Source organism: Apteryx mantelli, chromosome 1 (genome assembly GCF_036417845.1).
Source record: "Apteryx mantelli isolate bAptMan1 chromosome 1, bAptMan1.hap1, whole genome shotgun sequence".
In the NCBI taxonomy this organism is placed as follows: Eukaryota; Metazoa; Chordata; class Aves; order Apterygiformes; family Apterygidae; genus Apteryx; species Apteryx mantelli.
The window spans coordinates 110059009-110203187 of record NC_089978.1 but is presented as its reverse complement, the minus strand read 5'-3'; the positions used below and the strand labels follow the sequence as shown (position 1 = coordinate 110203187).

Genomic DNA, 144179 nt, shown 5'->3' with positions numbered 1-144179 from the left:
GTCAATCAAAGGCTCATCACAAGTGTGAAAGATGATCAACCTATATTTTTTGATAGCTGAAAAAGAAAGTAATATTTTAAGTACATATGAGGCATAATGATAACACTCTGACAAAACATTTGATAAAACTCTCTTTCAGTAAATTCCTGTGACTGTAGGATTTATTCCCTGTAAAACCTGGGCTTACTTACTGTTGATGTCTCCACAGTTCTTCTGGTTAGCATTGAAAAATAATTTCCTGAGCTGTCCAAGGTACAACATAGTTCCAAATCAACATAATCACAGGATTAAAGGGCCTTTCTAGCCCTATACGGGCACAGATTTTTAAGACACAGAACTTTATTCTTTTCTCATTCTAGAATAACTTCACTGAAGTGCATGGAAGCCTGTGATAAACGCTCCTGAGAATCAAGATGATTTTCAGTTGGCCTACATGCTCATTATGCCATAGACTAATGTGACATAATCCAGTATTCATAGATAGTGAGCACTTGTGCTTAAAAAATCATTCTTGAAAAAAAAGCACACTGTTACTAGCAGCTACTAACTGGTTTTCACATACTGGCCAAATTATTTGCAAATCTAGGGAAGTTGCTTATTTGCACATTTATGGTACTTTGGTGTCACTTCAATAATGTATACAACATCCCGTAATTTATTCTTAAATCACCAGAGACTGTATTTCATCTGTGAAATTATTCTGCTGTCATAACCACAAAATTTTGCAATTTTGTAGCTTTCTTTTATCTGAACTTCACTGGTACTTTGAAGTGAAAAATCTAATAAATGAATCCACTCCTTACTTTAACCAGTTCTTTCAGTTTCTCTGCACTAGTATGTTGCAGTATAGATGGTTGTTTTTTTTAATGTAATAAGAAATCCCCAAAGCATCTACATGCAAAGGTATTCTACTGCATTTAAGACATAGTATAGAAAGCTGTAATATGTCTGATTTGGGTCCTGTTTCTACACTTTCCATGTATATCTGTATCTTGTCAAGCAGTAAACCTCTCTCCCTAATAAGACTACTTTGCAATGACATGTTGCGAAGATGTCCTGCCTATTAAGATCTCATTGCAGCAATACAAGCTGTGTCATTGCACACAGCCATCTCCACTTCTTATCCCTTCCAAATGTTTTCCTTGCAGTGAAACATCCCCAAGGCATCCAGTCTCAGCTTCCTCACTTTAGCTAAGTGACAGCTGAAAGTTTTCAGTTGGAGAATTATAGGGAAAAAAATTCACAGAAAGATTGCTATTTCCTCTTTGGATTGCAGAGGTCAGATAGCAGGATGTTCCAAAAGGAAGGTGTAGGGTATTACAAAGCAACCGTTTTTATCAGTCAAAATCAGTGTAATATGCAGGTCACTCTTTTGTTGTCAAAGACATTATTTGGCACAATAAGAGGCAGGTCGTGACTCATATTGCACCCTTGGTCAAAAGAATAAGGAAAAGCATTCTTTTGTATTCCTGGGATATTAAAGACTATATTTCTGAATCCATATTGGTAATTGTATGTTCAACTGCAGGGGAGAAGTTTCCTTATTGTGAAGAATATCGGAGGCCTTTTTGATAATATCTCACAATGATTCTATTAGCCACAAGAGGTAGAGTCAAAGGAAGAAACACACAAGAAATAAAGAACAGCAGTAATAAAATGCAGCCATAAAGAAATCCAAGGGCCTCTGAGGGCACAATGGGAATACATTGATTAGGAAACACCTCTGTTCATTTGCATTCCCTGTAATTAAAACCATGATAACAGCTAAGTTTTCTGTCTTCAGAAGAATTTGATTGTGTAGTAAATTCACATTTCACACCAGGGATCACAGTACAGGCAATGCAGTATTTGCATTTGTGCCTTATAGGAGACGTAAGCAGCAATTGACCTCATTGATGCATAGTTGTGGTGTAGAATGCCTGATCTCCTTGCTCACGTCAGGCATCGACGTGACCCCCCTGTGCTACTGGAAAGGTTATCAATGGTAGAGAATGACAAATGCTTTCATATTTCATCCCTAGCATATGTCAGTCACAGCTGGGGTAGAGACCATAGTCTGGTCAAATCTTTGGGCCTATTTTTCCTCACTACAGTTCACTAACAAAATAGATATAGTGAGGATATGCAACTAACGTTATTACAAGTCTAGTTTCTAAATTTCTTTTATTTCATTCATTTTTATGCAGACTCATATGTTAAAACCTTGAATAATATTTATAATGTTTTCAAGGCCTTTCAGACAAAACGTGGAAATTAATGTTTGCTTCCCAGAACTAATCTGGTGATCCTAGTAGTGAAAGTGTTTACTAATCAGTTGTTGACAGATACATAATAAACTCCTTCATGGTCTTACTGCTTTATTAGCTATTAAAACAAATGGAGTACATGAAGTAGTCATGCTGGAAGATACTTGATAAATTCCTATGCAATGCTAAGACCTGGGATCCACATCGATATTATAATCTAGTAACAATGAAATGTGCTTCTCAGCTAGCCATAAATATACACACAGAATACAGTTTTACAAACTTGAATATATTTGTGAATAAGAGTCACATCAGTTAGCTCACTGGAGGTTAAGACTTTGTCAAATAAACTTTTATGGGTTTGCCTTGAAAATCTAAGTTTAATTACTTTTTACTTCAACTTCTAGGTTTTGGCCTGGATAGACTAAATGAGATAGACTAAGATTAAGATAGATTTCCTGTCTCTTGTGCGTCTTCGAATGCAAAAGCAAATAGCAGATCCAGAGAAAAAATGGATACACAGCTCTTTTAAGCCCCCCCTCCCCCCCAAAAAAATTCTGGAAATACAGAATACTAGAAAAAAGTAAACATGGCTTGTCTAGAAACTGCATTACCAAATGCTTTAGAAGATAGCTACAATAGAATAGTAAATAACTCCAGTTCCCTAGCTCAGAACCGTAATCCAAAATAACCTCTTCCAATCTAATCATGCCTTGCTTAATATGGGATAGAATAAAGGAATGGAGGAATAGGCTGGGTGAGAGGTAGAGGAGAGCAGTAGACATTGAGAAGAATGTCTTGTTTGAACCTCATGAATTATCTCTGTAAAAGCTGCAAGTCTTGGAAAAGTAACCAAGGTAAGCTGAAGAAAACAAGAACAGTAATTACTATTACTTTAGGGGCCAGTTGCAATGTCAAATCATCTACAGTTCACAGAGTCTGAGTCCTGAGGTTGATGGGAGATATTTTGACCAAACAGAAATAAGCAGAGATATCTTAGGATATTAGTAAAGTAAATGTTTTCAGTGAAAAATAGTCTGTTTTCTGCAGGGATGTAGCAAGATGTGTGGAATAGACAGTATACTGTCTGTTCAGAATTTCAACTGGCTCAAGCAAATGCACGTAAATTAACTTGAATTAAAGTTCAAATTAAGTTTCAACTGAGTTTCAGATTAAAATTAATCATAGTGATACCAAGGCCATTTTCTTGATGGAAATATCCATGTCAGCTGTGATCAGAGGGCAATCAGAAAAGCCAACAATATTATAAAAATGAAATTTCAAATACCCAATACCATCAGAAATTTAAAAGAATGTTTTCATATGGAATACTGTCAGATCTACTTACCACTCTATTTCTAAAAAGCCGACAGACTTATAGCTGCAACAGAATGAAGACAGAAGACAATATGGGTCCAAAAATAATTTATCAAAATGATTAATGGCATAGGAAGTTAAATTGTATCATCTTATATATCTTCTTTCTTCTGTTACAAGAAAAAAAATGGAGACATCAGTGAAATTAAAAGATAATAAATTAACAACTTAGAAACAAATGGGTAGATTCATGGAGAGAATATATTCCTGAGGTTAAAGAATAGCAGCATTTAAAAATGAATTTAAAATCTGTGTGGCCAGTAGCAGCGTTCACAGTTAAATACGACAATGACTTAACTTGAAGAAATTATTTCCACATTTTCTTAACAGGGATGAATTTTTGGCAAAGTTTAAGAAGAAATTTATGATATGGAAGTGATCAGAGTTCTTTTTGTGGTCTTCTGAAGCAGCTGGGACTTGTCAGTATGGGAGTTTGAACACCTGACAAATTTATGGCAGCTCTGATCAATCCTGGAAATTCTCATTATTTAAAGGGTTATTCTTAAAGATGTTTTCAAGAATCTGCAGCTCAGTTATCACAAGAGGGCACTGTAGGAATGCCTGCTAAAGAGTACTGAGATATTCTTCATGTGAAGCTTGTTGGTTCCTTTTTCCTTTTTCCTTTTCTCCTTCCATAAAAGTGGAATAAATAGTAAAAAAGCTAAGAGCATAGCAAGGTCTCACAGCTTCCTAATGAAAGCTAATACTCCTCTGGTGAAGATGTTCAAGAATTTGTATAACGTAGTCAAAGCACTGTGTTATCACTTTATAAGTAGTTACCATCCTTTCCAAGCAGTATCTTTTTTTTTCCAACATGCTTTTTTCACCGATACTGCTAGGCCAGTTCTCTGTTCTAAAGCTTATTTCTTCCACCCCCGTCTTGACCATATCATCTTTCTCCTGACCAAATGTTTCTTTTACATGTTTAATAATATTTCTAAGGCTCTATATTTTGTTTATTAACATGAGCATAGAAGTGATGAATAGGAGCTGAAGTTCAAGTCTTGGCAGTAAAATGTTTCTGGCACAAACTTAAGAAAATTTTTCTTTTTTTATCACATTTCTAGAAAACAAATCATTCCTTCTAGTTGCAACTAAACACCAGTTTTTCAGATTTCACTGATTTAGGAGAGGGGAGAACTTCACTATTGCCTTCTGAAAGAAAAAAGAGAGCTACAGAACTGACAACACAAGTTATGACAGTTAGAAAATCTGTTGGAAGGTGAGTCTGCAAATATTTTTTCATTTCCTGCAAAGATTTTTCTTTCAGCACCAAACTTCTTCAGTAAAAAATGCAGCAAAATAACTATCTTACTACCCACAAAGACTGAATGATGAAAGCCTTGTGATTTTCAGAAAATAATTCCTAATAATCTTTTCCCTCTTTCCACTTCTGCTCATGGGGATTCCTGCTGTTAAGACCTCACTTCTCAAAGTGTGCTTTGCAATGGATAATGTAATTATGTGAGTAATTATACTACATGCGCACCTATATCTTAAAAAAAGGGCTGTTCTCTCTACATTCTAAACATTCCATAGGTCTTGTAGGATCTGGTTTTGTGAATGAGCAAGAGTGTGCTTAGGTTCCAAAGTTTGGTTGGCTGGTTGGCTTTTAGTAACAGAATACAGTCATCATCTTTTTTTAGGTATACGCACTCCTTCTCTCTCCGTCTCTCTCTCTCTCTCTCTCTCTCTAAAATACATAACCTATAATATATATATGATATATATAAATATATGTGTGTGTATGTCAACACTCAGACAAAAAATCCCTGCTAAAGCAGTCAAAATTTACAATATTTTTTTTCCAAAATTCAAATGGAACCTCATGACCATCATTCTTTTCCTGAAATGTTTTGAAATTATATAATTCTGAAATTTCATAAGGTCCTAACATTCTGCAATTTTACTTCACTTTACTGCTCCAAAATCTTTTCTATAATAAAACTATTAGTATAACAGACATGATAAAGTAAACATGAAAAATTTTAACCTCATGAATATTAATTCCACATGAAATTTTAGTACCTGTTTTGACTCTACCAAATTGGCCTTTTAATAAAGTAAATCTGTTGCATCAGAAATATGTTGACTAGTTTTGCTTACTAATGTAATTCTACTAAAATTATTGAAAACTTCCTGAATCTTGTAAAAAATAATGTTTTTTCTGGTTTTACTTTGCCTTACATCACCTTGTCTTTTGGACATGCCCTAATTGAATAGAGACTGTTTGCGTGAACAAGGATAGTTTTTCTTTTCTATGGAAGAGCTGATGGCTTCCAGCTACCTTATTTTCTACAAGAAATACAGTCTGTATTTCTCTGTTCTAGATATCACAGGAATTCATAATATATCTTAGCAATACCAACTACCTAAAGAAAACAGAATTGCCTTTTTGTGAACATAAACTGGAATTTAATCTTCAAATCTTCAAATTCTTCAAATTTACAAATCCTATCTTACATATTTTCAGTTATATTCATAACTTCAGGGCTTCTTCAAAGCTGTAAGGGAAATGAAGACATCGTAACTGGTTAATACTGCTCTCTTAAAATTAGGTGAAAGGCAGTTCTGTGTGCCTCCTCTCTCTTTGATGCTGCAAAAAAATTGCAGGGAACTATAATTCAGGTTAAGCATGACAATGCATCTTCTTTAATGCTACTTTGCAGTTTTTGTAAATGAGCTAATTGAACATAGGTTTTAAAATGAAGCACAGTTTCTGGTAAGCTTCTTAAGAATAGTAAAATAGTGCTAGATTTAAGAAACTCTGCTGCAAACTCACATCATAAAAATAAACTTTTGAAGGCAAGGAGACTGAAAGCCTGGGATTTCAAAATAGAATAAAAATCAAATTTCTCAGTAGTACATATTCATGAAGTGTGTTCAATGTTTTTGTTTTTCTGTCAGCTGCAACAGATGCATAATATACATTGTCTGTGCACATATTATTTTGCCAGATCAGTGGTTAAAAAATGGCTTGCATTGTACTAAAATTCATCGCATTTCAAATGTGTGTTTGTCTTCCAGCTTTTAAGAGCCATGTTATAAATCCTTTGATGAAATTGTGTTTTTGATGAATTTGTGTTCAGCAAGTTTTGCTTTCTACATAGGTCCTTTGCAAGGGTCTTTCTCTGGCAAACCGTGTTTGCTCTGTAGGGATTTTGGAATGTGTGTTCCTCTCAAGCCACGGGCAATTTTGCAACTGGAGGTATGCAATGATTGAAAGGCTTATATTACTACTGGGCAAATCTTGATCAACTGTAATGGATAAAACTGTAGTTTTGCAAATAAGCTGAGTCAATTACCAAAAGGGAATTGACGTCAGAATTGGGCACTGTACTTTCAGTTCTTCAAAAATGTTCGCACAGAAATATTTGTTTTCCTGGGAGTTATAGTTAATTTCCTTCTTTTAAATCCATATGAGAGGATTTGCCACGCAAGCATTAACTGAGTGGGAGACTGGTGGTTGCTATAGTACCTTTCTAACTGTCTGAATTCTGCTATTGAACCACTTTTTCAGCTGCTGGGGTCTTTTCACTTATGTTTCAGTTCTCAGGAGTCTCCTAATAACACTCTAAAATGGAAGTTCTTTTATTCTTCTTAAGAATTTTACTTTTTCAAACATGGTTTCACTTCTGAGTCTTGAACTTGAAAAAACATGGAAAAAGTCTGATAGCTTTCTATAAAATATACTTGATAATCTTGTACACTGAAAACAAGATGATTTTTCTCACTACACAGAAGAAAATACACTGTAGTTCCTGAGACATAAGCTGCTGTAAAATGTGTTGCAAATAAGAGTATTCAGGTTGAAAGTTCTTGCGTACCGACAGAAATTCTCTAATAAAGAGAAAAAACAGATAATTAGAAGACTACTGAGGCAATTTTTGATCATTAATTTGAATGTCCTAGAGTGGATTGCTTTAATAATAACAGTTTTTTATCATAAACTGTTCGTAAGACAAGGCTTGCAAAAGTGGTTGGTTCTACACATGGATCATTATAAATAAACTATATGCTATAAACATGCTGCTTCTTCTCTTTGTCAGTGTTTCACTCACCAAATGATGACACTGAGACATTTCTATAATTACTAAATTGGAGGAAGGGTTTCCTCAGAAAGACTACAACAGTCTGCTAACCCCAGGAAATATTAAAACTGAGAGTTGAATAACAGAGGCACAGTTGTTACATATTGATTTATGAAGTTTAATGTAGTAACAGAGAAAATATGTATGGGATATTAACCAGTATTGAACTCCTAAACTATGGAATATTGGAATTCCTGCTCTTGCAATAAAGAAAATAAGAAACAAAAACATAAGTTTTGTACAACTTATAGTTGGTAGCTTTGTAGCAAATGTATTGGAATATTTGCATATATTGTTAGGATTGTTAGAAAGTAATTATATGACCTTGAAAATGTCATTGCATTTTGGAATAATCAGGGCATATGATATAACTTGTGTAAAGAGACAGCTTCTCTTGACAAGGCTCTCTGGAATCTTGAAGGCAACATGAAAACTGCTAGTACTGTCACAACACTGCACTAACAAATAGCATGGGCAACTTGTATAAATCAGCTAGCTGGCATTGAGCTTGCTTTCCTTTCTGCAGATAGGCAAGCTGTATGTTTTTTTCTCTGCAGCAAAAAATAATGTTCTGCTATATTTTATTGTAATGGATATTTGAGGTTGAACAGGTGTGCAACTTATTACTGAGATTATAATACTTCTCATTATAAACTGCTACATGCTGTTTTTACAGTAGCTTCTAACCTACCCAAGTTTTAATCACCTGGGCTAAATTTTTCTGTCAGATGTTTTAGTAAAGATTCTTATTATTATCTAATGTTTATTTAAGAAAATGTCAGTCCGCCTTCCTCCAAACCCCTCCTCCCCCAAACCCTTGAAATCTTTTGCAACGACCCTGCATCTTCATAATTTGGAGTACAGCCTTAAAAATTTGATTTAAAATAGCTTGCAGATGCTTGGTACAGATCTTTTAGAGCTTTGTTGCTTAATTCTTCAAAGATTCTCTTTCCTTTGGCCATACTCCAAGAACATTTCCTTTGCAATTACTGATCTTGAGTACTGAAGCTGGAGTTTGGAGCTGGGCAGTGGAAAAAGGTTAAGTGACTTGTCTAGTCTATGCTCCCTGTTCTCCCTTTTCCACCCTTCCCTATGAAGGAAGAAGTAGGAGATAGGATAAAAGTTTTATCCACCAAGAAATGGATTACATAAAGGGGCGCAAAAGGGAGACCCTGTATGCAGGAAGACAGGTAAGAATGGGGAATTGGAACAGAGAAGCAGAGTGGCTTTTGAGGGCTGATGCTTTCTGGGAAGGTATATGAATATGGTCCAAGGAGTCTTTGAGAGAGTTGGCAAGGCAAAAGAATTGAGAGTGTGTGGTGAGGTGCAGATGGCATACTTACAGCATTGAACAGTGTCATGGGCAAAAGAGTTTCAAGTCGGGGGATTTTATTTGGCTGCAAGTGGTGGGGTGAAAAGTCTGCTGCTGACAGGCTGAAGAAGGCTGAGACCGCGATAGAGAGTCCAAAGGTATTAAATTTAAAATTCCTGGGAAAGAGGGCAGTATATTTCACCAATACAGAACAGACTCATTCAATATCCTGTGTAGGCTCTGCTCATCCTTTGTCAGCCTCAGTAAATCTCTTCTATCACTCATATTTTGCTTGTACATGTTATAAAGAGTATCTGCTTGTTATAAGCCTTGCACACATGTGCAAGGTGTCTGCATAAATGCAAAGTATATGTAAGGAGTGTTTCCCTAGCCTTGCAGGTGAAGGGGACACAATACATCTAGGCTAACCCTCAAACAAACAGGAGGCACTTGCACCGTATGACTTACTCTGGTGACCTGGACACAACAGAACAATGTCTGCTCAGGCCAGTGAGAGATATTTAGGGGCCATGAGTATATTTCAGGCTGTCTTACTCTGCCAGGTTTCTTCTTCCCTTCACTGTATATGGTACTCTTTTTTGCTTCTACCTTAGTATATTCCACATCCTTAAAAACAATGGTGAGGCTTGGTCTGCTCCTTGTGTTCCTCTGAGCCTTCAGGAAAAGTTGTAAGTAAGTGATTCAGATATGAATTCTACCAATTAAGTCTCACAGAGCAAAGGTGCATGCTGCTGTAGTTATACCAGCGAAAAACACCCCTCCAAAAAACAAAGACCTTCAGATGGCATACATCATGCTACGATCTTATCTTTAGGAGTTTCTTTGAAATAATGTTCTTAGTTATATAACCCTGTTACAATTTAGTATAGTAATCTCTCCTGATTTTTAGCTTTCAGAAGTGTTTTGTGTAATGTGTTACATTAAAGTAACACAAATATTTGTCTGTGTTTTTTTTCATATGGTTTCCATCTATATTGAGTATTGGTCAGGGAACCACCATTTATATCAAGGACTGGATACACAGAGCAAGCAGAACAGCTGGATAGAAGTACTGCTGAGTCCGGAGCATGCAAAGATCTTCTAAAATTTATTTTCAAATGTTTTCCAGGGGAGGATCTTAGCGGACAAAGTTCAGAGAGAATCATATGGTAGACTTTCTGCTTTAATAAGAAAAATCTTGATGCATTTAACTACTCTCTGATTAATAACACATCAAAGCAAACCCAGTAAAAGTTTTTCACAGAAATGTTATGGGTTTTATGTTAGCAAACAGCATGTGAGAATGCAGGAGATTCCCTTCTGGGTTTGCATACGTCATGCCATCTCCATTACTTGTTTCTGACAAGTAACACCCACTTCTCCTGCAAAACTTGCCCTGAACTGCTTGCTCCAAGGAAAATCTTATTCTTCTAATACTATATCATAATTGTCTTTGTTGGCCTTGTCAGATAGCTTGAATGACATTCTGGAGAAGTAATCATATAGCAATTAGCCCTGATTTCTTTAGAATGTTTGCTTTGTGTTGAGTCCATCAGAGCAGAAATCCACTGACTTTTTAATTGGGGGATACCATTTCTTGTTCCCTGCTATGGTCTATGTTCTCTTCTATGCACATCTGTCAGTGTGTACACTCATAAACAGACAAGAATACATCACAGAATCACAGAATGGTTGAGGTTGGAAGGGACCTTGGGGGATCATCTAGTCCAACCCCCCTGCTCAAGCAGGCTCACCTAGAGCACATTGTACAAGATCGCATCCAGATGGCTTTTAAATATCTCCAGAGGAGGAGACTCCACAGCCTCTCTGGGCAACCTGTGCCAGTGCTCTCACAGTAAAGAACTTTTTCCTCATACTCGGACAAAACTTTGTGTGTTCCAGTTCGTGCCCGTTGCCTCGCGTCCTGTCGCTGGGCACCGCTAAAAAGAGTCCGGCCCCATCCTCTTGACACCCTCCCTTCAGATATTTGTATACACTGATAAGATCCCCCCTCAGTCTGCTCTTCTCCAGGCTGAACAGGCCCAGCTCTCTCAGCCTTTCCTCATAAGAGAGATGCTCCAGTCCCCTAATCATCTTTGTAGCCCTCGGCTGAACTTGCTCCAGTAGCGCCACATCCCTCTTGTACTGGGGAGCCCAGAACTGGACGCAGTACTCCAGATGTGGCCTCACCAGCGCTGAGTAGAGGGGAAGGGTCACCTCCCTCAACCTGCTGGCAATGCTCTGCCTCATGTAGCCCAGGATGCCATTGGCCTTCTTGGCCACAAGGGCACATTACTGGCTCACGGTTAACTTGGTGTCCACCAGCACTCCCAGCTCCTTCTCCACAGAGCTGTTTTCCAGCAGCTCAGCCCCCAACCTGTACTGGTGCCTGGGGTTATTCCTCCCCAGGTGCAGGACCCTGCACTTTGTTGAACTTCATGAGGTTCCTCTCCGCCCACCTCTCCAGCCTGTTGGGGTCCCTCTGAATGGCAGCCCAGCCTTCTGGGGTATCAGCCACTCCTCCCAGTTTTGTATCGTCAGCAAACTTGTTGAGGGTGCACTCTGTCCCTTCATCCAGGTCACTGATGAAGAAGTTGAACAAGACTGGACCCAGGACTGACCCCTGGGGGACACCACTAGCTACAGGCCTCCCACTAGACTTTGTGCCAATGACCACAACCCTCTGAGCTCTGCCATTCAGCCAGTTCTCAATCCACCTCACTGTCCACTCATCTAACCCACACTTTCTGAGCTTGTCTGTGAGGATGTTATGGGAGACAGTGTCAAAAGCCTTGCTGAAGTCAAGGTAGACAACATCCACTGCTCTCCCCTCATCCACCCAACCAGTCATCCCATCGTAGTAGGTTATCAGAGAGGTTAAGCATGATTTCCCCTTGGTGAATCCATGCTGACTACTCTTGATCACCTTCTTTTCCTCCACATGCTTGGAGATGGCCTCCAGGATGAGCTGCTCCATCACCTTTCCAGGGATGGAGGTGAGGCTGACTGGACTGTAGTTTCCTGGGTCCTCCTTCTTGCCTACATGCACAGTTACTTTTCCTACCTTCTGCCAACTCTCACCCATCTGTATCCAGTACCCCACCGCATGTAAGAAAGCCACCACTCCAGCAAAGGAGTTGAGCTGTCAGGAATCAGCTAGCTCTGTCTAGTCTAACTGGTGCTCCACATCCTGCACTGCAGGTATTTTCTGCACTGTCTCTTTTTTAAATAATCCTAGTCCTGTTCTCCTTCCAAAATCCATGCATTCTAGAGGTCACTGTGGACTGCTCCCTTGCCTTTTGCTTAAGAATCTCTGCTCTCCCTATAAATTTATTCTACAGAATATTTTAAAATGTCTTATTATGTACAGAAACTACCTATCATGATTATTGTCTTTAACAAAGATTAAGATTCTGATTTAAGGAATAATGACAAGCATCCACATGTTCTGACCAGAGCTGTTCACCTTTTAATAAAAAAGACAATAAAATAGGATAAAACTAGATATGGCTGCATTTTTTAATAAGACAAAAATTGCACTAGATAATTTAGCCATTGAACATATTTAAAATAATTATCCTTAGATCCTATATATGACTGAATGGAATCCAGGTGATGTAAGAAACAACAAAATGCTGTAACCGCTGAATAGAAAAAAGGCAAAGTTCTCCATCAAAGGTATTACAGGTCATTTTTTGTCTATTACATGAATTAGATGAGAAACAAGAATATTACCCGCTGTAATAAGGGGTCTTCCCAATGAAATCTCTCTTTACATTTCATTCAGATACAGCTAGTAAATACATATATTTTTTTATTAAAGATTTCAGAAAAAGCTTTGAGGCTGTAAATCTGTAGATTATTCATATGTGACCGCATCAGTCACATTTTCATCATTTTCAAGTGGTATATCATGAACACATTAGCAAAGAATTTCAGTGAAAGAAATTCTTGTGGTAAATTCTCATATTTCAGAGTTTCAAAGGTCAAAGAAGACCTAAATTTAGGCTTACTAGCAGTTTAAGAACTAAAAACATATTTCACAGAGTATGATATAACAAACATCAGTTTTAACAGGAAGCAACAAAGTAAATCAGGATGTGACACTTCTGTACTTTGTTATTTGGGCAGGAAAGGTATTTCAAAACAAGTCACAAGTGAAAAATTCCTCTAATCAATATGAGAGAATATATTTTGCTTTATTTTCAAATGACACTTCCTGCACTTTTTGTGATATAGCACCATGTACAAGAATTAAATTTCTAATTCTTATTTTTCCATTTCCACTTCTGAATTTAAATGTCACTGGAGATTCTGTTTTCCTTTCCATGTCAAAATACCATGATCTTACCTTTTATTTTTCAAATCTCTGCTTGAAGCTCACTCCTTTCCTTACATTTTTTCCAGAATGGATCTGGAACATTTCATGAAACCCTTGTAGCATTGTACCATTTGGGTGTATATTACAAAATCTACTCAATAGTTTGTGCATTGTTAAGGTCCAATTCAGGCTGAAAATTATGCAGATAATATATATTATAGTGTTGCTCTTTGGTATTAGACTAAGAACACTGAGTTACACACTCCTTTGTAATCCATCCTCAACTCTTCTCTTTATGATAATTTCTCTCGTACATGAGAGTATCTCTTTAGGGTTCAGTGGTTCCTATGATCTGTGAATTAGGGGATTTGGCTTCTGTGAGATAAAGAGAGTTTTAGCTTCCTGCTGTTTCTTATGGTCATTTTAAATTGATTCCTTCAGTTTTATTCGGTATGGAGGATTCCTATAGGGAATTGTGTTCCTATATAATAGCTCCATCACAGATTATTCCTATCCTTTACTGAGCCATTGCCATTTGATAACATGCTCTGTCCTTTTCAGTTGGCTTGCCCTGTTCTGTCTACAGAACTTCTGCTCTGAGAAATATATTTGGCTCAAACAGATTGATAGCTCATGATGTCTTGAGTTCTCATGTGGAACTACTCCAAAAGTTGGGGCTTGTTGGATTCTGAGTTTTTGATACATTTTGTATTGAAGTTGTAAGATACTGAGGCTATGGATATTGGTGCAAGAGGTTTTATCACTTTCTGTAGAGCAGAAATGAGCTGCCACTGCCCTAGTGACCATAATCCTTCAGTGAAGAACTTGTTGAGGCTGTTACACACAAACAGGACTTCACTAAGATTCTGCAACATCAGCTTGCAGCAGATTTCTTGTAGAAATGTTGATATAGCATTGAGCAAACTCAAGTATAACTCTATCTTTGAAAAGCAAATGATGACATTGTCTGCTATGGAACCATAACAAAGAGCTAAAGCATTAATACAGCACAGACTGCATGTTGAACAGTTTTAAAGCTACTAAATGCAGAGTCTGTGTCTTTAGTACGTCCGTAAAGTTCACCAGAAAGCCATAACATCAGTGTGCCCTTGATGCTTTGTGTCAACAAAGTATTGCTTGAACGCAAGAAGGTTTGATTTGTTTGACTGAGATATTATGGAGCCTACTCAGATCATAAAAAGGAGTATAATCTAATTCTTTCAGCTTTACAGTTATTCCTAGCATTAAAACCACAAAAGTAATGCATTTTTCAGTTTAATGGTAGAGAAAAAAACTCTGGAGAGAGGAAAGAGAATGGCAATTGGTTTGAACTGAAATGAAACAGAACTCTTCTGATGAAACCAAAAAATATTACCTTTTCAAAATTTGTCCTTCTTTCTCCTTTTTGGATAAAAACTGTTTGTGAAATACAGCCTGATTCTGTTGATAGTTTTGCTTCCTCTGTAACTGTTCTTAAATGATTTTCTCATATGTAAAAGTAAAATAAAAAAAAAAGAAAAGAAATTAAGTATATAACCCAAGAAGTGAACTGTAACTGACAGCAGGATCTTAGGCTTTTTATATCCTGAAGTCAAAATTCAAGACATACTGTCTTCAGCATAAGATGCTGTTGCACTCTTCTGTGCGGTAGATTGCTATGCATAGCAGTCAGTGCATTGCAGCATAGCTGCAAGTCCGTTTGTCGTAAGGACAGCTGAGAGGATGACAAACATTGCTCTATTGTCCCAGAGAGGCTGAGTCAAATTTTGGTTGATTTGGGGGGAATTAATTAAATAAAAATGCTGCCTAGAGCTTCAAGGCAAATAATGCATCCTTCCATTCTCATAGTCCAAATAATATATTGTGGCTGAAGGAATATAATTAACACTGTCTTATAAATCTGTTTTTGACATTAGCAAGCTTTAATAATATTTCTTATTTTTATAAGAAATATTTACTATTTCTTATATTTTATTTTCTTATTTCTTATGCAAATGTTTTTTTATTCTACTAATGTAAGAATCATCATAATGTGACATCAGCACAAAAATTTTCATGCAGAAGGAAAGGGATGTTAGGGCAAGTTAGTGATTTTGGTTGTGTGCGCTGCTCTCACACCTGAAGACCAAAGCTTTTACAGACAGTGGTGAGTACCCTTTTTATAGCCCTTGGGATGGCTTATGCTTCAGAACATTCAGAGAAGATCCTGATATGTCCTTGGTCCTATTAAAGTACTTCAATATCCAGGTTTTGGGTCTAGGTCCAGTGATAAATGTATTTATTCTTTAAAACATCAAGCAATTCACAAGTCAAATACAGTCATCTCATGCATTAGGGAATTTGCATATGAGTCATAATGATCATGCCTTCATGCACAAATAGTACAGGTAGGTTAGTTTGTATGCTTTTATGGCAAAGTTTATGTAAATTCATGGAGCTCCACTGATGTTATAGATGTACAAGATACAATTCTGTAGGGTATGCTAAACTGAACATATACTGTATATATTTGATTAAATATAATTAATTATAAGTTCACACCTGAGTACATTTGTAATTGGTGAAGACACTAAAGAAATAATGACTGAACATTTTTCTCACTTCCTGACTCCTTATCAGGCTATAGAGAAAGATGGAAATGGATATTTAGCAGAGTTCAAAATCTTTTTCCCTTCCCTGTCACAAGATTGACAAGCAAAGTTACTGTGATGGCACTGATTCTGTCTCATTCCATTCTGTAATATTCAAACTGTACAACTCTTTGAAAGGAGTTATTTATCCATTACCCATTAGCCTAGGAATATTAAGTTTTACCATGCAGAGCTTTATAAACCGAAATACTTCCAGTAACCTTTCTGAAACCTAGAATTTCTGTATTTTCTCTGAGTGCAGTTACTTAAGATTCTAGCAGGAAGGCAGTTGCCTGTTGTGCTACCTTCTGTGCCTCAGGCTTAACTCTAAAATTGATTTTGGTAATCCATTTCTTTAGGATGACACCTTGCTTCTTCTCATGTTACAGTACTTAGTGTTCACAGTTATAATACTTTCTGTTGACCTGTAGAATTAAATACTGCTTTATCCACACAGACCATCGGTTCCCTCCACTGAATAATCAGGGATATTTATATCATGTGATAACAGACTGATGATAAAGGACAATTCACTTTTATTGGAGGAGAGGGAAGATGAAGAAGAAATACTAATTTTCTTAGAGTTAGGCACAGTCAAAGAGAGATGACATTTTGATCTGTGGAAACTTTATTGCCTGTAAGTATGAACAGATCTATGTTCAAAGCCTATCTGTTCTAAAATGGGGCTTTACTTCTTTTCTAAAATCATTTAGACAGGTGAAAGCTGATAGTTCATAATCATACAAAATCATTAGAAGTATTAAAAGATATTCAAATGAGAATAAGAACCTCTTGTTTGACCTATATATAAGACTCCCATGGGCAAAAAGACAAATAAGCAATCAAAAAGTAGGGTTGAAAAACTCCTTGGGCCTCACTAAGAGCTTATGCTAACATGACTGAAATTACTTTATTGTATTCAGTCATCTAAACCAACACAGAATTGACGGTACATGTGAATGGGAGCAGAACATTTTTTTTAACCTTTTTTGCTTAATCTATGGAAGCCAAAATGTAAGAAGTAGTATTTGAGGTAGTACCTGAATTCATCTACGTATCAGAGGAATTGGATCTGTAGATGCATATGAAATACTGGCTAAAGACCTTTACTTAAGGAATTTTCTCACAGAACAGTTACCTCCTGCAACCACGGAAAGATTCAAATTGTGAATAATTGATGGACACAATTCAGATGAATTATAGGCAAGAGGTTATTATTCAGATACTTATCAACAAATAAACAAGCCAAAAATTCAACATCTCTACACTTCATTTAAGCATGTCAAATTGTAATTTGTCTGCATTAAACAGAAGAGAGATTAGACTTTAATACCTGGAAGATTATATAGTGCAATTGCATTAGCAATTTTTATGCAAGAAGTTACTATGCTAGAATAATCAAATATTTATTGTTTATAGCAAGATGTCAATAAAGCTTTGTTATTTTCCAAATATATTTGCTTAATGAATTTGATTGTGTACTAAACATAATGTCATAGAGGGAAAATAGAAATGAAAACAAGCTGCAAATATTTCATTCTTTCCTTAGCCATCCATGTTACTCATATGCTTTCCCTTCATTGAATTGTATATCTTTAAGTTGATCTAAACAAAATTATTATTTAATAAGTGATCTTTAAGTTTCCTTCCTCCTTCTATGGGTCTGTTTTTTAAATCTTAGATATTCTGCCTATTTATAATAGAATTAGCAAAGGTATTTCTCCTTCTAGTTAAGATTTATAACCTTTTCCAATTTAAGAACATTTTACAAGTTGTTTGTATAATGTAATTGTTTTTATGAAAACTTTCCAAGTTAAATCTGGCTTATATTTTATTTGATTTTGTTTGTTTAATTGTGGTTAATGACAATTCTACTGTCTGTGTGAATTAGACTGGGATTTTTTTTATTATTATTATTTATTAAAGTAGTCTCATTTTGTGAAGAAGTTGCAGTAACTGTCTGTTTTGTAACAGACAGTTGACTTTGATGGAGGATGAAAGAGAAGAAGCTTTGCCCTCAAGGCAAGGAGATGCATTTGTTCATCTTTCCAGACTTTTGAAATATCTCTGTTTATGTATGTTTCCAAAGACTCTTGCTGTTTAACAGGTAAATTTCTGTCTGTACAAGGTTTGTTCTGTCCTGTCAGAGCTCCTTAACATGAAGATAAGTGTGCCTCTGTATCATCCTCAAAGAGTAATAACTCAAATTCTTTCCTGCAACTCAAGAGGTTAGGTAGATTTTACTTGTCATTATGCCTTCTAGCTGCCAATGCAGAAGTGGTACAGAGCAGTAGGACTGAAGTCCAGGGAGCCTGTCTCCCATGTTTTCTGTAGCTAACATAGGCAGTCAGGGTTTTGTCATGCTTTACCTTTTAACTAACATTTTCTTAATCTGTTTCCCACCCTCTTTTTGTATAAAACATTCTTGAAAGATATTACATTCTTACTCTTTTTCTTTAGGATGCTGGAGGTGCTCTGGTTAAATTCAGCTAATGAATGAAGCACCAGCTTCTATATATTTCTGCATAAGACAGATATACTTAATTGATAAGCATTTTTGTTCAGTTCTTTATGAAGTTAAAAGTCTGATGAGTTGACAAGGAAAGATTAAAGATAAGTGCACAACCATAAAGGTCTCCTTGCTTATGTGTATAGAAGAGATTTAGTATAAAAAGCTGATAATACACTTGCACTTTCAGTACCAAATTAATACATTGTAAATTAATATATTTCTGTAGTGTGGGCATACACACACAATATTCATAGTATATAGGAATCCTGTTTGTGTTTACTTAACATTCTAGTCTACCAATTAAGAATTTTTTTTAAATCGAATTATTCTTTGTAGCAATAGTCTTCGTGGGGGAAAAAAATCCCCTTAACCAGTTTAACTTCATTCTGTCTTTGAGGAAAGAACAGCAGATGATGCCAACACCTACACGTCAGTGCACAGATGCATGAAGGTTGTAAGGGTTGAATTCTGTTACTGAGGAAAAAATATCTTGATCAAACTGCAGTAAGCTGATTATGGAAAGAATAGCCTGAGTAAAAATTACTGTTCCAGCAAATGCAATCTTTTTATGAGGCAACTGCAGTCCCAAATCATTTGTGATCGAATAGCTTAAATCACAAGTAATCCTTGAATCTACTGAATAAACTCTTTCCGCAACATCTGTGATTGCCTTTTCTCCTAATTCATCTGGTATATTGACATAGAGAGGAAGAAGTGTGAGTACGTTACATAGTTAAATGAGTGGACTCTGTGTTTCTTTTGTGATCTTGGTGCAATCAATTCGAGTCAACTCTCTGCTCATTTATTTTATTTCTATCTTCAGTACAATAAATTTCCTTCAGTTTGAAGGAAACTGAAACTCCCCATAGCCAAGATCAGGAAGTGTGGGTTAGATGAGTGGACAGTGAGGTGGATTGAGAACTGGCTGAATGGCAGAGCTCAGAGGGTTGTGATCAGTGGTGCAGAGTCTAGTTGGAGGCCTGTAGCTAGCGGTGTCCCCCAGGGGTCAGTCCTGGGTCCAGTCTTGTTCAACTTCTTCATCAGTGACCTGGATGAAGGGACAGAGTGCACCCTCAACAAGTTTGCTGACGATACAAAACTGGGAGGAGCGGCTGATACACCACCGCTGTGCTGCCATTCAGAGAGACCTGGACAGGCTGGAGAGGTGGGCAGAGAGGAACCTCATGAAGTTCAACAAAGTGCAGGGTCCTGCACCTGGGGAGGAATAACCCCAGGCACCAGTACAGGTTGGGGGCTGAGCTGCTGGAAAACAGCTCTGTGGAGAAGGAGCTGGGAGTGCTGGTGGACACCAAGTTAACCGTGAGCCAGTAATGTGCCCTTGTGGCCAAGAAGGCCAATGGCATCCTGGGCTACATGAGGCAGAGCATTGCCAGCAGGTTGAGGGAGGTGACCCTTCCCCTCTACTCAGCGCTGGCGAGGCCACATCTGGAGTACTGTGTCCAATTCTGGGCTCCCCAGTACAAAAGAGACATGGCACTACTGGAGCAAGTCCAGCCGAGGGCCACAAAGATGATTAGGGGACTGGAGCATCTCTCTTATGAGGAAAGGCTGAGAGAGCTGGGCCTGTTTAGCCTGGAGAAGAGAAGGCTGAGGGGGGATCTTATCAGTGTATACAAATATCTGAAGGGAGGGTGTCAAGAGGATGGGGCCGGACTCTTTTTAGCGGTGCCCAGCGACAGGACGCGAGGCAACGGGCACAAACTGGAACACACAAAGTTTTGTCCGAGTATGAGGAAAAAGTTCTTTACTGTGAGAGCACTGGCACAGGTTGCCCAGAGAGGCTGTGGAGTCTCCTCCTCTGGAGATATTTAAAAGCCATCTGGATGCGATCTTGTACAATGTGCTCTAGGTGAGCCTGCTTGAGCAGGGGGGTTGGACTAGATGATCCCCCGAGGTCCCTTCCAACCTCAACCATTCTGTGATTCTATGGTTTTAAGTCTGTTTCTCTGGAACTTTAAAGTTGTGCTCTTGAACTTTCTCAGCCAGTTTCTATATAACAGCTTGCAATAGTTGCTCACCCCTCTCCCCCAAAACACTCTCTCCAATCACATCAAGGTCTTCTGACTTCAAGTTTCTGAGCTTTGTTAGACATTCCTGCCTTCAGTGCTGAAGAAGTGAATTTCCTTTTTAAATTGTTAAGTGGTCTGATGTGAGAGGGAAAAAAACTCTCTTTTACTTTATATTGAGTAACACATATAAATCGTTTGAATTTGTTTCCCCCACAAGTGCTTGCCGCTTTAAAAATTACATTTTCTGGAAATGTAATTAAAATAGTATTTTGTCATTCAGTAAAAAGTACTGTTATAAGAGGTAGAAACATCAGTTTTCAAGCAATGCAGCAATCTGGAATCTGCATCTTAATTGAAACAAGTTTTTCTATTGTTCTTGCCTAGTCAGTTTTACGATTCTAATTTGATGTACATCTTTCACAATAAGACTACTAGAATAATTTAAAAGAAAAGCTGCATATGGCAGAATAAAGTAGGATTTAAAAGAAGAGATAGCTTACATAACAGGAACAGTGTGCAAAGCGATAGAAAAGACTACATAAAATATATTGATTCCTGTGGGGTGAAAATGCCACATCTTCACATATTCAAAGTATGTGATTTTCCTAAGAGGAAGAGGAATCCAGCTATATTGTAGCTTTACCTGCTCTATGCTCAAATATGCATGTAAAGCACAAATCAGTCATGGGTTTATAGTGCTTCAAATAGGAAAGGTAGGCCCAATCTAATGTTTGACATCTGTCTTGAAATAGCTTGGTGAAGTCTTATCAAAATACAGTATATCATTCCAAGGCTGTAAGTACTAACTTGGCTTTTTTTTTTTCCCTTTCTCTGTCATTTCCATGCTACGTTAATATTTTAATTTATTTTGGAGCAATACATATAACTTTTCCTTGAAAACTTTCCCTGTTACCTTTTCATTCCTTACTACAGCAAACTAGAGAACACTTGTTCCCTTATGTGGAACTAAATCTACAGCAGATAGACAGGTTACTTTCTTATTTCCTTCTTTCTAAAAATGAATGTAGTTATTTCCTGACTATTCCTCCCATCATTCCTGTTTTATGTTTTTCAACCTATTACTATTTTGAGATTAGTTAGATTCCAAATACGTCATATTTACTTTTCTCACAGAGGTAAAGACCACTTCCACAAATAATTAAAAAAGCTTTTTTGGCTGTTTTGCTTTTCATTATCTTATTTTCATAATAATACCAACAGTAGCATAAAAGTTATGCTGTCTCAGTGTCTGTTCTTGCTTTTGGTTCCCACCTCTCTCTATAAATTTTAAGATGGCATTAGTTCCCAAATTCTGCTCTCTATCAGCTAAAGTGGCTGTCTAGCTAGTGAAGTGGGAAATTAATCCTGAGTTCTGTAACCTGTACAGTTAAGTATTGTATGAACTCTACAGCACTCTGAATATTGGAAAAAAAAAAAATCTTTAAAACCATCTGTTTCTTCTTTGGTCCAAATTACTCTTCCCGTAAGAAGAATATTCTAAGAAAAGCATTTTAAGAAAGTGTACTAGAAAACAAAATCTAGACAAACCAAAGCATAGTTTGCCTTGCATTAAATATATATATTGTTTTTAAAAGGTCTAAAGATTACATTTGTTACATAATATATTTTGTTTTCTGACTTGAAGTTTTGAAGTTTTATTTTTAATTAGTACCACTGCTGCTGGTCTTCACACATACAAAGTCTAAACCATAGAGCTGATGTGTCCTGTTGTTTGCTCCTTTGCCTTGTGTCTCACGAGTGAACAGCTGAGCCTCTAAAACTCCTTTACTCCTTGTACATATAAGGTTTCTTCCAAATAAAATCAAGCCTAAATGTGCATGGGGAGATATCATACTTTCATTTCTTGTCCTAAAACACAAACAGATCTCAACTGACCAAGATCACCTTGACATAGATGCTGCAATGATTTTCTAAAGCCTTTTAGAAAATACAAAGGTTTTAAAGCAAGAAGTATATCTATTAAGTTGTGTGTCTTCATACATAACACTAAATTCTCATGTGCATTTTTCCTTTTGCCACTACCTTGGTCCTATTATGGTTGGGAAGAGAAGACAGAGAAGGCTAAACAGCAAACAAGTATGCCTTGCATAATAAAGCAAACAGCTTTAATTACATTAGAGAGTACAGAAAGAAACACAATGCATTACTGTTCTGTTAGAATTATTCAGAACAATTATACCAATATCTGAGAGAAATTTATGAACGAAAAATATTAATCAGTAGCTTCCCAATCTTAGACTCCAGTACTCTGCATGCCTGTGTTAATAATCCTCAAAATGAAGAGCTTCAAAATGAATTGTGTTTCCCTTTTTAAGTAAAACAACAAACAAACACACAAAATGAAATAAAGATCAAACAGTAGGAACCAGTGTATGAGTAGGACTGTGCTAGAACTGGTTCAGTAAGCTACCTGACAAAATCACAGCATTTTTCTGAATAGCCTGTTTAAAATGATCCTCTTTACTTCAGACTCTGTCTGAGGGATAGCTATTAATGTGTCCAAGACCCCTTCCCTGAATATAACTATTCAACTGTACGGACAATAGCTGCATCACATTGCCATTGATGTGTTAATGGTTACAGAAACTTAGTATATCTCTAACTTTGATTTTAAGTATTGGAGTAACCCATTGAAGTAAAGCAGTACTATTGTAGACAGTGAATGGATATGAAAGCTACATGAATGGATATAAAAATGGATATGGATAGGACAGATGCAAAGTTAGTTGCTACATCAAGGCAAAAAGGAAGGAGAAATAGAAATTAAAAATTTGGTTGGGAATTGACCGCTGGGATGCTCTTATAATACATTTCCAATTATAGTCTATTTACTCATTCTTTGGCACTTTCATTTTCCTAAAATAATACAAAATATGTCAAAATAATGCCTGCGCAAATGCTAGGCCATCTATTTCTAAAACTTCCGTTGCTGATTTTTGAGTGTCCTGAGCCTTGACTGCACAAATTTTTGCCCAGTGGGGATGAATTAGAATTTTCCTAATTCTAAACAATGTTCTAGCTACATGCTTATTACTCTGAGCCAGCCTCTGCTCAAGCAGTGACAAACCACCTGTGGGAATACCAGGCAAACACGAATCCCAGCCAGCTGTAACTACAGCAGGCAAGTTGCCGGTTCATTGGAATAGTCTACCTTTATTTATTTATCCCTAATTATAATACAAGGATTTTAGAAAAAGAAATTTCTTTAGAAAAAGAAATTATGGCTGTTAGTTGCAGGGCCAACATCTCCCAGCACAATAAATTCAAACTGTGTAGAAAAAGTTTATTTAAAATGATACTGTATCTCTCAAAGTTAACCTTTACCATGTAGATTGGCAATAAAGTGTTACTTAGAATTGTAATCCAAAAAGTACAAAAGGGCAAAAAAAATCCCCAGAGAAGCAAATGTTCAGTCTTCTACATTTGAAATAAATGATCCAGACAGGAGACAGACTTGTGAATGAAAGCTTAATACACATTATATCAAATGAGTTCTTGTCATATACAGTCTTATGGATGAAGAGTTTATTTGAATAGTTTTATTCAGTTTGAAATAGGTCATTGTAATATTGTAACATTGTAAAAATGGGCTTTTGCAGTGCTTAATACATGTAAAATGAGTTGGCCCTTCAGCATCTGTTCTGAAATATTTATCAAATTCCCATATTAAATTTTAACACTGAGCTCTGAAGTACTCCACACAGTGTAATCAAAAATCCCAATATATTTTGTTTCATTCTAATCTTAGATCTCTACAGAGAGCCTTCAGATGAAATACCTTTATGTGTTTCTGTTGAAGATAGAAAATCTTGTATTGAGCTTTATATAAAAAAAATCATACTGCAAATCTCTAGTTGCATATTAATAAAGGCTATTTCATCTGCTGTGACAGATATTTAAGTTAAAAAAGAATATAAAAGAAAAAATATAAAAGATCTACTAATACTGTATACAACAATTTGAAAACTCTATGAATCAAATTTTTCTAGCTGTCCTTTTTCTTTCCAAATATATATGCATGTTTTGTTCTTGCTTCTTTTGTTTCATGCATTTGTATTAATTAAAAAAGCAAAGTGAAAGAAGTTCAGTCTTCCACTCAGAACAATAATTTTTCTTGTGGCTATTGTGCATGACTGAATAATCTATTCTATTCTAGGCTCTGTCATATTTTAGTATAATTTTAAGTCAAGACACCTAATGAATCTCCACCTTGGTTTTCTCACCTCTGAAACTGGGATAATAATGAGGCCCAGATCAGACTTTATTGTCTGCATTTTTGATAAAATAATTTTCCACTGCAAAAGTGGACTAACTGAAACTGCAGTACTTCATGATAACATACTGGTTTCATCAGCAAAAGTCTTTGTGGTTACATAATAAAACTTACAGTCACAGCCCAAGAGAGAGCTCAACATTAGAATAGCTAGCAACTTGGTATGCACAGATCTTTTGGGCAGTTAGAGGCTTGAGTTGCCTATATAAGAGGGAAAGTTAACATATCTATTTCCCTTCCTTTACATAATTAGTTATTGAATGAAACAGAAACAAATAAAATCTACAGACAATCTTATAGTTAGGGCAATCCCCAGAGATAGAGAAGACCTAAATTCCTTGTATAGTCCTTAAAGTTACTCACAGAATTAGGAAATAGGTTTGAAGAGCAGACTTCTACTTTTTTTCTTAATTATTATTATTTTTTTCTTACTAGAGATCTGTAAGCTCCTCTTTTATCTTTAAAAATACCCCCACATATCCTTAAATAGAGTTATTTCTTTAGCTGATATTGTTTTAACTCTACACCAGTACAAATTAAATCATGTCCATGAACTACTAATTAGACTTTTTATTTGGTTTTCATGTAATTTACAGCACTGTTGTTAGGCAAAAAATTGGAAAAGGAGAAATAAATTGTTTCTTAAGGACAGTGAAGCTTGCTGAATTCTTAAATGATTGTGGCTATATGTTCTGTAAATCTACAGCAGTTCCACTTTCATGAACATTGGCTTAATATCCAATTAGTTCTTAGCAGTGTTAATGACTAGGTGCCAAAGAAATTATATTTCTGCAATGTTGCAATGATTACAGACTGAGCTTTAACAGTGAACAAACAAACAAAAGAATTCCTAATCTCCATAGATCAGAAGCTGTTATTTAAATATCTTATTTTCAACAGTAAACCTACTAAAGTAGTCAGTGATTTCTTTTATTGGTTTGATTAGCAGTTGCTGCAATGAATTCATTGCCTTTTGTTCACTAATGATAAAAGTAAAACTTAGCATTGAAGTGCAGGTTGAACAAAATTTCTGATGCAAATTCAATTTCACTTATTTTTCAGTTTGAAGATAACATTGCTGCAGATTGTTCAGTTGTTCTCCTGGGCATTATATCAGCACATAAGCAATTTTCTGTAAATAGAAATGGAAAATGTAAAAGATAAAGAAGAAATCCACAGAAGTTCTCCTCATCTAAGACTGAAGATAATTTTTCAAAACAAAAAATGTTAGCACTATTAATTAAGGAATATATAAACTAAACTGCTATAAATAAATAAAATTAAAGAATTTTCCAACAACAATATAAAAGGAATGTTAGTATAAATATGTTTGTAGTCATGGTCAGTGATGACACCCCTTATGTACAGGATGTTGGGAGGGTATTCAGAGTAAGTATTAGTATATGCTTCCAACCAGAAATCTTTGATTTGATTGCATCTTAAATACTGTGTGCAGTTTTATTTCCTAGATATAATGTAACTGAGAAGGTTTGAGCAAGGGCAAGAAGGATGAACAAACACGGAACATGTGCCATCTGAAAAATGACTAAGTAAACCAAGAGTTTTCAGTCGAAGAAAAAAAAATAGTGGGGGAAGGGAGAGACCTAGGGGGATATTTTAGAAATCTATAATACCATGACATTCTTGCAGGAGATAAATTGAGATCTATTTCTCACTGTGTGTGGCCACATGAGTGTTTTAGATTGTATCCGGGGGTGCTATTTGAAATTAATATTGTCTCCACATAAAGCTCTTTGCTTTGTATCAGGGCACATACAAGCTGGATATTTTTCAGGTGAAAGTAGACCAAAAGATGTGCTTCAGGAGCCCATCTATGTACTCCAGCTTGAATGAATGAATGTTCATTCCATGGATCCAGACTAGAGATGGCTTGAAGCAAAACCTCAAAACATATGTAATTTGGATGTCATGTGCTCGGCACTCACTATGTTGTTCTACAGTCCCAGTACTTGCTAATGAGGAATAGCCCCTGTCTCTTTCAAAAAAGTAGGAGCCAGATTTAACAGATACAGCTGGATCCTCTGGGAACATATAGATAAGCTTTGAAATTCTTTCACACAGGATGTTATGGATACTAAAAGTTACAAGGAGCTAGAGGAAGGCTGGACAAGTTAATGAAAGTGAAATCCACTGACTGTTCTGAATACATAAAAGCCACATTTAGCTTATGAAATCTTGAGCTCCCTGGGGGCTGGAGCACTTGGGGAAATATTACATGTACTTATCCTAATATGCACTTCTCTAGACAGCTGCCTTTCTCACTAGGTTTGTACAGCCATTCTAATATGTAATAGACATCTTTCCTTGAAACCATTAACTTTAAAAGGAGTATTAACCACTGCTAGTGGCTGGAGGTCTGCTGTCAGGGCTCTGAGTGCAGCAATGGACCATAATGGCCCTAAGCAGCCTTGCTCACACCCTCTGCCCTTGGCCCGGGCACTCCGTTTAAGCTGAGACCCAGGCACTTGGTCCTGCTCTAAGCTATGTTTTAGGTGGCCTGTGTCCAGTGTTGTCCCTAACTGCTCTTCTCTTGTTGGCCGGATTTCCTGGGTTGACCTTGGACTGACTCATCACCTTGTATTTGCCTGATGGTCACCAGAGAGTTGACAGAGCCTGTTGCTGCTATGGGAGCTGCTCTGCCCACCCTGCAGGGGTGCTGTGGGAGTGTGCCTGCTTCGGTGAGGACACAACTCCCCCTGGCCCATGCTGGGGTCACCTTTAGCTTGCTTTCCTTCCTGGAGCAGCCCCCGACACTCATAATGGAAAACCATATCTCTTGTATTTCCACTCTTTCTCCTCTTCCCCCTTTTTAAATTAAGCCTTGTTTTTTAGGAAGTCTACCACTGTAGTGAATAACTTGAATGTGGTAACACAAGTGAAATGGAAATTCTTCTGCATTTGATGGTGATGCTGAAGAGTAAGTAAAGTGTAAAGCCTAAATAAGCCTTTTGTCTAGACCACAGAGGACATAGATTTTCTCCCTTTGGGAAGTTATAGTAGCAGTTATGTCAATAAGATGACTTAATTTTAATAAAAAAGGGGGCAAGAGGGAAATGGACCACATCATCATTGCATTTAGGCCTGTATGGAAAGAAGAGTTTTTATACAAAGTCCTGTGGAAACTGTAATATTCTGCACGTAATGTTACAGGCTCAAGTTTGGGGATTGTTTGCAAAATCAAGCAGTATGAGGCAGTCTGAGCTTAAGTGCAGTATTAACTCCTAACTGAATTTGGCAGTGTAGGTATTTTCCCGAGAGATGATAAATGTGAAAGAGGAGTCTAATAACTGTGATAATAGAGCAAAAGCACAAGCAAGTACAGAGGAAGGTGAGAATTATTATCACCTCCTTATTCATGTCTTTTTAGGTGTGTACTGGTTCAGCTGACACCCTAGTACAATCTTTCCAAACTTATTTTAGTCCCAATCAGTCTGTCTGGCATTTAGAGTAAGAGCTGATCTTTGGGAAAAGATATTAAGAAATACCGCTAAAATATTCAATGGCCTGTGAAAAGATGAGAATATCTCTAATTTCCAGTACTGAAAAGACTAACTCTACACTATAAATGTCAAACTGGAACTAAATAAAACTTAAATATTATAAGTAAATTTTGAGCATGTTTTTGTATGTTCAAGAAGTTCTACAGAATCTAGTATCAAAATCTGAGATAAAAAACTATCTTAACCTTTGAACTGACAGCTGAATTGTAACTTGCTCATAACAGCAGGTTAACGTGATGAGAGATGATTAATAACTCTGCAGATAAATTCTGTGAATTTTCATCTTGTTATATAAAACATCTCTTGAGATGGTTAATTTTTTGGTTATTTGATAGCTTGGATTTTACTGGAGATTGGTGTTTTATATGTATTCATTTTCCTATATTTATTTTACAGCTGAGATTTCTGTGTTTTATTTTGTTTCTGCTGGGAACTAACTACCTAAGGATTATTTTTAGATGCCTCATTTAGAAGGATCTACTGTACTTTTCTAAATGCTTTGAAAATATACTGTGGCTTTTTAATGGGTTGTTCCTTTATATGGATTTAATTCACTTTGTTGCTTCTGAGTATCTATTGTAGAATGTTTCATTTCTACCCCCCTGTTAACTCTGACATTGTGCAATCTGCTATTCTTTTGTTTTCAATATGTTATAATTGGAAATGGGCTGAATAACAGGTGTGTAATTCTCCATGGGAACTCTTATGCAAAGTAGGAATCTGAAGAACATCTAAAGAGAGGAAGAGTTGCTTTGAAAATTTCTGAGAGTCCATAGCCACTAACTAATGCTATTGATTTTTTTGTATATGTACATATTTTAATTATAGCTGTCTCAGATTTCTTTAATAGCTGCCTTTTTCAATAATTTGGGTCCTCTTGTGGTGACTGGAGAAAAGACAAAGTACTTAAAATGTTTCATAATTACAAGAAGTAACCCCAAATAATTTCTTCTGGATCTAAATGAAGCAAGGAATAAAACTTAGAATACCAGAGCAAACTTCTGTGACTTTCAGGTCATCTTTAACTATAAGTCAAGCAGTAACACTAGGTAATAGATATCTTTGCATGTACAAATTTAGGGCCTGATTATAGAATCTGTTTTGAAGACCATTTGCTTATGGGAAAATCTGTTTGCACCAATAAGTGGTATACAGACAGTGCTCATATATTTGCCATTTATATGGCCAGCAACCAGTCAAGGCTAAGAAAAAAAAAAGTAGGACTTAATGAGTATTAATCATTTACTTTACAAAATTAGATAGAACTAGTTAATGTTTCCTCCTTAACATAGTGCTCCTTCTTTAAGAAGATGTTAGGAAGCTATGGAGTTTTCTCAAACTCTTCTGTACAGCAGTACATTGACTTGCAGAAGGTGAATATAGCCCAGAGTGATTCAGATATTTAGGTTATGGCAAAATGTCAGTAAAAAGACAAAGCAAAACTTTTTTATCTGTTTTGGTCTGTAGGCATATAGGTATGCATAGGTGTAAATAAAAGGGAGTTTTCTTAGCTGGATTTACTTTATGCAGCTTTCACTTAAAGTAGCCTTTGACACCTGTAGTTTCAGGCTTTAATTTCATATCAGTAGCTCCCATGGTGCCCTTAGTATCATGAAGCACTTTTGTAATGGTGTTGTGCTTGTAATGAGGTTTACTGCTGATGTTAAAGTTATAACACCACTGAACTGTCATACCATCTCCCTCCTCCATGGGTTGATGACCGAGAGCTTAAATAAAAGGCTCAAATTAGATTAGATTTGCTCAACATGAGATCTAAAGGTTGAATGATACCTGCTAGGGCAACATATCCAGCCTCTTGTAGCTTTCCTCCTTTTCCAAAGCCTTTTAGCAGTAAATGGTAGGTCAGGTAAGTTGTTCTGACGTTTACAATATCCTCACATCTGCTGTCTTTTCTCCAGGCCCAGTAACCCCTCCTTGTCACCTGACAGCAAACTTACTGCACTCACTGAACATCCCATGTGCAATAAAACTTATGCTTCCTCCAATTGTCTTGCCTAATGCTCACAGTCAATATAATTGATTTGTGCCTGTGAAATAAAACCAGTGCTTCAGGAATGTGGGCAAACCTACATGATCATAGGACCTGAGACTCAGAAGCTAAATTCCTCTCCTGGCACTGACAGAAAGCTGGAAGGGTTGAGTGTTCCTGATTTAGTTTATGAATAAAAGGATCCTGTAAATAAGCTACTATATCCTAGCCTCCTCTTCATCAGAAGTAGAATAATAGGTTTCTGAATGCCATATTTCAAGATGTTATTACGATTAGTTTGTACTCTTATATGCTGTCTTATATAACAAAAGGCATTGATTCCTTTAGAGCATAACTGCACTGTGGTAAATTTTTTTAGCCCAAGAAGAACACATTTTTATCACAAAATGAATCATCAGATGTAGGCAGTTTATACATACTAATGTAACTAAATCTTAAATATGTCCAAATTGCTTATTATTCTTTTAGTTTCAGCAACAATATACAGCAGTTATTACAGACACCATACCATTTAAAAGACTGTTAGATTTCATACTTCTAAACCTAGCTAGTAAATTTTATTATCGCATTGCCTTTGTAACATAACTACTATGTGATAACTGTTGTATAAAGTTCTTAAAATGTACTGTGTAAAAAAAGTCCCCTGGAAGAAAAGTTAATAGACACGCAATTAAATCTGAAAAAGATACAATATGTCTAGGTACCTAAATCCCCTAGGCTTTCAACACAGGGTAGCTACTTAATGCTCTTGAACACTTTTCTGACTCTCAAGAAATGCATCTACGTTTATCCAAATGCATAAAGTGTTATCTTAAACCTGGCACTAATTGACTGAGGGGGATGTAGAACTGTTCTGATATTTGAGAAAAATATGAAATGGAAAATCTACTTTATTATGACTTTTGAAAAACCTAAAAGATAAGCACAGTGTTAGAAGTACAGAAGACATATCATACCTCCCATTAAAACCAGTTACAGATTCATAACATTCTTACAAATGAAGTGCATGCTTTCTTATAAATGCATCATTAAAATCTTTCCTGTTATCTACTTGTAACTTTTCAGGAAGAAAAAAAAATGTACATGCATATAGTATTAAATAAAAGATTGTTTTTTATGTGGGGCAATTATCAAAGCTCTAACTTCCTGTTAAAGCAGCAAGACATGGAATAAATATTCCGTGTCTGAGAGATGACTTGCTGGAACTACTGAGCTCGTGAAAGTTCCCTGAAAAGTATCAGGAGAAATAAAGGATTTGAAATGTGACTGAACTGTAATGATTAAAGTATGCATTTTGTTAGGAAAATCATAATAATAGAATGAAAAAGATAATTTTTCAAAAGAAAGATAAGCTTTTAAGAAAGCTGATATTTTTTCCAGAAAGTTTCTCCACTTTAGTATAAGGTATGATTTGCACATGTATTTGGAAAACCCAATGTAGTAAATAAATAAAATATTATGGAAAACTTATAATGAGAGGAAAGTAGCTTGTGACAAAAAACAAGTCAAGAGGATGAAAGAATGCAACTTTTATTAGGCATCATTTTAACTATTCTGGTTTGCTGCAGTGTCAGAAGTTGTCTTTAGTCATTTAAAATCTCTCTGGACATGTGGCTTTGTCAGTTCAGGCTTTTAAAAATTATTTTAATACACATTTACATAGCTTGTTTTCACATAATTTATTAGTGTTTTTCATTAAGCTAGCAAAGAGTTTCAGTAATTATCTTCTGCCTATAAATTTACTCCTAATATTTCCTTATTCTGATTCTTGTGCATTTTGGTAACTCTCTCAGCTGCTCTGGCAGTGAACTTGAGAATAGCCAGATTGACTGTGGTGGAAAATGCCTCAGTTTACTCCAAACTTTCTCTATAATGATCCAGCCAACATTCTCCTTCAAATGACTGCTTTGTGCCAAAACATGAACAGGACTTCCTTGCTATGTTCTGGTTCCCTAAGGTTTGAAATAATCCACTGACGGCTTCTCTCTTGTACAAAGTCTTTGGCTTTGCATGGTTGTCAGTGAAGACATGATTCTGTGGCAATAGCTGGTATGGTTTCCATGCTTCCACATTTTCGTGTGGAAATATGATGTCAGAATGCCTCTGAATATCCTTGGATATTTTTTATTCCCTATGTGTAATAGCATTTGGGAGTCAGATTTGCTATCCTACTAAGCATGCTGCAGAGAGCCCTTATGAGAGTCCCAGGGATAACCTATTCCAAAGACCACTCAAACCATTGACAAGGTGGAACTCTGGCTTTATATCATTTGCAGGACTCTAGCTACAGGTGCTATAGGTCTAAACTTTTTGAAGTGTGCCAAAGAGAGTCAAGCCCAAATCCTATGCAGATAAATTATTAGTGAATGCATGTCTAATTTCTATGTTTCTCTTTATTATTCAGGTACATTTACTACTCTCAGTGGACCAGCTGAATAACCATTTTGTTTAAACTTAATTACTTTTACAATTTTAATAAAAATTATATTGTTACACCCTTTTTTAAAGATGAGCGCCGAGCAGCAACTGTGCAGTACCCTGAACCTAGTATGATAATAAATCATATTTGTTACTGAAAGTCCATTCTCTCTGTTAGATGTCAGGGAGAGATAAATCTACTAATTAATTGATGTCTTTAGTAGAGCTGCTAAGATATTTGTTGGGAGTTCTGGATATGGGGAACTTTTTCTGCAGGAACTTTAACTGCCATTATTATACTTTTGTCTTAGAATGACCTTCTTGAGAGTAAGGCCTTAATCATCTAATTTTATAAGGCTCGCTAGGAGAGGAAGGCTTCAGTCTGTGATTATATTGAGCTAAAAATGGTTTGGTCTAATTTCAGAGCTGCATAACCAACACTTTCACATTTTGGTCTCTGGCAACTGTCAGGAAACTATTCCAGCCTTTTTACAAGTTGTGCATAAGTCTTGATGTGCCTCTTTTTCACCCGCCAAGTGTTAATTATTGAATATTGTATTTAAATGCACAAAAGCTATTAGGAACATTTACCTTAAATCTAAGATAACCCCAAGGAACTCTGAAGATAAGGAATTCTATTGTGTTAAGTGCTAAGCTATATAGCTTATTTAAGAATTTTCACTGACTTGTGCTGCAATCTTTATACAAAAGATTCATAGATAATAGAATGTTATATTCATTCATTGAGTTTTGATATGTGGTAGTGAAAGAGAAGTCTTAAAACATACTGTCCATGACATAGATGAAAGGATACACTTTACTTAGGGATGTCTGCATCCTCGGATATTAGACAAAAATTCCAGAATGTTCTAATACAGCTATGTTAAGAGAGCTGTAACAGCTGTGGACCATGGCATCAATTTGTATGATTGTCTTAAGCTCACCACCATAATCATATAGATAACATATATTCATTTAATATATAATTTCATGGTCCTAAAGAATTATGTGAGTATGTCATTACCATTTCATCATATGTTTGAATATGCTCTTCTCTATGACTTCAAAAGTCTATTTCAAGAAAATCTAAGACCTTTTTCTCATCCCATGTATTCTCTTACTACTCAGAATGCTTTTAATCATCTTGGGAAGGGGCAAGACTAGGAACACAGGCTGTCAGGAGGCAAGATTTATCTTCTTTCTTCATTTCTTATGTAGAGTTTTGATATTAAAATCATTTAAAACATTTGCTTGTCCTACTTTTAATCATGAACTAGTCAGAATGATCATGTAGCGTAAAAAAGGTATTTCAGTATGGACCCCCACCCAAGATAGATAAGCCTTCAAAAGTCCTTGCCTGCTCTCCCTCTTTCATAATGAATGTTTTCAAGCTAAGGAGCTAGCTTAGGTGTTGCGAAGCGCCTTTTGTCCTTACCCTAAGGGAAAATCAGGCTTTTGGAAAGGAAAAGTTTCAGAAGTTCATGTGAGCTGGAGTCAATTTAGACCAACACTGTTAAAAAGATGGTAATGTCATGGACAAAGAGAAAGGATGAGGGCATTGAAGACTTTCACTTACCCACATGGGACAGCACCTCATTTCTTTCCAACATCAATATCATCAGCTCTTCCTCCCCATGTTCCTTATGTAATTCTCCCTTTATTCTCATTGTTCATTGTTATCCTATCACACATGCTAGGTGGCTGAAAAACAGCATTGCAACTCAGCTACGAAGCCTGTCACTCATTTTATGAATGCATCAGAACAAGCCAAAAAAATTACTTTGACAGTTCTCTGCAGAAGATCAAGACATCAATTTTTGACTAAAAAGTAGCTCTTGCACCTTTCGTTGAATAGGTGTGACTTAGAGGAACTCAGAAAAGAGAAGATCAGTCATCTCTCAAACAATCATACTCTCAATCATCTTTGAAAGGTTACGGTGATCAGGAGAGATGCTCGAGGACTGGAGGAAAGCAAATGTCACTCCAGTCTTCAAGAAGAACAAGAAGGAGAACCCAGGGAACTACAGGCCAGTCAGCCTCATCTCAATCCCTGGATGGAGCAGCTCATCCTGGGTGCCATCTCTAAGCATGTGAAGTATAACAGGGCGATCAGAAGTAGTCAGCATGGATTTACCAAGGGGAGAACACGCTTAACCAATCTGATAGCCTTCTATGATGGAATGACTGGCTGGGTAGGTGAGAGGAGAGCAGCGGATGTTGTCTACCTTGACTTCAGCAAGGCTTTTGGCACTGTCTCCCATAACATCCTCGTAGGTAAGCTCAGGAAGTGTGGCCTAGGTGTGCAGACAGTGAGGTGGATTGAGAACTGGCTGAATGGCAGAGCTCAGAGGGTTGTGATCAGTGGCGCAGAGTCTAGTCGGAGGCCCCTAGTTAGCAGTGTCCCCCAGGGATCAAATCCTGTTCAATTTCCTCATCAGTGACCTGGATGAAGGGACAGAGTGCACCCTCAACAAGTTTGCTGATGATACAAAACTGGGAGGAGTGGCTGATACACCAGAGGGCTGTGCTGCCATTCAGAGATACTTGGAGAGGTTGGAGAGGTGGGCGGAGAGGAACCTCATGAAGTTCAACAAAGGCAAGTGCAGGGTCCTGCACCTGGGGAGGAATAACCCCCTGCACCAGTACAGGTTGGGGGTTGACCTGCTGGAAAGCAGCTCTGCGGAGAAGGACCTGGGAGTGCTGGTGGACACCAAGTTAAGCATGAGGCAGCAATGTGCCCTTGTGGCCAAGAAGGCCAATGGTATCCTGGGGTGCATCAGGAAGTGTGTTGCCAGCAGGTCGAGGGAGGTGATTCTCCCCCTCTACTCAGCCCTGATGAGGCCACATCTGGAGCACTGCATCCAGTTCTGGGCTCCCCAGTACAAGAGGGATGTGGCACTACTGGAGCAAGTCCAGCCGAGGGCCACAAAGATGATTAGGGGCCTGGAGCATCTCTCTTATGAGGAAAGGCTGAGAGAGCTGGGCCTGTTTAGCTTGGAGAAGAGAAGGCTGAGAGGAGATCTTATCAACGTGTACAAGTATCTGAAGGGAGGGTGTCGAGAGGATGGGACCAGACTCTTTTCAGTGGTGCCGAGCGACAGGATGCGAGGCAATGGGCACAAACTGAAACACAGACAATTCCATCTGAACATGAGGAAAAACTTTTTCACTGTGAGGGTGACAGAGCACTGGAGCAGGTTGCCCAGAGAGGTTGTGGAGTCTCCTTCTCTGGAGGTATTCAAAACCTGCCTGGACGCGATCCTGTGCAACGTGCTCTAGTTGAGCCTGCTTGAGCAGGGGGGTTGGACTAGATGATCTCCAGAGGTCCCTTCCAACCTTAACCATTCTGTGATTCTGTTAAAAGCAGGCTGTCATTACCTTAAGGAAAATGGTAGAGTTGAATATGAAAAGACAAGATTTTTTAAGTCAGTTTGGGTAATGTGGAACAAGATTTTTCAGTTGTTTACCTCTTAATTGTTTTATTAATTCATAAAACTTTTTTTTATTTTTATATGTATGTATTATATATATGCACATACACAGTTATTTATGTCATTCCTGATAAACCATTGAGTTGATCACTCTTTTTCTTCTTTCTCCTTATCCCCAATAGCTCATCTAAATTACATATATCACAGTCTATCCTTGATAAAATAATTTTGAGATAGTAATTTACTTTTCTTTTTCTGATGATTGTTGAGCAACAAAAGTGTTCTTAAATCATCAGGAGCCCATGAAATATAGCCTCTGGACCATCACAGTGATGAAGGTAGCAAGTTAGAAAATGACAAGTGATCATAAAAATCATAGATAATAGTATGCTTGACTCTATACTGGTCTGTAATTTTCTTTAATCACTTTCATTCTTAAAAATATTGAGGCCTCTTCTTTTTGAGTTTTAAAGCAGACTATATGTTCAAAACCAATGAGAGGGAAAGAATGGTGATGTTTATAGGAATCTGACATTCACTTGTAAGTATTATTATTACCATCAGTAAGAAGTAAAATAAGTAATCCTCTCCCCATCCTTTAATAAATTATGAGTCTTCTGTTGTTTGCTATATAATTTTCAAGTGAACATATTGCTACTGAAACCTGAGGACATAGCCTTGATAAGGTTCTCTGGTCCTCAAAAAAAGATGCAGGATATAAGTTATAGTGAATCTCTCTCTGTGGACAAGTCCAGAAAGTGTTGGAGGCAGTAGGTTTTCCCTGCTCATTTAAACAAAATCCCTGTGGCAAAAACTATGGAATTTAAGTTACAACTGTTTTACAAGGATGAAATTAAAGTTTGCCCTATATTATAATTTTGCTGTAGTGTCAGTTCCCTGAGTGGTCAAGGAACTCCCCAGTTAGTGTCTCATAGATGAGACACACTGGAGTGATTTGAGACAATGGACCAACTAGAGACCAGGTGATTGACTGAACTCACAGCCACCTGCACAGCAAAGCACCCGACTAATCCTCACAGAAGGTCTCCAGATGGGAATTTCAGACAGTCCTGGAGAGTCCCCCAGGCAGCTTCTGCTATGACTAGACTGATTGATACACAGTACTTTTGTGTTGACAGTTGATGGTTGATCTCCTGGTGAGAGAATCTAGCTGTCCGAGGGACTCTCCCAGGTGGCTCCTCCTGTAGGTGAAGAAACTGACCAGATTTTATAGATAATTCTAAATAATCAGTAGAAACTGCTCCCACAAATGCTTAAACGGTCATGTAGGATAGTCTTTTGCACATAGTTAAGATGGTTAAGAGTTGTTTTGTACGTAATTTAAGATAATCAGTAGCTGTGGATCGTGCAGGTGCTACAATGGTTATGGGGGACCACAGCCAGCTGGATTATAAGAATTTAGAAGAAAAATAGTTTGGTAATCTCACCCAATCCAGCCAAATATGCTGTTGTAAGTATTCTTTCCACAGAGACCCCTGTCACCATTTGGACAGTAGCTGACCATCCTGTTTGAGAATCAGTTCCTCATGTAAGTGTTATCTTTTGCAACAAATGCTCTATCTGTGAATATCTGTGCAACAGCCCCTCTGTTCAGACCACCAGACAGGAGACAATAATAATTCTTGTTTCTGTGAAATGGTGAAGATTGTTCAGAGTCATGCTTCTTTCTTGTCTCTGCTGCTCAGAGCCTCAGTTTGTACTGGTGACATATTAACACTATAAAAGCTGTTCCATCTTGTTGAAAGTCAGAGCACAGAACATAGATATTGAATTCCAGCCACCTCAGAGACAGTATTTTTTTCTAAGCTGCCTCACAACAATTTCCCTGAGATGTATTTGCCAGCTCCTTAAATCTGAATTTAGATGGCTAGCATACAGAAGACTCAGAAGACAATTAGATTTTTCTTTCACTGTTGTTCTGAAAGGCAAATTCAAACTTGCCCTTTGGGCAGCTTGAATCTCTCTATTTCCCTTTTTCAATAAAAATCTTTTCTAAGATCTCTGTAACATGTAATTGGTGGGTCATTCATTTGTAAGGTTTAGATAGCATTGTGTGCCCAGATGCTTAAGGGAATGCAATTTATCCAAGGAGACATGAAAGATGCTTGTGAAGTGACGCAACAGTGATTTCTACTTCCAGTAGTAACATAGATTTGCGATCTCTGCAATGACATAATTCCTTTTTTGTGACACTTTTACAGATCTGTCAGACTATATTTTTGAAACTACCAGAGGTCCACAATAACATCCCTGTGTTTGATAGTATATTATAGCTGTCGTTTCTGGTACTGTGACTAGACTAGTTGCAACTATTACTTAGTATCCTTTAAACAGCTTTTGGACCCATTTCTTAGCAAGAAATTCCCTCAGAAAATAAAATGACAGCAACATAAGAACCCAGCAGAGCAACAATGTATGTATGTAGGTGTTCCTGTGCATTGATATCTAGTTAGTTGAAGTAATTGGTTGAAAACAGCTGTTTCTATATTTTGCTCAATTTCTTTTGTAAAGAGATTAATAACAGAGTAGAAGTCAAGCAAGTGAAGGTTAAGTTCCACTTGTGCAATGAGTGGAGTTGATACTTTGCTTTAGTAACAGTACAGAAATTTGAACTAAATTTGCAGTGATCTTCATTTCTGTTATGTCTCTATTCTTAAACTAGCTTGGGTTTGGAGGGGGGAAAAAAAAGCAACAAATAGAAATATAGGGGAAGAATATTTTAGAGAATCAGTATTTTATCCTGAGCAACACTTCATGTTCCCATCCAGATATGGAATGCTTTAAGAATATTAGCAAGTTTGGCCAAACAATAGATGCATAGTATTCATGTTAATAATGCAACTGATTACTAACATTTGTATTTTTTTGTATAATTATGTGGCCTTTGACTTGGAAGAATTAAAAAAAAATTCTTTTGTGGGCTCAGATTTTGGAAGTCCTCCAGGAAGGAGTAAGGCAAATATACCAATAACCAATTGCTTGCTAACCTGTGCTTTGTTTGTTTTTGTTTTAAGCTGCTGGCAACTTTTCTTCTGAAGTCATTTGCAAAAACTATGAAGTAGCACTTCTTAGACATTTATTCTGGCCTGCATATTCATCCTTTTTTTTTAACACAAAGCTAAGTCAGGGAAAATATGCAGCACTCCAGACTCAAGTATGACTACAAGGAGAAATAATAGAAGATAATCTTCCCAAACAGAAACTGTCAATATTGGGAACTAAAAAGCAGAGTGCATACAAAGGGTTGAGGCTATCTTTTACTAATGTAGAAATTCAAATTTATACCTGCCTATACTTGTATGACAGATGTAATTCAAAAACTGATATAAGTGATGACATTTGTGACATCTTTTCCCACCAAACTGTGAAAACCACAGGAACTTTTTCCTATGAGTATGCATGAAGAGAAACTGACACTGTCATGCAACTGTGTATGTGTTCAACAATCTATTATTTCTCTTGTAAACTATTGTTATGTTAAGAATTTCATATAATTACTGTACTAATATAAGCAGCTTCAAGATAGTTTTGATTTCCATAGCGCTTGAGTCAAAATGGTTGTTGAAATCTTTTGATGGAGAGAAGGGCTGATGAAATGGATCTGGGCTTCAGGCTGAATGATGTTTGACAGTTTGTAGCATTTTAGTTCCCAAAACAGTGAAAGAAAACATTCAACAGTATTTGGTATCCCAAACACAGTTAGTTGTGCCAGTATTTTTGTTAAGAACATAATTCTGTAGGGGGAAGGTTTTAGAGAGTTCTTGCCTTTTTTTTTTTTTTGATTTTTTTTAATTTTTTTTGGTTGAGAGCAAGCTGGCAATTATTCCTAAATAAGTCTCAAGAGAGAATCTTTTAACAGAAATAAAGATAAAAATCAGTCTTGTTATAGGATATTTTCTCTTTGAATACATGTAATTTGAGAATATTCTACATCTAAAATAAACATTAAAAAACAGGATTTTACATGTAAAAGTAGATGCCACATACTTTCCTGGAGAAAGTTTTTCTGAGCATGTACACATAGGCAATAGGAAGAATTTTTGGAGTGTAATGAGACACAGCCAAAGTAGCATTTTGTTTACTCTTGTAATTTATAAATCAATGACTGATGTCAGTGAACTCTCATATGAAGGTTTTCAGCACTGGGCCAAGGAGACAATCTTATGCCCGGAAAAAAGAAGTTGGAATGCTCTGAGCAACTCCTGTGGTGCCCTACACCTTGCCACTTCTGACGCCTGCAGAGCTTAGGACAGACTTTTTGCTCCTTCAGGTAAAGACGATTAGAATTTGTTCTAATTTGTTGTTCTTTCCTGCTGCGATCCCCTAGTGAGCTCAGCTCCGTCTGCGCTAGGCCAGTCGCTGCTTCTGCTGCTCTGTGCATTTTGAAAATAGACATCTGTCTTCAGGTACATTAGGGGCTTTCTCAGTCCATACCTCCTAACATGCAACACAGCAGCAAGCCAAATTCAAAGACAAAGAGCAGCATTGCATTCCCCTGCTAGCACCATCCCCCCTAACAAAATGCCACCTCTTTTTGCTACTGGCTTTACTGTTTTTCAACACTGCCGCTTAAAGAGATCTGAGGATGTAGATTCTGCGTGTTTTCTGGCTAGATCTATAGATCAGTGAGATATTCACATGTGTTTAAGGGATTTAGCAAGGACTTGTCTTAAACCCTGTTTTTTTCCTGAACATTTCTGTGTAGGTCAGTTGTGTCTTTTATGTTTTATAAAACAATAAATTGGAATCCAATTTATAATATCGGATAAGGTACAACATAGTTACAGTAAAACATAAAAAATGACCTATTAAACAACATATTATGTATGGCAGAATGATTATGTTTTGATACTATAAATGCCCATGAAACTAAAACACAAACAACACCTAATGCAGATTTGACACCAAAATACATTCAAAATTTAAAACAAAACTGTTTTAAATCATGCAACAGTCGATGGCGTGCCTTTTGGGATTTATTTTTTCTTTTCATGGATCAGATTTCAGTTGTTTCACTTTGAAAACTACCTCCTTAAAAGTTTTAATATTTATTTTTTTCAATACTTTCAATACAAGTTTTTATACTAATAATCTTACCGAGGGTGTCCCTTTAGCTAGGTTTTTGAAAGATCTTAACAATGCATACACATGGAAAAGTAACTTTCTTGGCAGCACTAACATTTTTTACAAGCAAAACACATACATTTGGAATGAGATTTAACCCAAGTAGTTGGCATTTGACAGGGTTGGTAATCTTTTTGAATAAGAACAAAGTTCCCTAATAACAAATAGTTTTTGGTGTACATTCAGATTCTAGGATTTTCTGCAGTTGTTAATTGCCCCTTACAGGGACAATTTTTCTGGAAAGCCAAGTATTGCCATCTGCATTTGTGAGATAGTCCACTTGGAGAACTTCAACCCATTTTGTTAGAATATGAATTACATCTCTAGCAGCACATTCATAATTGTATGTTCTGTTATCAGCAAAATACAACAAATCCACCTTCCTAATATATGCTGAGCTCCAAGCTTTTGTAGGCACATATGATAAGTCAGGCATAGAAGCATTTTGTAGCAAACCACCACACAATTGCAAAATAATTAGCCTACAGCGCTCAGCTATAAAATATAAATTGCTGCTATTTTGGCGAACAACAAAATAAGATTTAAAGGATGTGCGTGCACACAGACACATGTACAACACATACATGCAGGGTTTGCAGGTTCTGCATCAACCCCCTACTATGACAGCTGTCAGTTGTAGAACAGAGGTCCCCATAGAAAATTGAAAAACTTGATTTATTTTTTGGTTTAATTTTCATTAATAACTCAAAAATAGTCTATACTACAGTGGCATACTGAGAAAAGGAATACTACAGACATTTCTTCAAGAAAATCTTAGATAACCTAATAAATGAACCATGAGAATGAGGATCAATGGGTTAGTAGAAATTTGTCAAGAATGGAAATATAAGGAATGCATATTTTATATAACATTGGTTGCTATCAAAGACACAAAACAGCTTTTACTAACTTCTGTAATACAGTAACATGTTACTCTGCCCATTTTTCAGGCTAGACTTTTAATACGTACATATGAAATTTGATGTGATACAAATAATTATGATATAAGAATTTTTATTTTCTGCCCTCTGAAAATTCAGTGAGAACAGCTAGTTATAATAGACTAATACCATAAATTATGTACCACCTTATTTTACCGCAAGATTTAACATTATACAGTCCTGTAGGACATAGCCCACTACTTATCACTATTAGTTACTATTTGTATTATTGTAGAATTTACAGGTATCAATCAAGATAGCCTTTTCCTATCTTGGTTGCTGATGTAGGTGTTGATGAAATAAAAATAAATTACATAGGAACAAATATACTCATATTTTAAAGATGGCATAGTTGAGTATCAGAAAAGCTGATGACCCACAAACTCTACAGGCTCTATGCCTGTGGAAGCTTTCATCCTAAGGAGAATGAGTGCTAAAGATTTGCATTGTAGGGGAAAATATGGCATGTCTGAGGTACCAAGCACTCTACCAGAAGTAATGCTGCGCACCTAAGAAACTAGTAGCTTCATATATCCACCCCTTTTTCCACCAAGACCTCTATCTTCTCTCCTTTTCCCAAAGAACTCCGCCAAATTAATTATGTACAGTTATTTCAACTTAACAACACATTCCTCAAAGTTTTTATAATATGTTGTGAAAGAGGCACACTGAAGGTTTTTGATGGTAGTTTCTTACTCTAATATAAACTTTTAATGTAAATGTGGGAAAATTATATTATGTCATGTGCTCCTAGTTCTTAATGTGATAATTTATAAAATCTAAATAACAAATGTTTTCTTTTCTAGCTTGGGAATCACAGAACAGGATTCATAAATGTGTGGGACATATACAGCTCTTGTAAAGCTAGGGAAGAAAAGTTGTTGTATTTTATTTAAATCTGAATCCACTAAATGTAAATGCTAAATGTAAAATGTGTAGGAAACATACAGAAGGGAGTTAAACAATGTTAGCATAGTTAAATAATGTTAAATGATTTACTTTACTTGCGCTGCTTATCAGGGGCCTGATGAATTTAATTTAAAACCTGGTGTATGGACAGAAAACAAAGGGAAAGGCTGATTCCAATGTGAAATTATTAGTCTTTGTAAGCAAACTCTCTGGTTCTGAGAAAGGAAAATTTGACTGTGAAATAAGGCATTTCATAATATTTTGGTGGTTAGAGAAGCTAAGCTAAAATTTCGGGAGACAATAACATGGTTTTGCAAGGGAATAAGCTGAAAACAATAGCTTTGATTAACTAATAGAAGCTTATACGAATCTGTAAATAAGCATTCTTCCTCCTCCTCTTAGCTGAGAAATGTATAAAATGTCAGTGTAAACCAAAATTGCAGTAAGGGATGAAAACTGAAGTCCTGACAGTCCTTTAAAAACAGACTAGTACAAAATCCTAACATAAACCCCCCTATCTACCAAAGTGTGTCAAGCTACCTCACTATCCTTATGACAAAAAGTCAGATGTGATCCCAAGTTCTGAACTGGAAGCTACTAGTGCCCATACATGGCTAATATCTCGCTATGTTACTGGACCACAGGCCATTGCAACTGTCAATGTTAGAATGTCCTTTTGGCTGGCTTATGGTCTAATTGAGTAAAATATCAGATTACCAAACAGTTAAAAGGAGCATTAAACTCAAAATGAAAGCTAAATGCTAAAGCCCGCATTTTATGAAATAAAAAAAATTCTTCAATAAAAAAGAGAAAGGAGATGCCACTGGCCTTTGGGAATTTTATAACAGATGTAGTGTTGTAACCATATTTACACTATTGAGATGAGGCTCCACAAAATATAAGCCACCAAATACAGAGCTGTGCCTTCTTTATTATTTTCACTTCCTTCCTTTATTTGAAAAAACAAAATACAAAAATAAAATCCCGATAACTTTCATCTATGCTTTTTCTGCTTCTTGTACTGCAACAAGGTTTCAATTCCAAAGGCCATCTTTCCATTTTCTGCTCTCCCTAAGTTTGCAGCTTTTACATTAGCTTCAAATATGAAACTTCATCAAATGCTGTCAGAAAAATCTATGCTATAAATGCATCTCTACTGACTATAGGAAAAATATCCTCAAAGCCTTCCAATAGTTTATTGAGGCATTATATCTTGCTTAAAAACACAATAGCTATCACTTCAGTAACCAAACTTTTCATTTCCAAATTATTCTCCTCTTCTTCTTCAAAATTGTTCTGAAGACATCTTGTACAAATGACATCTCTTTGTCACTATAAATATTGATTATCTGTTGCTGAAAATGAATATTTGCTTCCTAACCCATTGTTGCATCCATCCAAAAGACTCCTTCCCCAAGAGGAATCCTCCTGTTTTTAAAAGGAATTCCTGTAGAAACCAAGTCCTGCCTATATGCAAAGGGAAACACTTTGAATTTTTCAAAAAGAGGCATCCCAATGTTAGCCCTACACAAATTTACGTTATGTATTCTGTGTGTTATAATGGATGAGATTTTCAATGGTGATTCAGAGGATGGTTTTCTTCACAGCTTTGGCACTACCTAGTCTTCATAACCTTAGGTAAATGGCTTCCTCTTTTGTCTGATTTTCTCAAGTAAGAAGAATGTCGGTCAGGTTTAAAGAGCTAGAAGAGGAAGAACTTTTTTGACTGCATTGCATAGAAGCTGAATGTTTATATATTGGCTTATATCAATATATGTTCAGAAAAGTAAAATGTCAGCTGAAATGTTAGAAATTAGTTGATAATCCTTAATTTTCCAGGTTGGAAGGTCACCCTCCTAATTTCTATAACAAGCTAATTGTAATTTAACATTAAGTAGAACAGCAACTATATCTAAGTTACGCAATGCCCAGTTAACTATGCTTTTGCTGCCCTAACTGTCTTGCCATTTTTTTATGATTTAAAAAATATCCCCTTGAACGCCTTCAGAATTTTTAGAATAAATGCAAATATAAATCTTGACATTTAGTCCTGGCATGTACTGTTAACTGCAAATGCCCGGTTAAGGTAACCTATTCTATTTAACCTGAAATAAGTGATTATCAACTCTCTTTTTTTAACATTGTTGCATCTGTATTGTATAAATGTGCATGCCTTGAATAGAAGAAGTTTGTAAACACAATTAATATAGTTAATGGACCCATTAGTATGTTGGTCTAATTAGTAATACGATCTCTACCCACAAACTGTGTCCTTAAGAGTATCACTCTTGCAATAACAATGCCACTCTGGTAAAACTAATGTCTGGACCAACAGAAACAAAATACTGTAATGAATGGTTAGTTAATTACAAAAAAAGCAAGCAAAGAAAACAAAAAGTCTTACATAAGCAAATCTATAAGTTTTAATGTGTTCACAGCCTAGTAAAATGAATGATGTCAAAGAAGGTAGTTACTTCTGCATCTGTGACAGCAGGGTGAATACCTGAGTTTACCTATAAATGGTAGAAAAGATAGGAAAGGACAGTCTTCAAGTTTAATATGATTAAAATGATCAGTATTTATTAAAGTAAGTAAGTTTTCCTGGTCTGGTTTCGTATTTAGCATCTTTTTCTGTCCAAAAGTTGATTGCAGTAGTTCCTACTTCCCTAATTATTTTTTTCAAATTATTGGCAAATGCAAGGTGATAGTGCTGGGTTGAATTATGCCCCTGTGACATTTCTGAAGGTTATCTTTGTCAGCTGGAGTCAGAGACTTAGTATTTCTTTTCCTCTTTTTGTTGTTATTTTGTTTCTGAAGCACAATTATACAGCATTTTAGGGGAAAACAACAACAGCAAAATAAAATAATTAACAATAAAACAGTAGCAATTTGCACAAATAAATAATCAGGTCACCCCTGAGTTTTAATAGACAGCTCTGAGTGGTGCTGTTCTTTTATTCTGTTCCATATTCATATTAAAGTACTAAGGAATTTTTATTAAAAATATCTATCATATTAAGTAGTTAATGATACCTTGATTTATCCCTGTTTTCTACATGCACATTTTGGATCAACATTCTTCAGCTCAGGTCACTGCCATTGTTTTATTTATATATCACTTTTCAATGGATTCTTCTTTGGCCCACTTTGAGTGGTTATATGTTATCTGGCTGTTACCCATCCTCCCCTTATTTTTTTCCTTCAAAAAAATTTTTTTTAATTATGGTTTCACAGTTTTGTAGCATTTCAAACTCTGTACTTGGAAATGTTAACTTTAGTTACTGAAGACCAGATTTTGTTATTCTTATAGCAGTGAGTAGTACTAGCTGTTGTACCTCATTCTATATTGTCCTTCTCATAGATAAGATGCTATTAAGAGAGGTCTGTGTGGCCCTACTTTATTTTTTAATTACCAAGTACAAAGTAACTTGTGAAACTGTATATTAAGGATATTTTTCTTTCCACAGATGTTCTTTAATTCTTCTGAAAGACCACACAAAATCTAGTTTTATTGCATTGTCAGTTTTTTACAAGCCTCTAATCTTCAAACAATCATTTTCAAAGTTATCTTCTGGTTTCCTAATTCATTATTTTTGTCTCTTGGCATTTGATTCCTGAATTATGCAGATATCATTCTTTTCGTCTGAATAAATATCTGAACAGGACAGCTTAATATTATTTCTATTTCCTTATCTCCTTTCAGTAAATTCTGGTAGGTTTCCTAGGAGGGATGATCTTTCTCTTCCCTTTGACATTTGTCTATTCTGTTTGCACTTACATGCTTTTTCTTTTTTCTTTTTTACTTCATACTTTTTGATGATTTTCATTTTCACTTTAATCTCAAGAGGACAGCCATGTGTTGAGGCTCACGCTGTAGCTATAGTACTTAAAGCTTTAGTGTAGTTTTTTCTCAAACTGAAGTTCACAGAAGCAAGTAAAAGGGACAACAAAATTAGATTGCAGAAGTCAGCAGCCATTTAGAGGTATCTGAGTCTGCAGCTACTCTAGAGAGGGAAAGTAAGAGCGTATTTTTTGGCAGCAAATTCTTACACGAGCTAACTGCCTTTAATTGTTGACAGCAATGCAGTTTCGCCAGTAAAGTGAGTGAGGATAAACATCTGCATTTAATAATTGCAGTGAGTTCTCACTCCAGTGCCTTAGAAGGAAATCTGTAGCATTCTTCAGAAAATGTAAACTGCTGCCTGCTAAGAGTCATGTGGTAGAGGAGGCTGAGGGAGTCAATGCTTAAAAAAGTGATCTACAGGTATCTTTACAGCTAGGGCTAAGTTTATCAGATTACCACAGTGTTAGCAGCAATGTTCTAGAAATCTGTTACATTTAAGTAGCATCCAAAGACAGAAATGTATTTATCCCACAGTTCATGCATGAAATGTAGTTTGTTTAGGTGATATTTGTACAGAATTCAGATGAAAATTGGTATCGATCGTGCCTAAGGAGAACATGATTTGCCTCAAGATGGCAATGAGACATTTTGTTGCCTCCAGTCTTTGTGAGTTGAGAGGTTCTGCAGGAACTGGGATTGAAAGAAAGGGTCAAGATCCACTGACGCTATTCATCACTCACACACGTCAGCCAGACTTCAGTTACAGTTTAGGTAACTCTCTACCTAACTTTTCCATAGAGCAGACCTGCAAACAGGCACTCCTCTGTATTCCTGACCTACAGGACAACCTGAACCACCAAAGGGAAGCGATGAGGATGCTAAATTAATTTCACCTGAGCCACTCTTTGATTTGTTACTTATTTCAGCCTTCTGAAAGTTCAGCCAGCCATTTTTTCCTATTCTTTCCCAAGCCTTTTTTCCTTTATTGAAATGATAGATAAGCTGCTGAGGAAAACACAGGAATCAGGGATGAAATGGGAGTTTGTATATAGTCAGTGAGCTAGCATGACTTGCTATTGCTGATGGAATGTGTTTCAGACAGAACAGTTTAATTAAACAAATATAATAACATGTGAGAAGAGATTTTGTTTCAAGGAACACTGAATTCTTAGAATATGGAAGAAAGATACTGGCAGGACAGCAGAGAATGAGACACTTGCAAAAATATAGAGATTGTCATCTAGGGATTTTTATTTTTTCCAAGTCAAACAAAGAAACACTGAGTGATCGACTTAGGACGCTGTCCTTTTTAGATAAACGGACTACAAAGATAAACAGATGAAGCTGTTGCATGCTCTCAGAGGAAGCACACAGGCCAAATACAGCAGAAGGAAAGCAATTCATTTCAATTGTAGCAGACAAAAGCAAATACACAATTTAGACACAAAGCCAATCTTTTAAAGTACATTCACAGATTAGTTTGTTCTCCTTTTCACATGCGCCAATATGACTTAAAAGAGGATGTGCTGAAATTTCTCCTTTTGTAAAGCTTCTAGAATTCTGTTTCCCTGCTTATATTCTAATTAACCCACTGGGAGGATAACTTTCTAATTAAGTAGCCTATACGGAGGACTTCATTATTCTTTTACGGACATATAAATTTCCTAAACAAAATTTCCAGTCTTAGCTTTGTCATCACTATTATATCTCAGCCTACCAAAAAATTAAAAATAGATGCTAGATAGTATGAGCCAAAACAGTCGAAGCAGCTTTTTTCCTTCAATTTATTGCAAAATGCATGTTTTCTGCTTTTTCCCTATCTTTATTATAATGTACCTCTTTGGACATGTTTCTAACATACATAAATCACGCTTTTTTAAAGCTTTTTATTTTGTCTCCTTATTTCTAGAAGTATTATCTGAAGAGGTGCTTTGGTGTGATTCAATTATGCCTTTTAATATTTCAGAATCCGAATAGCTAAGCATCATCTGTAACCATCGACTCTGTTCAGAAAGTATGCATTGCACATCTGTGGCACCCTTCAGAAACCTTTCAGAAACCCATTTATTTCTATCCTAGTTGTAAGCTGTGAAAGATTATGCTACTTGCAGTACATTTTATGTGAGGGAAAGTTTTTCTAATTAGTCTTGTATTAATCATATGGATAGCTTTTTACACTGGTTTATAATAGTGTTTCATTACCTTTCCTACTGAGGTTCTTAGGGGCTTTCCTTTAAAGATGCCTCTGTATTTCTAAAGAGATAATAAACATCATGAAGAATTAGATATCTGTTTTTACATCAGGGACTCCAAGTCTCTCAGTAGCTACTTAAATTTGTTCACAGTCCTGCTAATATTGTATCACTGCATTTCATATTAGCATTTTTTTTCTGGCCAGGGTCATAAACATCAAAAAGACAGACATACAAAACACTAGGGAATAACAAAATGAAATCTTTCCTCATAGAATAGATAGTACAGAACTACAAATTTATACTAGAAGTAAATTATTCCCATCACACTACCCCCTGATCATACTGAGAAAGGCAATAGAGACTGTTTTTCAAATTAAGAGTTATAACTTCTGTTAAAAATGCATGCTATGTTCAGAATTTTAAAACACAATAACAAATTGACACTCCTAATATATTATCTCTACCGTGCTGCCTCTTCAGACTTACTTGACAGGCTAAACCTGTGTTTACTGCTAAAAAGCATTTAATAAGGAAGTGCATTCTCGTTTACAGTTTTAACTGCTAGTATTTCATTAAAAACTCAGTTTTGCTTATCCTGTGAACTTTTGGTTCTAAATATCTATCACATATTTGAAAGTCACTTCATGACTGAAATCTATTAATATGAATGGCTTTATTAAAAATTAAAAAGACAAAATGTGAAATTCTGGGCCCTGTTAAAATCCATCCCAGTTTCACCATTGACTTCAACAGACCCCAGAGTTTACCCTAGATATAAAAGATGTATGGATCTGTGCTTTGGGATACCTGGTACAGGCCTTGGTCCTACAGAACAGCCATTATATAGTCCTTTTTACCCGTGGAATTTTGTGTCCAGGGTCAGTAACTGATTTTTTTTTAATTGTTTTCCTGATGCTTTTACTGTAACTTTTAAGTCATGGGATAGCAGTACAAAACTTCCAAATGTTAATATTCCTATGTCTTTCCTTTCCACATAGTTATTAGCAGCAAGTAACATCAGTAAAACCTGAGTCATGAAACAATTATGTCAAAAACTGAGTAGGGTTTAGGGAGTTGGTTAAATGCTTTTCCAGATCACAGAGCACTGGAAACCCTCAGCAGTTATCAAGGAAGTTCTACACACCATGGAAATTTATTCAGCCAATGCATTGGCTGAAAACACCACAGAAGTTATACAATTGCAATGAATTTTTAACTGCTTGTTCTGAACTACTGCTTGTCTACAGACTATGGTAGAAGGAACCACTGACTCCAGAAGCCAAAATCCAAATTATTTTATGGTTTATGTTTTTGACCCAGAGCTCCTCTGATAATGATAGATGACAAAACATGACATTTTTGAGATTCCTGGAGGAGGATCATATTACTCGAACTGTGCGGAGGCAACAGGCAGAATAGGCATATAGCATCAGCTTAATTGAATTGTCTTGCCTTTGTTGAATTAAGTCAGACTCTTACCATTATTTAAAGTAATTTATAGTAGTTTAATAGTTGTAAGTCAATCTATTCAAAGCACATTTTCTGGTTTCTTTTATATATATATATATATAAAACCCCAAAACTTGCATTAATTCTGGTCGTTTCATTTTACGTTATAATTCAACCATAGCTAACTTTAATTAGAAATGTCATACATACCAGTATACAAGACCATATACATTTTAATTCTCAGAATTAAAATTGTGCACTGGATCTACCTTTTGCTTGTTTTACTAGAGGGGAAAATAGGAAAGGTTTATCTTAAAAAAATAGCTTGCACTTTCTGTGTTTTCCTTAGTTTTGCTGAACACTAGCAAAAGATCAGTGTAGTTGTAATACAAACAACAAATACTTCTAAAACAAAGGGATGAATTCTGCTCTGTGTTCCATGAAATTTCGGTAGGATTCCAAACAATGGATGTCTAAGAGAAAGTGGTTGTATTTCACAAACATAAAATGAGAGAGTTCAGGCTGAACAATTACCCTTATCTGCTTTTGTATGTCTAGCTTTAGTTCTCCTTATGTGAAAATAGCTTTTTTAAACAGACCAAGCTCACTGAAGACTCCAGGAATTTTGCCTGTCTGAACATTTAAAGATCAGGCCCATGTGGTGTGCTGTATGATATCATGCACTGCTTTGAGGACCCCTCTAAAGAGCTATGAAAATATAAGTCAATAATTTAAAGCTTCTTTGGATTTTACTCGCTAAATAGTATAATAACAACAAAAAAAGTCCCATATTTACTACTTCAGATTCATTAGGTTAATCCAAGCAGCAATTCTCTAAACTCACATTATTTGCTCCTCCGGAGCTTTTACAGTTTTATAAATCAATATTAAGGGATGCTTTGACCCATCAGACAGTAAGAGCTCCTCTAAACCTATTAAAATCTATTCCACCAATGAGTACCAAGAGGCTCTTAAAGCTCTTGGTTATATGTCTTCTGAGAATATACACAATGGCTTAGAGTTTGGAATTTTTATGAAATGTTTATCGAAAAACAGTTCAGGTTTATTTGCAATACTTTTCTAAATAAAATAACTTCTTTATGAGTTTTTTTCCCCTCTCACAAATGCATATAGGCATTTACCTACATGGCAAACCACAGACTGTATAGTTCAGCTCCATTCAGTTATGCCAAGAGCTGCCAGTAATCTTCTGTTAGAAGAAAGGAATTAGGTGGTAACGCACAGCTCATGTTATATAGCGCTCTGTTGTCCAGCTATTTCTCCATGGAATATAACTCTCTTAACATTGCTTTTTTTTGTTTGTAACTTCCTGATTCCATCTTGTCTTTTCTAAATTCCATTTGTCATTGTGGAATCAGGAGAGAATTCGGGAGGAAAGATAAGGGGGCACAAAGGAGAAACGGCACCTGGCAGCCAAAGCACACCACCCTTTTGCAGCATGAGTAACAAGCTAGAAGGTGAAGGCCAGACAGCTTGTTCCAGCTGCACGGGGGAGGAGGGAGCGATATAGGGGTATCGCCATCCGCCCCGACCCAAAGGATTGCATACCAAAAAAATAATTGCTGCTCACAGACTAACTGTTGACCTATAGTACCCCCAGCCTCATTATCCCTGCTTACCATATTAAACACGCCCTTTGCTGCATAACGATATGTAAATAAGGGGGACATACCCCCAACAACCGCGCAAATGGCAATCTGGCCAATGAAGTACGTCTGCCGCGCTTCCACATCCCACCTTCAGCAATTATAAAACAGAGGATAGCTCACTAAAGTTTTTGGAAGGGAAGAAAACTGAACCCCCGACCTGTTCGCTGGAGATTGCTGACGAGCGAGCCTCCTTCTCCCCTCCCCCAAACAGGGACGCCTCTTTGGTAAGACTTGCGCCTCCGACAAACGTCGACATTACCTGGGAAAATACATTATTATTGAAAGCGCTTAATTGTTAGTTTGAGCTCATAGAAAGAAAATTTGCAGCAGCAAGTGCATTTATCAACGGCAATTCCGAACCTGTTGTATCTGTCGCTTTAATAAAACCTTATTCTTTTTTTTACTTTGCGAAACTGACTCAGGGGAAGTCCCAAACAGGGGGGCTCTGGCAGGACAAGATAAGGAAGGGCCTGCCTTCCCTCCCTTCACGCGACAGTCATGCAGCTCAGAAAAAAGAAACAATATCAAGCAATAATGTTTTTCAAAAGTAGGTGTAAGATATGTATGCTACTCAGTAAATCTACTGTAAGTTTTTAAATCCCTTGGTTCATATATTCTGTTCAAGAAGGTAAAAAAATACATTTTTCTACTTATGTGAAAAGTCTACTTTGACATTTTATTGTATTTAGTCTCCTTTCCTCCTTTCCTCAGAACTTCTTTGCCTACAGTCTAAAGGCCATGATTGTTATGTCATATAGTGTGACCTCCTGTAGATTACAAGGTAGTAAGCTTCATAATTATCCCTGGATGAGTCTGATAACTTGTGTTTGACCAAAAGCATAATTTATTGCTTTATGAAAAATTCCCAGACTTACTTTGAAGACACTAAGGAATAGAAATACCTTTGCTGCCTTTGATATTGCTTTGACATTGCTGCCTTCTCCTTCCTTCCTCATTGGCTAGTAAGTATTAAAAAAAACTACCTAATTTTGACTGTGAATAGTCACTGGTTGTTATAGTACCTTCTCCTTCAAATTAAAAAGTCTTTACCATTCTGAATTTATTCTACACAAAAGTTTTAAGCCTGTACTCAAGCCAATAGCCAATTTTCTTTTTGATGAATACATTGAGGATATTTAAGCATATTGAATATATTTAAATCTGTTGCTGTAAAGCAGCTTTACAAGACACTTCTGTGGCTTTGTTTTATATCATCTCCAATTTTTTAAATGTTCCTTTTTTCAATAGGAACATGAGAATTGTGTTCAGTGACCAGTTCCAGTTTTGCCAGCATTGCACACGAAGGTAAGCTTATCTCCTCAGCCTGTTTATCCTATTAAAAGGTATTAAAAGAATGAAAGAACTAATATGCACTAAAATTAGTGAAATAGCTACCTAAGGAGCTAGATGATAACCATGTATTAAATGATAATTCTTCAGGGATAAGTTACAATGATTTGATTAAGTTAATGGAGCCTGTGAGAAAATAATCAGAGAGAGAACCTCAATTCACAAAATAAATGTTTTGGCAGTGTCAGGGAAAGAGTAAACTTTCAGAATGCCATAAATTATGGTTATTTCTCTTTACCTTAATCCTCAACAGTTTTACAATATCTTACTGAACTCTAATCTCTTCAGAAAATGAACTGCCTTATTCAAGGTCTAAATAAAGCTATTTGTATGTCTGTAGTACTGTGTGAAGACTTAAAATCTTACAAGTGCAGGTTCTCTTTAATGACAGTCTATTAAAATTAGATTTCACATTAAGACTATAAGAACAAAGAGAAATGACTCTTAATTTCATGCGTATAGGATTCTGAAGAGGGAATATGACATTTTCAATCATGATTTTAATGGCACTATATTAATAAAGTGGTTTCATTATAGAGGACTACAGGTTTTAAAATATGAATGAAACTTATGCAGGAAATGTGTCATAAACAGTCAGTGAGGAGGGAACAGCAAGTGTGTTTATGAATATAGTCAGATACTATATAGTGTAGTCAAGGTGTTTACATAGAAAGCCCAGAACCTCCAAAATATCACAACTACTTTTCACTGGTGCCTCTCTGTTGCCCTCATGCCTTAGGTTACCGATTTAATGTCCTAAGTATTGCTTGGGAGCCGTGAAGTAAAAAGGAACTGCATTTGAAAGCGTGTTTATTATGTAGAACGGAATGCATATTGCAAGTTTTGTGAACAAATTACGTTTTCTAACTGGAATGCCAGTGTAATGTTTTTTTCTCAAGAATGTATGGTTTCCATTCCACTAATATTCTGTCTGTATGCAAAAACATTTATGTGGCACTGAACATGGACATGAAGAGAGATGTAAAAGTATGGTAAACAGAGCTTATTTTTTCTGTGCACTTGTTTTCTTTACCCCTAAAATGGTATACCAAAAAACCCAGGTTTGTTTATTTTCATTCCTCACAGATTTTTAAAGTTTGTTTTTGCATCCACAATATAGACCAACATGTTGTAGTTTTGTATTTTCATTCCAGGGTTATTAGGGGTCTAGGAAGAGGACATAAAACTAGTAGGGCTGGCTATATGCAGGGTGCAATAGTTCATAATATGTTTTTAAAGAATTCAAAAGTACTCAGCAACTAAACTATGGCAATTAAAACAAAGGAAATGCGACTGATGCACGCACACACACGTGCACACACATGCATGCGCGCGCACACACACACACACACACACTGGCATATTTGTCAATTACATCATTGCATACTTTTTACTCACATAGGGTTCTTATCAAACTCAATGCAGAAGACAGGGATTCCTGTAGCAAAACTGTATTGTAGTGCACACAGGCAGGGACATACTGCATCTGTAAAAAAGGCAGATATGATGACAGAGTGTATAGATATTGCTTCTTCATATATACAAAAACATACCTTTGTTCAAGGAACTACTGGGACTTTGTATGGAATATTGGCTTGAGTTTAGTCCACCTATTTTTAAGATAGATTGTCGCGGTCCGCGGGAGTGACGGGAATGAATCATACGCATTCACAGAATGCAGGTTCAATTCCATCTTTATTCAGCAATTTGCCCATTTTATAAGTACAGGTATTCGGCGCTCTGGCCCTTGATTTGTGGTTCATACAGATTATGTCACAGGGAGCCAATCATGGCACCGATCACGCACGCAGCGGTCATGCCTTGTACCTTGCTGCTTGTTTAGCAAAGCTGTCTAGCCCTTAACCTTGGTTCCCACTGGCTTCTGCTAGCTTATCTGTACTTTCTCAGGATGTATCATTCCCAGCTGCACCAGTGTCCTTGGTAAAACTACTTCAAAGCACGTAGCAACGGCTACAGCCTGAGGCCTAAGGCTTCAGCAAATTTAGCTACTAATGCTAAGCAAGTTGTGCTAAGCAATTAATCCTAAACAGTGTAGTTCCATGCTCTATATCTCATATAGATTGTTGTTCTGAAGTACCGCAAGGGCCCCAACACTTCCCCCTCTTCTTTTCAAATAATAGATCAACCATTTTCTGTACCCGAGCTAGGATGCATTGCAGTATGCAAGGCCCACAAATCAATAGGAGCATACCCACGACACCTACGGTAATCAGCTGTTTTAGTCCAGCCGCCAACCAGGGCCCTATGGCAAGCATATTCAACCAATCAAACAGTCCCCACAAGTTTTCACCATCGTCTTCTTGCAGTTGTTTTGTTAACTCCTTCAATTTTGCAATGCTTGTATGTACTGACTCAGAATGATCACTCAGGTTCATACAACACATTCCCTCAAAGTCCTGACAGCCATGGCCTTGGGCCAATGGCAAAAAGTCAGTTGCAGCCCGATTTTGTAAGGTGGCATATCTAATTGAATCTATGTCTGTTAATAAGGCACTTAAAGCAGTACTAGTGGCATTTGCTTCTTTTGCAAGCCAGCATCCTAATCTGTTAAGTTGTGATAAAGCATGAGCAGTCCCTATTCCTGCAAAAATACTACTCAAGATACGTTCTGCTGGATTCCAAAATTCTACGTTACTATCGCAACCTGACGTAAAGCTGTGGGTGGATCGCTTTGCTCGAAGATGGACCGTTCCGTCAATTAACCATTTTTCGGGATGGAATATTGTCAAAAGTCCAGAGATACATGGTCCCCCCACAGCTTTACCTGGTATGCCTTTCCAGGCTCTCTGACCACAAATTAAGAATATCTTAGCAGCCAACCCTATGGGTTGTGGTCCAGGTGTTATTTGACCTGAGGTGGTGTGATTACACCATACAGATGTATTGGCATAAATGCCTGAGGGAGATGCATCAATGTCACCCTCTTTGGTAGGTGCCCTTGCAGTATAATTTAGATAAAAGCAGACTGCAGCCTGTGTAATTCCCAATAAGTCAAGTTCTTGTGGCTGCAGTGGCAAGGCAGGAAAATTGTGTACATTGTGCATATTGTTATACCACGTGGAAATATTCCACTCCTGCGTCTCCATTCTGCATCGCACCACCATTTGGGCTGAAGTGTACCTGGCGCACTACAATTTGCTAACACCGTATCATTGTAAAGAGACCTCATGCGCTGTATATCAAGAGGAAGTCCCGTCAAGCAAGTGTGGAAAGGGTCTGATGGCATCGTCATTGATAAACAAAGTGTCTGTATTGGTTACATTCGCAAGAGTCACCCAGATGTTGCCACGTTTCCAGGTGCCTGGTCTGACGGGCGTGCTTGTTGCTCCAAGGATGAGGCAACATAAGGTCATACACGTCGCGACGGCACCCATCGTAACCGAGTTCCTGTAGAAACACAAGCATTTCCCCTCCCCCAGGTTATCAGTTCCATTGGTCCCACCCATTGGTCGGAAACCAAGTCTTTGACCAAAACTGGGGGCTTTTGTATTGATCTCATGTCTGTGGCTTGCTGACGTTCGAAATTATTATGACCTGTTTCATCACAATTCAAAAAATTAAGGACATATAACGCTTTGTGTAGTCATTCTTGTGGGGTGAGCAGTGTCTCCCCCTTTTTTTTTTTGTTTTTGTAGCATGTCTTTCAGGCTGCGGTGTGACCGCTCAACAGTGGCTTGGCCGGTTGGGGAGTGGGGTATGCCTGTTACATGAGAGATGCCCCAGGCATTGAGGAATTGACATGCCCGGCCTGAGCAATAGGCTGGGCTGTTGTCTGTTTTGATGGTTGTCGGCACCCCCAAGACCGCAAAGCAGGCAAGCCAATGGCGAGTCACATCCCTAGCCTTTTCACCAGTGTGGGCGGTGGCCCACAAAAATCGAGAATGGGTGTCGACTGTGACATGTACATATTTGAGACGACCAAATTCTAAAGCATGCGTAACGTCTGTTTGCCATAATTCATTAGCCTTTAAAACTCTAGGGTTCGCCCCTTGCTTTGAAGGCATTGGGGCAAACTACTGACAGTCTGAACAAGACAAAAATAATGTCTCTGGCCTGCTGGATGGGTAGCTGAAACTGCCTCTTCAGCGAGCAGGCGTTTTGATGAAAGAAGGAGTGAGACAGCCTGGCTTGTTCCAGAAGGTTGGGTACCACCGCTGGCATGGCTGCAGCATCAGCGCATCGATTTCCCTCAGCGATGGGTCCGGCCAGGTCCGTGTGTGAGCGTACATGCAAAACATAAAAGTCATGCTTTCTGCGATTAATAAGAGTCCAAAGAGCATAAAGTTCTGCAAAGAGCAATGGATTGGAGACCTCACGGAGAAAGGAGGCCTCTAACCTTTGCACAAGGCCTGCGGCATAACAGGAATCAGTAACAACATTTACAAGTTCATTGGCACAAAGTTCAAAAGCCGTACGGATGGCCACCATCTCCAGTACCTGTACCGACCCTCGTTCCTGTGTACGTACTGTTGTTCTCCATTGTTGCGTGACAGGGTCCTGCCACATGATAGCAGCCCTTTTAGACCTGCCCGAAGCATTGGTGAAGACAGTTAAACCAGGAACCGGGACAGGGCGACAGCGACTAGGGGTAGGCTGCCAGCCTCTGCCCATAACCTGTGCCGAGGATAATGGATGGAAAGCTGCCCAGTGAAATCAGCAAGGGCGATTTGAAAACCCCAATCTTCTGAAATTAACCAGTTCAAGTTGTCTGTAGTGGCTGGGATATAAATAACTTCAGGGTCACAGCCATTCATGGTTTGCAGTCTCTCCCTGCCCTTAATGATAAGCTTAGAATACATTTCTGTAAGAGTCCATAAGGTTTTTGGAGGGGTATGTGATAGAAAGATCCATTCCAAAATGTGCAAAGGATCTGTGCTTGTTGTATCCCATCGAAATAATACTGCAAAAGGCTGGAAGCTGTTGGCAATCAGAGCTAAATAAAAAGGCAACGAGAAGTCATGTCGCCAACTCTGGCATTCCTCCAGAGCACGGGCACATAACTGGAGTGCCTTTCTCACTTCAGGTGTCAAAGTTCGGGTGGAGGTTAGGGAGGTGTCCCCTTTGAGCTTTTCAAAAAGGGGGTGTAGCAGTTCCGTGGAAAGTCCTAGCACTGGTCAGAGCCAATTAATGGCTCCTAATATTTTTAGTAGGTCATTAAGCATGACAATATCGTTTAATTGCAGTTGGACTGGCTGCAATTACAACAAGAAGTGAAGGAAGAGAATTAGAGCCATTATCTCTGAGAGTCATAGTCAAAAGGTTGTAGCATTACTTTGAATTTGAGGTCGGTGGGCGGATCGAGCACCAGGATCTGCTCGTGCTTAGCCCGAGCCCCGGCGGCCGCCATCTCGCTCGCTCGCTACCGCGGGAGGAGGGGGGGGAGCGGGAGGGGGAGGCGGGGAGGCCGGGCAGCAGCTCGGTGCTGGTGCTGGCGCTGAGGGGCGGCCGCCGCGTCGCGCCCCCCCCCAGCGCGGTGCTGCCCCACAACGGGAACATCCTCTTTTTTTTTTTCTTTTTTGTTCCCCCTTGCTCGTACCTCTGAGCCGCCAGTGCAGCGGCAAGGGATTCGGTGCTGTGGTGTTTAGAGCCTGCATTTTGACAAGCCCGCACCATCTCTGCAAGAGTGCAAGCTGCTCGGTTCCAAATCGCCTGCAAGGCTCTCGCACAGTCAGCATTCGCATTCTCAAAAGCGAGCTGCCTCAGCAACAGTGCCCGAGCCTCCTCATTCTCAATCTGCCGCTCAGTCGCCGCATATAACCAATCAACAAATGCAGGGTACGGTTCTGTAGGTCCCTGTAATACTTTTGCAAAGGACAAACTTGAATCGGCGTTTGTACCTGTCAGTCCGCACAAGGCTTGTAAAACGAACTTTGCAATCCTCTCATATGTTTCTCTATTATATTCCGTCTGGGTTGCTGGATCCGCATGCAGCCCCTCTCCAGCCAATTGGTTATAGCCTACTCCTTGTCCGTTATTCAAGTTATCAACCGCCTGTACGGGACATTTGTCTCGAAAGTCCGAAAGCCACCCAGCATACTGAGTGTTAGTCAAATCCATTTTCATTAACGCTTTCCAGTCACAGGGAGTCATCATATACGTAGTAGAAAGCACTTCTAGGAATGTGATAGTATGAGTAGATTGAACTCCGCTTTCTTTTACTAATTTCTGCAGTTCCTGCCACTTATTCAAAAACACCAGCAAAGAGGTGGGCCCCAAAATCAGTTCGGCAAGGGCGCGGATGTCGCTCGGCAGCAAGTTTTGATATTTCACCAGGGCTCTCAGCTGCGCTTGCACTTGGTGGTTGTTTATCCTGTACTGCATTACCAACTGTTGCAGCTTTGTTACCACTTGCCAATCCAGAGGCTCCCACCTCGTCTGTCCCTGACCCGTGGTCACCACCGGGGCTACTATAGGGAAAAACTGCATGTCCCCAACCAGTTCAGCATTCTGAATGATCCCGCGCCACCTTTTTGCCATGTCAAAGTCAGGGTCCCTAGGTGGCAGGGCTTTCTCCGGTGCTCTCGGTAAACGGTCCAAAATCGTTCGATACTCCTTTTGTGTTAAAGGGGTTTTTTTCCAGGCTTGCAGATGCTGCTCCGCCTGCTCAAGGGACCATGTCCCTTTGAGTACGTTGGTAATCACCCAGTCTCTGGGGGCGATCTCTTGGTTCTCCTGGGATCCGCCGGCAGGATCCCCGGAGAACCGTTCCTCAACCGCTTTCAGGCCGTCCACAATGGCCTGATGCACCTTCTTATACGCCTCCCTCACATGCGCCTTTTTCGACCCCCTATCCAACCTCCTCATTTCCTCCAACAGTTCCTCCATTTTTTTTGAATATTCAGTCAGATCAACGCTTTCCTCCTCAGGTAATGGCACAGCGGCTGGATCCACTTCCATGGGGGGAGCAGACGGCTCAGGGGGGGCGGCAAAGGCGTCAGCAATGTCCCCTTTCTTGTAGGGTGGCAAGTCCTCATATCCTGTGCCAGTCCCCCAAGTCTCCCGCTCTAGCTTAGAGAGAGGTGCCGCACATGGTGGGGAGGGCTCATCTATCACCGAGGGCCCCCCCGAGGATGGTGTATCAAAGACGGGCACCGCGCACTCCGCTCCCTCGTCCTCATTCCCCGGCGAAAGTGCCGCCGCAGAGGGCTCCGCCTGCAGTGCCCTCCGTATGGCAGCGGTCGCCTGTGCCTCCCCGTGCAGCTGTTCGATCATGAGCCGCACATCTCGATATGTTTTGGCCAGACGCCTGGCCTCTTTTTCTCCTTTCTGGATGGATTCCCACAGTTCCTTCCCAACCTTCTTCCAGGCTTCCGCGCTAAAGACCTGGCTGGACTCCCGTAACAAACCGCGCTGCCTTCTCCACCACAGCAAGTCCACCAGCGCCTGGCGCTCCACCTGTCGCTCTGTTTGTGCTGCCACTTGTAACAGTTTCTCCAGCGTGGCCTTTTCTACCGCTGATACAGCATTTCCCATACCGCCCGCCGCCTCACTAGGGCGCCTGACTCACCGGTCAGAAGAGTTGCGTAGCTACGACTTTTCTTTTCCCGTCTTTTTTCAGACGGCCAGGCTCGTTTTCCCCGGGCACGAGCCTCCCGGGCGGTATCCACTCCCGTTACTCGAACTCTTAGCAAAGCCAGCTTCTCCTCCGCAGTATCACGTCGGGGTCGCCAGATGTCGCGGTCCGCGGGAGTGACGGGAATGAATCATACGCATTCACAGAATGCAGGTTCAATTCCATCTTTATTCAGCAATTTGCCCATTTTATAAGTACAGGTATTCGGCGCTCTGGCCCTTGATTTGTGGTTCATACAGATTATGTCACAGGGAGCCAATCATTGCACCGATCACGCACGCAGCGGTCATGCCTTGTACCTTGCTGCTTGTTTAGCAAAGCTGTCTAGCCCTTAACCTTGGTTCCCACTGGCTTCTGCTAGCTTATCTGTACTTTCTCAGGATGTATCATTCCCAGCTGCACCAGTGTCCTTGGTAAAACTACTTCAAAGCACGTAGCAACGGCTACAGCCTGAGGCCTAAGGCTTCAGCAAATTTAGCTACTAATGCTAAGCAAGTTGTGCTAAGCAATTAATCCTAAACAGTGTAGTTCCATGCTCTATATCTCATATAGATTGTTGTTCTGAAGTACCGCAAGGGCCCCAACAATAGATGAATTTGAGTTGGAAGAGGCACAGAGGATGATTAGGAGAATGTAGGAGCTTTTTTATGAGAAATGATTGAAAATGCTTGACTTGTTTAGGCTAGCACACTGCAAGCTGGTGAAGGATATGATTTTGCTTTATAAATATAAGAGAGAAGAGTTGAATATAGAATAGAGAAAAATTGTTCTGGGATTTTCAGAAGTATCAGGTAAAAAAACAAATCAGTATAAAGATTGTTCTCAATACAGGATTCAATAGAGGTACATTTCATGAGTTTCTTTAACAGGGACAGTGCTCGATAAGTGAAGTAGTCTCTTCAGCCTAATGGTTTTTAAGTTTTTATAGGCTTCTTTACTTTTAACGACTTCCTTTGTTTTTAAACTCCATTCACCATAACCATAAACACCATTCATAACCACTTTCCTCTCTTCCAAATCTTTTTTTATTCCTGTTCCTGCTGCTCTCCAACCCATTTTAGGTTCAGGTCCCTCTTTGTTTCCATCCATCCTTCAATATTGTTCTATTGATGCCCCTGTATCCTTTTCCTTTCTGATCCAACCCATTCCTACTTTGTGCTCTTCTCTTCTGTTTCCATGTACTACTTGGCTTGCGTAATAGATCTCTTCACATTCCCACCATTAAACTTTCAGTTTTCTGCACTGCAAAGTTTCTTTTCCCTCCTTTTTTCCCTCCAATTCCCTTGTGACTAGTCATCAGACGTAGGCGAAGTGTCACGACTGGAAACGCAAGAGAGGATGTCTTTCTACATTTTCATGTGTCAAGTGTCACAACCAGCAAGAAGAACAAATCTGGTTTATTTCCTTTGGCTCTGAAAAGCTTAGTTCAGAAGAATTCTGTGGACAATTTAGCTGCAAAACTCTGTAAAGACTATGGGCATGTAGGAATTTCTTTGTTTCTTTGTTTTTGAAGATTAAGGTTTGGGTAGCTCTAAGGCAGATTTTCACCAGTACAAACAAAAAGACATCTCTGATCCCAGCACTGACCACCTTTCTAAACTCCCCTCACTGCTCTGAGGATACAAGCCAGCATTCCTAAAGAAAGCAATATAGCATTTTTTTCCTTTCTTAATATTTGTAAACCATTTATTCCCTAACCTTGTTCCAGAAATAGCCAGATGATTTTACGAGCAAATTGCCTAAAAGTCCACCCAAACTGTTTGGACACCCAAACTGAAAAATATCAGTCTGAAGAGTTGTTACCTGATAAAAGTAGTAGTGCTTTTCTTCTTTGAACATGAGCTTAGGAGGGAATAGGAAGTTTCAGGCAATTTGAAGTACAAGCAGTGTTAACCAACAACTCATATAACAACAACAAGAATAGTGATATCACATATAGCCTGTTTAAAGTAATGAATACATTTTAAATAGCTCTCAGAGCTATTAAGCTATTTTATCTGTCAGTTTCTCATAAGTTTTTCTGTGATAGATTGTGATCAACAGCTTTCAACTGAAGCACAGAGATTTCTATGCAAAAAAAGTGTGCAAAAAATAAGTACTGTATGACACTGTAAAAGGTGAGTCACAATACATAATAGTACTTCAGTTTATCAATTATTATAGCCAAGGAAAACATTAACCTACACAACATTTCAGTGGAAGAAAAGAAGGTAAATCAATCAATTTAGCTTTGAAGGAAATGTGAAAAAGTGCTAGTATTAATTGTATAAAAATTCACTCCTGTAGTTGGCCAAACTGACGTGTTGTACTTCTAAAGTTACAGTATATGACCTACTTTAAGAAAATATCAATAGTATTTTAAATGAAAGATAGTTTAATTACTCTGAGATGTGAAATTCTCTGCCTTAAAATGGAAATTCTAGTCTTGACCTCAGCAGGAAGATAGAACTTGCATGATTATGTCAAAGTGTATAGGAAGCAACAGTAATTAGAATGATTTGCATACCTAAATTAAAAACTGTTTTTAAATACTGATGATTTAAAATCCCAAGTGAGTTTTGGACTGTAACTGTAATGAGTGTGGGTTACAGGAAAAGACAACAGTTCATCTTCCCCAGTGATCCATCTTACTAAAGACATAATTTTAATTTTGCACTTAATTACTGTTTAAAGGATATGCTACACAAGTGTCATCGTACATCTCTAGTTTTCTGAGGGGTAGGGAAATTTTATATCATTTGAAAGACTATCTAAATCTTTGTTCACCTGCTTCCTGATAAATAGCATTTTATGTTTAGAAGGAATATATACTGCATTTGATTGTATCCTTTGTCAAGTAGAGCTATTTTGACAACAATTGTTTGGAATCTATATGATTCTATTGGTAGTATTCACCTAACCCTAACTTCAAACATCTGCATATGATCTAGTCTCAGCTTTCTTGGTAGTTAGTTGAGAGTAGAGATTTCATATCATTTGAGAGAAAATGTCTAAAATAGGCCATTGCTCCAAGAGTGCCTATCTTTCTCCATTAAGGTAGCCTCAAGGAGGGTGTTCAGATGAAGGAATCTAGCATGTAAATGTCAGCATTTTATCAGATGAATTCCACCTTATATTCCCAAATATTGTCCATCATATTTGATTGCTACATATATTGTGCTTCCTCTCTCAGCAGATTGTAGTCTAGAGTCTGAAGCTGAGTAAATGTAGAGAAAATGCTTCCAAAGAGATGTGTCTATGCATGTATATTAACAGGTAGTATAGAAACAAGTGATGCTGAAGAATATTCCACATTGTACCTATTTCTGTGTGCAGTAAAAGTCACTGCTGCTACACACTACTACAGAGATTCAATTTAGGTACTACAGGTTGGCTACAGTCTTTAGTGTCTGATGTTAGTGCTTTACTAATGGTGTTGATGTCCATATTTCACTATGAATGTTATTTTGTGTTCTTTAAGTCAAGAAAAGATAAGAAATTATTTGAGGTTGCTAGATCTTTTTAACAGAATAAACAAATAATTCTAGTACTACAAAACACTATGCAGCTTTCTGACATTATTTAAGGCAGTTTAACAGGACTTTTTAGTAAGGTGTTGGATATGACAGTAGGTCCCATGAAGTTTCTTAATTCCCAGTGAAAGGATACTTCAGTTCTCACTAATTCTGACCATAAAATGCCAGTAGTTACTACAAGATAGTTTTGAATATTTGCACTGTGATACAATTCTGACTGGGGCCAGATTGCACATACTAGAAGCCTTATGTTTTGATGGAAACATTTCAGAGAGTATCTGATACCTAAAATTAATATTATGTAGACTAAGTGTATCAGGAAACTGAAGATAAAGAAAACCCTGGGTTTTGGTCTCTAAACCTGTTTGCTCAGTCCCCCATTAAATTTCACAAAACAGATTAGTTTTTTCATCAGCTGCCCTCATCTTTATTCATCAGCGCAGATATATTTTTATTATTAAAAATTCTGTGACCTATTAAAAAGTACTTACAGTATGATGAATATTTACAACTATCTACAAACTGCTCCATGCTGTAGATTTTATTTCCTGATTAAGTACAGATGTATAGGCTTTTACATCTCTACAAAAGAATTCACTGTGGTTTGTCACCTCTCCATGCATATTGTGTTCAGTATTGCAGTATTTTTCTGCCTTCTCCAGATTTGTAAATATTTTTGATATTAAACACTCTGGGAAAATAGAGTATCTGCTGTCATGGTTGGAAAAAATGATGAAATTTTTTTCCTTCTCTGCTAAGATTCTGGGGGAAATTTATGTTTGGAGAAGTCTATATATCCATTAATAAAATGGAACATGATCTGCTGTCCCAGCAAAGATATGGGATGAACTGTTTAGTAGAAATCATTAATAAGGTTTTGGTTTTGTTTTACTTAAATTCATTGCTATCCTATATTAATAAAGTTTTTTTTTTACTCATTTAATATTCAATAATCTAAAGAGCCTGAAAGCTGAATCCCTTACCCACTTTTGGTAAAGCCTAAGCATCCCAGAGAGCACAATATATATGTATGTAGTGTTAGAGAGATTTCACTTCCCACTATTCCTATTCCTTGGTGCTCCAAACCAGGTAGCAGGAAGTGGATAGAATTAGTGTTACCCAAATTAGAAATGGGTGAACTCCATTCATCTAAGATATCTAGATACAAGGGAGTCCAAATACAGCAGAGAAGGAGAGAAAGGTTTTTGCGAGCTAAGTAAATGGCTCTTATGGAAGTAGCACCCTCTTTTCAGCTTTTTACAGAGATTCAAAGTAATATGATAAGCACAGAAATGCACAGATGGCAGAGAAGGTGCCCCAGAAAAAAGCTGGTCATGCCAGAGTAATTTCTTCAGCTTCCCTCTTATCAGGTCTAAGGAAAAATAGAAATAAAGTGAAAAACGTTCTGCTCACATGCCTAAAATTCTTTAAGTGATGACAATGATATGTTTATGACAACAGGGGGCTGGAGGATGTGATGAACTAAAAATTGTTTAAAAATCAGATCATCTGTCCCAGTCTTAGTGAGAGTTACAAGAGCAGTGTAATAGGAGTCAGTTTAAGGAAACAAAAGTCAAAATCTTCATATGTCAATGGCCATAATAATATTAATAGAGAAATAATAACCAAATATACTACTAAAAAATATCAAAAGACTCAAAAGTTCCTTCATTTATAGTGTTTGTTTATTTTTAGAACTCATTGTGGCACAAAGAGGTTTCAAAGGGCTCTCAAACAAAAAATATTCTCAAGTGAAGTCCCTCTGTATTAACTCTCATAAAGCTAAATATAGGGCCTTATCCCAGGCTGTTCTCAAAGCAGAAACTATATGGAAAGAATGAGACCAAGGTCTGTGACTGTTCTGCACTGTTTTACTGGGCATGTCCGATGAAAGGGGATCCACTGAGAGGGTGATTCTCACGTCTGTCCATAGCAGTTCTCCATTAATGGGATTCTGATTGCTTACAGGCATCTGTTCATAAGCAGTATCAATGAGCATCACTTGAGGACCAGTCACATGAGCTATAAAGACAAACAGCAAGAGCCTTTTAGATAGTACACTTCCATTGAACTTGACAGCAACTTCAGTATTCAGTTAAGTACAGATACAGTCAAGTCCTTAGTGTCTGCAAGGTAGGTTATCTCTCTTCCAAAAAGAAAGCATTGCCACATGAAATAGATTTTTTCAATGTTTTCATCTTTATTTGAAAAGTGAGAATGAGAGTGTCTTAAATCCAGAGGATTTAGTAGAAATGTATCTTGAAGTGCTCTAACAGAATTATTTTAAGTTGTCTTTAGAGCGGAGGAGGATTTTTGTGACAAAGTGACTTTCCTAGAGAAAGATTAAGTGCCACATATCTCAGTCTTCCTTCCATCTCCTTGCATTAGTTAGTACATCATAGCACTTGAACCTTTCTGGCTTGGGTATTTCTAAATAGTTGTTAGCTGTCACCATTAGTTTACTTTTTCTACAGGAATCTTTCATGTCAAGATAGGTATCCATATTCTTTGTGGATACCATGCATAGCAATTTTAAGGTAGTAGTTTGATTCTCAATGATAGAACAGTATAACTATTATAAGACAGTCGTTTTGTCTTTATACCATGGAAGATGGCTTTGGCAAGCTTAAAAACAGTTTTGCAGTTTAGTATCAAAAGTCCTTCATAAAGAAAATTAAAGCTCAATTCTGTACTTGATGCAGTAGACAGAAATTTTGCTACAGGCTTCAGTAGTATAGAAAAAGTCCACAGCACCTAGTTTTTAAATGATATTAAAATATTTATAGCAATATTAAATATTTCTGGAATATATTTTAAAATATTTTAAAATTATTTCATAACCAAACACACACTATGCTGATGGCTTGTGCTTCAGCAAATCAGGTTTTCCTATCCTCTGTAGAAAATTTGCTGTGTTGACTTAGTCTTTTAGACTTTCAGCAGACAAAACTTGATGCTTTCAGGGATAATTTAGTAAATAATAGAAGGCACTTGATTTTAAGGTCTTTCATAATGCAAAACTAAGATAGGAAATAACTTCTTTAATGAAGAAAGCTGAAAAAAACCCACATGTATTTATACTTACTAAAAGCACATAAATGATTGAATATACAACTAGGTCTAGAAATGAGTTATAGCTCTTCCTCTTCTACTAGATGTAGGGGTTTTATGTATGTATTATACACTTACTTTTTATATTTTACATAATTTTCTAGCTTTGTGTTTTCAAGAATGTAATACATAAAGATGATTAGCTTTAAAAGAAAATTAGTTTGATTAGTGAAATGAAAACTTATGTTCAGACCTGTGTCTGACTGTTAATTCTTCCCCTTACACCTTTACAGTTTTAAAATCATATAATTCTGTTATTGTCTTCAGAGAATTTTCACTGCATCAGCAAGGATTTGAATTCTTCCCTGAAGTTGTAGCTCTGGTTTGTCTTTAGTCAGCACCACAGGCACAATTTAGTGCCTTCCTTTTTGTGAGAGGAGTGAGGGACTTCACAATTGAATGAGCAGGTGTCTGTACTTGGATATAACATGTTAAATTGCAATAAGAACAAATAATTAGCTGTCATGAACCAGTATTCTGACACATTGCGATTATTGATCTTCAGAGCATGATTCTTTGGCATGCTCTCAGAATGCGAATGGATAACGTTTCATCATGTGGGGTACCCAGGTAAAAATGAATCCACCTGATTCATGCTAGATATCATATTGCACGGTCCCTACTGCCAGGGATGTGTTTTAACAACTTTTTAATCCTGTCAAAGCAGCTATATAAAAGACTAATCAAGGACTGTATGTTTATTTTCTTTTCTGAGTTAACCTTCTTAAACATCAAGCACTTACAATCATTCCATTATATGTCTTTCTGTCCAAGGTTATTACTTAGTTATTTTATATAAAGTAGAGCAGTTTACACAGACAAAATTGATAGTGAGCACCCATTACCCTAGATGAGTGTTTATTCTGAGCTGAGGAAGAACTAATTTCCTGTTCCTGCTTTGAATCAAGTAAAGCAGGAATTTACGTTTTCCGTAGTACTGTCAAGTACTTTAACCAACAGATTATATGGGAGACAGAGGTGGAAGTACTGATTGTGAGTGATACTGTGAAAATCTCCTACAAAAATATTCCTGGGTTTAAAAAATTGTTCTCAAAGGTATTTGAGAAACAGTCTTTAGTTCAAAGATATTGGAACAGCCTTGCCACAATTTTATTTATCATTCTGGAGAATAAATTCTTTGTCAAAATAATTTATATCTTCCTAGTATGCATGCTTTACCAAATACTGCTATATCACATGGCTGCAAATATTTTATACTTAGTAATGAATAACCAATCAGTAATTCACTTAGTCTCCAAGTTCTTAGGGAAATCTTAAGCATAATACTCTCGTTAAATAACTAAATCAGCCAGGAAGCAGGTACAAACTGCAAAAAAAAAAAAAAAAAAAGAAAGAAAGAAAAGAAAAAAAGAAAACAAAACAAAACAAAAAATCTCTAACCAGAGGTTGCAAATAGTCGAAGTATGAGCACATGATCACTTCAAAAGTTATGAGTGGGCCAGAACCGAAGGCTGAAGACTTAACTCATTTTAAAATCAGGTTTCTGGCTCTCTTGACCTTGCAATGTGGAAGAAAGTGCAGCGTGCAAGGCTTTGCACGCTGACCCAAACACCCTTGGAGCAGCAATGGTAGTAACAGTACTGACCAGGGTTTCAAATACTCCCCAGTGTCCCAGCTGAGTCCCGCATGCTCTTGGCTCAGGGAAGAATGAGAATCAGTTCATCAAGAGTTTTATCTCCAGGAGGAAGAAGAAAGAGTCTTTTGCTTTCTTCTATCAAATGATCAGCATCTGGTGTGTTCAGGGTTAGAAAGAACTTCAGGAAGCTGAACAAGAATAAATAATATTAACGTTTCACTGTAGTTTCTGAGATGACCTTTGGACTTGTAAAAGTTCTGTGAAACAGAAAAATGGTGTGTGAAGAGGGTTTTTTTGGAACTAGAAGTTGAACTTGAGACTTGGATAAATTCTTAATTTTTATGAATTGTTTGCTTCTCTCCAAAAGTGTTTTTCCTGTTTTCTCTGTTCCAACATAGGTCAAACTATAACCAAGCCTTCATGTTTTGGAAAGCTGTTTGACTTCTTATTTATGATTTAAAATATTTCTATAATCTTTCTGGTGATAGAAATCATAAGAAAACTGCAGAATGTTTCAAACATATAATAAAAAAAATAAAGCTTGTTTCTGGCTTTACTTAACTATTTTTTTCAGGGCTTTGTGACAAACATGTTTAATGCTTCAGTGAAATTCTCTGAAATTTTTGAGTTAAGTGATTAACAAAAACAATAAGTTGCTATGTGCTTTCTCTGACCTCCATGATAAATATGAAAGAAAAAAGAAAAAAATCAATTTACTACACCTAATAAATCTCTAACAGAATAATTTAAGATAGTATTTTAAGTAAATTTTGTTACACTTAGATTTCTGCCATGTAATAGATAGTAGATAACTTAGAAGACTGCAGCATACTTTCTTCAGTTCTGAACCCCACTTTAGGATGAGTAAACGTCTTTGAATTCAGTAATTTGCATATTTCAAACACTGACTTAATTTCAAAGATGTTACAATTGAGCAGAACAATGAACTACTAATTATGGCTTATTCTCTTTTTCTCTTTTGTCTTTTATTCAGTCATATACCCTCTTTCTATGTACTGCAGTACATTGTATCAAATTGTATCCTGCCAGTGACAACAGACAAATCATTTTAATTCCTCTGTATGGCTAATAACCCCTTGATTCATAGACATCTGCTATACTGTATTCTCTCACTATTCCTTCTTTCTCAAAAAAGATTTTTCTTATCTTCTTCCATAGCTGGAAAGCTTTCTCTGTCCAATTTGTTTGGAGTTTGAATTTCATGTCATGTCTGTTTCAGAGTAAATGTCCTCTATACTGCTGATGACAGCTGGGCAAAACTTTATGGTTTCTTTTAATGCATTCTTTTCCTTCTACTACTTACTGTCTCACCAATTTTTTGCTTTTAAAAATCATTTTGTAAATTTTCAGTCAACACCCAGCTGTAGAAGCAGAGAAGGGAAAAAGAAAGAAGAATTTTCTTTACTGACACTGATGCTTATGCACTTACAGAACAAAAGTAGATGAGAATGATTCCCAGTCAATCATATCCTGAATGTGTATGACTTTCCCAGAGAGATTGGGAAGTGCACAGCTGACTGATGCTGCCACATACTAATAGCTTAATGGAAGAATAGATGCCTGGGCTGGTGATAAATGTAAAGTTTTCATGCTCACTTAAACAGATTAGGATAATTTTCTTTAACAATGAAGCAATGTAGTAGAATGAACTGTAGCATGTAGGGAAAATGTGTAAGATGTCTATTTTATTGCATAGCATCAACCAGAAGGCAGTGGAGTTAAGTTCACAAAACATGTTCTTTATAAATCATGGTTATGATACTCTGATAGGTTACGGAAGCATTCACAGCCTGGTCCCTGCAAAATGTATTTTTAAAAAAGGGGAATTCTTTAGCTGTATTTTGAGAAAGTCTATGTGAGGCTGGGAGTTTTGTTTACAAGCATTTAAAGATTTATCTTATTTTTTTTTTCTTTTTACTAGTTAGGCTAGAATAAAAATGAGACTTTTGGTTCAGGCAGTTCTAGATTACCAGCATCTTTGCCTAATTTTGGCAAGTGAAAATGAGTAAGTCATAGATTTTTGCTGGTGTGGTCTGCATCAGAAAAAAATGTAAATGTGTGATTGATAGATTATTGGCAATATCCTTCAGCATTGGCTTTGTATTGTTAGCATACTCCAGAGTGTTCTCGTAAATCTTTTACTTAGAAGATTATACATGATTATTTATTCAGTTGAGAAAGCACCATCACTACCACGTAAACAGATGCTTTGCTGATGCCCTCAGTGGTGAGGGCATCTCCCCCTAATACTTCACTTAATCTGAAAAAGAGATTCCAAAGTCTGAGAGTAAAAGCAGGTGCCACTCATTTGCGCTAAGAAAAGTGACTCTCTCCACCACTAGATGGAAATATAGGGTCAACAAAGCAGAGCAGTCTCAAGGTTAATTTTTCTCTCAAGGGTCTTAATTTGCAAGGCAGGCATGCACTGCTCCTCTAGACCACCAAGCAAACAAAATTACTTGATTTTTTAATGAAAGTGCAACATTCCTGTACAGTGGGTCTCTTATTGTCAAAGTCACCATCAACAAGATAAATGTTCAGTGAACTAATGCTAATGTGACTAAACTCCAAGATCCATCAATATACAGTCTACACTAGTATTACCTGTGATAGTTTTCCCATTGGAACTCCAAAGTCATCTAAATTTTATTTTTCACATAATGTTCCTGAGTCAGAAAGTATTCAGCGATGGAAATCATATCCATCCATTTGAATTCAGACCAAGATGATAGCCCTATAATACAGATGGCCAATGCTCAGGCTTATCTATAATATATCCCCTCGTATTGCTTATAAATCTTAACAGGCTCAGACAAAGGGAGAAGAAATCCAAGTAAATTGGAAGCTTTGCTGTATTTTTGAGCCAGATGCTGAAGTATTTTCAGTGGTGTATCAATGGTTTACAACAGCTCAGTACGTGAGCCATTGAGGGGGGAGGTATATAGATTATCTGCTTGGCTTCCTTATCTATTATGAATAACCCCCCCCCCTTTTTTTTTCTTTCTTTCTTGCATTTATAAGCATATATGTTTGTTGTGTGTTCATTTAAAGTGTCATAATAATATCATAAGATTAGACATAATGAAACACTACATTTATTATAGGGAGCTATACAAACCACAAATTGTGATAACACATATGGTGACATCTAAAAGAGGTCTTAAATTAAAAAGTGTAATAAAAAGCAGAACAAAATAAAATGTAGAAAACAAGGCAATACATATCTAAGTAAGATATCTAATATCTTCTTACCAGAGTGATATGTTACCAAAGCAAGCAGTTGTTACAGTAATGGAACAGGTAAGCTTCCTTAAAGCCTTTATATTCTTATACCATTTTTCACAAAAATCTGTCAATCTTTTTCTACTGCTATAAGCAGCCTAGGTTCTGCATTTGGCCATAAAGTAAATATGACCAGCTACCAAGACTGAGAGACTACACGTACAGTATGTAGTGGAACACACTGTTGAATTTGTGACATTTCCTACTTTCCAAGTAAAATTGCCTTATGAGAAAGTAGTTATATAGGATGCTAACTGCTTTCTCTCTACTCGGACAAAATCAACCAGTTAAAAACATACTTGCTGATTACTTCTGTTTGCAGGAAAAATGATCAAATAATAATGTTAATACGTAAAATCTGGTCTGAAATTTCTAATGTCATATATTCTTTGAGATTCAACGGTAACCTAGGAGTTTGGACTAGAGAAGTATCAGCATAATAAGAATTATTTTTGAATGTTTTGAAAAAGATCCTAACTCATCTAGAGTCAATTTTAGTTAAGGCAGATAAAATATTAATAATAATAATACAGAAGATTGGAAGCAATCAAATATATATTTTCCTTTTAAAGGGGAGAAATTTGACTACTTTATTTCTAATGGCTTAAGAAGAGAAGATTAAGATTTGACTCAAATATATTCTTTGGTACAATCCTATGTCATTACGCAGAATGTTTAAATACAGTAGAAACAAATGACAGCAGGCAGTACTCTTGTCCAGAAATTTCATTTGATTTCCAGTGACTACCACAAAATGACAGTTATTAGTGTTTTTATTGTGACAACATATCAATTTGTACCTAGCTATTAACATATTAAACAATAATTTTTAAAGATCAAACATAAGATGTCCCCACATCTTGGCCTGAAATAATTTGAAAAACTGGCCTACAAGAACTCTGTGACACAGATTGCATTTCCAAATGTTTTTAGAAATCATTGGAAAGACCCCAGCAGTGTAGAGGAAGTTAATCTGATCCTAATATTTCAAAACATATGTGAGATGACTTGGGCAATATTTAAGCTAGTTAGCATGACACGGATCCTGGACAAAGTTGGTAATGGACACAATCATTAAATATTTAAAGATAATAATTAATGGTGATGAAAATGGCTTTATGAAAACGAGATCTTTTAAGACAAAACTGGTACATTATTTTAAGAGATTATAACTTGGTCACTTGTGGAAACCTAGCAAACTTAAGTCTTCTGAAAGACAATTTACTTAATGCCACATGATGTGGTTAGGAGTTAGATTGTACAAAACCAAAATAGTTTATATTCAGAGCTGGTTAACTAATCATAGAAAGAAAACTAAAATAACGATTGATTCACCAATAAAAAAAATACTGTTCTACTGCGTTCGCATACAAAAGCATGACTGCCCACTTTACTGGAAGACATCAGACAGTATGATTTAAGCAGCCCACCATATTGACTTTGACTAACAGGAACTTCAGAGAAGATTAACTATGATCTCCAGATCCCACTTGTATCAAATCTGAAAATAGTTTGATCTAGTACAGCCATATCATTGGATGAGACCCAAATATCTAGAAGATGGAACAAGACAAACTCAAGTTCAGAAAAAGAACCGTATTTTCAACTCTGCAAATAATTATTTGTTGTAGCAACTCAGCTGGGGGAATCATGCAATTTCAGCCTGTTCTAAAAATGCATAGGAAACATAATATAGTTCTCTTACCAAACAAGTTCTGTGTATTTAGTTCTGCAAGAGCTTGCTGCTACCTAGAAATTGAAACAAAAGTGGTCTCGTTCCTCTTCCAGCTAGATCTTAAAAGAAAAAAATCAACCCTTTTCAGGTTTTCAGAGAAAGACTACATGCATCTACTTTTAGGAGGGGCCTCCAAGAAGATGGAACAGAAGATCTAGGTTTGAATAATCCCTGTTGCTTACTCCTCACTATTTGAAGTAAGTGGCTTTGTTATATGCCATTCTATTTAATTGTCCCCACAATTAGGTTCCCAATTCAATTTCAGAAGCCACCTCAATCTCATTGATGGGAGTAATAACAGTATCATATTCCCAGAATAAACAGGAGGCAGAGTATAAATACTTTGTAGTGAATAAATCCAGTAGTAGTATTTACATTAAGTACCGAGAGGTATACTAGCTAATAAAAATTTTATAACACAACATATTTTTTCCTTTTAGTTAAAAACAGTATTTCCTTTAAAAAATTCTAGTGACTTATCTGCCTATGCTTTCATATGGTAACATAGAAGTCCCTATATTTAAGCAAAACTTTGCCCAATTCACATTCCCAGGATCTAAGTAGAACACAAGAAATTTCTCTTCTGGTGCATTCTAGGATTACATTTGCCTATTTCTTACTGTAATACATTAGCGCTTTATAGTCATCCTGGGATGAAGCAATATATTAAATCTTCTTTATCTGTCATTTCTACATGATGAGTACCCATCATAGATCAGAAATTCTTATTATTAGTTCCAGTGCATAAATACATTTTCTTGTACTTTACTTTTCATTCCATTGCTGTTACTCCAGGATTCAAGGTCATTCCTTCCTTCCTTCCTTCCTGTTCTCTGATCCTGCTGTGTGTATCAGTGATACTTCCTATTAGCACATTTTACCACTGTGTGTGTGTATGTAGAGGAAGTAGACACACACACACACCTGCACATATTTATTTTTTAGACCAAGGACAATAATGAAAATATCAGCTAGTATTCATCACAGGATGACTTTTAGAGACATGTTACTAATAATCTCCGTCTCCTTTGATAGTTCTACTTTAAGTACAGCTTCCTGGCACTTTTGGCCATCTTATTCTCCAACTTTCTATGAGTTTGTCTCATGTATGTCATGTATCTCATATAGCAGCATATTATATACATTATTGACATTTAAATAGGTTAGATAAACAGAATTTCCTTTTTATAGAAAAAAAAATTATTCAAAAAAGATGTCTCTATAGTCTGGCATGGTCTAAGTTCTGTAATTTTTTTCCATTTCTTCCCATTTTCCTCTATTTTTCTTTTGTTATTCTACTTTTACTTCTGTTTAAAGTTGTTCAAAATCTCACATATTACTGAGGTAAAGTTAATGTGGCTTTTGTTCCTTCCCTATCTTCAGCACTATGTTCCATTCCTTTCCAAAAAGCTGAGCTACCAAGTTTGCAATATTATGTCTCAATTCTTATTTTACTGTAGAGTGAGCATTACATGGTTGCTCAGTCTGCCAAAATTCAGTTGAGTTTTATTGCCAACTTGAATGTTGTAACGGCATTCATTTAGTGTCTGTGCCACAGTTTATCTTTAAAACTTCGCATCCTCACTATATAGAGGGTCCATAGCATTTTTTAATAATATTTCTACTTACAATTTAATAAATTCACACATTTTATTTTTAATTTATTTTGTGTTACGCTATGTAATTTTGTGTTTGTGTTTGTTTTTTCATTCCTACAAAAGATTTTTAAACTAATCAGATGCCCAAAATAGGGAAATATTCACTACTGTTTCTGTTTTTTTTGGTTTTGTTTTTTTACTAAAGGATTCAACAATGTAAAAGGAATATAGTTTCCCTAGCAACAAGAATGAATATTTAAATACATTTTCTTTCCAACATAGCTATCTATACTGCATATACTAAGTGATGGCCTGCAAAGCAGGACATCTAGATCCCTGTTCATAAGAAATCTTTTTGTTGGAGGATTTTCTTTTCATTCTAACAATAAGTCATGTTGATTTTCTGAAAACATTTAGCCAATTTAGGATTATCAAATGTTATTTATAAACAAAAGTAAATTTTATAAAGCTGTTTGGTGTTAGGAGAAACAACAGGCAAATCTGTCACACTGATGGAGCTACAAAGCACTGGTAGAGCACTGATAGAGCTACAAAATGCCAAAGTTTGCACCATACCCCATTTGCCACCTGAATCCAAATTCCAACTGCACAATATCTGGAATGACTAAACTAGTCATATATAATTTACGAATGGCTTAATTATGATTAAGCTCAGTTCTGTAAAGAATAGCACAAAGTCTATGTACCGATTAAGTCCTATTCAGTAGCTTAACTAGTTTGCTAAAAAAAGAAATCTTTGAAGGTCTTGTTGTTTTTTTCTGCTTTTTGTTTCCTTGTGGCAGATGTTCTCGTGATTTCTGTCATGCTAGAACTAATTCCTCTTATCACTTGCACAATTGCACTGAAGTCATGCACCCGATGATTACAACTTGCTTGTCAAATACTGCTCAGGTTCAACTTGTCTGTTTTCCATAGCTTACAATTTATCCCTCTTTTTTTTTTTTTTTTTTAATTTTGGTAAGTGCTGTGTCTTGTTGCTCAGTGTCTTTGACCCTTACCAATAAAATTGTTCTGTCCTTATAACCACTAGTTCAGTTAATACAAAGTGGGAGGGAATCCAGCACAGTGAGATCATCGATGTGACCCCTAACTCTTAGAAATCTTTTTGTTTACTTTAAAACTTATTTTTGATTTCTTTGAAGTGTTCAAGAACATCACTAATGGAGGTGATATTAACTGCGACTGAAAGTGGGTGGATTTTTACAGTAAATTCTGGGATACCAAATGTAATGCTTCTTGAGGTTTAATTAGTTGGCTTGAAACTGATTGACTTGAAACTGTGGCCTGCTCTGCTTCACCTTTCATGTAGGGATGGTTCAAACTGTATTGCAGGTCATGAGGGAAGATAGAGGCCAAACAGAACAGGGAACAATTCTGTTAAAAACAGCAAAGTTTGGTTCATGGAGTTAGATATAGCTAAAAATTTGAGTAAATCTCTCTCTCTGTCTTGCTTTACAACTTCTTGTCTTAGAGCTATCATTCACAATGTCACATTTTGTCTCCGGGAGGCCTGTAGCTTAAATGTAGTGAAAAAAGATACATCACTGTTCCTTAAGTTAGATATAGGGCTTTCAGTGTCACTGCTATCAGGTTGCAGTAATAGAATAAGAGAATATTTCTGGTTAAACTTCTAAGTTTACTGCCACCCAAATTGTTTTTAAGAGTTGGTAACATTTTTTGTTTATGACATCTATAAATAACACTTGCAAAGCAGTTGAAAGGACCTAGTCTAAACAGTAACATATTCTTTTTAAATAAAAAAGCAAAAAAATTACACATTTTAAAAAGCACATCTATTTGTTTGTATAATTATTTTGTTACTGACAATCATATACGTGAGAAAATAATAGTTTGCAGTTCTGTTCAATGACAATGTAGCTTAGTAATTTCACAGCAAAACCTTCTTTTTTTGACACCATATAAACAAGCTGCTACTGCATTATCATGGAATAGAAGAGATAAAGCAGTCATTGAGATGGAGACTGGTTTGGAAGGATTGAAACTGCATTTTAAAGTGTTGTCAACAAGCAGTAGTGGGTTTCAGCTTTTAATCTAAATGTACATTTATCTTTCTCTCATATAAAAGATGTGCTCACATAGGAGGATGTTTTGTATGTTTGAGTACCTGTTAAATTGAAGAAGTAACCTATTTTATACTGTAAAACACTTTTACTGAAAGTATGGAGAAGAGATTGAGAAGGGATTTTAAAACTCATCTGTTTTCTCATCTAAAAATGAAATTTGTTCAGGACCATTTTTATTAAACTAATTTATTAAGATAGTCCATTAGTAATTTCTTTTCAAATACTTGACCTTGTCAACTGTTATTTTGTATTCTCAGTATGTATAATTTGTCTATTAGACTGCAAGATATCTAATTAACCATTTCCTACCATCTCTAACAAGAAACTTATTTATATATTATAATGGCTGGCAAGAAAGAATCAGATTTAAATTGAAAAAAATGAGGTTTCAGTTTGCTCCAAAAATGAATTCAAAATTAAAAAAAAATAAGCAAGAGACTCCCACAATAGCTAATTTTTAAGTGAAAATTAAAATTAAAAATTATACTTAACAAACTATTAACATATAATAATTAATATTTGGCTCACAGGGAGTGAGAGTTGCGCATCTTGTCAAAACCAGGCTAGTGGCACTTATATCTTTGTTTCTTACGTCTGTTTGACTGTTTGTAGCACTGGACTACTGTCTATATTGTCATGGTCTATCAGATTCTGAATTCTGTTCATGACTAGAAGAAACATATGCTTGAAATTCATAATTATTAAAAGAGAAAAACACATTGTTTTCTGGAATTGGTATGTTTATGGAAAATATTATGTAAAATATGTAATTAATTTATAACTTACTTTGGGTCAAAATAAAGAAATAATCTTATGTCCCTTTTGTACTATTTTAAATTTCTCTGTTATATGAAATATCATATAACTGTAATATTATTTATGGTCCCTGCTTCAGGAAAGCCAAAATCAGGAAATCACTTGCTAAGTACATTCCTAGTCAGGAAGATATTGAGATCAATGCCCTTGACAACATGAAGGCATTGCTGCCTCTACAAGAAATCATTTTCTGTTGTGAGGTATCTTTTTGCTTACTGAACCATAGAAGGACAGTGGGGAGGAACATCTTTGTCCCTCATTGTTCCCTCAGTGAATAAGAGCTACGGCAGCACCTGCTGAGACCGTGGTCTGGCCAACAGCAGTGACCGAAGAAGCATAAGGAGTGGGTTGGGGCAGAATGAGTGCAGGGATGAGTCATGGGCAGTCAGCAGACTGCAGAGTGAGAACCCATCTAGGAATAAAGCGTATAATGGAAGCTCTGAAAGAGCCACAAGGAGTAACAGCCAGGGGGAAAAAAAGAAAAAAACACTTAAAGATCCAAAGTTGCTTGTTACAAATCTGTTTCTCCTTGTCAAACTCCAGTCTATCTTCAGCAGTGCTAAATATCTGGTCATGAAGCAACATGTTCTTAATAAGGAGCACGCTTCTTTACCTACGAAGAACGCCGTAGGTATGTCTAATTTGAACAAAGTATTGACATAATTTATTTTAATTTATTCAATATATTTAAATATTCAAATAAGCTCAAACCCCAGTCCTCACTGTAAAAGCACTAATAACCTGGAGCCAGCATATTTAGAAGACTGTGGATAGCTATCATGATGAAGGGCTTTCACAAATCGGGTCCCAAGGAACTCTGAACGTTAATGGTAAAAATAGTCTTTCCAGGGGACAAAGTGCTTTCACAGCCTCAAATAAATCTGAAGAGGAGATGAAAAATCATCGCAAACATCACCTCCTCCAAGAGTTCTGTCTTCAGACTTGTTCTTTGTAAACAAGACTGCAAGGAAAGTATAAAAAATCAAGCAAAACCCACAATTCTGTCCCACTAAAAATGGCAAAATAGGAAGAAAAGACTGACAGCATTCTTCTCTACACTGTAGCACAGAGTATGCAGCATGTGTTTTTGGCCTGTCAAAGGTTAACAAGTAAGCCCTCTATTGAAGATATCAACATTCTCCGCACTGGTATTTTTATGAACAGTTTTTATGCTTAAGTTTTTTCACTACTAAGGTATTATTTATGCAAACGTTAATCTCAACTCTGAGCTAGAGAAAGCAAGCCATCGTAAATTAAATAACATATAGACAGATTGCCATGAAATGTCCTTGAAGAACTGGATGGAGCTATCTTTCTGGAGAGTACTATAGTGAAGGCAACACTATAGGCAATGGGACATTAACTTTTAATGATCAGTAACCACAGAGGGGAGGAGAGTTTGGATTTTTTGTAGTGCTGAATTCAAACAGAAGTTTCCGTGGTATACTGCCTGTTGGTCCTGTTATTCTTACTGATATAAACTGTGTCTTAGCCTGTTTCTCTTACTGAGATAAACTGTGTCTTATCATGTTAATTGAATGAATGTAAGAACTCTGAGTGCTGTAAGCTTATTCACTAATAGCTGAATTGTTTAGCTGGAAATTGTTTAGAAGGGCTTCTTGACTCTCTGTAATTAATTTCATTGCTCCTCTTTAAGTCTCTGTATGGAGTCAAATTAATCTGGATTCACTTCTCAGATGTAAAACAAACAGGTGCTGTCACCCAAGGTTTCAGTCTTGGAGGTAGAAAAGTCACAGCATTTGCTTGCATAAAAATGCTCTGACTAGTTTAAAGGCATATTCAAAGACATAGAATGGCAGCTACATCTTCAACAAAACCTTTTAAATCTCTGACAATTAAACAATTTTTAATCCAGGGTCTATATATCATGCTGTCAGCGCAGGAAATAACACCAAAAGCTTAAGGAATGATTTCCAGAAGATGTAGTGAGCTATGGAAGTGCAGAATGCTAGTATCCGTGCTCCACTTTTTGACTCTGCCTCATCCTGTAGTGTACTCTAGCATAAGGAAAAAAAAAAAAGAACAGTGGAAAAGCTCTCTAATAGAAACAGTCTTTAGATGAAAATGTGCTAGAAAATCTGAGGGTTGTCCCAAGTGTCTTATATAAGAAAATAAAATTACCTAGGGGTCCATATTTTAAATTTATTATGTGTGGCTTTGCTTTTATTTTCTTAAATTATGCACTCTTACATTGTATTTGAATAAGATGAACCCATAAATCATATGCGTAAAGCATTAGCAGCAATCTTTGTATGTAAATAGTCTGTATAAGTAGAAATAACTTTTTTCTGCATAGTTTATAAAGTATTGATCAATAGTTTATATGTTCTTTAAACACAATACAGATATGCATATTATGCAAGATAGAATATAAACATATGTACAGAAGGTGTTACAGGAAGTTATAAGTAGAGCTGAAACTTAACCTCTATGTTGATCTAAAATTTGAATAAGCACTGTATTATAGAAAATTATATAAAACCTTTATAAACTATAAAGATGACATTGATAGAAATATAATTCCTCTAAATCAGAGACTAGAGGATAAAATAGTCCTGAACTGTATTAATCCATTGGTGGTAGAGTTACTTCCAAGAAATCATCTTAACCAAGAGCAGGTTAAAAAAATAAGAGCAAGAGGGAAGGGAAACTAGAACACAAAAGATCAGTCAAGCTAGACTTGATTTTGACCTTTTTACAAAATTCAGATGCGTTCAGCATAACCAATCCCAACCTGCTTACTATTTTTAGGAATGAATCAAGTGGAGTTATTAATGCCATGCCAACAAGTGTGAGGCTGTATGCCATAAACACACTTGTTTCTTTTTGCATTTAATACTACAGTATCTCTTGTTGTCCATCTGGTCAGTTGGTCGGTTATTTCACTAATTTCTAAACATCTTTCTTTTCTGCACAAAAGGAGAGTACACAATACCTTCACTATATCTACACAATTGTGAGTCATATTTTACCATCAGTTGTTTGAATCTGAAATCTTCTAAGCCTTCAGTTACAGGTTTTCTTTTTAAAATTGGGGCACAATGACACGTGATGTTCTTGACTGTGTTTAAACATACTTGTTTGTCAAGAAACCAAATACACACTTGAATTCGTGGTGATTATTGCTATTTACTTTTATTGTAGTAGTGTTTAACTAACCCAAGACACAGTATACCTAGGGATTGTAGAGATGGATTGTACAAAAATTTTTCTTACCCTGATGAATTCACAGTACAAGTAACACTTTGTGAAATACTAGATATTCAAAAAAGAATAGTAACTCCATTTGAAATCACAGGAACTCTTTGCTGCAAAGGGTAAACTTTGATTTTTAAAGTTTGCATCAAAGGTTTTTGTATTGAAATTTGTCAGTTTAGAACCAGAACTCTTTCCAAAACATGAAACTGAGCAGGATATGTTTTTATTAACAATCCAAAACAATTATGGCATCAAGGACAAATCATATTGAGAACTAAGGAAAATTGGCCTTTTCAGCCAATGTTTTGACCTAATAGTCATCTCTGAACATGTTAGAAGGTGTTCAGACACCATTTCACACTCTTCATTCTTCTTTTGAGCCTCCAAATTATGCTTTAAAACTTTTGCGACTCTCATTTCTGTCTGGTTGCACTGCTACAGCAAGACTCAAAAGAATACAGTCTTCAGTTTACTCATATTGCTGCTACTATTTGTACTTTGTTAAAGCAGATGTTTTGCCTTGATGGGATATTGATTTTTAACATAACATTACTTAGTGATTAGCCATATTAGTACACTGATAAATAACTGCATTTAGATGTCTGACAGGTAAAAGGAGATCAATTGCTGATACATTTACCAGCTCATGAAAATCCATGCAATTATGGGATTTGACAAGAAATGCGGGCATACACTTGCTTAACCAAACACTAAACTATTGGTCCTATTGGTCAGCAAATACTTTGTAACTTGTCATTGACTGTGGGAGCAAATTTGTAAGTTTTCACCTAACAGTATAAATACCTGCTTTTCAAATTGTCTCATTCCTGAATCTCTGAAAATCTCACTGCAATTTTTAGGTCTAAGTTGTTGACAGTTTACCACATGGAAAACAACTTCTTTTCTCTTTTTTCTAAAAGCAGAGACTGATGAATATTGATTAGGTGTTAACAGATAATATGCTCCATTCTGTTTAGCTAAATACTGAAATTACTCCCACCAGTATAGTACCTCAGAAGCTCTCTGCTTTTACAAAAATAGAAATATCAGTATATTTTCTTTCACAGTTTTAAAAAAGAGACAGACTGACATTTTTATAGTGGATAGCAAGGTAAACTGGGGAAATGAGTTGTGCTTTCAGTTATAATTTCTTGGAGCCTGGACCTGAGATCCATAGTTCCTGTCTACCACGATAATAAAACTTACTAGACTAAAAGTTCCAGTGGAATATTGCAATCAGTGGCTGCAGAGAAGACTTTTGGTGGTGTCACTGTTTGGGCCAAACAAATACAAAGTTATTGTGAAGGATGTTGGTTTCAAGTTGAACTCTATATTCAAGAATTCTGCCTAATAGAATCATAAGTGCAATGAATTTAGGATAAATGGACAGTGTGTTTATTTTCATTCTTCATTCTTAGATATGAGCTATGGTATTTTGTTTAATCTTTAAGATAAATGTAAATCTTGAAGCCAAGTAGAGAAAAAAGTGGTTTTCCTGTTTGAATTTTTTGAATATTCAAGAATGTGAGCAAATTTAATTTCAAAGAGGTGACTTCCATATAAGCACATAAAAAATAAAATGGAAGTTCCTTCTCCAGTTCATTCTCTTAACCCAGTTGTTAATTACAGCTAAATATTTTCAGAAATAAGAAATGGTGCTGTGTGTTGAACCGAGTATCAGTCCTGGTGTCTGCTGCATAGTATTGTTGCCTGTATATGTGGGTTGTCAACTATATTATCTGTGGTTTCATGAAATAAAGAAGAAAAAGCATCTTGATGAAATGCATGGGTTTTAAACCAGGACAAAAATTATCTGCACTGACACTAATGGTTCCATTTCAGAATAAAACACCAAAATTTCAGATCACTTCTGCTCACATTTTTGGCTTCTTAAAGGTATTTGTCTATACCAGCAAATGTTTGGGTCTCCCAGTAGGCTGACTAATGCTGAATTCACTTTCTTACACTAAGAAGGTAGGCACGCTTCAGAACAGGGTTACAAATCCTTGTCATATCTATATCCCACCACTCTTCAGCAAATTCTTACATATTTCTTTTAATTGCAGATTTCCTAAGGGTGAAAACTACTGCAACGACACTGAAAATGCTAGCAAGGAAGAAGAGGAAGAAAGAATATTCACAAGATACTGACAATAATTGCATTTGCTGATTTTGACACCAGTGTCATACATAGGTTCATCATCATTGCATTATACTGTTAGGAATTATATCTGTCTAAAACATTAAGTTCTCAGTAAATAATTACCAATGCTTCTCTGTTTACCAGTGTTTTTCGGTAGAGAAATTATGTTAAAAAAAATATTCTGAGTGGAAAGATTTATTACAATGTCACACATTCTTTTTCTGTGCTCCAGTTAAGATTCAATGAATATTGCCTGTAATAACTTCTTACTTTCAGGTGTTCATAACACCAGAAAAAACATTGACAGTGTTAGAGTGAATTCAGAAAAGAGCAACAAAAATGATTAATGACTTGGTGGGACTGACTTACAGAGAAAAAATTAACTAACTCAGTCCGAAAAACATGGATAAACAATTAGTGCATACAGGAGAGAGTTCTTCAAGTGTTTTTTGGGTGTGAACATTGATACAACTGTGTAATTTCTCTTTTGATTATCAGGCAACTTACTCTACTATCAAGTTTGAATGCCTTTCTTCAAGGGAAATAGTGTCTCACTGCTTGTATCATTTTACAGTAGACTTAAGGAAGGCATATAAATCCATTTGATGGCACTTTACATTAGGACCATTTGCCTGTATAATGTTTAGGAACTGTTTTATCTATTTTTGTATCGCTTCTGTCTTGGAAAAAGCCCTAAAATAGATACAATTATCCTTTAGGGAATGTAGGGGGTGATTTTGCTTATAGGTTATTTTTCCCAGATAACCAGCATAGTTTCAGACCGCCAGTCTGGAGGGAAAAAGCAGTATTTGTTTGCTGCTTCCATTATGCTTACACTAAATAGATGTAATATACTATATCATTAGAGATGTACCAACAGACAATGTAGAATAAAGTAGGCTTCTAAATATCTAAAATAAAGTACTGTAAAGAGAAACACCTTATGCTTCATATGGTTTTATTCCTCGAAAATATCATCTATTTTTTTCTTCTGAACTCATTGATACTCAGGTACTGAATCTTCTGGAAGTTCTCAGAGACAGAAATTAGATTATACAATCTGACATATTTTACCATTCCGTAAATTCTGTGAGTCTATGCTAGCTTTTGAACACACAATTCTGTATGAAACTTTTCATACTGGGTCCAGGTAAGATGTATGCTTGTTTGTTTTTTCACTAGATTCGACAGTTTTATTTTTGAGTGCCCATTCAGGAGAAATAAAAAATCAAGACTGGCACCTTATATGCAGTTCAACCAATTAGTTTATTCAGAAAAAAAGAAAATCCAACATTTTTAGTTGTCATTATGTCTTTCTAAGAAAGTCACCTTTTTTTTTTTTTTTTGTAGCATGGAATAGGATCATACGTTAAACTTTTGTTCCACGTTCTGAGTTCTGCAATGATCCTAATATTTTGATAATGCTATCTGAATATGAAATTGTATGACTCCTGGAAGTATTCATTGGTCCGAATTATGTTAAACGATATTTCTGTGGTTTAAGCTTTCTGAGGTTCATATAGCATGAATTTCATTTTGACTTCTGTATTTGATTTACTCCCTACCTCCAATTCTTAATTAAACATGTGGAAAACAATGGGAAATTCCGCAAATTGTTTTAGTATCTTTTTCCTGTGTTTTCTCTGTGATGGTCTGCAGTGACTTTAAGTAGATAACTTCTGGCAGCTGGACAAAAATATACTGGATGCCAGCGCTGTTAAAGCTAGTTCATTCAGATCTGCTTTTAGTACTTTGCCCCAAGATGCTCTTTGTCATTTCTGTGCAGACAGCCATGATTTTCCTGTCTTGCACCAATGGAAAAGGAAAATGTTATTTCTCATATTCTAATTTAGCAAAGTGGAGTTTACTTCCTCCTAAAACTCAGCAGAAATAGAGTTTTTAATTTACTGATATACAAAGATCTGCACCGTGGATAATGCTGCCATTCCTTTGCACTAATGTCACTTTGTCTCCTGAATTGCTCAATACTTTTTAATATTTAATATTTGCTTGGTACTATGCCTTCATGAGTACCTGAGATAACAGCAGAGGCTCAAAATTTCTGAGTTAAGGGAATTAGAAATTTGTCTTTATTTAATCTATATTTATCAAAGCAGATTGTTGTTCTCAACAAGGTAGAATGAGAAAGTGAAGCAGAGGCTGATCCTGTTCAACTAAGAGTTTAGGAGTTCAGATAATAAACTTAACTTTCATTGAATGTAATTATTTGAAATAAACTTTTTTTAGTGGCAATCTCAATCTGATATACTAAAATTCTCAGAAATAGTTTTAACTACAAGAACTTCACTTCTTGTCTTTTTTCAAAAAACACGGTATATTTCTATAATTTATTCTAAAATAGAAATATTTATGAAATACATATTTACTGTCTGAAGAGCAACACAAAACCACACACACAACCACACACACAGACATACACACACAATATAAAGATCTCAGCTCACTTAACTCCCTAACCTTGTATTCATTTCTAACTCCCTAGCATCAGCGCAATACCATGCACAGAGAAAAAAAAGTCTGAAATTTTTGACAGCATTTTCATTTGCTTTTACTCTTGTGAAGCTCCATAGCTGTGAGGCAAAGTGGAGGCTGTAATATTTACAAAACTGACGTTACAGCAAAATGCAACACAAAGAGGATTACTGTTGGAACACAGTTTTGTAGATGATAGGACTTCAGGTGCCTGAGGCTTCCACTGAACCCTCCTGCGTGCTAAAGTGCTAGCATAATCTTCATTTTTTTGTAGGCTAACAACAACAGCACAATAAAAAAACCACTCCAAAACTGCGTATCAATATTACCCACGAAGTCCAATGGAAATCATATGGGCAATGATACTTATTATAGTCAGTCATTCAGTGACACTTGACACTACTATTGATTTTCATTTCATAAGCTCATAGCTGGAAAGCCTTAATACTGTTCATCTTTGTAACTCAATACACATACCACCAAAATGCTGATCAATCATTTTCTGGGTTTACAGAACAAACTATTTTACTGGATTACAGTAAGAAAAAGCTAGAGGACAGACCTGGAGATGAGTTGGTTTCTTTGCTTGGGCTAAGTGGTAAAATATGGGTAGCCAAGGAATATGCCAACTGAGTATAAAGTATGTCACCAATGCAGAAAACAAATAAGATGACTAGGAAAATGTGGATAATTGAGGGCTAAGGTGTACGGTAGGAGGGCAGAACACACCATCCTTTATTGTGAGAGATCTTTAAGTCAAGAAGGAATCAACAGTGATTGTGCCAGCTGTCTTTCTTCTGTCTTTTGATTGACCATACCTCTTCATGATTTTGAATGTGAATTTCACAAAGTAAAATTCACTTTTATTAAAAGGCTTCAAGGGATGGGGAACTATCCAATCCCAAGGAAAAATGTTTCAGATTAATTACCATGATGGTTAAATTTTGGCATGTTTTTTCTACTGTGAATTTCTACATCCTCAGCATGCAGCCATTAGAACTTCCATTTCTTTCTTTCTTTCTTTTTTCTTAAATTGAAGTACTTTCTATTACTTTTTTGAAAACTATTTCTTTTTGTAGGTGATTCTCCTCAAATGTTTTGGGGTTTGTTTGTCTGTTTGTTGGACAAATATAAATGTGTTTGAAATAAAAGTTTCAGAACAAGCATTCCATCCAACATAAAAAGAAACCAGTTAATGCTGGTAATTTTTAAGCTTTTGAAAACAAGCTTCAGCAATTGATATTAATATTATTTTTAAAATACATACTCATGATTATTTTTTAAGTAAAATATTAGATTGTGTGTTTATTTATTCTGTTTTGGTATGCTTACACATATCTTTCTGGTAGAAAGAAGTTTTGTTCCAAGAAGACTGTATAGCACTAAATGGGGGTAGTTTTAGGATATCATAACAATTGCTTCATAAAGCACTCTTGAAAAATGAAATAGCTTGATCTATTTTATTTATTCACAGTGGGCAGATTTCCCAGACCTCAGACCTCTCTTGTAGTTATTTTTTTTCCGAATCATTTTAATATGTCAATATTTTTTAAGGTATGTGAATACCCTGGTGCTATTTGAATGATTTCTCTGCAGTCTTACACAACTATAAGAAACCTTCCTTTATTTCATAAATTTGAGCTGATTATCAGTCATGATCTCTATGTCTATTTCAAATCCGAGAATACGTTTGTAAGTTTTTATGGTAGGCTCTGCCTCATACGTCCCCACAGGGGAACCTGCATCTCACATTGCAGCACATCTCATGCACCAGGTTACAAAAAGCTGGGGTCTTCCCTTCCTTGGTCATTAAAAACAAGCAAACAAACAAGACCCTGTGGTTGACTGTCTTTTTCTTTAGATATGGCTTTTCATTGGCTTTATAAAATGGCTTTCTATTGCTATTGTATGTGTTCACCTTGTATGGGAAAGTTAGGAGATCAGCTTAATTGGATGTAAAACCAGAGGCGCTGTACCAAACTTTGACGTCATCACCACATGTCTAACTTTGGGCTGATGCAAGTCCATTTTATGACATGCTAAATAGCTGCCATGTATTTTTCAGACCCAGTAATAGCTGTAGAGGATTTAAGCTGAGTCTGGCAGAAATTTTACTGGAACTATAACTAGTCTGTGGATCCTTCTCATTCCAAAAGTGATCTCAAAAAGCAAACCATTCTGATTATAAACACAGGAGTTTTTAATTAAGAATTATAAAACCTGTTCTTTTCTCTACCACCTTGTCTTTTGAAAAAATGTAATTTAACATCCACATGGAGATGAAAGTTAGAGAATGGTGCTGTATTTTTCCTCCACTTTTTATTTCCCCTCTTTCCTCCTTTTTCCTTTTTGTGTCCTGGAAAAAGTGGTGTGGATGGGAAAGTAAAAAGGGAGGAAGATAAGATATTCAAAATAAATATATATTTTGGGGGTTATTTTTCATAAGAGGAAACATGAAAACATAATGTAATTTTACCATAGTAAAAAAAAAAAAAAGTTTGCTTTTTCATTAGCTCTAATTGTAGGACTGTGGAAAGAAATGAGGTAAATAACATAAGCTGGAAACATTAAAATAGCAAAATACTATGTAGCTCTAAAAGGGGGACCGTATATGAAGAAAAGAACCTAAAGTGTCTTCTCACAACTCACAGAATCACAGAATCACAGAATGGCTGAGGTTGGAAGGGACCTCTGGAGATCATCTAGTCCAACATCCCTGCTCAAGCAGGGTCGACTAGAGCACATTGCACAGGATCACGTCCAGGCGGGTTTTGAATATCTCCAGAGAAGGAGACTCCGCAACCTCTCTGGGCAACCTGTTCCAGTGCTCTGTCACCCTCACGGTGAAAAAGTTTTTCCTCATGTTCAGATGGAATTGTCTGTGTTTCAGTTTGTGCCCGTTGCCTCGCGTCCTGTTGCTGGGCACCACTGAAAAGAGTCTGGTCCCATCCTCTCGACACCCTCCCTTCAGATACTTGTGCACGTTAATAAGATCTCCCCTCAGCCTTCTCTTCTCCAGGCTGAACAGTTTCAGCTCTCTCAGCCTTTCCTCATAAGAGAGATGCTCCAAACTCCTAATCATCTTTGTAGCCCTTCGCTGGACTTGCTCCAGTAGTGCCACATCCCTCTTGTACTGGGGAGCCCAGAACTGGACGCAGTACTCCAGATGTGGCCTCATCAGGGCTGAATAGAGGGGGAGAATCACCTCCCTCCACCTGCTGGCAATGCTCTGCCTCATGTAGCCCAGGATACCATTGGCTTTCTTGGCCACAAGGGCACATTACTGGCTCACGGTTAACTTGGTGTCCACCAGCACTCCCCGGTCCTTCTCCGCAGAGCTGCTTTCCAGCAGGTCGACCTCCAACCTGTACTGGTGCCTGGGGTTATTCCTCCCCAGGTGCAGGACTCTGCACTTGCCTTTGTTGAACTTCATGAGGTTCCTCTCTGCCCACCTCTCCAGCCTGTCCAGGTCTCTCTGAATGGCAGCACAGCCCTCTGGTGCATCAGCCACTCCTCCCAGTTTTGTATCATCAGCAAACTTGCTGAGGGTGCACTCTGTCCCTTCATCCAGGTCATTGTTGAAGAAGTTGAACAAGACTGCACCCAGTACTGATCCCTGGGGGACACCGCTAGCTACAGGCCGCCAACTAGACTCTACGCCGCTGATCACAACCCTCTGAGCTCTGCCATTCAGCCAGTTCTCAATCCACCTCACTGTCCACTCTTCTAGCCCACACTTCCTGAGCTTGTCTGTGAGGATGCTATGGGAGACAGTGTCGAAAGCCTTACTGAAGTCAAGGTAGACAACATCCACTGCTCTCCCCTCATCTACCTAGCCAGTCATTCCATCATAGAAGGCTATCAGATAGGTTAAGCATGATTTCCCCTTGGTGAAGCCATGCTGACTACTTCTGATCACCCTCTTGTCCTTCATGTGCTTGAAAATGGTATCCAGGTGCTCCATCACCTTTCCAGGGATGGAGGTGAGGCTGACTGGCCTGTAGTTCCCTGGGTCCTCCTTCTTGCCCTTTTTGAAGACTGGGGTGACATTGGCTTTCTTCCAGTCTTCAGGCATCTCTCCTGTTCTCCAGGACCTTTCAAAGGTGATGGAGAGTGGCTTAGCAATAACGTCCACCAGCTCCCTCAGCACTCGTGGGTGCATCCCATCGGCACCCGTGGATTTGTGGGTGTCAAGTTTGCTTAAATGATCTCTAACCCAATCCTCCTCCACCAAGGGAAAGTCTAAGTCTTCCTTTCTCCAGACTTTCTCTCTTGCCTCCAGGGTCTGGGGCTCCTGAGGGCTGGCCTGAGCAGTAAAGACTGAAGCAAAGAAGGCATTCAGGAACTCTGCCTTCTCTGCACCCTTCATCACCCACCCCATTCAGCAAAGGGCCCACATTTTCCCTAGTCTTCCTTTTGCTACTGATGTATTTGAAGAAGCCCTTCTTGCTGTCCTTGACATCTCCTGCCAGATTTGATTCCAAATGGGCCTTAGCCTTCCTTGTCGCATCGCTGCATTCTCTGACAACGTTCCTATCTATATTCCTCCCAAGTGGCCTGTCCCCCTTTCCACTTTCTGTATACTTCCTTCTTCTGGTTGAGTTTTGCCAGGAGCTCCTTGCTCATCCATGCAGGTCTCCTACCTCCTTTGCTTGACTTCTTGCTCATAGGGATGCACCGCTCTTGAGCTTGGAGGAAGTGATGTTTGAATATTAATCAGCTCTCTTGGGCCCCCCCCCCTTCCTTTTAGGGCCCTAACCCATGGGATTCCTCCAAGTAGGCCCCTGAAGAAGCCAAAGTTTGCTCTCCTGAAGTCCAGGGTTGCGATCCTACTTAGTGCCCTGCCTCCTCCTCGCAGGATCCTGAACTCCACCATCTCCCTGAAGCCAAGGCTGCCCCCAGCCTTCACATCTTCCACCAGTCCTTCTTTGTTTGTTAGTACAAGGTCCAGCAGCACACCTCTTTTTGTTGGCTCCTCCGTGGTACCATCTGTGTCAAGAAGTTGTCATCAATGTGCTGCAGGAACCTCTGGGACTTTTTGAGCCTAGCTGTGTAAAACATGCATGTCAGGAGTGGGATTCAAACCCACACGTCCAGGGGAGACTGCAACCTGAACGCAGCACCTTAGACCGCTCAGCCATCCTGACTCCTGACACATCCTTAACAGTAAGCTGAAGCTGCCTTACTCTTATTTGAAAAAGAGTTACACTATATAGAAGCAGGTATCCTGGTTGAGTTTAAATATGTCTGTAGCCTGTCAGAGCCAATCAAGGATAATTCTGATTCAAAACTACAAGGACCAGGTAAGCCACATTGTAACTATGTGAGGAGACATTGTATTGTCAGTAATATTCTTCTTTTATCAAAATAAGGTTTATGTTGTTTCCCCTTACGACATGAAATTTTCAGTTTGTATCATGCCATTATCCAAGAAAAGTGGTAGTTTTACTGTCCCTTCCCTCAAAATTTAATGTTTGCCAGGGCATTTTAAAATTTCCAACATTTCACCTGTTTCTGTTTAAAAATAAAGTAGGAATGTGTGAAATGCTGGAAAATGAAAGTTGTGGTTATTAAACTCTTCTCCGCATCTGGTGTCGTGCCCTCAGAGAGAATACAAGTTATGAGAGGAACAGCACTGTCAGGGCCCAGGGAGTCCCAGCAGGTCTGCGCTGTCCCAATGGACCGGCAGCCTGAGCCCAGCCTAGCCCCGGTTGGCCCCGGCTCCCTCCCTGGGCTCCCCAGGCAAGAGCTTTAGCAGTGCCCAAAGCTTAAAAACGGAAAGGATTCCTGTAGGGTTTGCACCTTCCAGCTGCACTGCCCAGTACAATGTCCGTTCTCCCTTTTCTTTTTCTCCCTCCTCCTCTGCCAGCCGTCTTTACCCACCTTGTGTCGCTTCTGGATGTTAAAGCATGTGGGCAAATGACTGGGCCCCGGCCTGGGGTTTTAGCTAACTGAACAGAAGAAGAGAAATAAGTAGAATTGACATGAGGAATTGCTATGCGTTAAACAGTGTGGGAAGGTGACAAGTTGCAGGTACTGCTGTGGGGAGCAGCTGGGATTTTACAGGTGTTTCAGGTGTAGCTATGCAAGAAATGGCTGAACTTCCCTGATAATTGGAAGGGAGTCTTGGGGACCTTCTGGGGAGTACAAACTTGCAAGGACAACCATGCCTAGGTATCCTTATCAGTGATACCATATGAGGCTGAGATAGCCTACGTAATGATATCAGAAATACCAAAGTTCGGTATGGTTGTAGCAAAGCAAGGTCCAGCGGGGTGGGTTGTTTATTTGGGAGGAGACAATGTCTGAGAAAGGGAGGGATCGAGGTGGCTAGGACAAGAACAATCATGCGAAAATGGAGAGAAGGGGGGTAAAAAGGGCCAGTCACATATACACAAGCTGCTGGTTGCTATGCCTGTCTGGCCAAGCCCTTTAGCTGGTCACCAAGGTGTGTGTATACCTGAGCTAGAGAACCTCAAGCAGGACCAGCCCGCAAAGAGGAGGACACTTGCACCTGGGAAGACCTAAGGTCTGAACTGATAGTTGACTAAGAGGTCTGTGATCCAGGCAAAGAGATTAGATGGACATAAAGTCTGTGCTAATTTTCAAGGTATCTGTGAATGCTGGCGTGTTTGTGAATCCCACAGGCATGTGTCACTGGTGAACTTCAATTCTGATAGCCAAAAAGGAAGAAATAGGGCTGAGCTATCTCTGTTGTTCACATCTATGTGAGTGAGTGTGTTTATCTGGATGCTAGTAAAGGCACTGCTCTGTGTCTGTGTTGATCTGTGTGCCTGTATTTATGTGGGTGTGCACGTGCATGAGTGTGTGTGCCTGTGTGTTCCCTGCAAATGGGAAGAGCAGCAGCTGCATATATTGGGCTGGGATTGGAGGAATCCCCTGTTTCCCTAAGGCCACCAAATTTGGCTTTCCTAAAGTAGCATCATTCTCTTCTGGAAGGTCACATGGCATTTTTGCACCTGCGTTATCTCCTTGTCTTCCCAGACCATATGTTGCACAAGGGGAGACAAAGGAGCCGTGATGCTGCTCAGTGAAATGAAACAAACAAAAAAAAGATTCAGCGCCTAAATTGTGGGCTGTCCCCTCATCCTGACAGAACAGTCTGCAAGCAGAAGAGGCCCTGGCCAATGAGAGGGGATATACCTTCATCTGGCACTAGAAACACGTACCACTCTATGACCTAGCTCGCCTTGAGAAGTTTTATTTTCAGTGTCTGGACTGAAACACTTTAAGTAATAAGCTCTAGATAAAGATCTGAGAACTTAATTGCTCTGAAGTACTATTTCCCCATTGAAAATCATGGAAGTGAAGAATTACTTTATTTCCTAGGTTTTTTAAGATCATAATAAGGTTTATAGCTTTTGTTTCTGAAATTAGTTTTCATGTTTTGCTGGCTCTGCTGGACATTATGTAATTATATTAAGAGTTCCTGTGGTTCTCATTATTCTTTCTTGCTTGCTGTTGGTACATATAAATAAATATCACTCTTCCCTTGTGGCCTACACTGTTTACAGCCAAATTATTCTTGGCAGGATTATATTAGGAAGGATACAATGAGTCCTGTTCTAGTGAGCTCATGCAGAATGCAGCTGTATTCACCTGGATGTTCTCAAGGGATGGAAAAAAGTGCATTGGGCACTGCTGTTAATATTTTTGACTTCACTGAGGTTGCAGGAGGGTACAGCATATGTATGATCTTGACTTTCTGTAGTTGGGATCCCAGAGTGGTTTTTCACCAAGACAATGGCAAATGTCATTGTGAAAGTTACCTATTAAAATGAGTTCAGTTGGCATAGACTGCTTCCCATGGTCTCAGAGACATTAAGAATTCTAATCATAGCATCTCAGCTTGTGCCACTCAGCACAAGATCTCTCTCTTCACTAAACATTCCACAGTACATATGCTCATAACTTAACCATTTGCTGTTATGAACAGCAAGAAAGAAATAAGGTGCCTACCTGTAAATCACCCTGAAAACCCAATACAACTAAATATATGGCATAGAGGCCTTGGCCTTGTGTCTCAAACCAGGACAAGGGATCCTTTTTATCTTTAAAATTTTCTCATGCATCTGGAAATCTAAGTGAAAAAGAGCACCTTGAAAAGGCTTAACATCTTTTAATGACTAGAGGAAGCTGTGACTGACACTGAATTTCTTGAGGATTCCTTGAGGACACATTTCTAGTAATCAAGCATTTTAATCTTTTTCTGTGATCCAAGTAAGCAATGTAAAGCAACGCAAAAAATAGTGACACACATGCTAGTGAACAAAGAAAAAAAAAAGAAAAAAAAAAAGAGAGAGACAAATGCCCTTTAAATAACCTTAAATAACCATGACCTGATGTAGAAATCTGACAAATCACTGGTAAGACTCTGATGAAGTGTATAGAAAGATTATGTCACTTATCCCTGCCAAGTGAAGCTTACTTATAGAACAGATAGAGAAAAAGGAAGGGAAGTGTAAAAAAACCTAATGCATTGATTCAGTAGAATGTTATGTTGTATGCTGGATTGTATTACATATTAAATCTGACAACATTTTGGTGATATGAGAGTATTACAGGATTATCTTTGGAATATCTTTATCGCTCATACATTGCTCAGTATGCAAACAATTATGCCCCTAAGTAGCTGAATACAAGATGTATTCATCATCTGTATAATTATTCATGTTTGTATCAACAGCATTGAGATTATAACCATGGTTATAAAGAGAGAAATAGTGTTTTTAATAATATTTTTACTATGGAATCTGAATAGCAACAGGTATATAATAGCTTTAACTTTTTTTAACCTCAAACTTTCTGCTAGAACTCTAGAACTTCAGAGTTATGAGCAAGAAGTCAGCATTTACTCTTCCAAAGTACACTATTTTTCTGCTTTATATATTAATAGGAAGTACACATTGCTATTTATTCCTAAATAATTATAACTTGACATGCACATGCCATTCCTTAACTACTGAATTGTAGCTTTTTTTTTTCATGTGAAATTGAAGTTGCCATTAAAGATAATGTAGGTAAAACCTATACCAATAGAGAAGCAGAGATGATTTAATTGTCCCTGAGTTTGCTTACACTTCTTCCTCCTCTGGAATTGCTCATTCTTGTCAAGTTACTTTGCAAACGCTGCTGGTGTTGACTGCTGGTCTCCATATATGACTGGGCTTTAAAAACTTTTTAAATTAAGAACACCCACAAAACAAAGCCCAGTACCTTGCAGTATTGTTTAACCCGAGTTATCTCTGTAACAATAATAATACATGCTCATAAGTGAAATAGATTCTTCTATTGTTGTTAGTTTATTTCAGGGGTAATTAAAGAGGCTCAGACAAGAATTACTGCAGTCTTGAAATGAATCATGTAAGACTGATGCAATGTTTGTGTAATTTAAGTTTTGGTTTTTGGGGGGTTTTTTTCAGCAAGACCAGAAATAAGAAATTCTGTGATGAAAAAGCAGTGTTCTTAACATTTTCGAACCTAATGACAAAAATTTAATGAGAAGGCTCATATCAAGTTCAATTGCCTAACTGAAGAGGCTGATATAACTTTGGTTAAATATCTCTCTCTACTTTGATTTTGCGTAACAAATTTCCACTTCTTCCCGTGATTTCCTTATATGTATTACGATAACTTCAGAAAGATTTCATAGTAGGGAAAATATGAAATACTGATGAGGATATTTCAGGCCTGTTTGGGGACAAAACTGAAAATTCAAATTCATGTTTTAAAGTCTGGCATTTCAGGGTGGGGTGAGGAAATCAGAAATGATCAAAGGTTTATTGTTTGAATACTTTGGCATGTATATTTATTTTTCTTACAGACTCATTCCATCAATTTTTTACCTGTCAGAACTGGTTGGTATATTTGAATTGTACACTGTTCTTCATCACTAATCAGTGGATATCATGCTTTTGGGAATGGGATGCATATTGTCAACTATCTAGAGGGAATAGGTTTTCTCAGGGTGGTTGTCATGATAACAGTTTGGTTAGGTAGTGGATAAAACTGATGATCTTTACAAGTGATAATATTATTTGACTAAGTGTAGGAAACATGTAATGATGTGCAATGCAAATAGCATATGCACTTGACTTCACCTAAGCAGATACTGGGTTGCAACATGCCTTTACACATGACTTACTTTGGTCTCTTCCAAACCTGTGGGGTCGCTGCTGTGCTGGTACTGTTTTTTCAGAGTTTCTTACTAGATTTAATGTCAGTGGCAGAGAACATGTGGCTATGTTTATGCTACCAAAGCATTATTAACTACTATCTGACTATTTTATAAAAACGGAATTCTGTAAGGAGAATACACAGATTACCAGCGTTCTTGTCCAACCATGTTTCTGTTTGGAATTAGTATGGCAGGGAAAGTAGAGGCTCAGTAGAGGAAGTAACATTGCAAAAGCCAGGATTTTTCAAAACTTACTATATAGCAAGTTATGCCTCTACTTCTGCAGGCAAATACATTTTCTGACTTCCAAAAGGCAGTGAATAGTGAACTGGAAATCTTCACTGAACTTACTGGGAAAACGGCTTCAGACTGGGATTGGTGGATTCATAATGTGGTACTCAGTGTATTCTAATAGATCTAATGTGTGGACATTTTCCCATCTACCACGTTTCACAATCCCAAGTGAATTATTCTGGTTTTCCAAAGTGTTAATGTATTCTCAGAGAAACCCAGGTTGGTATTTCTTAAATCAGGTATACACAGGTATATGCGGACAGAGTTATCTAGGTAATTTTTATGTTGGTGGATAGAAATAGGCACTTCAGGGGTGACATATATCACATCCTAAAGCATATGTTGAAATAGGTCAGGTAAATAACCTTCTAAGGAGGTGCATTTCCCTCTGAAGACAACTAAGGTTGAATTTCCCAGAGGGGGTTGTAAATGTTGGTGGGATGAGTCCCATCTTTGACAGTTAGGTATGCTGATTCACGAAGCCAGCAAACCTGGCTTTAGCTGATGAATATGAAATTATGAAGGATGTGGTCAAGCTTAGATTCTAGGATAGGCAGGTTTCTTGCTTTGGACTAGAATGTAGTGTCTACCTTCACTCACAATTTACAACGATAATCCCTTTTCTGGTGTTAGGACACCAAAACAATAAATCTTTCTTTTCCTTTCTCCTTCAAAGCACACAAAAACCTACTAGAAATCCATGAGTTTAATGATTAAAGCCCTTTCCTTTGAAATGTTTAAGAAAGGTTGAAGTTTATATTGAATATGATCTTCAGCAAGACCAAGTGGGCCCAAACCTATGTCACAAATACTACTGTCTTATAATAATACCAGGGACCAATGTATTACATATATTTAAAATTACATTTCACAAGGAATCTCCCATCATTAAGTGGTTCTTCATCATATCATGGGACCATGCTGTTCAGTTTTCTCTTCTTTACATGACTTTTTCAGTTTTTCATCTATATTCTGCTTGCAATGAATCAGATACAGAATAAGGCAATTTAATGATTTTCCTCCAATCAGCTCTTTTTTGAGAAAGTGTTCCCCCCCGAGTACTAAAATGTGTTACAATTGCTGAACAAAGACTATGTGGGAAAGAAAATTAGCAGGAAAAACTCTTATTTTCTTTAAATCTTAATCTCTTAGAACTAATTTTGTAGAAATTATAGTTTAAAGCAATTCCCTGTAAATTTCTAGCCCAGTTTGTACTACAGCAACATTCTAGTATAATCTAGTAATGACAGGAGAGTCTAATAATGCTAAAAATCATAGGATACTTATAATACAATTCCCATATGTAGCTGTTGCTCCCCACAGACATAACAAAAGACAAAACAGCAATAGCTTATTAACTGAGAAACAAAGCTAATAGTTTTACAGCTGTAAAATGCCAGGCTCTGCCTTACGTCTACAGTCTTATCCTAGGTGCCATCCTCTACATTCTGTCCATGTTTGTTATACTCTTGCCTTAGAAAAAACTAGCTTTTTCTCCTTCTTTTCTCTCTCTGTCCTTTTCTTTACTTGCATATGTTTTTTAGCAAATACTGGAGACATATTTCCAGAGTTTTTTGGTAAAAGGAATTTTACTTAAGAATTGTTTTTAATGGGAAATTTTATAAAGATGGAACTCATTGTAGCTTTCAGACAATTTTTATTTTCATCTTTTATACTGCTCACTTGACTAAATTTTTCCTGTTTCCATCCTCATTCCAGAGCCTGCATAAGTGGAGTTTCCTCTAGAAACACCAAACTCAAGGGAAAGACAAAGGTGTAGGTGGAATAATACTCCAAAAATCAGTCATGCTTAAAATCAAACATTAACAGGAACCTGTCACCACTCCAATTCGTTTCCACATCTAGGAGCTGTATAAGTGTTAATTAATTATTGCTGTAGTTATAGTTTAAAAATGTTATCAATGCAATCAAAACAAAAATACTAAATGCTAATCATGATTAATGCAGAACAGAAGCTTAATGAGCTTACAAAAGGTAAATTGATTAAATCTAAACATAAGTGAATAAATTACTTTACTAATCATGAATGTATTGTAAAATGTTTTGTATTTTGAAAAAACTGCTCATAGCTTCAGAATGAAAATGTGTTGTGAATCTTCTGGGTATACATTATAATTTAAAAATGAAAAAGAGAAAATGTTTTTCTCTTGGGGAGGTCTTGTTTTTTGTTTCTGCAGAAACTGTTTATTCTGTTTCTTCTTAAAAGATGCTTCCATTGTAGTACCAGGAGAATGTGTTTTTCTGAAATATTAATTTCAGAATTATATTAATTTTAAAAAGCAAAAATTACAATGCTGTGCAAAAACTTACATGCATGTGTAATGTATATGTCAGTAAAGTTCTTTATGTCTCTCTTTCTTTATTGCAGTATTTGATTACATATATAGATGTGGGAAAGTAACTTAATGAATTCCATAGTCCTCTGAGGTCAGAGCTGGATGCTGTAAAAACAGGAGTTCTTGCAGAGATTTGGTTATTAATTGCAATATGTTCTATGATTGTAACCCATTTTGGTCCAAGGAATGGATTTGGTGCTAGATGTTGTCAAAGAACCTGTGCTAGATACTGTCAACAGTATTTCTTATTCACAGACATTATCCTGATACTGGAGTGAACAAGAGAACAGCTTCTTTAAAAACCATTTTGCTCCAGCTGCTTAGGATGTTATTTTTGGAACAGCTGATCACCTGAATCACCTAATTATTATGATACTATTCCTAACTGAATTACTAACATTTAAAAGAGACTAGTAGAACATCACTGATACAAGTCTATCAATGTCTATCAACAGCAAATGATATTTCCTCATGTTAACATGATATTTTAGGGAATAATGCCTATGTTCACAAACATCCAAAAATATCAAAATTCTTTCATATAGCAAAAACAATAAAAATTATAGTGAAACAATTCCAATGTTTTCATTTCTCCAAAACCATTTGTGCATCTGAGTTTTAGATATATTTTTAACTGTTCCAAATACTCTTTTTTTAATTTACATTGAAATCCCTCTACACTGATAACTAAGGAAGTCCATGATCTTGAAAGTCTAGATTTAGGATTCCTTTCCTAAACTGTGGGGAGCTGAGTTTGCTTTTTAGTACACAATGGATAACTCCATTATTGAAAGTATTACTTGTCAGAAAAAATAAATCCCTGTATTTCTGCTGGCAGATTATATTTTGCCAATGTGGGGTTTTGCTTTGGTTTTGTGGTCACTGTTACCTCATCTACATAGCTGCGTATGTTCAATAAATATGAAAATATTTGCACTGAATTCTAAACCAGCATAGGACTTGCCAGGTTTGTTTAATAACCAATTGTTCTCATGCTCTCACAATTGCATAGGTATCTAAAATCATGACTATTTGCAAAATAAATGCCTAAAAGATGCCTTGGGACTACACTGGAGTGTAGTTTGAATGTGAAATTCTTTATCATTTTTCTTTAATGCTTTGTGAGTTCTGACCAGTCTTTATTTTTAGCTATGCATGATTTCCTTGTATCGTGAAACTACATTCCTATATATACCCTGAGCTGAGACCAATGCTAGTGGCATTTTAAAGAGGGATGGAAAATGGAAAGTCTTATTTTCCAGATCATCTAAACACATGCTTACTTTGCACACATATGTAGGATGGAGTGTGGAGGAGAATCTGGGTATCTTGGGACAGAACTTGGAGTAACTAGCAAGGAGATCATAAGGGGGAACTTAAGGAGGGGAGAGAACTTAAGATACTTCAATAACAGTATTCACAGGTACCATGGAGGAGGGATTATTGCAGTCGCATGTATACCTTTGTTTGCATACCTTCATTGGCATACCCTCTTTCTCTCAGTGTCACCATATTTTCCTTTTCCACTTTATATTTACAGTTTTTGTGTTCAGTCATCCTGAGTTCCATTGCTTACAAAATAAATTCCATGCTTTTTAATTGTTTTTGTTTCCTTTGCTTTTTAAAAGCCACTTCACTCCTAGAATGACTGGCAGCTGCAGTAATCCTCCAAATAAAATCATTTAGTCATCACCCCTTCCCATGACTATTTTGCAGCAAAACATCTAAGCCTTAACTTTTGAAGAGTTTGCCAGATATGCAATTTGAGATCAGTAAGCTTCTGTGAGCTTCATATTTCTTTTTATCTGCAGAGACCTGGTCTTTCTTGCAAACCTTGTAGGGAAAACAGTGGGACATCCTTTATCAGATATTTATATATATATACATATTTGTATATGAAGACTCAGACTAGCGTTAAAAGTTCTTTGTTTAGTAGAACATCATAAGTAGCATCAAGATCTTCTTTCCAGCCATGCAGCATACACACATACACAATTCACACTGACTTCAATGACTTACTCAGCTTCCACTTCACTTTGTTTTACTTCTAGGCACTCACTGAATAGGAGAGTTGGGGAATATTAGCTTTGCTTTCAGGAACATCAAGGAGCAAGTGACCAAGAATTCTGCATGCCATGAGCCCTTGACAACACATGCTGTGCATCCTTATGTTGGTATGTTATACTGATCCTTCTGGAAAGTCAAAATCCTAAATTAATTGGTGTATCGAGCCTGGAATTTATATGTGCAATAAAAATACTAAATAAGTTTATTCTGAACGCAGGAGACCTAAGATCCTTATTGCAGAGTTTGAAATGAAAGCTATTAAATATTCATATAATTTGCTGATGTTTGGTTTCTGTCAGGGTCTCCACACTTTCACTGTCCACTTCTTGTTAAGAATTTCCATGGGGGAATGGGTTGCTTTGTTTTTATGGAACCTGGATCATCAGAAATTTGTACTCTTTCAACAGACACTCATGGTCTCACAAAAGTCTCATCAAAATCTGTCATTCAGCTATGTGCATGAAAGTATTAGTTTTCTTGTCATTTATAAATACAATATCTTAAATGAACTGTACATAAAAAGCACTAGATATTTTATCAACTGCTTTAAGAGGATAATTTTAGAACTGCAGCTTGCAATATAGTGCTGGAATACATCATACAGCTGTTAAACCCACTTAATCTCATTTGTATTAAGAGATGGTTCCCGTTAGTATAACTGAATACTCAAACTCTGGACATCTGCAATTAACTTTAATACTAAGGAACTTCTGCTATTATCGTAAGCCTTTTAATATCACTGAGCATTCCCCTGACATCTTCCTTTTTGACTACACAATCTACGTAATGTTGCAAAAAGCTTTTGAATGCCTGTTTTTAATTAAAATTAAAGTAAAAATAAAAGAAAATATTCTATTAATTTTGCAGCTTTGCTCCCTTAATTTCTATAGAACCATCAGAAACTCCTTTTTTTTATTTTCTTCTTTGGTAGAAGAGAGGAAGGAAGAAACAGTTACGAACTCTTTCCTCCTGAAAGTCACTGTTGCCCATTCACTTCATTCTGAAAATTTCAGAGCAAAATAAATGACCGCATAATATCTCAGTCATGGACTCTTCCATAAAAATGAAAGCCTTAGTGGTGAAGACTTTACTCATGTGAATAAATCTTTACCCAAGGAGTTTCACTGAAAAACTGCTGCAAGAAAATTCCTGGTAATTATATAGCAAGTTAAGATGACCAATATGTTTTCATGTAAGTGTTTGTGAGAAAGCAGCTGAATGTAAGAACATTTTGACCACATTCCAGTTCAAATTCCAGCATACTCCATATTTGGTCATTGCCAAAGGGATGGGCTTGTCATTATAGCACCTTTTAAATGGAGGATTTTCCCTTTCTGAGGGATGCCCTCAGAGGAGGATAAAACCCTCCTTTATATGTTAAATTACCTTTTTTAATTAGTTCACAGTATTTTCTTCCGTGTTCATTATGGTTTTTAAGCAGTAACTTTGAATCTAACATTACTTTTCTGAAAAACTGTGGAGTCTAGCTGTTCTTTGCAAGATGATTCATTTTGAACACCTGCTATCCAGCATGGTTTCAGTGCTGAGCAGAAGCACAGTTTTGCTTGTTCTTTAACTGCGTCAGATATAGCTGAAAAGCAATGTATAACTCCTGAAAACTTCAAACTCAGCAAAGGATAATTAGGTCAAAGCCCTTAGTATTAAACAGAACTACAAATTTGCAACTAAAATACAGAATGTGTACACATTTAAAAATATATAAGGTTTATTACATTCTTAATTTATCAACAATAATAAAAAAACAAAGCTTTCAATGCTGGGAGTTACCAATGAGACAAGACAAAGGATTTTTTTCTTTAAAAAAGACCAACCAGTAGCTTGCTGTGCCTGTGGAAACAATTTAAAGTAGTGCAGAGCATGAAAAACAAAGCTAGGTACTAAGAACAAATGTCTATTGTGAGTTGCAGATTACTTTCTTGGAATCTTTCTTGTGCTCTAGAGGAAGCCTTCTTCAAAAAAATTAATACTATTTCTTCAGAAGAGTACCATCCTTTGGCCCATGCCCTGCTGGTTTTGCAGTGGCTCTGCCTCACTTGACAAGTTTGATGTGGAATTCATATAGTTCAGAAGTCAAAAGGTTGAATAGAATCAATGGAGAGACTTGGACACTGGTAAAAAGTCAAAATGACTGTATCAAGCTTAAAAAAAGTTTGTACAACAGTCCTTACAATTCAGAAACACTTTCAGTTTCCTTTAACACACTGTTGATAGGATCTCAAATTAAGAGTATTGTATAGTCTTGTAAATGTGAATTGTGATTACTATTTTAGATGCCTAAAGTATTATAGGTTTTCAGATGATAGACTCAGATATAGATGAAAAATGTGTTTATCTTATATGATTTGTGGTATTATTGTGCAAGTTTCCTATGTGATTATAAGTTTTACAAGTTAAGCTGTAAGTTTTACAAGCAAGTGATGTGTGATTTATAGTCTAATAAGGATTACTAATGAGAGTTTTATTTTTTCTCATTTATTAGGGAACAAAGGAGGACAGGGAGACAAAGACAAGGTAAGTGAGTATTTTCTTAAGAGAAATTGTCCATAGCACCGAACTGGTTCCATTCTGCAAAGTAACATTCAACTAAGTATGAAGCCTAAAGTTAAATCTGCATAATAAATACCAGAAAGACATTAAATGTACCTTATTAACACACCTGGAGAATAAAGAATTCAGAAAAGCATAAAATAGTGGTTTCATTTGTTAAATAAAGTGTGTAAGTATTCAGCTTTAGTATATTAAAATAAAATATATTAACTTCCAAAACAAGAGTCATGATATATAAAGATACAATATGCCATATGAGACATTCTAAATATTTTAAAGAATATCATGAAGAAACATGTTTTATGCAGTTAATACATGACAAAATGAAAACAGATTTTAATTTAAGACATTTGCTCTTCAGAGTACATATTTGTCTGTTTATGAAATGAAATTCTTTTCAGCAAACAGTAAATCAGACACTCATTCAGACACTGAGCAGAGAGGGCCAAATATTTCAGTCAAGCCATATGCAGTGTCAAGCCATCACTGTTCAGGAACAAGCACAATATTCTCAAAGCCTACACTCAGCAAAAGTAGCAGGTAAGTCAGCAAAAGACATTATGGGCAATATCTGTGTGGGGAAACTCAACAGAATATTTTAGATAATACTGGTAAAACTCAGTTTTGTAGGAAGTGTGTTTATTGTTTGAATTCTGAGTGAGTTATTGAAAGCTGGATAAGCCTCTTAAAAAAGACAAGTGCCTTTGTACTGGCTTTTCGCAGCATCATAAGTTCAGTCAGTTAACCCCTCTTTGCTCTAAAGAAAAAGGTAGAACACATAAAATAAAAACCTTTTGAAGGAAGGGGGCAATTTTGAGGATATGCAGCATGTTCCCAGAGGCCTGGCTAGCAATGCTTCAAAGTGCATAATGCTGCTAATTTAGCTGAATAGGAAAACTACAAGTTATTTAGGGGTGCTTCAATCTTTCATATCTGCTTACATATATTATGCTGGGTTATCTTGGTTAGATATCTCATATCTGCCACAACCTCAGAGAGCAGGATTGGGCCATTTTCTAATGAAATTAGTGTTTTTTCCACTGATTCCCCCACTCATCTTTTGGGGACCAATTCAATAATAAATCATATGCTCCAGCTGTCAGGTTAGAATAAGTCCAAAGTCCATCAAAGACAAAGTGAAGTGTCTCACTAATGTTGGCAAATGTAGAATCAGATTTGTGGTGTCTCTTCAAAACTGTTTTTATGTTTATAAATCATCATAGGATCATAGGATAATTCAGGTGGGACAGGACCTCAGGAGGTCTCTAATACAACCTCTTGCTCCAAGCAGAGTCAGCTAGGCGGTTAGACCAGGTTGCTCAGGGCTTTCGCCAGTCCAGTCTTGAAAACCTCCAAGGTCAGAGATTGCATAAACTCTCTGGGCAACCTGCTCCACTGCTTGCCTGTCCTCATGGGGAAAAACGTTTTGCTTATATCCAGTCCGAACCTCTTTTCTTTCAATTTAAGCAAATTTGACAGGCATGCACTCCATCGCCTCCTCCAGATAAAGCTCTTAAACAAAACAGGTGCCAGGATAGACCTCTGCAGTACTACACTTGTTACTAGCCTCCAGTACAGTATGACCCATCAACCACTAACCATCCAATCAGTTTTTTACCCACTTAGATTGTCTATGTATCCTGACTATAATGTCTTAATACAAGATAATGGATACAAGAATAGCATGAGAGGTGATGTCAAAAGCCTTGCTAAAGTCAAGGTAAAGGACATCCACTGCTTTTCCCTCATCCACAAATCCATTTTTTTTATCCTAGAAAGCAAACAGGTCAGTTGGGCGTGATTTACCCTGGATCTGTCTACCCATGCTGACTGTTCCTATTCACCTTTTTCTCCCCCATTTGCCCAGAAATCTTCTCCAAGGGTACTTGCTCCATGATTTTCCCAGGGACTGAAGTGACGCTGACCAGCCTGCATTTCTCTGGGTTATCCTTTCAGACTTTTTGGAAGATAGGTGAATATTTGCCTTTCTTCTGTCATCAGAGACCTCCCCTCTATTTCTATGACCTTTTAAAGACGATAGAGAGCAGCCATGCAAGAATATCAGCCATTTCTCTTAGCACCCTTGGATGCAGCCTGCAAGGTCCAATAGATTTGTATGGATTGAGTTCTTGAAAGTTATCCCTGACTTGATCCCCGTCTGCTGCTGGTAATTCTCTTCCTTGAACCCTGAAGCCATAGAGACCTGGGGAGACCTTGTTCATGAAGACTGAGGCAAAGGCAACAGTGAGTACCTGAGCCTTATCTGTGTTTGCTGTTACTAAAACACCATTCCCATTCAACAACGGGCCTACATTTCCCTTGTTCAGCTTCTCACTACTAATACAGAGGTAGAAGCTATTGTTGCCCTTGATGTCCCTTGCAGGTCTCAACCACAGCTGAACTTTGGCTTTCCTTTTCACCATCTGTTCATGCCCAGGCAATGTTTCTAAATTCCTCCTTTTTACCTGTTCCTTCCTGCTTCCATCTCCTGTATGCTGCCTTTTTGCATTGGAGCTCTGACATGAGTTCCCTGTTTTGTCAAGCTGGTATCCTGATACATCAGACTGTTTTCCTGAGTACTGGGATGTACTCTTCTCAAAACTGAAACATGCAGTCTTTAAAGAGCTGCCAGCTTTCCTGAGCTCCTTTGTCCTTCAGAGCTGCTTCCCACATACCAGTTTCCTGATCATTATTGCAATTACATTTATAATTGATCAATATCAGAGAACTAAGTTGTGGATCAAATGCTTAAAGGAGATGTGGAGAGGGTTGGAATCCTGTTTTAGTCACCTAATTTCTTGTTTTAGAAGTATCTATCTGTTATATCTTTCTATATGCTTAACTTGAATTTCAGATGCGCTTTTATCTTTTACAGTAAAAATAATGCCAATACAATAAATATTCTTGATTACAATAATTCTAATATTAATACTAATTTCCTAAATTTCCTTTCGTATTAAAATACTAATACTTTGTTCTTTTTGTGTCAGTAATTTAGAAGTGTTTAGTTTTTTTTCAAAATTAACAAATAGTGCAGTCAGAAAAGAAAAAGAGCATACTTGACTATATTTGAATCCTCTTGTCAATATAACTACTTGAATACCAGTTTAATTATATTTTTTAAAACATGTTTTTTTTTCCAGGTAAAATAAGTTACATATTTAGCTCAGCTGTAGTTAATACAAAGAATGAAATGAAGATACTACTTTTTTTTGTCTAGTTACTTCTAGCTGAATATATTCTGTTTATCCACAGGTCAACATATACAATTGTAATACTCCCTTACCATATTAACATAACTTACCTCCTTTCAGTCATCTAGCCTGTGCTATATCTGTGATTTAGCTCTCAGTATATGTCTTCATGTATAGACTCTGCATATTCCAAGCCTTGATCCATTTTACTTAACAGCATTTGAAAGACTGACTGCTAGAAAATACATTCTCTTCTTTAAATCTTTTTAAAATCGTTCTTCAACATTTTTTTCTGGATAGCAGAGGTGACCATGTTATGCCCTCCTGTCTGTGCTCCACCCCATCATATGCTGCTTCCATCTCTTTGGCTATTGAGTTTGGTAGCAGTTAGTCCCACTGTCTAAAACCTGTTGGCATGTAAAGTGGTAAAATTGCTGTCTTAATGAGATGACACTTTTTTCTGTTACCATTATCCTGCTGCAGTCAACCTGACTTATTTGCATCTGCCATTCATCTGTCATTTGCTGGAGAAGGGTTTGCTACTCTCTATTTCACTATGCCTAGCACTGTGAAATCCAATGCAGCCAAATGGTAGGTGCTTGGTACTGTGTAAACCCCATGTAACAACAATGATGAAGGTAGTCATGTAAACAAACAGAGGGAAAAGAGTCTGTACTGCATCACCAATAACGTAATCCAGCTAGGTCTCATGAGATGGTGTGGCTGGCAAGAGAGGGTTGGATACCGTTGGAGAGAGACACTCAAGGTTCATGAGGGGTTAACCAGGATAGATTTAATAAACTGCACACTACAAACTGCATGGGGAGCCCCGGGAACCGCGAGGAGGGTCAATGGGAGGCTGCTGAAGTCATGGGTCAGATACACGGGTCGGACACCAGGCAAGACTTGACTCGTTGTAGCCGAAGGGCCTCTTAAATACACTAGAACTATTTCCTTATCTCAGCTATGCTAACCTTGAGAAACTACTGCCCGGGAAGCAGCTAGGTGTTGCTGACAAAAACGGAATATGCTTGCCTGGCCCTGATGGGAAATTGGTCAGTGTGTAGTCTCACACACTGGCCTGCTACCACATACTCTGTCTGTCACTGACTCCTCGCCAGATCTTCCGCAGGTGTTCTCACTACAGCTGGCCATTCAATTGTTGCAGTTTGCAAGGTCTTTCTCTAAGTCTACTATCCTAAGAGGCAGTGTTGAAGCAGACCTCAAGTTCAAGCTCACTGTAGGTTTAGTTTCACCTTTCAACGGAAAATCTAAAGTGGTAACTGTTGGAAAGATCATGTAAAGCAGAAGATAGAGATTGTCATTCAGTAGTTCAATGGAGCTGAAAAAAAGTTTTTTCTGCCAGCAATGATGCTTGCTGGATTTTCTGCAAGTCAGAGCCTGAAAATCTGCGAATGGTGGTGTATTATTAGGAACAGCTGTTATTTCCTCTTTGGAAATACATCTTCCAGAGAACTGAACCTCTCTTTATCACCTTTACCATAGCATCTGAAGAAAAGAAATGGAAGTCAATGGTAGCTGATGTTTACTTTGTTGGCATTTATTCTATATTGACAAAATATAGATGTAGAATATATTTATAGCTATAAATATATCTGTTTTACTGGGGATAATAATAGGGCTTCACTTAGTTCTTATAACTATTTTCCCTCTAACTAGCAGTGTACTTCAATATACCCCAGTTTGTACGAAAAGGAGATCAGACTTGTGGGATACACTTGCTCCAGAGCTTTTACATAAACAATTACACTTAAAATATATTTGGAAAATGCTTGGAAATCAACAAGAAAAAGGTGCTCTGTTGTGCAGAGCAAGTGCTCATTTTGCTCTTGTAAAAGCTAGTGTCACTGTGTATTTGTATGCAATTTATATACGAGAAAAAGTCTCAAATCAGGGACCAAGTTATTTGTAAGACATTGTTCAACCATCAGAAATTGATGATACACTTGGCTCATTGTATCCCTGTTCTGGAGTATGTTGTTCTACCCGTCCTGCAAGGGACTTGTTCTTCAGAGAAAATCCTCATTTATTTAGGTGCAAAAAAGCACCTCAGTTTTAAGGAAAGTAAGAATTTTAAAACTCCAAGATTTTATATTTTCAAAACATAATGTAGTGCACAACCAGACACATCCCTCAGCTCATACTGAACCTTTCCATATTACCTCACAGTATGCATTGCTGAAAAGAGCAGACAGGGACTGGGAAATACCTTTATTCTGTTCTGTAAATCAGAATGCTCTTATATTCATAATGATGAAAAGAAGCATCCATTTGGCAAATACGCATACTGAACCTCATTTACTGGAAATATTTATGGTTTGTTGACTGTTTATACACACACACACACACACACACACACACACACACACACACACACAAACACAGAGAAAATTATAGATGGTCAGAAAGCCATCACTCTTCTCTGCAGTAACTTCTAGAGTTTTGGAATATTTTTCTATGAAGTAGGTAACCTTTTGAGGTTTGCTTGACTGTAGCAAGAAAAAAAATTTAATAAGCAGTTTCCCCCAAATGTTTCAAAGTATCAACTTCAGATAAAAAAACTAGTTCTGTGATTACCTGGGGGACTTAAATATTTTGGTCAAAACAAATGTACTATCCCTAAAAATCTTAGCATAGCGTTTAAGGCACTAAGCTGGACTGTGGGATGTTCATAAAACATGCTGAAATCTCAGAAGCTCACACAAAGTAGAATTGCTACATGAAGGATCAGCTGTATGAAGAACAATGAAATGGCCTGATATTTATCTTGTGTAAGATAAATCATGCAGATCCACCATCTTCATTCATTTTCCCTCTCTTTCTATATCTGAATGTCTGTTATCCTTCTCTAGATAAAATATTCCAGCATCCATCTGACTGCTGGCTCTGCTCACATGCTTAATGTTGAGCATGTGATTAAATACTATGGTAACAAGGGCCTTGTTCCCTTTGCAAAGTAAAAAGCTGTTCTTTAATCTTCTGTGCTGAAGGCACGTATCACCTTATCCAGCAGTACTTTTGCATTATCTAGGATAAAAATGGATTCTGTCAGCATAGGGCTGAGTCAGATCAAAGTTACCTTTAAATTGTTATTGTTTTTAGAACTGCCTGTTTTTACAATTGCTTTTAGAATATTCAAGTAAAATGCAACAGCAACTCGGCTATTTTGGCTTTAATTTTAGTGTGAACAAGTGACAGACTGTGTAATGTGAACAGATATGCTATTGCACAACAAAGCTGGCCAGACTGCTGTCTGTGCATTAGGTGTTTCTGTTGGTGCCCATGATGTAATCATGACATTGATGATGCTATCAGATTCCTGCAGTGCTTGTTTTTTTCCTTCTTCCTTTCTGTGATTTCCCTCAGGGAGATCTCATTTTGTTTGGCAAGATACCTCATTAATCTTTTTTTTTCTCCATAACCACTCATCATTTCTGTATTATCACTTCTTACTTCATATGACTACCACACCAACATAGATGTCATCTCACTACATTTTCCTAAGGTCATGATGGGCTCTCAGACTGAAATGACAGTCACCATCAGTCAAAACTAAAGCAATAACAAAATGGAGGAGGATGAGGAAGTCATGAGGAGGTCATGGACTACATATCACACATTAAAGCAGAAGATAGGCTCATTGCAGTAATTTAGATGGTATTACAAATATACAACAGCTAGCCCTCTGTAATCTGTAGTATCACATCATGAGAGAAATTCGGAAAAAGTAAAGTTCTTTGCAAAAATGAGATGGAGTTGTTAAGGCTGAGAGAAAGTGGGGTCTGAGACTGTTTAAAAAAGGCTTCTAAATCAAATATCATTATGTGGTACTTTTGAAACTCAAACTCTGAACTTGATACAGAATCAAGCATCACAAATCCAGGTCTATCTTATGTGTTAACTCTGTTCAGATGGCAGGCAATATTCCCTGTCTTCCTGTCTCCATAATCAATTGCTGATATGTCTTCCTAACCGCCTTTCAGAAACAAAAGAAATCAAATAGTGTATGCAGCTTTGTTGCAGGCCATGACAACTGAACCGAAGTTGAGCTATCTGCAAACACTTTTGCTCTCTCTCTTGAGAAAGTACATACTTGTTCTCAGTGCTTTTTAGAGAAGAAACAGTGAGAGTAGTTTTCTGCAAGCACTTAAACTCACTGTGTAAATTAAAAAGGCAGTAGCTATTTTGCTGACTTTCACATGACCGCAGTAAGTTCAATAGAATATAGTCCAGCTCAAAGCATTTTTATGTCCACTTAAATTCCACTATGTGTAGTACCAAAATTTTGACCTTGATCACTGGCCCAATATTATTTTATGGTCTACACTAGGGTACTGATTGCCTGATATAAGCAAATTAGAGAGCTTCTTATACAAAAGCAAAACATTTTACAACATTTTTAGGAGTTCAAGCTGTCTCTGTAGATATATATCATTTGATGACCTAACCAAGACCAAGCCACGCTCACTTAATTTCCAGAGACTTTATTCAGTGGAAATTCATTTGGGAATCCAGGCAAAATTTGGCCCATAATACTCATAGCACCTTTTTCTATTAGTAAGCAGTATATTCTCCTGGTTGATGGAAGAGTGGGTTAGTGAAGGCCCACAAATTTGCTAGTACATTTCCATGCCCAGAACATGGAGAAATGTGTCCACAGAAACCTGTGCTTATTTGTTTAGATGTGCCTGAAGTTGGAAGTGATTTAGCTAAAAGACACTTGAAGAAATAGAGCCGCATATTTAAATTTAGCCAAATTCTCTTAAAATGCATGGACCTGATTTATAACTCTCAGAGTCTGAGTCTCCCCTCTTGTGTCAATGCCATGGAATAACTTCTAAGGTAGAACCCAACATGTTTAATGGTAATTTATACCAGAGAAACACCACTGAGTTCAACATAGTTTCCGTTTTGAGTAAGATGCCTGGATTTAGCTCTTTACAAGCACACTCAGGTAACTTTCACTGATAGAAAAAGAAGAGAAATCCCTGAAAAGGAAAGTAATATAAAAAAATGACTGTAAAGTACAGCTTTTTATAAAGGCACTGACTTTTAAACTTTCCCAGACAATAGATCCTTTGTAGCAATGAGAGCAACATGGCCATCTTAAAATTAATTTACCTTGACAGCATTTATTTCCTAACCTTAAAGCGTTGTTTGATACTTCAACACCTGTCCAACATCCTGTATCTTGATGATAGTGTCTTTAATAATAGATAGCGTTTGTTCTTACTTACAAACCTAAGGGTATGGCTTGAACTTTGGTAGCGTTTATATCTCTTTATGCAACTGTAGGTTTAGTGAGACTGAAAACAAATCACTGTTAGAAAATGCATGCAGCCATATTTTGTATTGTGTTGCCACTGAGCTTTATAATGAATGGAGAAGGACAGCAATACTTTTATAATTTTTGCTTTCAGCATACACAGAAAATAATCACACTATAGGCACTTTCAGCAGCAATCCATGAACATTTTCTTTAAGGAAGCCTGTAACACCTGGTTGATCAGAGTGGTTTTGTGTTTGCTCATGGGAACATAAATATTAGATTCTAAAACCTTTCAGCAACTGTGGTGAGGAAAGTTTAGCTTTGAATATTAGTATCTAAAATTTAGCAAATCAAGAAATTGCACTTTTTTATTAACAGATTTACACAATTTTCACAAAAATAATGAAGTAGTACATAATATGAAGCAGGAAAAGCCCAAGTGGGTAGACCAGTAAAGATGCTATTTATGTTTCTGTAACAACCACTATTTTCAAGGGATTTTATAAGGGTAGATTTGTAGGCTTCTGTGTGCATTAAAGCCCAGACAAACCCCATAAAATGAAAACAAAGTTAAACAACTCCACAAAAGACAGAAATAGCCTTTTAAGGATTCACAGGAGTACCTTCTCAGTGTCTAATCTAAGCAGCCATCATGGTGAGATTGATGGGCATTGGCAGAGATTCATTTCATGAAGCAGCTGTCTGCTCAATGGTATTAGAATGGAGCTATCTGTCTTCATTGTGCTCCATTAACATGCCCCTCAGATCTATCAGGAAAATGTCTACAGTCCTACTTTATAAATTATTACCTCTGACAGTTAAATATTTTAGAACATATTTAGGAATATTGCTCACTGATAGTTCTTCTTATGCCTGCACATTTTTACAGTTTAATTTCAATGCTTACTGAAAAATACAGAACAATATATTTTGTTTTTCTTTATAGAGGGGTATTTCTAGCTTTTGCATGGTAAAAATGATTATTCACTTATTTGACTTCAATAATGCAATGTATGGAAACATAATAGTTGAAGAAAATCTTTAAATGTACTCCATGTCAGAAGAGGATTGATGTTCATTAACAAGGATACATCTTCTTTAAAGATAGCTGTGGTTGTGACAATTCATTTAAAGGTGAACAATCAGTATATGGAAATTCTGTTTATGTTTGCTTTCAGTGCTGAACATAAAGCATACATCTGACTCAATCATTTTGTTATCTTTAACTCAGCTTTGTAAGGTCTTCAGTTCTGTATTTTTTTTTTATTTCCAGCAATTACATTCTATTAATCAAACTAGAAAACTACTGACATGTGCCAGTCTTCATACAACAAAGATTTTAAAGAAACCATGGGATTCTAGTTTGTTATCTTTGCCCAGCAGACCAGCTAGACTTTAATAACAAGAAATGTTATTCATTTCACATTTACGTCAATGTCCTCTCAAGTTGTACAGCTGCAGTGCAGTTTTGAAGGCAGAAAAGAGAAGTAGAAAAGGGTGTTCAGTGTTTAGTAATGATCAGCCTAATTTTCATTTGATTTCCAGAGTAAGTAGGTATTAGTCTGAAATCTTTTGGTCTGGCTTACTAAATAAATAAATCTCCTGCTACATAATTTTCTCTTTTAAAGTCAACCTAGGAGAGACTCCTGTATGGGATAAAAGGAGTGTATCTACTAGCAAAACAGTCCTTCTCTTTTTTATTTTTTAAATATTGATGAACAGCAAATGTATATCAATGTTCTGTAACACAGAGGAGAAGTACGGTATCCCAAGAGCAATGACAAGGAGACTGCTAACTCTAGTATTCCATTGTCCATGCCCTTCTGTATGACAATATCAGAGGTCCAGGTGGGACTTTAAAAGGAGAGCAGACTAAAATCCTCACAGATATACAGGTGTTTCCTTAGAAATCTGATTTAGACAGTCCCTTGCATTTCTTTTATTTTTTATGCTTTCTAGCCTGTCTCATGAAGTATGAAAAATTAGGAAAAAGATGAAGGATACGATATATCAGAGTGAATTCCAAACTGGAGGGTTATGAACTTAACTGCACTGATCAGAGACACATGTGAGAGTAAGTAGGAGGCAGGCACCTAATAAGGAAGAGGGTTTAAAATCTGGGAGGTATACATGGAAAAACATAACTTTGTAGTTTAGGGAGCTCTAATCAAAATAAATTAGTTCTAATGCAACTGAAAAAAGAATAGGTAGAAATAAATAACCACAGAAACAATATTAAGAAAATATGAATGGATGTCTGTGAGATATGCAGGAGAAGAAAACGTAAACTAACTTAACTTAAATCCCTGCTTTTAGAACACCAGATGACTAGCTAGATATACTCAAAGCTATATAACCTATTGATCGTAGCTGAGGGAAGCTAAAAGGTTGAAAAAGTGAGAAGAATGTGATACTTAGATGTGAGAGCGTGCTGAAGTCTTATATTTATAGCACCAAAATATCTTGCTATTCACTTTCCTTTGTTCCTGCACCTCAGAATCGTAGAAATTAAAGAATCACACAGAATCACAGAATCACAGAATGGTTGAGGTTGGAAGGGACCTCTGGAGATCATCTAGTCCAACCCCCCTGCTCAAGCAGGGTCGACTAGAGCACATTGCACAGGATCACGTCCAGGCGGGTTTTGAATATCTCCAGAGAAGGAGACTCCGCAACCTCTCTGGGCAACCTGTTCCAGTGCTCTGTCACCCTCACAGTGAAGAAGTTTTTCCTCATGTTCAGATGGAATTGTCTGTGTTTCAGTTTGTGCCCGTTGCCTCGCGTCCTGTTGCTGGGCACCACTGAGAAGAGTCTGGCTCCATCCTCTCGACACCCTCCCTTCAGATACTTGTGCACGTTAATAAGATCTCCCCTCAGCCTTCTCTTCTCCAGGCTGAACAGTTTCAGCTCTCTCAGCCTTTCCTCATAAGAGAGATGCTCCAGACTCCTAATCATCTTTGTAGCCCTTCGCTGGACTTGCTCCAGTAGTGCCACATCCCTCTTGTACTGGGGAGCCCAGAACTGGACGCAGTGCTCCAGATGTGGCCTCATCAGGGCTGAATAGAGGGGGAGAATCACCTCCCTCCACCTGCTGGCAACACTCTTCCTGATGCACCCCAGCATACCATTGGCCTTCTTGGCCACAAGGGCACATTGCTGCCTCATGGTTAACTTGGTGTCCACCAGCACTCCCAGGTCCTCCTCCGCAGAGCTGCTTTCCAGCAGGTCAACCCCCAACCTGTACTGGTGCCTGGGGTTATTCCTCCCCAGGTGCAGGACTCTGCACTTGCCTTTGTTGAACTTCATGAGGTTCCTCTCTGCCCACCTCTCCAGCCTGTCCAGGTCTCTCTGAATGGCAGCACAGCCCTCTGGCGTATCAGCCACTCCTCCCAGTTTTGTCTTGTCGGCAAACTTGCTGAGGGTGCACTCTGTCCCTTCATCCAGGTCATTGTTGAAGAAGTTGAACAAGACTGCACCCAGTACTGATCCCTGGGGGACACCGCTAGCTACAGGCCGCCAACTAGACTCTACGCCGCTGATCACAACCCTCTGAGCTCTGCCATTCAGCCAGTTCTCAATCCACCTCACTGTCCACTCTTCTAGCCCACACTTCCTGAGCTTGTCTGTGAGGATGCTATGGGAGACAGTGTCGAAAGCCTTACTGAAGTCAAGGTAGACAACATCCACTGCTCTCCCCTCATCTACCTAGCCAGTCATTCCATCATAGAAGGCTATCAGATAGGTTAAGCATGATTTCCCCTTGGTGAAGCCATGCTGACTACTTCTGATCACCCTCTTGTCCTTCATGTGCTTGAAAATGGTATCCAGGTGCTCCATCACCTTTCCAGGGATGGAGGTGAGGCTGACTGGCCTGTAGTTCCCTGGGTCCTCCTTCTTGCCCTTTTTGAAGACTGGGGTGACATTGGCTTTCTTCCAGTCTTCAGGCATCTCTCCTGTTCTCCAGGACCTTTCAAAGGTGATGGAGAGTGGCTTAGCAATAACGTCCACCAGCTCCCTCAGCACTCGTGGGTGCATCCCATCGGCACCCGTGGATTTGTGGGTGTCAAGTTTGCTTAAATGATCTCTAACCCAATCCTCCTCCACCAAGGGAAAGTCTAAGTCTTCCTTTCTCCAGACTTTCTCTCTTGCCTCCAGGGTCTGGGGCTCCTGAGGGCTGGCCTGAGCAGTAAAGACTGAAGCAAAGAAGGCATTCAGGAACTCTGCCTTCTCTGCACCCTTCATCACCCACCCCATTCAGCAAAGGGCCCACATTTTCCCTAGTCTTCCTTTTGCTACTGATGTATTTGAAGAAGCCCTTCTTGCTGTCCTTGACATCTCCTGCCAGATTTGATTCCAAATGGGCCTTAGCCTTCCTTGTCGCATCGCTGCATTCTCTGACAACGTTCCTATCTATATTCCTCCCAAGTGGCCTGTCCCCCTTTCCACTTTCTGTATACTTCCTTCTTCTGGTTGAGTTTTGCCAGGAGCTCCTTGCTCATCCATGCAGGTCTCCTACCTCCTTTGCTTGACTTCTTGCTCATAGGGATGCACCGCTCTTGAGCTTGGAGGAAGTGATGCTTGAATATTAACCAGCTCTCTTGGACCCCCCCTTCCTTCTAGGGCCCTAACCCATGGGATTCCTCCAAGCAGGTCCCTGAAGAAGCCAAAGTTTGCTCTCCTGAAGTCCAGGTTTGCCCTGCTTCCTCCTCGCAGGATCCTGAACTCCCCCATCTCATGGTCATTGCAGCCAAGAAAAACTTGTATATCATATTTGCTGAAACGACTGAGCATATCAAGCAACCATGAAAAGATACTTTTGTGTTTCAACATGGCAATGAAATTATGAAATTGATACCATTTGTCCTAGTTTCAAGATCAACATCAAAAAACTGCAGGCAGGTGAGAAATGCTGTTTCCTGTTCAGAAGGTATTGAAAAGAGTTTTAGCTATCATCATTTTTACTTTTTATTAATTTTATTGTGATGACACATCGGAATTCAAGATCAAGCTTGGGGGCATGTAATACCAAGGTTTGTGCAAGGGAATATGGAAAACAAATACTTTTCTTCAGGTGGTTTACAATCTGGAATGTAGAGAGTATGCAAAGAGAGAGTATACAGCTCCAGAGAGATGAAAGTAATAATTTAGCTACATGAAGATAACATCCAGTGAGCTGCTAAGTACTCTTAGGTAATCTGAGATAACTAATGAGTAAGAGGTGACATATGTTATGTTGAGTGTGACCACTGCTGAAGAGGAAGAGGAGGTAGTTTTAAGATTTGGGGAGAAGGTTTGGATTTTCAGCTATTCTGATTCCACAGGTTCCATTCGTGAAAAATATTAATACCTAAAGTGATTGAAAACACTTTCTTGAGCAAATTTCGATCTTACATACTCTAGAATACCAGAGGTATGCTACATTTTTGAGGATGTAGCAAAACCAAGGCATTATGTTGACAAGAGAACAGGACTAAATGGGAAACAAAGACCCAGAATAGATGAAGATAAATGCTGCAGTTTAGAAGTTCAAAACCCGACTAGTAGGCAGCAGTTGTGGGGAGTCTTTTGCCGTTACAGCCTGAGCAGATACAGACATGTAAAAGGAAAAATTAGAATGGAGTAAGAATATGGTTGGAAAACGCACTTTAATTAGATATGGACTTACAATGTCTGTGATTGTGAAACTTGGGAATTGAAAGGGAGAGCAAGAAAAAGATATACTATTTATTTTTCCTCTACTGTCTATTGTTGAGTGAATGTTATAGGTTAGTCTATTTTTAGAGCCCTATTCATATACTAAGGTGAAAGCGAGTAAGTACTTAGATACAAAGTTGCTGAGATACTTGTGAATGATAACGTGACCCCATGAATCACTGCAGATCAAACTTTGCTCTATTATAGAAAATTTAAATGCATTTTTTTTCCTGTTCAGCCAGCTGAGTTCAAATTTTTCATTTCTCACTTCTTATTGCTAAGAAGAGCTGATCATATTTTGTTAAATAAAAGCATTGTGCAGTTGCATAATTCAATTAAAACTCTTTTCGTAACTGTCAGGGTGCTTTAGAATTACAGTATGACCAAATACATAAGAAGTTTTCACAAGCAGGATTCCTCCCTCTGGATTATGGCATACATTTCTTCAGCTGCCTCTGTCACATTGTTGGTTTTGTCCATGAATAGGATTAGGCGAGTTGGCAGGTGGGAGTCTGAAAGGCTTTGAAATTGTGCTCCACCACAAGCTGTGCAAGTATATGACAGAACAAATACGTCATCATAATTTGTGCAGAACAAGTATGTACCAATGCTTTCTGAAGCTGATCTCGAACATTTATATACAAATCCAAAAGAAAAATGTAAAGGAAGAAAAAAAATCTCCAGATATGGCAAAACTGGTTACCCTTTTGAACAGCTGTAGATGTATATTTTCTGCCTAAAAACACTGGGAGAGAATGAGTAATTATTTTCTTGTAGTACATACTGACATATCTTTATAGATATAGTTTTTCCACAGAGTTATACCATGCATATCAGGTATTCAAACAGATACAAATGCAAACACACATGCTAAAAAGATGGTGAAATTTAGACCTTAGACTCTGGGGGTCTGTCGGAGGACGCCGGAGTGGGAGGCGGGCCCGGAGTAACGACGGAGTCTCACTATGAGTATGATCGTTCTCCTCCATTCTAACTTTTACAAAGTATATATAGACAAGCAACAAGCAGGTGTCAGCAATAGTTACATGATTGGCCTACAGCTTCTGTCCACGCGCATAAAGCAGATACATGATTGGTGCAAGGTTGCTGTCCACGAGGTGTCCACGAGGACGAGGAGGGGTCCGCTTTCATATATGGAACCTAGTTCCGAGACTTGTTTACCAGTTTTGTGAATACCTTCTTTTGTAGTGCTCAAGGCCGCTATACGGCCACTTTCAGCAGGCTTCAGCAGGCTCGCTTGCCTTGGTCTAGATAAGGCCACTTTCAGCAGGCTCGCTTGCCTTGGCCTAGATTCCTTCCTCTACCCTGAAGAGGAGATTGCTCACCCCAATCAGAGCATGCCCTCTCTCGCTTAACCATTCCTCTAAGTATTCCTCCATCAGGGGTCCTGGCTCCAAGCATCCATAGCAACAGCTGTGAAGATTTTAGACCTTTAGAATACATCAGTTGTATAGAATTAATATGTTTTCCAAAAATAACCCCAACAAATGTAACAAAGAGAAATGTTCTGCAAAGTAAAGTAAAAAAAGTACAGGAATTCCAGCCAACTCTGTTTCATTTTGATAAGTTTTGTTTCATATCAGCAAACTTTCTCATAACCAGTTCTATTCTTTATGAAGAGAGAAGAATGAGGAACTCCTCAGTGTTAGTGTAGGTGGAGAAGAAATAACCCCAATAAACAACTTATTGCTAGGTGTATGGAGGGAGATGAAGATTGCCTGAAAGTGCTAACTTGCAAATTTTTTTATATGCAAGACCAAACTGCAATGTCTCAAGAGCAATTAGCTGGGCAATTACCCTTATTAGTCTTCTTTAGAGGATGAAAGAATGAAATTTCCCATCCAGGGTTCCAAAGAGGATTCAGGGAAAGGAAGGACAGATGGCCTGTTTACTTGGTGTCTTTCCTTCTAGGAGTATTTTGGGGCTTTTCTTACAATTCTGCATCCCTATTCTGTTGCCACTTCCCCACCAAAGAACTATATTATTTAGTGTTAAGTCTTCTTATCTTCATGTCACTTCTGGTTACTTCAGAGGTGTACTCTGAGGTACAGTCACACTTCTCCAGTACAGATTTTCAAGACCGAAAGAGCCCATTTCTGAAGGGAGAGGTCTTGACTGCTTCACATTGAGGCAGTTAGGGAGAAGTATCACCTTAGATATGCTCCAAAAGAAGGAAGATTGAACTCTTTATTTATGTTTCACTAATAGACCTTAACAAACGTAAGTCAAAATCCTGCCATACATCACTAGGCACAATTTAAGTCTTCTTTGCTATCAGTAATTGCAATTCTTTAATGATAAATTAATTTAATCTTTAATGATAGGTTTAATGATAAGTCCAATTCTTTAATGATAGATTTTGTTGGAAAGTTTCGAATTTTACAGCCAGTCCTGGGAAATGTGGATGAGCAGACAGACTAATTTTGGGGTTCAAATCAAGAGTGTACATATATAAAATAATATGTAGGCAGTGAAGACAAACTATAAAAAATCGATATGAATTTAGGGGTTTAGTTTTTATCCAGAAGGCGAAAATGACCTGCTTGAACAGCCAGCAATCAATTGCTCTAATGATGGATATACAATCTTTCTAAATAGAGGTCTTGTCAGGTTTACATCATGCATTGAAGACATAAGCTATATTTTAGGTTGGGATTTCCAGCAGTAACTGAAAAGGTGGATGCTTCATTCATATTAAAATAATGGGAATTGGTATCTAAATTTTCATGATGTGATTTGAAGATATCACCATTACAGCAAACCTTCAGCTTCAGGTTAGTCACTGCAGCATTTCCTATGATTATTATCTCAAGAATTAGTCTTTCAGCAAATTTAGAGAGTGCTCATGATCAAAGCTAAAAGTTCTTGTGCTCTGTCAAGATCTCTATACATCAATTCTCAATTACACCACTGAGGCCTGAAAGCATTTTCTATTTTGCTTTAATAACACACTCATATAATGACAATTAGATAAAGGTTTCTTGAAATGAATCACTTTATATGTGATGTTTTCAGAGTTGTTTTAGAACTTTTTAAATACCCTTTTTACCGACCTCCAAGTTTCCTATGCCACTGAACACATCACACTCTTATCACAAAAGAATAGAGGAATGCAAAGCAATATGGGTTATTTCCAGTACGTTATGTTTGTACATAGTGCTTCAGAGATACAGCTATGATGAAAACTAATTGAAAATTCTCTGGAGTTCCTTATGTATCTCTGAGTGCTTGAAGCTCCATGCAGAAATTTCTTTCTGTTAGTCCCCTTGGGAAAACTAAAACATGCAAGTATTGCAAACTTGTTCCTAACAAGCAGTTGACATTTTAAGCATGGCCAATCAGTACTTATTATGATCCTGTATTCATTTGCATCATCTTGAATATTCCAGAGCAATTACTTTAGTAACCATTGACAACTTTGTTTATATCAGCAATGTACTTGCACTTGCTATTATTTTAGTTAAGGCATCAGTCTTATGCACATCCTTAACAGAAAAGAAATAGTGCAAGTAAGACAGAACACTCATAAAATCTATACTTGGTAGGAAGTATCAAATAAAAAAACTGTATGAGTTTATATGTGGGCAGAATAATCTTTCTAACACTCAAGGATTTCTGTTGTCCCCATCTCATCCTTAAATGGACCTGTGGACAGAAACAGATGACAGTATATTAGATAGAGATAACAGGAGAACAGACTGATTGCTATTTATGCTGATACTCTCCCTCCCTTCACTTTCCTCCTCTTTCTGCCTGAATGTTTTTTACAGACAATTAAACAGGTGATAGATGAACCCTTGCTTCTCACACTATACTGCAAACTATACAAACTATGAAAATACCAATATGTAATATAAATGATGAGCCCTTACTGACTAGTTTGCATTTCAATTGGCCTTGAAGAGGTTTACGTGTGCGGGCAATAAACATTTCACCATAATGGTTGAATCTGAAGAAAATAAAAATCTTTTTTCAACAAGCTAAAAATAGAAGGCAACACAAACCCATAGCCTATCTTTCTTCTGGAATAGCCAAATGTTCTACAGTATTTACTACGTATGTCACTGAAAAGCAGAATGGTGAAATATGTGCTATGTATCTCAATTCAAAAGCATTGCTACTGTCTTACGGAACTGAACCAGCTTGCATAAGACATAAAATTTTGCAGATAAGTTTGTCATTTCAAGTGTGTGCTTTCCTCATTGTGAGGTGCGCTGCTATAACAGCACTGTCTGGGGTGCAGTGGATTCACTGATTTGATTCACTCCTACGTTAAGTGCATCTGTTCCCATTCTTCTTGAAATCACTACACCACTAGCTGATGATAGGATAAAGGAAATTGATGAATGTTTGTTGGTCTTGATATTACCCCCAAAATACAGCAAAACAGATTTCACATAAGTAAGAGACATGCTGGGGTTTTATTTGTTTCTTTTTAATTCCATGCTTTAAGGGAGTAAAACAAACTAAAATACAAACAATGTAAAATTTGCTGGATAGTTTATTTCCTTGTCTAAACTAAGAAGATTAAAACTCTACCTTCAGATTGCTCAGGAAACAATACTACAGACGGTTAGTTAGTCTAATCCAATTCCTATCAAGAATCCCTACTGATTTTCTGGAGAAGCAGGCCTTCTGTAAGGAAATCACAGTTTCACTGAAGACAGCTGCCACCTCTGAAGATGGCTTTCCACCAAATGACACAGGGCCAGACCTCTACTGCTCTATGCTTGTGGGATCTCTGAACACAAAGGACTACTGTGAACTGGACTGTTATTTGAGTTTTAGAGGGTTTAGGTTTTTAAAGTAACTTTTAAGGTAATTCAAATCCTAATGCCTGGAGGTTTCTTTAATTTTCTGTGTTCTTAATAATACTTAAAATTAAGCAAAATGTTACAAAACAAAAGCTTTAAAAGGTGTGAAAAATAAAAACATTTCATCTTCTTTGTAGTTCATGGATTATGTTTGTGAATTGCAATTAAATCTACTGGGTAAGACTAATATTTCTTTACTACTAAATTCCTGCTAATAACCATGCTAGATTTTTTTTTTAATCTTCTCTCTTGGGTAGTCATGAAGGTAAAGCATAGCAGTGGGGTATAATGTAATGCTTTAATATAATTCAGAATGTCAGTTGATATTCTTTAAAACATAATAACTTTTTTTTTTTATTCATTCTTTTTCTAAATGCCTTGCAAAAACATAATACAATTAGGATTACTCTAATAGAGTGCATAATAATTTTACTACTTATTATATGCAAATGTATCCAAATAGTAATTCTTCCCATGCTCTTTAGCTGCTTTGAAGATTCTGTGTTACAAACCTTTTCAATATTTTTTCTGAAATGAATAAAACAATTAGGTAGCATTATTAACTAATCTCCTAAGAAATATGAAAACTACACACAATCAAAATTTGTATCCAAGCCTTAATATTCTGGGACAGAAATATTTTTATAAAGAAAATATGTTTCCATGTTAAAATATTGTACAGATAACTTCATTCTATATATAAATATCTAAAACAGGAACCAGTTGGTTATTAAGATCTTCTGCAGGGTTATTGAGCAGAAACAAATTAGGCAGAATCTTGATTCCATGGGAAGCAAAGGGATGTTTGCCATTGATTTCAGTGGAACCATGATTAAGCTTCTGAGTCCTCTACATAACAACAGGAAATTCTGTCTCATATTCAAAGGGGAACTACTTATTCAGTGTGACATGTGATTCTAGCATGGTGTTTCTGTGTGGAGAAGTTTTAATCATGTTCATCTTTACTGTAATAAGTTGTTAAACATTGTTGTTGTTTATTACTCCAGGGGTATAAAATGAAACATGTCTATAAACTTTTATTTAAAGGCTACATTTCATAATGGCAGGAGGCTGGGCCCCTTCCCTCCCACTGATAAAAATACTTTTGCCCATGGCACTAATCTTTTCATTTTTATGGGTATAGTCCCTTGTGTAATCAAATTTAGAGCTTCATACTTTGTTTATTGCAGGATCAAAGCCAAAGAATATAGCTGTCTATTCTTAGATTTCATCCTGGTATAATTACTTCAGTTAAGGGTACGATCTTCTACTGAAACAGTTCATTTTCCAGTACAACCACTAATATGAAATCATTTATAAAATTTATCACATAGCAGTGCCTAAAGAAACATCTTTACTGGCTTATATGTATAGCAGAACAGCTGTGCCAATTTGAAGGAACTGTACTGTATTAACTATATCCATGTAATTATGTTGGTATTATTCTTGTATGAAAATAAGCCTTACAAGATATGAGAGTTTGGCATAAGGAAAGGTTTATCAAGCTTCAAAGGAACAAGTTAATGGGGTGTGTCTGAAATACACAAAGAGAAAAACTAGCAGGGATAAATTACAATACTAGGAAAAATAATGGTACAAAGCTTGAATCCCTAAAATAGAGTGCTTCCAGAAAGGAAAAACAAAAAAACAAAAAACAAAAAACAAAAAACAAAAAAGGACATTGAAACCTGAGGCTACTTTTTCCTTACAAAGATTTGTGGCCCAGGTAGGTGAGCAAATTGACTGACATCATTGAGACTTGTAGATAAGTTAGGGCTACAGAACTGAAACCTACATTTGTAAGAAAATCATTTCTTTGTAAGATTAATAGCATTCCAAATGAGTTTACAAGGAAGTCATTGACTTTTTGGTTGTAATGTTGCAGATGTCAGATCATATAGCTCTGTTCATCCTTCACATGACACATCAGTTCTGGCATGAGCTGATTCTTGCAGTGCTTTTTTTCCAGTAAAACTGTGTAAGAATTACATGAAAATTCTTTTATAGATATATATGTGTATACATATGCATGTGTATATATATGTTTGTATGTGGTATATGTATATATTTATATATGTATCTCTATAATAGTGGCACATACTGTGATTACATCTCCAACAATGGTTCATGCTGACTTGTCTCACCATGTCAGGCTATTTTTGAAATATAAAGTAAAAAGAGTCTGAAAGCAACCAGATCTTGTTGGAAAAACAATTGCTGCAGGAATAAGTCAATAAGTTAACTAAATAAGTCAATATTAAGTTTCTCGATGCATTATGATAGTTCCACAGGCAATTTAAAGCACTGAAGAATCTTTTTTGCAGTTAAGGGATGCATACAAATATGTGAACATATCTGTATGTGGATGCATACATGTATGTGTACTAAAGGAATTCTTCTCTATTTTCAGGATAAAAATTTTATGTAAGGAACTGTATGTCTTAAAACCAGCATCTTAAAAGAATGAATCATTTCTTGCATTCAGTCAGGGTTGTTCTGTGAAGAATCAAAGCTCATAGCATTCCCAAAAATTTGTAGCACAAGAGAGAATGTTTTGGATCAGCATATTAATGATATGATTAGGAATGCTGTGGATGGATTAAACAAAACTTACTCAAAATGCTCATTGTATATAGCTTGTATGTGACATCACTGATGCAGGCATATTTTGCAGAAAAGTCATATGTAAGGAGAAACAGATGAGGGAGGAGGTCTGGATCCATTACTTATGTGTTACATTTAACACTTAAAGCTTCCCATTTTACCAAAAGTATATTATAGCCACTAGTATTAAATAAATCAATATCATCTTTCCTGTTGTATGATGGAAGGTCTTTAGGAAAAGTTATACAAAAAGAAGAGCATGTGGGAAAAAATCAGCATGAAAAACATTACACTAAAAATCTTATTATCAGCAAAAAGTTAACACAGTGTAGGTGTTGAGTAAAGAATTATTTTAGTCTGATTAATATTTTAACAGACTAATTAAAATTAATAAAAAGTTACCAGTCTAGTTACAATGATAGTAACATTGGCCACTCAAAGCCCAAATGATCTAATTATTATAGAAACCCCATTACACATGCTTAAAATCCCCATGACACACATAATTTTTTACCTTTATGGACAGTCATAGATGTCTTACAGTGAGGGTATTCTTAGTACAAATAGGTCAAACTGAGGTTTGTAGTCCATCATTTTGCAATGAGCTCCATATAGCCACATCAAAATATTGCTTATCATAGGTTTGAACTGATTTTTTTTCTCACCTGATCCTGTCAAATCTCAAACAATTAAATAGCCACTTCTACCTTAGAAATAGGGTTGACTGTTCTGTAAAAGGAGTTGAATTGGAAAATTTACTTAAATTGCTATTTTTATTTGAACTGGAATTGGACATAAGTCATAAACTTATTTGCTGAAACTCAAGTGAGCTGAGGGAAAACTATTTTAAATACAGGTTCTACATTCTTTTATGTTCAAGATTTAAATAAATTTACTGTGAGCAGCATGGTCTGTACTAATTAAATACTTAGCTCTCTGATTCTGACTAGAAGAGGAATTGGAATGGTTATGGCAGTGCTATATAGTACATATCACTCTTTCCAACCACTGGAGCTGCCAAAATTAAAGATAAAAATAATAATACTAGTTTCAATTTTCAATGTTAAGTTTCAACCAAAAAATACTATTAGGACTTAAATTTGGATATAAAGCAGGCCAGATTATCTTGAAGTTGTAACTAAACAGTTATTGTTTATTATTTGAAAAACTGAAGAGAACAGAAGGCAGATTGAACTAATCCCAAACCTGAATCCATCCAAAATGAATGCTGGCTTGCCTCCCTGAAGGCTTTCCCACAGTTTCCAACAAAAAGACAAAAATATGTGTTCTTCTATTTCCAGTGCCTAATTCAGCTCCTGAACCCTGAAGAATTTTACTATCTCTATTCTATAACTCAGTCTTTTTGACAAAGAATATTCTTTAGGAATCAATAATGCTGAATCTATTAAAAATATATTGCAACTGTTTTATGAGTAATCTGGGCAGTTTCAAATTGAAATTTTGCTCTTCAATTTCATAAAATTTTTCATTCTGCAAATGAAAATTCTTGTTTTGCATTAGTTATTGTAAAGCTTAACAAGAGTTAAGAGAGGGAAAGATTAATTCTCCTTTCCTCTTTATACATTCCTTACAGAAATTAAATTCTTCTCCAAAGACTGCACACTTGTTTCTTTACCGAAAAACTTACAAAATTGCCATTGCAGATGCTATTAAAAGCAAGGCTAGACAACTGTTTAGGTTTTAATCTAGCAAATTAAAATATGCTCTGGCTCTGATCCAGCATAGTTACTCACATTAACTTATATATATATTATTAGTATTTTAAGCATATACTTAAATGTTATGATGGACTAGGAAAGAAGAGGTAAAGAAGCTCGGAAAGAAAAGACAACTTCTAGCAGTGCTGTCAGCTTGGTAATGTCTGTCAGGTTAAAGAAGAATCAGAGCTGCAGACAGGGAAAAAAAAAACAGAGGAAAAAGCAGGACTTTGTTGTTATGTTTTTACAGTTCTTTTAAGGTCAATTTAACTTTTTTTTTCCATTTAATTTGTATATCTTTAAAATTATTTGTTTAGTTTGTACTCCAAAACAAAGATATCAGAACAGTACAGCTGTTTCTACTTGCATGCCTGACTGCAGTTTTGACCTTCCCATCCTAACAGATATCACTGAACCCTGCTTCCTGTTGCAGCCGGTATTAAAATATCATCCCTGAGAACTGGGTATCTACATCAGTGGAAATGTGGGATCAGTTCTGCATATTTTGTAATAGTGATTTGACATGCCTTTTGTTATGGTTTCATTTTAAAAAGTGTTTTATTGTTTCTTGGTAGCCAATCAAGAACCCTGTCCTGAAAATATTTACGCCAGTGCTTGTGACTGCTACTGGGAATAATCCCAAAGACTATTTGTTTTCATATGTGTGCAGAAAGGCTCCAATCAGCATGATGCCAAGGAATTAGAAATGATGCATTTGCATTTTGCTCTGGCTCTGCCATAAAACTATATGCTCTATTTTCTATCCTTGAACTAAATGTTAATAAGCATACTTACATATTTGTAAGAAGAATGAATCCATTTTCAGTTTCAAACTATGGCTTCAATGAAGTTAACCGCAGCTAAATCAGCCATATTTTTGGAATTCATGTTATATTTTGGACACAAAGTGCCAAACAACGGTCTCTCTGACCCTCACACAAGTCCTTAAGAAAAGAGAAGCTTAATGAGATATTTGAAGGGTTCACTTTTGATTTTGCCATACACGAAGATAGGGCTTAATTTGACTACTATACATGAGTACTGTAAATGATACACTGACATATTTATCAGATTGGACAATCAGTCTGACATTACCTGAATAGGAATCCATTTTATTTAAATGACCAGACATAATGCCTGGAGATGTATATCCCGTCAGATACCTGAAAACTAAAGATATGATCCTGTAAATGTGTTTTCTGTAAGTGTGTGACTGCCTTCAGTTTTATTTGCAATGAGAGAGATGTGTACTTAAAAATTTGCCATATCACTCTTGATAAGTTTTATTTAATTTGTAATTAGCAGCTGTGTTCATTCAAAAATGCCATAGAAATTAATGACCAAAGACTCACATCTTTCTAAAACATCTTGTTATTTCAAATGACTTCATTGCAGTTTTCCTGCAAATAACATCAGCAGACTTTTGTATTTTCATAAATGTAATGATCAAAGAGCAGCAAGGTGAGTAAACCCACAGGAGAGAGATCATGATGTTGCACTATATGAGTGCATTACTTTATATCCTTTGATGTGTTAATTTGACTTCTCACATTTCACTACAAGTTTATGGCTGGCCAAGTCATCCAGGCTTCCTCTATAATCTACCTTATTTGCTAGTCTAAAAAGGGCACCTATCCTCATCGACCACAAAGGAAGCCTTAGACTAGTCGCTAGTCAGCCTATGCCTAGCTTTGACTACACGTCTAAATGTTAAGTAGCTAAAGATAGATTATATGATTTTTACCTTCCATTTACAGTAAAGATAGATTCCTTTCAAACAAAATTCTGTTCTCATTTCAAATGTGCAGCATTTTTCAGTTCTTAGTGTTATTATTTATAAAATAAATGAAATGGCAGAGTGTTTTTATGTGTAAGTTCATGTTACGATTCTTGTTACAAGACCTGAATAATACACATTTTTTCTGTTCTCGTCACATATTTCCTCTTGATTAGCCATTCTGTTGAACAGAATATATCACTAGTCAAATAAAGAACCCAACAGCCATGTCAGTCTCTATGTCTTTTCTCAGTCTGTGATTGGCAAGGAACAGGTGAATGCTGTGCCCTAGGCAGACTTTTTTTATGATCATTCCCTACCTATTCTCCAGAACTATTTAGTTTTTAAATCATGTGCAACTTTTTGAGTCATATAAAACTTAAACAGATTCTTATAAGCACCTATTGCCTCTCCCCCTCTTAAGAGACTTTCCTCTAAGCTAATACAAGAAGTAAAAATTAACCATTCAGACCTCTAGCCAAATTGAAAACATGACTGCCACGCCATGTTGAGCACCATAGGACAGAGTAGCTGTTTATTCTTTACAGTTAGTGTTCACCAATTATAGCAGCAATTAGCATTTTTTTAGAAAGATTTCCAGTTCTTCTTCCAAATGATCTAGAGTCTATTCTTGTGATAAAAGCAAGTTCAGTAAAGCTAAATATGGATCCCAACTGTCATGGCTTGCTTTCTGAAGAAGGTTCTTGGCAGCATGATGCTGGCTGAACAATTTCTCAGTGCTTTGTGAATATCTGTAGAATGTGTATCATATACAAAATTTTCTCCTCTTAAAAACCTATCATATAAGACTCTGATAGCATATTTAGGTCATCTCATGCATTTCCTCAGTACTTTATAGTTGCAAAGCCTCGTCTTACTTTGTCAGTTATTGTGATGCTTCTTGTACCTTGTAAGTTCTTCGAAATTTCCGCAGTGGTAAGACAACAATCCTTGTCAGACTGAAATAAATATGAAACAACTATTTGTGATAGCCTTTCTAGGATAAGATGATCATAGGGTCTTTTGGCAGAGCATTTAAGTGTGAGATAGAAGTTACACATTTGGAAACTGGTGTTCCTCATTTTTTTCCGATCCAACCTATCTCCTCAAATTTTTGTTTAAATTATCCCACTTAGCTGGAAAGGAGGTTGGTCATGCTTCTGGGTGGGTTTTTCTGGAAATTGTTTGTTTGCTGTTTGCTTTATTTTCAGGTCTAGCTCATGCACACTGTGAAGTCAATACACAACAAGTAGCAAACTTTCATGTCAAACCTGGAATTTTGGTCAGGGCTAAACTGAAGCAATCTGGTAAATAAGTTGCTTGGATTTTATATATATGTGCCTGAAAGCAGAATTTGAAATGCGTCCTGTATAGATGAAATGAAGTCTTTTCTTCAAATTGCTTGCTTTAAATACTCCTAACAAATACCATATTAAAATTACTCTGTATGCTCCTTTAGTGTCTAGCAGCTTGATGATAGATGACTGAAGTCCAGTAATGCTGACCCCACATAAGCACACAATTGTTGAAGTTCTCACACTAGAGACCTTGCAGCAGAACTGTACAGAAGAGAAGAAAATTCTTTTGAAAATGTTAATTTGTAAAAACATATTTCAGGGTTGATTTTCATGAATTTTACCAGACTTTTCAAACTTTTGAATCTTTAAGAGTTTTTTACGTTTCAAAAAAAATTTTATGAACAGAAATAATTTCTGTTGTTCTTATTTAAATACTTCAAACTTTGTAATAATTCATTTGTTTTGTTTTTTACCCCAACATACATCTTTTGCATTAATCTGAAACTTATTCAGGAATGTCTATAGAAGAGAGAAACAGTTCCAGTATTTTTCATTTCAAAAATACTTTTCTTTTTTCAGAATTGTAACATTTTCCAGAGGAAAAAGATATTCTAAGTGCATTTACTTTAGTGTATTTTGCCTCTGACAATTTCCTTTCCTTTGTTTTTCTGTCTTCAGTACATAAACTACTCTCTTGTCCTTTCATTTCTTTCTTTCAGATCTCTGGTGAAATTTATTCTTTACTTGCAGTGTAGTGTGTCTGCATCTCCACCTTTTCTATGTTCCATTCCAATTTAGACATTCTTATGTGATTGAGAAAGATACTTCTGTGACTGTGTGCTTCTTCTTTCATTGTGATCCATTTGAACGTAATAATCTTTTCTGGGAGAAAGAATCTTAATCCTGCTCTTTGCAGCTATTGTACTTTAGAAAAATAATCAGAGCTGTGAAACAGACTTATATATATTTCATGTATGCTATTCCTGAACATGTAATATTGCACTTGTAGATATAATGGTGCTTGCACTACTGTGTATCTACGTTATGTTTTTGTTTATTTCATATTCCTCTACAGTTCAAGTCAGCCCTGTTTTAACTTAAAAAAAAACCTCATTGTATGAAGCTTGAAGCTCTCAAACATTTTATTATATCTTATCTATCTCTATCTCTTTTCTTAATTATACTTTTATAGATACCTTGGCCTCAAGACCCTCCTATATTTCAGTCAGGAGTCTTTAAATAATCTGAAATAAAAAAGCCATTACTTGTGCAACAATCATTTATCTCCAGGAATACCACCTGAGATTGTAGCAATGGTGCACTTCACATAAAATATGTTTAAATCCACATAAACAGAGAGACAAAATAGTTCTATTCCAAAGAACAAGATTCTCCTGCTCTATCTGTTAACACAGCTCCCGTGGGCATCCTTACGACAAAATTTGCATCTGAACATAAAATTAGTCAGTCTAGCTTAATGGTGGCTTTGTGTGTAATTAATTATCTTATCAATCTGTCTCCTTAATGGTGGTTTGGATTTACAAGTTTTATGATATTAGCAGAAGAAGGAGGAATATAAAAACCTGTGGATTTTTACCATGGATTTTAAAATATCCAGAGGGGTTGAGCTCATGGGGAACATACATACAAGAACATACAAGCAAGGAAGACTGTAGCTAAATGTAATTGGGAAATATATTTTAATTTCTTCCCCAAAAATTGATAAAATAAAGTTGTGTTTCTTTTTTCTACTTCTATTGACCATCTTCTTAATTACTATGTTCTTTAACAAAAAGCAATTTTTTTTCAACCTTGAGGAAAATGGAATGAAAAAAATTGTGGTAAAAATATCACATTTGTTTAAGTGTTTTTGTTTGTTCATATTGTTTTTTTTCAGTGCAGCTGACCTTGTTTATATAATGGTTTTATGTATACCTCACTCAGACCCTGCTGTATGTCTTCTGCCTTTGCTGCTGCATCTGCAAGCTGTGTATGCTCTTTCTAATTCTAAATTTATTTTTGTTGCTTTTCCCATGTTAGCTTATACTGGGCAGAAAAAAAAGTGAACCATATTACTTACTATAAACTCAGTTTTTCAGTTAATGGCCACAATGTAACCCAGTGCCAAGAAACTTCTTAGAGACATGATTAGTGCTTTAGAGACATGATTAGTGCTTTTCCCATTCTTCCAAAGTTAGACTTCTCACCAGACTCTGAATCAAGAAGGTATTTTTTACAAAGTTGCCAGAGGGTGCTTTTTTGCTTTTCTCTACCACAGTCTCTTGGATCATACAGGCTCCTCTTTGAGAAACAAGGAAGCTTTCAGGACTAAACCTGGAGTTAGACGCTCAGAGGTGCTCCATGTTTTGTCCTCCACTCTCCATCAGCCTGTCTAATGTATTCAATTGGACATTTGTTACAGGGAAAGGTGTGCAGACTTCCTTCCAGATTAGATTTGTGCTTTCAGTCTCATCTTTTTGTTTCTGTTTTCCCAATCAGTCAGCCATATCATCTAGGAGAGTGTCCTTGAACATTTGCATGTGTTTTGCATAGAGAGACCTTATTTCTAAATGGAATGAATGGTTTTGTGAAACTCCTGTGTAAAAACAGTCTGCTGCTCTTCAGTTATTATCTATGCCATCTTAAATGTCAAAAATCTAAATTGTATTTTGGACTACAGTTTCATGTACAAACCTTGAATAAAATGATTTTCTGTGAACAGTGACTGAGAGAGCATGCAGGCTGATGGGTTACAGCACAATACCCATATTCCATGAATGCCATTAAAAGTACATATTCATAGGTACATAGTGCCTATGTAGGTACATGGTGAAGTATAGGAATCTAGCCACCCTTGTCTCCCCTTAAAGTTTGTGGTGAGAAAAGGAGAATTAATCTCAACCTAAAGCAGAAGCCTAAAATAAGTCAGTGGAATATAAAGGGAACCATGGGCAGAGTTATAGCTAGCTGTAGATGTCTAACCTTTGGTGAGATGAATTCCTGCTCAAACTATCCCCTGTATTCCATCAATTCTATGTTAATAAAGATTTTGAGTGTGTTGTAATCATCCAATTAATTCAGAAGGTTTTTAGGTAGTATAAAAGATCTCAGACTGTGGTAGATAGACTGTCCCAAAGTTGAACATAGCTTGCTTTATTGTATTTCTCCAAAGGTAGCCAGGTGACATGAGAAGGCTGTATGCCAACTGGAGCAAATAGGAAAATGCCTTTTTTTTTTTTTAGTTTCAAAACAGCTGAACATCACTACTCATGTGCATCACTGCTTTCACCTGTTTTTTTCTATTTACCCTGCCTTGGATTGCCACTGCCATCTCTTTCTTGTACCTCTTATACTTCTTATACCCCTGTGGCTGCTTGCTTCACATGGAGGTATTCTGGGTTCGAGAGCTCCACGTTTTTGCATTCTTTTGCACACTGAGCCCCAAAGGGGTAGATTCAGACACTGAGCTGGAGCACACACCCGTTGCCTCTGGTGGCAGAACCCAGGCAAGCTTTATTGAGGAACTGTTGCTATAATGGAAATGGTTTCTTTGTATGAGCACTGGTGAACAATGGTGAACACTACCCAGAAAAAGTACAGCAAAGCAGCTAAGCCAAGAGTGACTTGCAAGAATACTGACACACCATTAGCAATGTTTAACTGTTCTACAGCATTTTGTCAGTAGTTTTGAAGTGGAGCTAGGAATTGGTTTTCTAGTATTATGAGTGAGGAAATTAAGATATGGAGATATGTAGTGACTGCCTAAGGTCATCCAGCAGCAATACCGTGGCTAGATCAGAAGTCTACGGAGTCACTGTTCAGTATTATATGACTAAGCCATGATGCCTCTCTGAAGTAACATAATTAGACACTGTGGCATGAAATGTACTTTAAAAAAAATCAAATATAAAAAATCAAAGCTAAACTATCTTTTTTTTGTTGTTTTCATTTAATTCCATTTATTACCAGGATACACATTCAGAACTTAGCATTAATCCCCTCTGAAATCTTTTCCTAAAACTCTTCAATAAATTCAACACAAAGAGAAATTAAAAGAAAATTCATTACTCCCCATGGCAGAATTTACCAACCAGGTGAGCGAGGAATAAATATGTATTTCAGGTTTTTATATTCTTCATAACATCATAAACCAATGTTTACTGTTACACCTGGTATTTTTAAGAGTCTTTTAAAGATAAATATGCATTTAAAAATATTGCCAGCATTCTTATCTGTATCACATAAGGTTATATAACACTAACATCTAATTCTAAGAGTGGGTGGCAGTAAAATGTTGATAAACCTTTTCAAGTGTATTAAAATAAAACTAGTAGATTGATCATCCTGCCTAAGATATCATATTGTTCTTAACAGTAAAACTTGTGATTGTGATATTTACAATAGTTTGCCATGTAAGTGTATAAATATTTATACATATGTATGTGTATATATATATGAACATTTTACATGCATATAAAATATTCTGACAGTTTTGTCCAATATTTGAGGATACCCATGACTTAAATGTTTGACTATGTGCTTAGAGGGAAAAAGCCACAACAAAATTTTATAAATGTTAAACTATTTTCTCAGTGAACCAGATTCCATTTGAACATCAGTTATACTATATCATATGTAAAAGTGCGTATGCTTACAATCCTGCTCTGGGCAAAAGCCATGTGATCTTTTATTAGTATTTTTAACAAGTATTTGTATTGTCAGATATTACAAAGAAACACATTTGTGGGCATAAGATTTCTGATTTATTGCCACTTTCATTTCAGTTGTTTAGCGAAGTAGTAGTAGAAATGAAATAAGTATACGTGCCATGCAAAACTCATGAATGTATCTGTATGCTGTTGTTCTCTAGGCAAAGAAAGGTAGATAATGCAAAGTGAAAAGGAATTGTCTCACTTCATCTGGAAGAACACTTGAAAAGCAGCCTTAGGTAATTGCAAAAGGTTTAATATTAAAGCATTAAAAATGATATATTGAGCACATTACATCTCTTTTAAACATATAGATTATATTCACAATATTTTCCCCAGATATTTGTTAAAGGGTTTATATTTTTCTCTCGTTACCTAAAAGCCTTTAGGATAGAATCCAGCAGCAACGTGCATTATTACCTATCAGATTTCCTCTTGTAAAATTATCCAGATTTTCTCATTTGATGGAGAAATCATCTCATGTATATCAAATAACAGTAAGATACTGTCTATAGACAGAAAAGGAAGAGATCTAAGCTCTGTCCTTACTACAATAAGTCTTAGACAATCTTGCTCCTATCTAGAATAACTTTATAAGAGAGAGGACAACAGCAGTGTTTCCTAGCGTGTCCAGATCTGGTTGTTTGTGTCACAAACTTATACTGTGGCACACAATAACCTTTGCTACTTAATACTGGCATCACTTAGTGGTAGTCTCCAGGGGTCTCATGTGGTTTTTTTGCCAAACAAGATCAAGTTTCACGTTTGTCCTTGGTTTTAAGCATCATTCTACTTTTGCTCATTCTCCCTATTACTTCCCACTTTTCACGTGCCACCATGGGATGGTGCCTACATTGTCTTTGTCCCTCCTTTTTTTTAATGTTAGTGGGAAAGTACAGTCCTTAGGACAATCTTCCTATCAGCCATGTCTTAGCATCCTTTTTTTCATATCTCTTATCCCTCCGGATAAGACTTTTTTCACTCTCTCCAGATTACGAGTGAGTTAATGTCAGTTAAGAGCAATGTGGTCAAAGAAATTTAACTTGAAGAAATTTAAGTTTTTCTTATCTAGATTGTTGTTTAGAAGAAGAGGATTTCAGTCATCTCTCATTTTAGAATTTTGGAAGTCATGCACATTTCAGTAGTAGATATATGTGTGCAGATATGTAGATATATACGTATACACAATTACCCCTATGTAGATAAATATATACTCCCAAACACATACAGTGTACATACAGATATGAAGTTAGAATTGCTGTGAAGAACAAAAGTTCTATGCTCTGTAATTAGAAAAAGAGTTATTAATCTATTATTACCTGCTGTCATATAATTTAAAAATGGCCAGGGGAATTGTTTTTCTATAGGGTTGTTTTTAAAAAAAGAATTAAACCTTTTTTCTCCCCAAGCTGTGCAACCAGGAAGAATACTTAAGCTTCAGTTATATCCTAGAGGATAAATAGCAGTTAGGTGGCTCACTGTTACAGAATTTCAATGTAAGTTAGGTACTCAGATGCCATCTGTGCCTTTGCAAATTCCTGCCCTATAGAAGTTTAGCTTTTTAGCTATAGCACATGCTTTCCTCTGGTAGCATTAGGGAGTACCACTATAATTAGAAACTTGCAATGAAATCTTAATGAGAAACATGAGATAATACATCATAATCTAATATAATGATACCTATTAGAATGTTAGAGCTCAACTCATCAGCAGTATACTTATGAATACTTATCTTCATTCTTATGGATTTTTTGTAATTTAATGGATGGGTGTAATCACTGAGAAGACTGAAAGAAATACCTGATTGCAGACTGACCCTGGAGCAAATTGTGATATAATTCATGTTTCGTACAGGACAGAACTAGTTTACAGCAGGAGAGCAAGACTTTTTAACTTCAGTAGTTACAGTTGTATGGTAAGAGAGTGTAGCAATTCTTGTTATTTAATAATAACAAGAGCAGCAGCACTAGGCTCGGGATGTCCTTTATTGGCAGGAATTCAGACAGGATGACCTAATCAGTATTCTCCACCTTTATTTTGTTGTGTCTGGATAACAATAATGGACAGCTAGCAGCTGAAATTTTCTGCACTGATTTGGACATATATTGCATATATATTAATCAGAGGATTTTTATTTTTGAATTATAGATCAGATGCAATAGAATGATAAATAATACAAGAACAAGGTTGTTCTGAAGGTAGTTTCAGAAAAGGATTCCATAAGCATAACATGATACGCTTTCACATCTGTCTGAAATATATTTTCATGGAATTCCTGGGGATGAATCTTTTCAAAGCTCTCATTTGTTTGTATGACTACTATCAAGTGTCATTTGACAGAATTCATAAGGCACAGTGAATCGTGCCGATAGCTGCCATGAGTTTCTGTATGCATTAATGAGTTTCTGTACTGCAAAATATTCAGAGAATGTGGTTTTAGTAGCCTACAGTGAATGAAAGAGTGATTTATCAGTATAGCAGACAACAACCAAAAATGTTAAAATATTTGCTTTTGACATGATTTTTTTTCTTCTTGTAATAACTCTTTTTCTTCTAGTGCATCTTTCTCAATTCTATCCCCTTTTATGCTCCTGTTCCTTATCTCTTTTCCCCTTCTTCACATTTTCACTTTCTTAGTTATCCTTCAGCTTCTTTCTTGACACTCTCTTTACATTTATTTTTATAAAGTTGCTTTGGAAAGGAGAGAACAATATTAGCAGCCCTGAGGTTTTCCTACTGAAGAATTTCCAAAGATGCATATTTTTTATGTCAGAGTTTTACATTAAAGAAAATGAGGTGGAGCATGAAAACACGGCCTAGGCCAAATGCTAATTTCCCTTCTAAAGCTGCTGCTTCCCTGCATACTTCAGCCTGGGTTACAGTAGGAGAATGGACGCTGTTTGCTCCAGCCCGCAGTCAGCACAAAGCACAGTCAGGCAGCGCAGCAGGTCCCTACAGACTCCTGCGTTCTGTAACTCTCCGTCTCCCTCTTTCTCTGGGTCACTTAGTTCAGGCAATTTGAAAATAAATACATGTACAGCGTGAGAGTACAGCATAACTCTTTAATGGATAATACATGCACAGTAGATAACTTGGACTAAGAAGCTACTAAGATAGGCATTAGTATGCTCACCAGCCCTGACGAAAGACTCAATGAGTGTTGACCAGACAGTCATCAGTCAGGGGTCAGCCTCTGTTGCCACTTGGATCCGGCTGATCCTTGATGCTGCTGTGCTGCTGTCTTCCGATTCCTTGTTTTTTGAATGCCACCCAAGGTTTTTATATCTTTTCATGTCAGTATTTTCCCTTTTGAAAAGCTGCTATTGCTGTTTCAGCAATGACACTCCTGGGTTTTTACTTTTTTTTTTTACTTTTCTTATCTTGCGTGGCTTGAGCTCACATACTTTCTCACACCTTAAAAACAATTTCTTAGTAAATCTGAGCCAAGTTCACAGGGCTGTGTTGCACCAAACCACACCTGGGATCACAGATAGCTGAGCCCTTGGGAGGAAGGTGACCGTTCGTCCATTCCTGGGACCACACTACCTGCCAGCTTCTCTGTTCCTCCAGAAATGTTTGGAGAAAGGAGGGCTTCTCTCCCCAAATCCAGGCACTGCTTCTGAGCTAGCAATAGCTGTCAGTCCAGTTTCTTTTCTTCCCCCAGAGCTTCTGAAGTAACAGCAGCAACACTTCATTCTTGTACAATTTGAGCCCCTTAAACAGGATCATTTCAGCTATATTTCTTAGATTTTATATCTTATTCTGTAATCCTATATCCTTCTTTAGCGTCTGAAAATCAATACTGAAGAAATCTCCTCCTCTGCAGCACTGCAATATTTCCCTCTGTCTCTGCTGTCTAAATGTGTTACTCACAATTTATTTGGAAATGACCTAACATAGGGCAAACAAGAAAATAAATCTCCTGTTTGAGGAAAGTGCTGGACTTATTTTTTTCAGATATGAGCATCTATGATTGGCTTGCTAATCTGAAATCTCTGTGTTAATGCTCTATGAACAGAAAAAAAAGACGGTTGCATAGGTCTTATCATAGCACATGCTTTTAGTAGCTGAGCCTCTCTGTCACACAATTTATTTCACCCAAGTATCTGCATTTAAAGAGACTTAAAGAGGGGGCAGAATAAAAGGAGAGATAGGGACTAGTGCAAATGGCATTGCTTTTGTGAAAAGAGTAGTAATATTTTTGGGGCTGAAAATTTTGCCATGTAGTTGGGGGTTTTTTTGTTGTTGGTTTTTTGTTTTTTTTTTTAAATGAAAATAGGGGGTCAGGCTACCAAAATGAAGAACAAAAACTTCTCTCAGTCCCCAACAGTAAAAATATTCCATTTCTTAAACCGACATTGACTAAACCAGAGAAAGGACAGTTCAAATGCCTGCTGTCAGCTAGGATTTAAGGGGCACTGAATCTGCTAGTAGGTGTGAAACATTACACTTGTAAGTTATGATATGCCTAAGCACCAGTGCAGTGCCCTGTTGGCATGTTTTACCTACCATGGGTGAGCTAGCTTGTGCTCTAGATCCAATAAAGCTGTGTCAACTTAAGTAGGCAAACATACACTTGCTCTGAAGACATGTTAATCCATTTCAAGAGCAAGCTCATGTACCCTGTCTTTTAGTAGAAACATTTAACTTCCATGTAGTTCTGCATAAATGCTTCTTTACATCTTCTGGTCCCAGCATGAACTCAAGTGTCTTACCCAGCACAACTATTGTGTGACATACACTGCAGCATACAGCCACACAGCAGTCAGAGGTATGGTTTTGTCCAGAATAGGCCTCCCAAAGGTAGCTTTAGATATCTGACTCTATTATTCATAATTATGTAGCTATATAATTATGTACATGTATTATAGCTGCATGGAGATCAGCTTTTCAGCTGAGTTTACTTCTCTCCCAAGCTCTGTTTTTTTCTATAGTTATGAGGGCACCTTGGTGCTCTGAGGGAAATGTTCACTGCAGGTTTCCTTTTTTATCCTGGTCTGTAGGACTGAGATTAAAGAGGTGGCTAACTCTCTAAAATTAGTCCTAAATGTACTGGAAAGATTTTCTGACTAATCATTTTCTATTTAGTGACAGTTATATAATGAAAAGCATCAATGAAATACTAAGAATCAATTATTTTAACGTATCAATAAGAATTCTTTCTCCCTGCCAAAAAAAGAAAATGAATTATCTAGAGGTTTTTATTGATCTTTTCTGTCTTACATTTTTTAATCCTCTGTTGTGAATCCATCCTCCATCCGATCAGTCCTCAAAAGGACCTTTGTCCCAAAGAATAAAGAATGCTTTAGATTACTTTAACAAAAGGCTCAAACACAATAAGCTGTCCAAAGGGAGACAAAGAGGAAGTAAATTTTGGCCAAAGGCACTAGAATCTAGCCCTGGTCTTGAAAAGATGTCTTTTGGACTCTTCTATGTTCACTCAAAGCAATGTAGTTTCTTAAGATTTTCTTTCACAGACTGTGGTGTTAGCTGAATGGAAACCTATAAGCAATATTTGGAAAACACTTTTAAACACTAAGAAAAAATAAATGTCATGTTTTAAAAGTATGTCGCTAACAAGAAAAATAGGGTGCATTTTCAAATTTGGATCAAATTGTAATAATGTAGTTTCATTAGAGTCTTATTTTGTGGTGCTTTCTTCAAGTAAATAAATATATACTCAGGCAGATTTTCTTTCCTTTTCTTTTTACTGCATACTGAGTGAACTAGTTTCCTGAGAAGTAGTACAGTTTGGTATGTAATTAGTTATACAAATGCGCAAACATATCTCATTATGAAATGTAAGAAAATTACTGAGTCATCTTAGGGACTTACTTAGGCAAGTTATGTACACACAAAGCTGCATGAGCAATTCACAGTGAACCGTTTAATCAGTAATTATTGTTATTTTCTTTCTTTGCAAATTTTCCATGGATACACTGGGATCTTCAAATGCACACCAAGTAAACAGAAACTCTATTCCTAAAAGTGAATGCCTTCAAGAGCAAGATTCAAGCTAGAAGCAAAAACATAGTCTTAATGATTAAGTTCTTTTACTATGTTCTATGTACTAAGTTTGTCAACTAGGATAAAATGTACGCATGAAACCATTCTTGGAACACTGGTTATTGAGAAGTCATTTCTTTCACTAGCGTACTGTATTCACAGCTAGATCCAGAATTTGTCAAAAATAGTTGTATTCTTCTGATTGCTGATTGAATAGGACAAATATTCTCAGTTACAAGTTGCAGAACCAGATTAGGATTTTGTGATGTTTGCTTTACAGAAAATGCTTTTTAAATGTTTCTTGCTATGCTTGTTCATCAGTGTATTCCTTTCTGCTACTTTTCCAGACAAAGTCATAACCTCCCTTCTCCTAAGAAGCCACCCTAACTGACTTTCACTCCTTCCTAGAAAACAGCTTAACAACTAAGGATGAAAAATAACTGATTTTTAATCAACTATGTTTGTGACTTGTGTTCGGAGCTGTATTACCAGAATTTTCCCATGTTTACTTAATAATTACAGTAGTAATATTCCAGATTGCACAAAACTACAGGCTGTTTTTCTTGCTTTTATTTACATTGTATATCTTAAAAGTCATCTGAATTAATCTTTGAACATTTGTAATAAAACAAATTCATTGACAGATGTAGCTCTCTGGGCCCTCATAGTCCACTACTGACAAGCTTGTTTCTTTGCCTCTCAATGAAACTTTCTTTGCAAAAGTGGAATAGCTAGATTAAACCTTGACAAACAATGAAGACAACGTGCGGCTGGCTGTGGGTGTATATGTATGGTCATATATGTGTGGGGGCAAATATATATTATTAAGAAAGGAGCTGAAAGATGGGTGGGAGTGAAGGAGAGATAGTGAGGAAGACTTTATTCATATTTTGCTAGCCAGTTTCTCAGCTGTTGAGTGAAGTATCTTGAGGTAATCCAAACAACACTGAATTAATTCTGGTTTTGTTTAATGATAAGAAGGATTAAACAATGTTTTCAAGTGTTTCCAAAATCATTATGGTTGTCTTTAGAGATAAGCTTTTTTTTTTTTAATTTGAAAAAAAATCCATATTTTTGCATGTTTATTAGTAGTCTTTTGTCATATATCTATCTTGACATTGAGGCAAAACTGAACTGGATACAATACTGAGTTCTGGCCCATTTCCAAGCTTATGAAATACAGAAAACATGTAGGAGTTAAATGGCAAAGTCTTCCTTTTCCCTGATGATGTAGCATACCCAAATCCACAAGGTCTGTTAAGGTAAATAATCCAGTGAACATTTGTGCAAATATGTAGTCACAACTGTTTCTTCTGCAAACATTTTTGCAAACAAAAATGTACTTGTATAAATGTTTGCAGAAATGAATGAAAGAAGCTAGTAAGTACTCTGGCAAACTCTATTCTCCTGGAAGAGCTTTGGGATTTTCAATATCCTGACAAAGTAAATAAAACCTAACTTTCTATCTGTGAAAAAAAATTAAGAGCAAGATTCAACTTAAAGATAGTAACGTGATCTTAATAAAAGGTCTTCCCAGATCTGTTGCTTGTAGGTCTTCAACATTTGCCACAGATTGGCATTTATGACCTTCTCACAGTTAATCAGTGGTTTGAAGTTCAGGAAAGGCTCTAACAGGTGGATCAGCTGCAGACTGAGTGGAAACAGAGTAAGTCCCTGTAGGTGAAGACAAGTTCCCTTAATTCCCAGCTCCTCAGAAAAGAGATTGCCCATTTTGAAACTCTGGAAAGTGTCTAAATCAGTAGCTCTCAATCTGTGATCTTGGAGGTCTAGGGGGTATTTCTAAGAAGTCTGTAAAAGTTGACTAAAGAAATCCTTTAATATTTTGATGATTGCTTACATTTTCTCTTTACAGATCCTCACATCACCTGAAAACATTAGGTATCTTCAGATTATGACCTCTACTTCCAGTCAGTAATCACATCCCATCTGCCTTCATTGTGTAAGTACTAATAGTTTGCCTGAAAGAACAAAAAGAGAGGAAGCTTCAACCACCACTGTTCAGGGTGAAATCACAGATAAATTAACTTTAAAACAAAGACAAAACTCTGACGGGGTGAAAAATGTACGCCCAAATATATCATGTTTGAATGAGTCCTCCAGAACTAGAAAATTGGACCACATGTGATAAGACTTTTGTGCAGATAATTCGTATTCATTTTGACTGATTTTTTTCATCTTTCTCAAGAATGATATAAATTCTTAATAGCTTTATTATCATTTACAGCTGCTTCCTACAGCGGGACATCTCATTTCTGTTAGTACTACCAGCATGCTAGAAACTTTTTTAGCCACAATTCTTCCCACAGTCATGCATGATCTGCCTATTCCTGATTAGGGAAATATGAAGAGTTCTTGAATAACCAAGAGAACCACTGACTACTTGTTTTCAGTACAATCTACTGTAGACATTTTTTCGTTAAAACATTAAATAATAATTTTTATACTGTATAATCTCACATATTCCTCAGTGAGCCACAGGGAGAATGCATTTGAAAAGTTTAATTTCAGCTGTAGAATTTAGAACTGAATGTTTTGTTTATGGAAGATTCAACTTATTTGTGAACTGGCAAGTGGTATTGACGGATGGGAAAAAGACTTATAAAAGCAAAAGAGAGCTTTTTTA

The 144179-nt window shown here is 36.9% G+C and overlaps 1 long non-coding RNA gene across 3 annotated transcripts; it reads left to right on the top strand.

Annotated features, from left to right (window-relative positions):
• Positions 1–52444: 52444 nt before the first annotated feature.
• On the top strand, positions 52445–85802 carry LOC106494992 (uncharacterized). 3 transcript variants are annotated; one of them, XR_010884680.1, is made up of 4 exons: positions 52445–53309; positions 53596–53652; positions 79615–79702; positions 84357–85802. It is a non-coding gene; the product is annotated as an uncharacterized lncRNA (long non-coding RNA). The 3 variants fall into 3 exon arrangements; XR_010884681.1 differs by lacking the exon at positions 79615–79702; XR_001294381.2 differs by lacking the exons at positions 79615–79702; positions 84357–85802 and adding an exon at positions 54437–54694.
• Positions 85803–144179: the final 58377 nt, after the last annotated feature.